Source organism: Anthonomus grandis, chromosome 22 (genome assembly GCF_022605725.1).
Source record: "Anthonomus grandis grandis chromosome 22, icAntGran1.3, whole genome shotgun sequence".
NCBI lineage: Eukaryota > Metazoa > Arthropoda > Insecta > Coleoptera > Curculionidae > Anthonomus > Anthonomus grandis.
Genome location: NC_065567.1, coordinates 45,729,901 through 45,874,079, shown reverse-complemented (window position 1 = coordinate 45,874,079; position 144,179 = coordinate 45,729,901). Strand labels below are relative to the sequence as shown.

Sequence of the window (144,179 nt, the reverse complement as noted above, 5' to 3'; positions counted from 1 at the left end):
CGGATTACTCCAGGTAAAACTAGTATCATCAGCAAATAGACAGACTTTACCGTTAATAGATTAGCAATGTCATTGATAAAAATAAGAAACAAAATAGGGCCAAGTACGGAACCTTGAGGCACTCCACTTTGTATTGGCTTGCAAGAAGACATAGTCGAATCAATTCTCACAGCTTGACTTCTGTTACTGAGATACGACTTAAACCATTCAAAAGGCGCTCCTCTGAACCCGTAATATTGCAACTTTTTTAATAAGATGTCATGATTAACACAATCAAAGGCTTTAGAAAAATCACAGAAAATTGTTGCTGTAGGGTGTTGGTTGTTTAAGCTAGAGTATACATTATTAAAAAGAGAAAACATAGCATCATTTGTGCATTTGTTATTTAAAAATCCAAATTGATGAGAAGTAAGTATTTTATATTTTAGCAAAAATGATTGAAGTCTTTTTTTAACCAATCTTTCAATAATTTTTGAAAGTGTGGGAAGAAGAGCGATAGGGCGATAGTTGGAAGACTGATCTTTGTCTCCTCCTTTATGTAGTGGAATTATTATCGCCAACTTAAGGCAGTTAGGAAAAACACCTTTTTGAATAGACTGATTAATTAGAGTAATAAGATGACATAATGTACATTCGGGCAGATTTGAAAACATTTTGAGTGTAAGTCCATCAATTCCAGAAGAGCCTTTGTTTTTGATTTCCCTAATTAAACTGCAAAGCTCTGGTAACACTACGGGTGTAAAGAAGAAGCTGTGGAAATTCTCATTTGCAATGGGAAAATATGAAAGTGGATCATGGGAAGGAGTTATGGTACTCATTAAATTATTTGCCACATTTACAAAATAATCATTAAGGTTCTCAGATGAAGTGGAGATAGTATTCGACAAAGAAGGCTTATTTCTCAAAGCATTAACAATCGACCATGTTTCCTTAGGCAAAATTTTAAGATTTAGCCAGTCTCCTATTATAGTAAATATCCTTGGCGGCTTTTAAAGTTCTCTGATAAATCTTTTTGTAAAGTCTTACGTACTCATGAAAAAAAGCGCTGTCTGAAAATTTCTTAAGATGAGATAATAAGCGCATGTTCTTGCTTCTTTTTAAGAGGTCTCAAAGGAAAGGACTTGTGAGAAAGACTAGATAGCGTTTTTACAAATATAGAGAATTCTGAATCAACGTCGTCAGAGAGAATATTCCAGTCAGTCGATTGACAAAGGTGCCTAAAATGTAAAAAATTTTTATCCGAGAAAATACGGCCTAATTTGCGTGGAACATTTTTACTTTTAGATATGGAAAACTTTGTTAACATTGCTTCATGGTCTGAGAAACCTGGGCTTAAGACAGTACAATCGACGAAATCTGGCTCAAAGGAAGATACAACATAATCTATTGTACTAGAGCTGGTTTTAGTTATTCTGGTAGGTGATTTAATGTGCATGATTAAGCCAAAAGAGTCGAAAATGGACTGGAGAGATTCTTGAGCAGCACACTGGAAAAATCAATGTTTAGGTCGCCACATAAAATGAGTTTGCTTTTTAACAGCAGAGACTCAAGCAAGCTTAGTAATTTTTGGAAAAAAACATTTACGTCAGCATCAGGTGTTCTGTAAATACAAACAACGTAAAGATCAAAATTATTATTGTAGACAATAGAAAATTCAAATATTTTTTCAGAGACTAAATTATCGAACTTGGTTACCATTGCAAAGTCGTTGCTAGTAGATAATATCACAGTACCTCCATGAGTTAGATTTGTTCTATCAAATCTGGCAACTGTAGTGTAATTATCCACCATCACAGACTCACCAACATGCAACCAATGTTCAGTTATGGCAACAATTTCTGCAAAATGAAGCTCTTCTAGTAAAAGAAATAAATCATTAGTTTTATGTCTTAAGGACTGAATATTTAGAGAGAAAATACTAAGCTTGCCATTGTCCAGTATTTCAGAGGGTGCTTGATCCTCTGTTCGCGTCAAGTCTTTTAAAAAATTTTATTCCTGGCGGGAGATCCACCAGAATAATAATTGCTATGAATCTCTCTGATTTTTTGAAGGCGTAGCAGCTTTTCTGATGAGAAGAAGGACCTGAAGGCTGACAGATCTGCTTCAACTTCAGTTGGACCAATACCATAGGCATCATGGTAGCGAAAGTAGAGCCTCCGCAAAGAGTCCACGTCACCAGGAAGTCCCTCTGATGCAAGTGCCAATCGGATGCTGGTGTTGGTATGTCCTTCAAAACACACACTGGAGGGTTGATCATGCAGATAGGCAAGGAATAGCCTAAGAGGTTTTAAGATGGAAGGGTCTCTCAGTCTGGCCAATAAATAGCGACCATCAGTCGCATCTGAGTCTCTTGATAGCCGCACTATTGGTGGAGTCAACGGGTCCATATTATTTGCTGCTTTATTCGCCACTGAATTATTATCGATGACAAAATCAACCTCTAATAATTCTGTTGCAAGGGACTTAGAGGCAGCAATGGCCTCCCTATCAGAACTAATTTTAAAATAATTTGGGATTTAATTTCAAGACTCATGGCTGGTGGGTGTCTATAGGATTTTAACTAGATAGGCCTGGTTTGGCTCGTGAAAGTTATGTCACAATCTTCGTGGTACATGATATCTCTGAATTCTTGACAAAGGGGAATAATTTTTGATTTTTCTAAAGAAGATAGATGATCTAGTCTAAGTTGAGAGTTTGAGTTAAACTTTTGTGGAGAATTATGTGGTGGATCAAGTACGTCAAATTGTTCCTGTGGAAGAACTTTTACTCTTTCATGAAAATTTACATTTACATTCGGAGTTGGGTTAGGTATTTTGCAAAGACCGTTTTTCACTGTAATAAGGCTATCTGGGATAATATGTTCATTTACCGTAAAAGAGGGTAAAATTGCTATACTGTTTTCATAATTTACGGGAATTATTAGATAATTATTACAGCTGTTCTCAATTGGTTTTTCTAGTCGTTTATTAAAAGCAAGAAAAAAGATTACTTTTGTATTTAAATTGTTATGCTAATTTAGAATTTTCAATTTCAAATTATGAAATACAAATATTCAAATATAAATAAATAATAATATATTCAAAATTCAAATATTCCCAATACTTTTAAAAAACATAGATTTAAATTTTTGTTTTTTTTCGTTATATATATTTGTTTTGTTGCTGCTCCGCTGCTGGATCACCAACTTGTATAGTGTCTCTGCTGCTGGGAACAGCAAGGGTTATTTATGGACTGTATTTTTTATAGCTGAATTAAACAAACAAGTCCATCGTGAACCACTTCTTTATTTTAGAAAAATGTACTTAATATGCAAAGAAAGTGGAGGGCTTATTTGACGGCGTTAGTTCGTCGTTGACAACAACGTGACGTTTTTTCTGTCTGTCAAAAACAATTCAGGTGTTTTAATTAACGTAAACCTTAACATGCCCCTCACCTTAAAAGAATGAAAATACTTTCAATGAAAACTAGAGAAATACAAATCACTAAACATAAAAAACATGACTTAACCTAAGTAAAAAATGAAATACGCAGGTTAGTTGAAATAAATAAAGTAAAAATAAAAATGAACTTAATAATTATTAATAACAGACTTACTAAATTAGAACTATTCTAAACAATGTCAACTTTGCTAAATGTCAATTGTCACTAATTGGAAGCGGACACAGTTTGGTAATAGTGCATCTAATGTTACCCGATATAGTTTTCACGGATACAATGCGCAGAACACCATCATTCCCTGGATAGAGGGTATTAACGCGACCTAATTTCCACTTAAACGGTGGCAAGTGATTGTCTTTGATAAGAACCATAGTCCCTAATTGAATGTTCGGTTGGTTCTTCTTCCATTTAAGTCTAGTTTGCAAATTACAAATATACTCTTTGGTCCAGCGCGACCAGAATTGTTGTCTTAGAAGTTCTAATTGCTCAAAATTAGATAATCTATTGATAGCAGTATTCTGTAAATCAGGGTGAATAACAGATTGAAGTGATCGCCCAATTAAAAAATGTGCTGGGGTGAGCACTTGCAAATCATTTGGATCTGTCGAGAGTGGCGTTAAAGGTCGTGAATTTAGAATAGCTTCTATCTGGGTAATTACTGTGTAAAGACCTTCGAAAGTCAATATTGTGTTAAATAAAATCCTTTTTAAGTGATGTTTTGCCGCTTTAACACCGGCTTCCCACAAACCACCATGATGAGGAGAATATGCTGCAATAAAATGCCATGAAACTTCAAAAGATGATTCTAGATTTCCTTTAAGTGTGGGTGAATTGCTTTTTAGGAAGGTACCGAGTTCCTTCAAATAATTGCATGCACCTACAAAATTAGTACCATTGTCAGAATAAACATTCAATGGTTTACCACGTCTTGCAATAAATCTCTGAAAAGCTTCAAGAAAGGCCCACGTGCTTAACTCAGTAACCAGCTCCAAATGGATCGCTTTTGTTGTTAAACAAATGAAGAGTGCTAAATAACATTTGCTGATCTTGCAACCACGTCCCTTTCGATCCTTTATTTGAAAAGGTCCAGCATAGTCAATGCCAACATCAGAGAACGGAATTCGAGGACTGACTCGGGAACTTGGAAGATTACCCATGATAGGGTTAGGTGAAGTGGGATTGAAACGAAAACAAATGAGGCACTCTTTGATAATTCGCTTTGCTAAATTCTTACCAGATATAGGCCAGTAATTATCTCTGATGTGTGCAAGCAATAATTGAGAGCCGCAATGTATAAGTACTTTGTGTTCATGCTGAAGAATCAACTTGGTTAGGTGATGCTTGGGACATAACACTGCTGGATGTTTCTTATGAAATGAGTACGATGAGTTCTTTAGTCTTCCACCAACTCGGATAATTCCTTCTTTAATAAAAGGAGTGAGACTGAGTAGCCTACTTTTATTTGACACTACCCCAAATTTTAACAGTTGTTGATAGTCATCAAAAAATGACTCACGCTGTGATAGCTTGACTAACATGTCTTTAGCATTGCGAAGTTCAGATTTTGTCAAATGGCTAAAATGCCTATCGAATTTTTTAATTCGGCAATTAAAAATGAACCTAAGGCAAAATGCCATAATTCGAGTAATACGAGTGAAAGTTGAAAATTTGTGGAAAGGAAATAAATTTTGATTTTCGATTTCCACAAATGTTTGGGTTGTTTTGCGAAGATCTGGCAATTCTGTAACAGCTATTGGTTTGTGCATGTGAATATCTAAGGGCCAATTGATAGATGGCTCACGAAGCCACAATGGACCATGAAACCACATATCTGAATTAATAATATCATTGGGTAGCATTCCTCTTGTTAGAATGTCTGCAGGGTTCTGATCCGTAGAGACATATCTCCATGAGTCAATTGGAGTAATTTGTTGTATAGTGGAAACGCGATTTCCCACAAAAACCTGTAGAGTGTTGGGTGACCATCTTAACCACGCAAGGGCTACAGTTGAGTCACACCAAAAATAGACTTCACTGAATTGTAAAGTTAAAGCAGATTTGACCTTAATATAGAGTTGTGCCAAAAGTAAAGTGCCACATAATTCCAATCTTAGAATGCTTAAAGATTTGAGTGGCGCTACCCTAGTTTTGGATGTAAGAAGTTCGACATGAACTTTATTATATTCGTCCACAGTTCGAACATAGATACATGCTCCATATGCACTATTTGATGCATCCGAAAATCCATGGAGTTGAACAGTGACTGGATTTTTTACTGAAATACATCTTGAAATTTGTAATTTATTTAAATTAAACAGTTGCGATCTGAAATGTAACCACTTCTTGGCTATGTCAACTGGAACCGGTTCGTCCCATGAAAGTTTTAGTGTCCATAAAATCTGTAGAAGTATTTTCGCTTTAATGACAACTGGACTTAAGAGACCAAGGGGATCAAAAATCTTTGCCACTTCGGACAAAATAAGTCGTTTTAATAATTGCCCAACTTTTGAGGGGATATCGATATGAAATGAAAGGTTATCTGTTTCACAAGACCAAAACATGCCCAAGGTTTTGTTTGTTTCTGAAGACCCGAAGAAATGATCAGGAGTACAACTTCCATGTGCAAGGTTTGATAAAAGATCTTTGCTGTTGGACTTCCATTTTCGTAAGTCAAAACATGCTGACTTTAAAATTGAGGAAATTTCGAGGCATAACCGAGTTGCATCTTCCACTGAGTCTGCTCCTGCGAGCAAATCATCAACGTAGAAATTCTTACTTATGATTTTTGATGCCTGAGGGTATGATGAGATGTGATCTAATGCTAACTGCTTAAGACACCGTGTGGCTAAGAAAGGGGCACTAGCCGTACCATATGTAACAGTGTTTAAAGCGAAAATCTTTAGATCATCCTTTGGATCACTTCGCCATAAAATTAATTGTAAAGGGCGAAACTCTTGCTTTACCTGTATTTGCCTATACATCTTGCAAACATCTGCTGAAAAAACGATTTGATGCTGTCGAAATCTTAAGATTATAGAAACTAAATCGTCCTGAACTACTGGCCCAACCATTTGAATTGAATTGTAAGATAAACCAGTAGTGCTTGAAAACGAACTATTGAAGACGACTCTGAGCTTGGTAGTTTGACTTTTCTCACGTAGCACACCGTGATGGGGAGAAAAATGACAAATTTGATCATTAGAAGGTATAAATGGTGACATATGATTTAAACTTTGATACTCGGACATAAATTCCTGATACATTTGCTTCAACTTCGGATTTTTATGTAATTTTCTCTCTAAGGATAAAAATTGTTGTGTTGCTTGAACCTTTGTATCACCCAAGACTTCTAAAGACTTCTTGAGAGGAATCCCTACAATGAATCTGCCATCTGAATCTCTCTCAACATTTTCGATGAAATGTTTCTCTGCTAAGAATTCTTCTTCTGAAAGGATTGGCGATGAGGTTGAAACCTCTTCAATTTCCCAAAACTTTTGCAACTGATTTTGAATATCTAAGGTTTTTGAGAAATGACAAAGGGTATTCTTTGATGAGTTAGGAATGCCTATAGGACCTGACACCAACCAACCCAATTTGCTATTCTGCAGAATAGGCTTATTGGGGCCTAAAGTAATGCGTTCCGCAGAAATAATATCCCAAAATACTTGAGCTCCAATAAGTAAGTCAACGTGATTCGGCTCAAAGAATGCTGGATCAGCTAAATGATAGTTAGTTGGAATATCTAGACATTCTGGATTGAAATATGTATTAGGTAAATCACCTGTGATTTCTGGAATGACTAAACAATCTAATGAAACATTAAAGTTGTTATAACAAGACTTGAATTTGACTCGACATGATTTGTTAATATTAGACACTGAATGCCCAATTCCTAGGATTGAGGAATTAATTTTGTATTGTGTTATGCCTAATTTATTCACAAAATCTTGAGATACAAAATTAGACATTGAAGCATTGTCTAGGAGGGCTCTGCATGAATGCCCTTTACCATGAATATCGAAAACTTGCACCACTGCTGTGGCTAGTAAGATTTGACTCTTAGTTGAATTATATAAGGCAACTTGACCTTGAGTAGTTTCTTTACTTGAAACAAGGTGGCCATCTTCAACTGGAATTAAAGGTTGCTGTTTATGAAGTAATGAATTATGCCGTTGTTTACAATGTCTACAATGACCATACCGACATTTATCTAGTTTGTGGCCACTGCGCAAACAATTAACACATAATTTTTGTGATTTAATTGTAGACCATCTCTGATCTACTGAAAGAGCAGTAAATTTAGGACAATGATAGATTGCATGCTGTTGTTTACAATAAAAAGAACATAAGTTAGAACTCATAAGTTAGAAGATGAGTTGACGGTTGATTGACAATGAAGGTCTTGCGTGGTTTACCCTTGTGCATTGCTACTTTATCTAAGAAATCTGCACGAGATGACAGGAAATCATATAATTCTGCCAAAGAGGGCAGTTCTTCAGCGAAGCCTGATTGTTCCCATTCCCGGATTGACTCAACATCTAGCTTACTGGTTACTAAATATATGATTAATGGATCCCAAGAGTTCGTTATAACACCTAAATTGTTAAGAGAGCGCATATTTTTCGAAATAATGTCTAGTACATTGCGAAATGAATTGGCAGAATCCGGTCTTATATCATAAATATTGAATAAGGATTTAATGTGATTATGCACTATTAATCTTTTGTTTTCAAATCTTTGACAAAGAATGTCCCATGCTAAATCATAGTTTTCATTTGTGATGTTAATAGCCTGAATTGATTGTGCAGCCGCACCCTCTAGTGTAGCCTTTAAATATTGAAATTTCTCGATTGGCTCAAGGCAATTATTTTTGTGAACTAGAGAAGTGTATAAATCCCTGAATTCTAGCCACTTATCATATTGGCCAGAAAACTTAGGCAATTCAATGACAGGCAATTTTGTGTTTTGCCTTTTAACAGAGACCTGACGTTGTAAGGATGTAATATAGGGTGGTAAAGAATGAATGGATTCATCGTGTATAACTTGTTGATCACTTGAAGCTGTTTTATTTGAAAGAAATTATTTAATATCAGCAATTGTTTTAAAATATAAAGTTTCAAAATCATTTAGGCAGGACCTAGCAGGACTTCAGTGAAATTATCAGGATCTAAACCTTCGAGTTCAAAATGAATCTCTGAAAACTCTGTGAGCAATTTTGTTTCTCTATTTCTTTCAACCTCAATTCAATTTCAAGAATTGTTGATGGATTAGCACTTTCCTTTGAAAAATTAAAATAGGATAATAAACGTGATAATTTTGAATTAATCATACCCTTCTTTCTTACTAGATATTGAATTCGGGGTAGTGTTTCATCTTCATCTAACTCGTTTCCACCCTTTGCTCCTTTTCTTGGTGCCATTATGAAAAACTCGACAAGGTTTGTTTTAGTTTAAAAATGTGCTCAATTTTCCAAAGAAATATAAGAGGTGTGAAAAATGAGCAGCCCTTGAGGATCCAAATGAATTACAAAGATATGTATTTTGTACTCTGACACAAATTTGCTAATATGACAGAATTGCACTATTAGAACTTCTTTACAAATTCTAATTGTATATGCTAAGATTTAGCCTATATGCGATAAGATAAATATAATGTAAATATGAATGTAGCTGATTGAAACTATGTACATTAAATTCTAAAATAACACTTCATTATGAATACATGTGAATTCTGGAATGCAGTAGTGGGTATGAACAACGACGACTATGACGACACTTGATTACGTAATATATGAATTGAAATGCGATTAATTAAAAGTATTAACGCCTCTTTTAACACTAATTACTGACTATTGTATATATATGTTCAATACATTAATACGGGCAAAGCCACTGAGCTTGAACTGCAATCCGATATTACAGGAGCACTTCTTTTCCCGTGATTGACCAAGTGATGAATAAAGGCTTACCTCCAATCCCTGGTTTTGTTTAAAAAGGATACTTATAGGTAAATTGTCCCTTTGTCTTGCAAATTGTTGGTTGACGTTGTCAAGAGGCGGCCTTAGTATTTGTCTTCACCTGTTGTGGCTACTGACCTCCCAAATTGTACTTGTATCGCCGGAAAATCTTGAAATCCGGCTCGAAGGACCAAAAAAATGTTTTGTTGCTGCTCCGCTGCTGGATCACCAACTTGTATAGTGTCTCTGCTGCTGGGAACAGCAAGGGTTATTTATGGACTGTATTTTTTATAGCTGAATTAAACAAACAAGTCCATCGTGAACCATTTCTTTATTTTAGAAAAATGTACTTAATATGCAAAGAAAGTGGAGGGCTTATTTGACGGCGTTAGTTCGTCGTTGACAACAACGTGACGTTTTTTCTGTCTGTCAAAAACAATTCAGGTGTTTTAATTAACGTAAACCTTAACAATATTTCTACATGTTGTTATTTCAAACGGTTCGTAAAAGATATCTTCATCAAAAAATTGTGCAATATTTCGGTTGATATATTTGCCGACTCTATTGAGTCGGAGTCTCCGGAATCTACGAGTATCGTTGGGTCTATTTCAGGGAGGTAAATACAGATCGTGTTATCGTGAGCTACGTATTACCCAAAATAATAGCAACACCGCTTGGTTGCGGCTTGCAGGCTGCAGAATTTTTCGCTTTTATTTTTTGAACCGGGAGTCAGCAGACCTCACTTTGCTATGTTACTGCACGTTGCATTAATAATTTTTGAGCGTTATTTTCGTGTTTTTTTCACTATGGCTGTTTATACCCCTTCCGAAAGAGTTCAACTAATTAAATGTTGTGCTTGTGCAAAAACGGTTTTAAATGTGGTTAAAAATTTTGAGACATCTTTTTGTCTTAAAAATTGTAAAAAATGCCACACAAAACGTCAGAAACCACCTGTTGAAGTGGTCCAGGATATAGAACGGCGGGAAGAAATGGTTTGCAGTACTCTAGAACTTGATTCGACACGGTCCACTAGAAGTGTTGGAGAGGAACTGGGAATGAGCAATAAAACTGTTGCTCGTATCTGGAAAAAATATGGGTACAAATGTTTTAAGTATTCAAAAACTCAGGAAATATTTCCTGAAGAACAGTGGCGAGTTTTGTGAAACCATGATGGAAAAGGCAAATAAAAACGAATATTTTTTTAAAAATATCTTGTTTTCTGATGAATCTTCTTTTCCATTACATGTCAAACACAATCCTTCCATTGTTCATTATTGGTCTCAGGAAAACGAGCACAGAAGTTTTCAGTTTCGTACCCAGTATCCTCAGAAATTGAATGTTTGGGCAGGTATTTTGGGCGACAATGTTATAGGGCCACTTTTATTGATGGCGCTTTAAACGCCCAAAAGTACCTTGAGCTGCTGCAAACCCAAGTTCTTCCTGCCATTCAAATCCTACCTGATGTAGACCTGGGATCGGTTTATTTTCAGCAAGATGGCTGTCCTGCTCATTACGCGGCTAGGGTAAAAGAATTTTTAACAAATACTTTTCCTAACCGCCTTATTAGTGGGACTGATTTGTCTCTCCAGATTTGTCTCCAAATGACTTTTATCTGTGGCGTTACCTTAAGCAGACCATTTACAAGAATGAATTTAGTAGGCCAACAAATTTAGAGGAGTTGCGAAATAAAATTGTCGAAGATGCCAATTCCATTTTACCTGAAATTTGGAGGTGCGAAATAACTTTTACGATAGGTTCAGTTTTTGTTTAGCGAAAGAAGGCGGTTTATTTGAGCCTTTTATTTAAAAAATGGATATGTTGTTAAGTTTGTTTATTAGAGTTTTATTTCTGATTTTTTATTATATTTTTATCAGAGTTGATATTTTATTTTTTATTAGAATAACGCTTTAATTTTCATTATGCAAAACACGGCGTGTTAAACATTTTAAGATTACAATTCTATGCGGGTTTTACACATTGTCATGTCTGTAAAACCCGCATTAGAATAAATATTTTAAAAATGCCTGGATTTTTGCGTAATATTTTGGGACATTTTGTCGCCAAACGACGCAACTTCCACGAAAGTCAGATGTTTACTAATCCCGTCCTCGGGCTGGCTGGGGCGGTGCTCTGTCGCAGGCACTCGTACACGCGCGACGTTGCAAAATTTCGCCTCTATGCGGTTTACTATAAGTAACGAACGAAAACACGATCTGTATATGGTAATCCTATTTGCTGAGCTATATTATTTAGGTCAATTGTTTGTCGTCGGCTGATATCTGAACATTTTCTTCTTTAGAATAGGCGATGGTTTGTTCAGTAATATTTTCAGGAGGTTCCGGTTGTTAATATTCTGTATAGTCTACTGAGGGCGTATTTTCGTTATTATAAGGACAGTTCTCATGTTGATATTCTGGAGGTACATGTATTAATAAGTTAGGAGGACCTGAATGTCAAAAGAAATTTTAATTGTAAGGAGGATTTGGGCGAACTCTCGAAGCGCCAGCAGTGGATATAGACATTGGTGTTGGTGGTTCTAATATAGGTTTGTTATGTTGAGGGGCGAAAACATTTCTTGTCTTTTGAGAATTTTGAGGGTTATTAAACTGTAAGGAAATAGAGGGCCTGGTTTGTACAGGCATGGCATGATTACTAAATTTATTATCTCATTGGTGGAATTCTTGGGTGACCCTTAACCCGATTCACAATTGTTTGTGGTGGGTAAAATGAATTATTAAAAGGTTGTTTAAAATAGGATGAAGAATGGTTAGAATGCGTAAAATTAATTTGTGACTGTACCATATTATAATTCGATACATATTTTAAGACCTCATCTAAAGTGGTAGGTCTTTGTAATATGAGCATCATTCGTAACGTTTGAGATTAATTTGCAGTCAATTTTAATACAGATGTGTTTTGAAATTAATCATTTTAAATTAATCTTGAATTTAAATCTGACACTTCGCATTGAAGTTTGGCAGAGATTCTTTGGACAAAAGTATTTAATCTTTCTACAAAATCTAATCTCTATTTTCATTTTTATAAATTTTGTGATATTGTAATTGTTGTAAGAGAACATGATATATAATACGATTTCCAAATTTTCGTCTTAAAGCTTCTTTTATATCTTGCCAACATTATAAGTCCGACCGAGTAATAAAAAATCGCCAGCTTCGTGTACTAATTTACTTTTTATAGCTGCTAAAACTACTTTTTTTTTATTGTTATTTTCATTTTCATAAAGGCTATAAAATTCATCTATTGATATGATAAAGCTTTCTAAGTGATCTTGTATACCTGAGAAAGTCGGGAAAAGGTTTTAGAGAACTGGTAACGGAGAACGCCTCGGCAACACGGTTGATGGTCTCAAAGTCCTCAATCCTAATCCTCTCACCTCAAATACTAAATACTCTCACTGGCAGTACGTGAGGTCTTTTGGCTCTACCAATTTTCCTGTCGACTCTGGAGGTTTTGGTAGGTCCTTGTAAAACTTTGCTTTTTATGGAATTTTCTTAGAACTTTTGACTGACACTACGAAGTTTGTATAGGTCGAATATAGGGCATTAAGATTTAAAAATCACTTCCATTTAACGATATACGATAGAGGAATTGCTAGATAGAATTGCCCTATCCTGTTCGCAGCACCAATTATGTACACAAGCCGGCGAACTTTCTTTTAAAAAACGTTTATTATTTACTAAAAGATTTAAAACCTTAAAATTAATTCAACGATTAGCCGAACAGCAACTAGCTTTGAAACTGGCGTAATGCTACCTGTAATTATTCCATATGTCTATACTATTAATATGATTATTCAGCGTTATTCTTATAGTTTGTGGATATCACTCGTGGAAGAGACCTCTTTTGTATGAAAGAGAAAACAGTTTGCACAACGGTGGTGTCAGCACGACCGCACACTTTTTTAATACTATTGGCGGTATTCTATTAGAGCCGAAGGCCTTGTTAGTGTTCAAGCCTTTGAGAACTTTTTTAAAATCTCTCTGACGAAAGACTGTCTCTAGCATCGAAGAGGCCTTTCTTGTCGGTAGTGGTTTACGGTGGCAAAAATCTGAACCATGAAGTATGCCTTTTCCATTGCGGTCATTGCAAAGTCAATGTCTTCTTCCCTAGTCAATGGTCGAATTCTTGACCTACAGAAACCTTGATCAACTGCTTTTGCTACAGACCGGAATTAAAAGTTTTTGAACAAGAACAATTGATAAGTTTTTTTTTTCTTTCATCATATTTTGTTGTAGGTATTGATCGTCTGCTTGCACGCATTTCTTAAGGCCACAAAGTTAACATGATTTGCAGGCCTTGGATCTTCTCGCAATTTGCGATAAGCAAGAAAAGGAGACGAGCTATTTTAAATATCTCCCGTTGGCTGATCTATAATGTCAAAGTCTATGCGGCATGGTGGATCTTAGGTTTTTAATTTTAGTTCACATATTACGGTTATTAAAATACGGTTCACATATTGGTTATTGTGACCTGATATTTCTTGTGGTGCATGGACGGTAATATAAATAAATGAAATAAATAAATGAATAAATAACGCCTTTATTCAAGTATTTCTTTGCACATACAATGCAAAAACATATGAAAATGTGCACTCACATCATATGCACAAGAATAGCGCAACTGGCGAAGTTTAGCCTCCTGGCCATTCTTCCACGCAACCAATTCTCCGGATATTAAGTTCACCATCTTTAAATGTTAACAGAGAAAGTCCAATAAAATGCTTTTAAGAGATAACACTGAGGATAAAACAGTTTTAACCAACCATAACAATACAACAATGCAGTACATATATATACATACAATATATCTGTCACTAAAAAAGTTCTAAAAATCTACTGCACATCTAATAAATACCTATTGTACTTAGACCTTAAATAACCAGTATTGCATACCTTAAATTGAAGAGGTAAGTTATTATATAAGTTAACACAATTATAACTGAAGCTCTTTTTAAAAAAAGAAGTTCTATGTTGTGGCATTGTTAAATAATTTTTATCTCGCAAAAAGCGATGATGCACAGCCTCCCTATAAATTAGTTTTTTAAACAAATATACTGGTTGTTGACACATATTTAGTTTTCTAGAAAATAGAGTCAAGTTAAAATTATACCAGTTATCACACTTAAGCCAACCAAACTCTTTTATATTTTCTGAGACATGATCAAATTTTCTTAATTTATAAACAAATCTACAGCATGTATTCTGAACGTCAATACGTTCAGAATACATGCTGTATATAAAATAAAAAACGGATACAATTATCCGTTTTTTATTTACAACATGTAAGAATGGATAATATACTATAAAACAATACGAATAAATAGACATAATAAGTGACTCACACAATTTTTTTCTGGTTTTAAAATTTAAAAGGTGTCTGCTAGCATATAAAAGCTTCATTCTCACATAACTTCTTTTTAGTAAAGATTTTAAATGTTGTTCAAAATTAAGCTGTATATCTATACACAAACCCAAATTTTTACCGCAGTTAGCAAAAGTCAACCGAGTATTTTCAATCTGAATATTAAGTCGATTCATGAGTATGCCCCTTTTCTTTTCAGAACAAAACAGTAACATTGTAGTTTTTGCAGGATTAATTGTCAGATTATTTTCCGTTGAGTATCGCAAAATATTAGAAAAATCTGAATTTAAAATCTCAGCAGCATTATCGGGACAGTCTGGATTAAACTAAAATAATAACTTAGAAGTGCAGCTGTTGTACTATGACTAGCGCTAAAGCCCGATCCATTCCTATTACAGTAATCAGTGATCTGAACATGTGGTTCATGTTCAGATCACTGATCTTTCCAGAATTTTTGATATTACAGGAAGCAGACTAACAGGCCTCAAATCTGTAAAAGTGACAGGATCATGTTTTTTAGGTAGTGGGGTAACAAGAGATTCTTTCCAGCAATTTAGGAAATGACCATGTTCAAGACAACTATTGACAATATGAGTTATATGTAATATTATCACATGCAAACACAGTTTCACCATCTGAAGTGTTATGCCATCAATACCTGCAGCATTTGACCTAATACTCTGCACAGACTTAAACACATCAGAGGGATCGACCAATTTGAAAGTAAATTGTATGCCTTCCCTTATTTAAGTATTTATCTCTTCCACATTTAACAATTCAGGAGGAATCTGAATAACTGTATTTGTAGGAACATAAACATTGAGGTCTCTTAAAGTTTGCCAAACTTTTCGTTGAGCCTTTTGGGACTCCAAATATTGCAAATAAGCCAACTTTTCCTTACGTATAGAATTCTTAGTAAGATTTCGAAGCATTTTATAATGTCCAAAATTTTCTGTAGAGTTGTTTAATTTACATTTGTGCCTTGCCTTGTCCCTTTCCCTCATTAAACCTCTTATTGCATAAGTCAACCATGGTGCATAAGGCTTAGTCACTCTAATGGACCTTACGGGAGCATGCTTATCAAATAAATGCTTTATATTATGAGTCAGATACTCAACTTTACTATCTATATCATGAAGGTAGAACAATTCATCCCACCATCCTTCAGACTGAAGGTCAAGTAAAAATTCAGGTTCATCGAAATGCTTAAAATCCCTTATAGTCAAAAATTTTTCAGTTTTTATAATACATGTTATGTTTATATAGCAAAATGTACATGTAATATTAATGTAAATGTATATATTGTACGAGTCACGAGAAACAGATCCAGAAGGCTAGCAAAGTCCTCTGTCTATCAGTGATTCTGGTTGACTCCCGTATAAGCTGCATTAAGCAGCGCAAAATTTTCTGCTTGGCTCCCCCTCATCATCGGTCCTGTTAGGATACACCAGTTAGAATTGTAGACGTTAAAGTGTCCCGCACTATCAATTTCTCCACTTGGATGGTTTTCTTGCAAATCGTAGATTTTATTAGCAAAGTCGGTAAAAAGCCTTCTGTAGTGTGTATTGCTGGGTAGTTTGTAGAGGAAGCTCTTTTACTCTCGTAAGTGAATATGAACGTAACTAAATTAAAGTAAAATGAAAATCATTCAGTCTCCCTCCACTTATTTATCAAATATTTAGTTAACTTAAAATTCTCTACATGTTTCGGACACACCATCATCAGGGGGTAAAAGGTTTAAAATTGGTAACAGGCACACGCCCCAAGGTTTGATTACATATCAAAAACCCTCTATTTATTACTATTGTTTTCTTACTTGATGTTTAGTTAACTAAATGTTTAATAAATAAGTGGAGAAAGACCGAAGGATTTTCATTTTACCTTAACCTACGACTCCACTGCAAGTATGGACTATTTCTTCACTAGTAACTAAATGAGTTTTTTTTATCACAGCGAATCAATTTTAGTTTTTTAAAATCTGTTTCGTGACTCAAGCGACTTACAAATAAGTAAGGATATATATAAATAATTTAACCTGAAAAAATCTTAAAAGTTTACCCACAGTGACGGTATTTTTTTTTTCCTTTAAAGGTTGATGTTACCGAAATTAGGTTGTTGTTTTTTCAGAAGAAATGAATTCTAGTTTTTTAAGATATGACGAATTATTTAAACGATTAATGTATTAAGTAAGGATACGTTTTGATAAATCACCCTGAATAAAGTCCTTAAATTTGTACGACTATGACCGTATTTTTCAACCCTCTAAATATTGAACGTATCAACATTAGTTTATTCTTCAATACCAAAAAATTAAATTGACGTTAAAATTTCTTTAAAATTCTTGTAACTTGACTCAAACTACTTCCATAGTAGACAGGGGTAGTTGTTGAGACCCTCAAAAAAATTAAATTACAACTGCAGCAACAAGATGTTTAATATCTTTCTCAAAGAAATTAGGTTTAAAATAACTTTTTTATCAGAATACTGTTTATATCATTGTAATAATTGTATTTATATCGCAATTCTAGCAAAAAGTTATTTTTTGCCGTAGGAATATAAATTTAATAGTTATTTATAATGGACTAAATTTTTTTGAGCGTATAAATTTTCATAAATGGTGCTACGTCATCGCGAGGAACCTGACCATCCACTCTGTAGAAGCCAGTAGCTGCTTACCCTGCATTTCATTATAAAAAAACTATTTTATTGCTTTATACCAAGTTAGGCAAGTCGCTTAAACAATTAGCATGTAATTATATAAATTATAATTTTCAAATAGAATAATATTTTTAAAAAGGCGTTTCGGTAGTTTTCAAAATTAAATCCCGCGCGTCCTCGTGAGCCGGCTGTTGCCGTTGCTTCTGTTCCATTGTTAACATTACTCAGGTAATTTTTAGTACAGGCATTTGACCTTTTATCCATTAAAAAACACGCGTTGGTTAAAAAAAACTTCTTATTAAATTGGATTTTAAGTATTAATTAAAAAAGATTGAATTATTTAACCTTATTATAAATGCTTAATAAGAAATAGAAAAAGATAGTAGTATTAATGGCGTTCAAAATTCTTTGTCTCTCACGAAGTTTATAATATAAAAATAATAAATCTTGATTTGCAGGAATAATGATGACTAATCCAAGTCCCTTAACAAGTACACCACTAGAACCATGTAGGGTGATACCTTATATGAATGTTTCTGCTTTAAGAGGACTCTCTCTTGGACCAGGATCTTCAGGATTATCAAATTATGAGAGACTTTCAACTGGTTCTTTCCAACATCACGGAACAGCATTTTCTGCTATTAATTCTGCATTTATAACTGCAGCGCATCAGGTATATATTTTGCTATATATGTATTTCTAGTATCCCACACTGAATCAGTGAAAATGTGAAGATTCTTACTTTTTTCATTATTCAAGCATTCTTTTTATTTATTTCTTAACTGAGGAGTTCATATAATTTTGTTGCGTGATTTAAAAAAAATATTCTGTTAGTACTGTATTCTGTTGCTTTTCCAAAAAAATGTAATATAATAGTTAAAAAAAACTACTAGTCAACCAAACTGTCTTGGCTTCTGAGCGACGCTAACGAAGAAGCGAAAGAATTTGTGAAAGACAAAGATTAAAAAAATAGCCGTTTCATTCCAGGACTAAAAATATAAATAAAAGTTGATATCTAACATCTGATTATGATAACTAATCTAGTCTTCTTACTAAAAAATTTTTGCTGAATTTAAAAAATGTAATAAAGTTGAAATTGTTGTTTTTTTTTCATTTTAATATTAACTTTTTTTTGCACAATTTGGTCTTAGAATTTTCAAAACTATTACTACGACAGTTTTTTTTACATGTGAAAGTTACTTAATTCATGGCTTAGCACCGATAAAAGGTAACTTTTTTGAATAAAACGAATCGAAATATTATTAACAAGTGATTTATTATAATACCATCTTCAGGAGAGCCTTTGTAAAAGGCTCATTATTTTAAGAGAATAATAATTATTCTAAAATAATAAATTCATAAATTACGCTTTATTATCTTCAACAGTAATGTTATGACTTTCAACAATTTGTGCTTCATCCTCGTCTAATTCCTCTATTCCATATAAGTCACTCTCTTGTACATCTGACTCATCCTCGGACTCATCAGTGTCACTTTCTGTTTCATTATCGTCGCTATGCAAGTTGATTATCGTATTTTCTATAGCCATATCTATTGTTGGTTCCTTTGAAATGAATTCTATTTCAAACCGCTCAGCTCGTAAACACCGAGATTTCCATTTCTCAGCAGAGAATTCTTTAAAGAAATCATCACAAAATGTTATGGCCTCATTGAGATTAAAATTAATATTCTTCTTGGCAATATATTCTTTTAACTCGGCTCAAACTAACTCAATGGGGTTGAGATCTGGGTGATATGGACGTAACCCTAGTACGCCATGACCTTTTGCATTAAAAAGTTCGTCTATTTCATACCTTTTGAACTTATGGTTTTTAAACCTTTATTATATTATAAAGTTGTGGCTTTAGTAACTTATCATCAACTAATAATTTTTGCATTTCCGCTTTCTTTGTTAACGATGTGGGCGATTTTTCGAGTTGTTTATTATGGTACGGTGCGTTATCAATTACCACAACAGACCTTGGTTTTAAATTGGGAATGAGATTTTCAGAAACCAACTTTTTGTAGTTCTCATAATTCATGTCATGATGGTAGTCGCCACTTATGCTGTTCGATTTCCATCTAATATAGGCATTAGGAACAAAACCCATCTTCGCCACCTGCATGCACTATAATAAGGCGTCGTCCCTTGCCTGTTAGTTTTTTTAAGCCTTCCAAAGAGTCATTGCTCCATCCTTTTAAATAGGTATGTGATGATTGAATGTATGTCTCATCCATGTATATTATATCACGTCCCTCAGGGAAGAATTATATATATAGAAGAAGAATATTGACGCATCCTTCTAAGAAACTCAATTCTCAGCAGTCTTATAAGTTGTCGTTCCATTAATATTGTTTTATTGTTGATAAATTTCTTCCAACAAAAACCATTTTTATGGACTTCCTTTCGCAAAGTCTCTATACATCCTTGATATCCAGTATCTTGTACGAATTTTTTATGTACTGCTTTTAATGTCGGAACCGTCTTTTCTGTAAAATGGTAATAATTGATCGTTCTTCGCAAAATTACTCGATCTGCGTCGTCAAGGCGAATTTTAAGTTTTGCGTTTTCTTTTGTTCTTGTGGGAGTTGAAAATGATGTTGATTGGCCCGTTCCAACTTGTTTTGCTTCCTTTTTAACTCGTCGAATACTTCTAAGCGATACACCTGTTGCTGCTGCAACATGTTCTTGAACCTAAGGAATAAGGGTTTTTATAAATCTGTCAAACATTATAAGTTTTATTATATTAGTTAAGATAGCAGTTGTATTAAAGCAATTTTTCAAATGTGTGTAAATAACCACAAAATTAACTAAAGTGTTAGAATTAGGTACTTACATTATTATCTCCAAAAAATTAGCCTTAAAAACTGACTGAGCTTAGAAAATAGACAAATAGGCTAGAAATTTCTTGATATCAGCCTTAAAGTCGCATATAACGTAAAAATGAATTTATTAAAAAAATACATTAAAAATACATACCTTTTTTAGAAAAAAACTTCTCCAACCACTGCTTCTGCTTGCATAAAATTTAGTATATTGTTAATTATCTCACGACTTCTAATTTAGTTTCCAACGACATTTTAGACCACGAAAACAACGGTTTAAATGAGCTCCCGTCGGTCTTGCCACCGCGCACCCAACTCTCAGAGGCCAAAACAGTTTAGTGACTTTATCCTGAATATTACCAATATATAGATATACAATTTCAATGGTTATATCATAAATAATTGGTAAATATCAAATGTCAACAAAAGTTTAACAAAAAAATTATAATGTGAAATCCCACTTTGGTTACATTTGGCCTCTTTGTGGTTTCTATAATAAGGATCCAGTCGGTTGAAGTGAATGACTCGGAGCTTCACCGTGTGGCGGTTTTTGCATTCTGTAAAGAACATCGTTGATGACTTTCAGAACTTTGTATAGCGCATCCCAGGATGTTTACAGTTTTGGTGAAAGATCCTTTTATCTCCCAGGGTCGTAAAGCCAAACTAAGTCACTGTTTTAGACTTCGTCAGTTGTGCGCTATAATAGACTTTCCCGACAAGTTCCTGTTGCTGTACCTCTGGCTTTGGCATTTACATCAGACGCGTTCTTCATCCGATCGCTGGCTTCTTGAATGGAAATGCGCACCTGACTATAAATGACATCCATTCTTTTACGCAATTCACTGACGTAGTTCTCCCCAACAACCTCGGTTTCTGACAGGCAACCAAATTTCAGATCTCATGGGAGACAGAGTTCTCTTCCCATCACTATTCGAGTCGTAGACTCTTGTGTGCTTTCACGCATGGCCGATTCATGATCCAGCAGGAGCAAATAAAGGAAGTTATCTCAGTCTCTTTGGTGGCTAGATACTACTTTGGCCAAATCTCGATTATTGGTTCTATTCATGCGAGCGTAATGCAGTAGTCCGCGTTTTCGTGATTCTAAGTGTCTTATAGATATTCTGGAAGAAACTGAATTCAAAATCTCGTCCTTGGTCTGAATCTAGCGTCAAGGGTAGGGTAAATCCGTTCATTTATTACAGTGTCGATGATAGTAGAGGCTTCCTGGTTTGGTAGAAGGTATGCCTCTACCCATTTGCTGAAGTAGTTCATTAAGACCACGATGTACTTATTCCTCACTTCTGATTCGGGAAACGGTCCGGCAACGTCAATAGCAATCCTTTTAAGGGGACTTCCGACGTTGTACTGATGCATAAAATTCTTCTGATTTCTCTGCACTCATCTGAAGTCATTTACGTCGGTCTTGCTATTGTCCCAGTAAAATCCATTCCACAGTTTCTCAGGGTATTTTTTACTCCAAGATGTCCTCCTGATCCACCGGCATAGATTTCCTCTAGCAACTCCAACATTTAGGCACAACAAATTACATTCTTTTCAATTCTTTTCTCTTTGCCATCGAGGTCAACTATTTTCTGCCGGAAGAGTCCATCTATTTTTTTCTATTGTGCCCAAATGTTCATTATCTATTGTAGTCTATTAGGCCCAATATGTCTTGACATTGGGAGTGTTATATTTAGTTTTAAGAATTTGGGCTCGAAATCAAACACCTTTAAATTTGTAAAAGTACTACTGCTTTACTCTCAAAAGAAAAGATCTTTGAAATATCGATGTACCACAGGTGAGACGACCCATACATATTTATTATGGTATTTAACATACATACAAGATGAAGCACAAGTAATATTATGCATATCACATAACACGGGAATACTTGGCACTTCTTCCCAAGTTGACGGCTTCTTCCCCTTTATTATCCAGATGAGGGCTATCTGGATATCGAGATCATCCTCTTGGTCTCTTACAAGATCCCCCTTCTACCATCGACGATGGTGATTCTTAATAACTGAGCATCTTTTCCTCTGCCTCTGATAATGTTTACAATCCTGTGGACAGGGTCTTCTTGATAGGGTATCTGTAAGGGATAAGATCGCTTATCAGAGCTTCTTGACAGTCTTGGGACTACTTAAATTTTCGTTCTGCTTCTGTCAGCTTCGTCAATGGTTTTGCGATTGACTGCGTAGATCACGCTGGTTTTTGGAAATCGCCCAATCTTTGACAACCTGGATTTTTATCTTGTCAATCGCAACTCCTTGACTGAAAACAACGTGAACCAGATACTGCACAGACCTTTGAAACAGATGACATTTCTTTTGACTCAATTTTCGTCTAGAACCTCGTAGCCTCAGGAACACTTCTTCTAGGTTTTTTATGTAGTCCTCAAATGATTTGCTTACCACAATAATGCCATCAATCAGACAAATGTTCCAGGATAGTCCTCTTAAAATCATTTCCATCAGCCGTTCAAAAGTGGTAGGAGCATTGCAAAGTCTAGATCGCATCACTTAAAAATTATAACATTAGCAAAACCTGGCACCCACCGTAAAAGCCGTCTTTTCTCGATTTTCAGGGGCCAACTAAACTTGCCAGTATCCACTGTTCAGGTTCAACCTGGAAAATCTCTTGGATCCAGCCGAGGTGTTGAAAGTGTCATCAAAGCAAGAAACAGATATTACGGCTTCCTTGGCCATGCTCTTAACAATGTCTTTAGTCCGGCCGTAGACCCGTGCCTGACGATATCAGCTCTTCAATGGCTTCTCAGTATTGCTGAAGGTGCAGAGTAGTGTCTAACTCCGTGCTCTTCTTTAATAACACAGGATAATGATTGACTTTCATTACCCTTACAGGAATACTCCTTTCAGCATGTACGAAGGTCTTTTCTACTGCTATCCCTTGACCAACAGCCTCATCCTGCATTGCCGGTTTGAACATCATCATCTATGGGTTTGCTATTAACGCAGCCCTCATGTCGCTTTGTTCTTGTATCAAGGTTTCCTCCGAAAGTAAAACTCGAATACTGTAATTCCTCTCACGATGTAAAACAACTTCTCATCGTCTTTGTTTAGGACTGCTTAAACCTTAGCTCAAAGCCCTTAATCTCTATTATGTCTATCCCGATAATCATCTAAAATCTCAGAGTCTATGACGAAGAATGTTGACGTGTGACGAAATGTGATAAATTTGTAACTACGGTAAATGTGTTTGTATGCGTTTTGTTTCACCATGGAAATTTGCTCGATCTCTTGTCGCTGTTCGTAAACGCCTTTTTGTTTGCTGAATTACTTACCTGCAGGTTTAAATATGTCAAGTCTTATAATTGTTCTTTTCGCACCTGTATCCAGCAGCAGTGCGGAGTGTGGTATCAGAACACGCGTCGACAAAAATACTGTTTGCATAGGGCTGCAGCGAGGAGATCTGAGCAATATTTATTGGTGTTTGCTGAATTAAAGTCGATGATGGGTGCTTCGCATCGACCTTCTTTAGTTTTGCGGAGCTTGAGAGATTAGCGGGAGTGGAACTAGAGCCTTCTGGACAGTGTCTTTTTATGTGACCTGCTTTACTTCATTTCCTGCAACGCTGTAACTTATGGTCCTGGCAGCTACATCTTTTAATAGCTATATTTTGATATTTTCATCATATTTCATCATATTTTGATCCGCTTGACCGATTCCTTAAACGCGTTTTCTTCTGGAATCATTTGCCTGATATAAGCCTCACCTTAATTCGTGTCTTTTGCTGCTTTGAAATCAAGGCTCCGGGTTAGTGCGTTTTATATGGATGTACTAGTAGTAATTTTACCAGCGCGAAGTCTATCAATGAATGCTAAAACTGCCAAAAGTTTTATGATCCTTTTCTGAATCTTATCTGGGCATGCCAGTCGAACCCAACGTGCCATATCAGCTTCAAATTTGTGCAGGACTTTGCAGGACGACAGCAGTGTTTCCTCTAAAAGCCAACGTAAAGACAGTCGCCTTCTCCTGGGTGACCCACACACTTTTGCTTTTGCAGCCGTCTCAAACTGACGCTGATAAATAGTCCTTAATATAATACTATTAAATTAAGACGGTTTGAGGCGCATGAACTCAAAAAATTCTGTATTGGCACACAGTTTGTTCTTGTTGTCCACTGCTGGAGGTCTACAACGCAGCTATCGAAAGTGTTGATGTCCAGTGTTGCGTTTCTGGTCATGAACTTACTGGATCTTGTCCTCCATCAATCAAAGAAATTCTTCTTTTAATTTCTTTTTATATTCTAAAATTTTTTCTTTTAAAACATGGCAGGATTCTCTATTAGCTTTTCCCCAAATTTAGTTTTAAGTTCATTTGTTGACAAATTTGTCCAGAAATTTAGCTTCCAGGTTGGCGGAGTTTTCTTGCAACTTCATTTCCAGTTTTTTAACAATTTACTTTCCAGACCTTTCAACATTTGACCGATATCACTTGTACCAGCAAAAACAAATCTATCCGAGCAATCGCCTTACGAGTAATACCTTACGAAGCCACTCCTGCAAGTCCGCTTTTTTTCCCGTCGAATGGCGATAATAATCAACTCTAATCGATATGATAAATTGCATAAGATTCTAATTCTAAGAATCCTTGCAACCTGTATTAATTTTGCATCATAAACACAAATTTACAAATTCTCACGCATCAAAGTGTTGCCACACATGTGTTGTAAAAATCAACTGAAAAGAACAGCTAAAAAAATATATTTTTTTTTAAATTAAAGTCTTCGAAAAACTTTTATCAGGAGAACAGTTGATTTAATTAAAATTTCAGCAACCTCAGGTAAAGATTTGCTCCATATTTGATATCCAGCAATCTGGAATATATGGTTTATTTAAAATCCATAAAAGATCATACCAATCAAATCAGTAGTTTTACGAACAGCGCAGTTAGTTTTTCATCCAATTTATTATTCTACAGTTAATTAACTATTCATAAAACTTAAAATCTTCTTAAAAGTAAAGTGATGGCAACCTCCTAAGATCTTTTGCATACTCTTAAGATTTATTTTCATAATGCGATGCCGATTAATCGAATTAATCGCGATGAAGAATGAATTGCCTTCATCGCGAATTCATCTTTTATCTTACATAAGATAAAAGATTTTTATTGAAAATCAATCAATGAAATGTTTTATTCAATGTTGTTTTTTCTTTTATTCATTGTTCTTCAATATTTTTTTCTAGTATGCGGCAGCAGTAGCAGTGGGTGGCAATCCAGGCAGCATACTTTGCCCACAATACCCGCTTGAGTTTGCAGCATTGGCCGTAGCTCATAAAAATTCAAGCATTGCTGATTTAAGGTCAAAAGCGCGAAGACATGCAGAAGCGATGGGGCTTTCCACAACCAGAGAAAAGTCCCACAACTAGTTTTAAGTCCGAAATTTTTATGTGTTACGGTATTTTTCGTTTCAAGTTGTTACACTGTGATAGTTGGTTGTACACAGGGAATATCACAAACCGAATGATTACTGTAAGATCAGACATGTTGCACAGGTGAAATGTTGACTTCAGCTTTACAAGCCGGAATTCCATAAAACAAGAATCCGTTTACATATAGTCATTTAATTAAAACAGAATAAATTAAAATAAATTTAAGATTTTTTCAATAAATAAATTATCATAAGCCACAAATTAAAGTAACAGTATTCTGTTATTACTCTCCAAAAATAGAATGTTTTGTCACTCTGAATATTTATGTTTTCTTTATTTGTTTTTAGTTAAAGCTATGTAGGTTATTACCAAATATAGATTTCATACCTCTAGGTATGTTTATTTATAATTTATTGTCTTTATGAAAATTATACACTGTTTCATAATGTTGCGATATTAATGAAATGTTTTTAGTTCAAGGCAAATAAAAAATTTAATTTAACAGTTTTCCGCATTTTACTAAAAGCTTTACCCTCAGAGTAGGATAGCAGAATAAATAGCTATTGAATAGAAATTAATTTAAAAACATTTTCTGCGCGATATTTTTTAACGATTTTAAAGGACGTCTACTAAAACATAGAATTAACGTGAACAAAGAAATATTGGTAAAACCATAATACTGATCTACAAATCACTCCTCTTTATCTATATTATTGAGTGTTGTATTTCTAACAATAAAAATTAAAGTAATTTTTCTCTGGTAAATAAATCTATTATATTCCTTTTATATTTATGTATGTGTTTAAAAATATATTATTTTTTTTATAACTTTGTTGCTTTTTGAGCCACAACATATCAAAATTGGATTTTTTTTTATTTCCCGTTGAATGAAAAATTGCATGATTTTTTAAATTTGAAATGGGATACTAAAAAAATTGACTTAAGAAATTGTTGAACTTTGAGAAAATATTCCTTGAAAAACAAAAACGGGGTCCAATCCAAACTGAGGTTCAATCCAAAAATTTTTGAACGAAACTCTAGGGCAAATAATCTACCCCGGAGCACTAATCGAATCACGATCACCAACGGCTTGTCAAATGTCACAGTTCTTTAGTTCAAATGCCAACTTCGACAATAACCTGGGATTTTTGCGTCTATAATAATTAAATCAATCCAATGCTTGTAACAAGAGATATGTTTAAAAACTGTAAAAGGGAATAGAAAAGTCATATACAGATCGTGTTTTCGTTCGTTACTTATAGGAAACCGCATAGAGGCGAAATTTTGCAACATCGCGTCGCGCGTGTACGAGTGCCTGCGACAGAGCACCGCCCCGGCCGGCCCAAGGACGGGATTAGTAAACATCTGACTTTCGTGGGAGCTGCGTCGTTTGGCGACAAAATGTCCCAAAATATTACGCGAAAATCCAGGCATTTTTAAAATATTTATTCTAATGCGGGTTTTAAAGACATGACAATGTGTAAAACCCGCATAGAATTGTAATCTTAAAATGTTTAATATGCTGTGTTGAAATGTATGCATAATGAAAATTAAAGCGTTATTCTAATAAAAAATTAAATATCAACTCTGATAAAAATATAATAAAAAATCAGAAATAAAACTCTAATAAACAAACTTAACACCATACCATTTTTTAAATAAAAGGCTCAAATAAACTGCCTTCTTTCGCTAAACAAAAACTTAACCTATCGTAAAAGCTATTTCGCACCTCCAAAAGAGTTTCAGGTAAAATGGAATTGGCACCTTCGACATTTTATTTCGCAACTCCTCTAAATTTGTTGGCCTACTAAATTCATGCTTGTAAATGGTCTGCTTAAGGTAACCCCACAGATAAATGTCATTTGGAGACAAATCTGGAGATCTAGGAGGCCATTTAATATCGCCAGTCCCACTAATAAGGCGGTTCGGAAAAGTATTTGGTAAAAATTATTTTACCCTAGCCGCGTTATGAGCAGGACAGCCATCTTGCTGAAAATAAACTGATCCCAGTTCTACATCAGGTAGGATTTGAATGACAGGAAGAACTTGGTTTTGCAGCAACTCAAGGTACTTTTGGGCGTTTAAAGTGCCATCAATAAAAAATGGCCCTATAACATTGTCGCCCAAAATACCTGCCCAAAGATTCAATTTCTGAGGATACTGGGTACGAAACTGAAAACTTCTGTGCTCGTTTTCCTGAGACCAATAAAGAACAATGGAAGTATTGTGTTTGCCATGTAATGGAAAAGAAGATTCATCAGAAAACAAAATATTTCTTAAAAAATATTCGTTTTCATTTACCTTTTCCATCATGGTTTCACAAAATTCCATTCTTCGCCACTGGTCTTCAGGAAATATTTCCTGAGTTTTTAAATACTTGAAACATTTGTACCCATATTTTTTCCAGATACAAGCAACAGTTTTATTGCTCATTCCCAGTTCCTCTCCAACACTTCTAGTGGACCGTGTCGAATCAAGTTCTAGGGTACTGCAAACCATTTCTTCCCGCCGTTCTATATCCTGGACCACTTCAACAGGTGGTTCTTGACGTTTTGTGTGGCATTTTTTACAATCTTGAAGAAAAAAAGATGTCTCAAAATTTGTAACCACATTTAAAACCGTTTTTGCACAAGGAATCGGTCTATTCTCAAATGTCACTAAAAACAAATCTCTACATTGTACTGCCGAATTGCCTCCATAAAACCATTTAATTAGTTGAACTCTTTCGGAAAGGGTATAAACAGCCATAGTGAAAGAAACACGAAAATAACGGTCAAAAATTATTAATGCAACGTGCAGTAACACAGCAAAGTGAAAGGTCTGCTGACTCCCGGTTCAAAAAATAAAAACGAAAAATTCCGCAGCCTGCAAGCCGCAACCAAGCGGTGTTGCCATTATTTTGGGTAATGCGTAGCTCACGATAACACGATCTGTATGTTTATTATCTTGGCGAAAAAGAAAGTCCATAATGATTATATAAATGGGGCGGCTAAAAACTTGTAGGATATTGGTAAATCAAACACCAAATGAAATTCTAAAGTAGACTTAAGCTCGGACACAGATCAACTCAATGTTCAAATATTTAATCACTTTTTTATTAACAGAGGATATAATTAATAAACTACCACATACTAATTTCAAATTCAAATTCAAATCTTTATTATCCAAAATTGACACAATACAGTGTATGGAATTCGTCCATGTTCCAAGAAGCTAAAATTTCAAACATTATATACTTGAATCTACATCACTTGATCACTAAACCTAGTTTACATACTCAAAGAAATTATTAAGCATGTTACTGTTTTATAACAGAAATAGATAAATATGTTACAGCTAGTTATTACTCCGAAAGGTAGGTCTTAATATCATAGTAACACTTCAAAACTAAAAAAGCTTTCAATTTTTTTTTTAAATGTTGACAAACTATTACAATTTTTTATGTCATTTCGCAATTTATTAAATATTTTTGGACAAGTTTTTTGAAAGAGTTAATCTCGTACGTAACAAAGATAAATCATTTCTTAGTCTAGTTGGCTAATAATGAAAAAAATCATTTGTCACAAATAAATTAAGATTCTTAAAAACAAATAAACACTGGAAATATATACATACACGGAACAGTTAAAATCTCAAAGTGATTAAAAAGCGATCTACAGAAAGTTTTAGGGGGTACTCCCGCCATACATCTAATAACTTGTTTTGGACCCATAAATACACGACACGCATACGCTGAGAAACCCCAGAATTTAAACTCCAACATCTTAACAATTTCAACACGGTCATTCCTATCTACAGAATGTCAACTTTCGTGAGGTCGGTTTCATTGGGGTCGAAGACAAAATTGGAGGTCTTAACAAACACCCCTAGTTCAGATTGCTATGAATTCTCAATTAAAATTATAAAATATCTAAAAAACATCCATATTATACCTCTTACACATCTGTATAATCAGTGTTTATTAAAAAGTAATTTTCCTCAGTTCTTAAAAGGATCAAAGTAATACCACCATCAATAATCACCATCAATAAGTTTAAATTCCAGAATCACTTGTCAGATAAGCAACTTATCTGGTGGTGTACCTCAGGGTTCTATTATGGCCCTTATTTATTTTCGGTTTGTATCAATGATTTGCCCAATTTTCTAGACAAACAAGAAAAAATACAATTCAAGTTTCTGGCGAATAGGGTTCGTCTCAACAACACAGTCCTTAAATTTCTCACTATGATGTTCTGTTTCAGTCCTTCCGACCGTAGAGACTTTGAAATTTTTGGGTGTGTACTTGTTGTCAGATGAACATATTAGCCAACTATTTAGTAAAATATATGACATAAGTTTCTTATCAGAAATCTATCTAGGACTGTTTCAAGACTTGTTTGCTTACCATGGGTATTCCAGTTCCAACATCTGAGATCTGGGCACTTGAAATGTGAGATCTGGTGCTACATATTGAGATCATCTGAGATCTGGGCTCTACAGCGCAGACGTATACAATTTGTGGCTGGAATACATTATCAAGACTGCTGTAGGTATTGCTTTGATGAACTTAAGATACTCACTTTGCCTATCAGTATATTCTTGCTTATCTAACTATACCTACCTATCTGTTTAATTTCTTACTACTGGATATGATTTAAAGTAAACAGTTTTCTAAAGATCTTATCCTTATGGGTTAAAGTGGCAACGTCACGTGAAAGGGGTCTGGTTCTCCACATGATAATTGTGTTCTTAAAAAAGGGCGATTCTTGGGCCTTAACTGTTTTAGTATTCGAAGTTTTATTAGTTTCACAGCTCATCGGCAGAGGGCTTTTTGAACATTCCGACAAAAATTTTAAATTTTCTCAGAAAAAAATTAAATGCATTGGTATGATTTTTTTCACGGAAAAGTAGCTAAATGATGCCTAAACAGGCTCGCGAAAACGGTATCTCGATATCTTATTCCTAACCTAAAATTTAGGCCAAAGAAAATTTTATACGAAATTCCTAGCCTTAATTTTTTTTGTTACTGTGCGAGAGCACATTAATGCAGTTTTTCAACAGCGAAGACTGGAAGAGGAACTCTCTTTTCATAGGTTCCACGATCACCAGATTTAAATTGTCTTGATTTTTATTTATGGGGTCGAATAAAGGACATCGTGTTTCAGAGTCAACCTAAGACCAAAGAAGATATGAAAAACCGGATTCGCAATGCAATTAGGAATATAACCAGAGCCAAAATTGAAGCTGCAGTTCTGTCTATCCATAGAGCATAATGGTCAATATTTTGAACATCTATGGAGGCATTAAAAACCTTTTTTTTTTTTAAATCGGTCCTTTTCAGGGTATTGAATTAATATAAAAGGAAATTCGAGAAAAATTAATTTAAACATTTATATAAAATTTTCTTTGTCCTAAATGTTAGGTTAGGAATAAGATATCGAGATGCGGTTTTCGCGAGCCTGTTTGGGCATCATTTAGCTACTTTTTTATAAAAAAATCATACCAATGCATTTTTTTGAGAAAATTTACCATTTCTATCGGAATGTCCAAAAAAGCCCTCTGGCGGTGACAAGTAGACCTCGGATTCATGGAAAAGAAACTAATCTCACAAAAAGAAAGAGAGAAGGAAAAAATATTAAAAATGAAGACAAAAAGAAGGAAACGCCACTAAAATTATAATGCAAATATTCAACCCCATAGATGTATATCTAGTGACATCAGATATACAAATATCTCTTTTTACTAAATAGCAATTAGCAACTTACTGATATTCCAACAACGATGACTACTGAGATACAAACATGCATAGATTACTTTTTTTCATAAATCAAACATCCAGCTTCAATCAAATCTTTTGTACTAGACATACATTCAACTAATCATTCCCCAATTATGCTATAAAATTAAGACACAAAAGAAAGAAATTTAGGAGATAGAAAATAAAACTTGCTAAATAATTGACTAGAATTAATTCATAGTGTATGGGTACCTATAATCAATCAATCAATGAATTAATCAATTTATTAATGCCAATATACAAAATAGTATTCACACAAGTCAAGAATTACTATGTTAAAGTTAAAAGTTAAAAAATAGGGTGACTGTTTATAAAAATTGATAATAAAATTTTTCCTAAAACACTACATAAAACTCATTAAAACCAAAACACAACAGTGATTGATATGCATACTATAAACAATACACAATCACAATATGTCTTAAATAAAATGCAATATATAGGTAGGTACTCAATATCACAGATAGAATGTGAAGTTTAAAAACTCTTCAGTTGAATAGAAGGCATTAGAGACTAGAATTTGTTTTATTTTATTCTTAAAACGTTTCAAATCTAAATCCACATAGTCGGTAGGAAGTTTATTATATAACTTAACAGCTAGAAATCCAGGACCACTCTGACACCTTGTTAAGCGTTGGTAAATTGGAACTAGCCTATTTATGTTTCTAGTATCATAGTTATGTATATCACCATGTACTTTATACCGATCCCTATTCCTGTGTACCCATAAAACATTTTCCAATATATATACGGTATTCCCTTCATAGAGAAAATAGATCTACAATCCTCCCTGCAACCCAGCCTACCCAAAATTTTGATTGCCCTTCTCTGTAGTGAAAACAACCTTTTTGTTAGTGGGGCATGACCCCACGCTAGAATAGCATATGTGAATAAGGGATGGAAGGTGCCAAAATAGGCTGTTCTTAAGCCAGATTCAGATAAACATCCAGCTAGGCGACGAAAGGCATATATAGATGTTTTTAGCCTTCCGGCAACAATATTAATGTGGGAATGCCAGTGAAGTAGAGGATCCAATAAAACTCCCAGAAACTTAACAGAAAAATCCTTTGATATGTCAGCTGGTCTCAGAGTAAAAATAACTTTGTTGGTCTTGTCTGCGTTGAGATGCAATCGGTTCATGTTAAACCATTCCTGAATTCCCCCCTGCAATACTCTCAATTTCCTCTCTACGGTCTCAAGAGTATCTCCGGCACATGCCACTGTTGTGTCATCAGCAAAAATGGTGAATTTATCAGATGGTTCAGTTAATGGTAGGTCATTTATATAGATCAAAAAGAGGATAGGCCGCAAAACAGATCCTTGGGGAACACCTATGGTTATCCCACTTTTTGCTGATGACACCCCACCAACTTACCATCTGATCTCTATTGGCCAGATAGGAAGCGAGAAGTTTAACACTGTTGGGACTGAGTCCATATTTAGAAAGTTTTTGCAGCAATATGTTATGGGGAACACAGTCGAATGCCTTGCACAGATCGCAGAACAAGACACTGCCATATTGCAAGCTATCAAAAGCATTTAGCAAGTAATCAACTAAGTCTAAAATGGCCATAGTGGTACTTTTACCCTTCCTGAAACCAAGCTGGCTGGATGTAAAAAGATTGTTACCCTTAAAAAATTTCACAAGTTGAGCAGCAATACATTTTTAAAAGATTTTTGAGGTTATGGGCAGCAAGGAGATAGGACGGTAGTTCTCGAGCCCATCAGGATCACCCTTTTTAAAAATAGGTATTACATTGGCACACCTGGAAAAGTGTTCTCCCTGAAGCATCTGTTTATTAGTTTTGTTACTGGAGCTATGATAATGTTTTTAACAGACTTAATTAATTTAACATTTAGCCCATAGATGTCTTGACTAGTCTTATATTTTAAGCCATCAATAATCTCTCTTACTTTTATGAATGGTACAGGAGAGAAAGAGAACACATTCTCCGGCATACCCAGAACAGAGAGACTTTGGATTGGGTCACTCTGCGACAGTGGAATGTCTCTAACAGTATCATGGGCAATAAGTGAAAAAAAAATATTGAAATCGTCAGCCGTTAAAGTACTTTCATGAGATTTTTTCGTTTTCGACGTACCTACACTCCCCCTCAAAATGTCTGTGTTTGTACTGTCGAGACACTCCACTCAGCAACTGTAGATGATCCCGCATTGCCCTTAGGTTATTGTCAAACCAAGTTATTGTATTTCTCTGATCGGTCCTCACCCTATATGTTTTCAGGGGAAAAGATTGAGTATATGGTTTTTCTAGAGAAGATAGAAATATTTTGAAACAGTCATTGACAGCTACACTCTCCTCTGTCACAAAATTCTAGTTATATGAGGAAACCAGTTCAAAGAAAGACAACATACCTCCTTGGGACACAGGCCTACATACCTTATGGTGGTGCAGAGTCCCACCAATAATACTCTCAACGATCACTTCGAGCTCCTGTCCAAGATGATCTGACACCCCAATATCGAACACACTGGATTTAAAGGAATCGGTACTGAAATTTATAAAAATGTTGTCCAGACAAGCTCCAGCCCTTGTATGGTCTGTTATAGTTTGTTTAAAACCATAGCTTCCCATGATGTCAGAAAGGTCAAGGAAATTCTACTGATCAGTATTGTGTGTACAGTAAGTGGACATTAAAATCTCCCACAAATTTTTTTTTTTGTATACTAATTTTATTTATAATTGATTCAATTGAATTTAGGAATTGTTGGAAATTTCCTGATGGAGACCTATATATTGCTAAAACATATACATTTAAGTCATTTAAAAATGCTGCACAACATTCAAAACATTTTTCTACACAAAACATTTTTACATCATAATCTGTTACTTTAAAACAATTCTTAGTATACAGGGTGATTCATTAATATTGCACGAAAATGAAATGCCGGTTTTTTTGGGTTAAATTATGACGAAAAGTTCCTATAAACATATGTCCGAAAGTGCTTCGTTTCCGAGATACAGGGTGTTCAAATTTTCTTAAAAAATCGATTTTTTATTAATATCTAAGAAATGCCTTTGCTGTTTGCAATGTCATTCACACCATTTCTGGATATCTTAATGATGTATCTTTTTGACATATGACAGTTGATTTGTTATTCCAGGGACGTGCCCACGGGGTAAGCGGGTTAGGTTTTTTGTACAAAAAATAGCACCTAGTAGATTTTTTGAACCTCCTGTACATTTTTTGGATGACGCAACTAAAGATGGAATTGTTTCAACTCTTGGGTGTTTTTCGTATCTCCCTCCGTTTTCGATAAAAAAATTAGTTTAATGCAAACGTTTGAAAAAACTTGAATAAACATAATAAAATGCCTACTTATCGATTTACAGGGTGAAGAATAGTAAATACGGTAATTTGGAATTTTGACATGACATTAACTGTACTACCTGTTGAAAAATAGTTTTAATTAAACTTAGGTACATTAATTAAATTCTTAGAATAAACATTAGTAAATTGATGAGAGTAATGAAAAGCTATGGACTAAGAAACGTACGCTATAAGAGTTGTTCAAAATGAGTTCCTCCAACTGCAATGCATGCGTCTGTCCTGCGACGCATTGACTGGCGAACACGTTCAAAGATCCCTGGCGTGTTTCGAATAATATCGCAATTTGCAATAATACGATTTCTTAATTCTTCAACATTTTCGATGGGGGTGGTATAAACTAATTGCTTGACGTGGCCCCAGAGGAAAAAGTCTATTGGATTTAGATCGGGAGATCGCGCAGGCCAGGGTTGTATACCTCCACGACCTATCCAACGATTGGGATATACTCTATCTAAATACTGTCGAGCAATTAAGCTGAAATGCGCCGGAGCGCCATCATGCATGAAAAACATTTGGTACCTTAAGTCAAGCGGGACGTTTTCTAATAGTGTTGGCAACTCCTCTTGAAGAAAACGCCGATACACTTCTCCACTTAACCTTTGTTGCAAAAAGAAAGGACCAATTAAGTGGTCTTCAATGATTTCAACCCAAACATTCAGTGAAAATTGGTGTTGATGGCGACTTTCACTTATTCCATGTGGATTTTCATCTGCCCAAATGTGATTATTATGGAAATTCATTATCGAATTCCTGGAGAAATTAGCTTCGTCCGTGAAAAGTATTTTTGATAAAAAAGGAGGATTTTCTACAATGTTTTGTTGTAATCATCGACAGAAAGCCACTCTATGAGGATAGTCGTCTGGCAAAAGTGCTTGTACCCGCTGGATGTGATACGGGTACAAAAGCTGATTTTTCAGTATTCTAAACACTGTTGGCTGACTAATGTTTAAAGTGGCAGCAATCTGTCTTGTACTCGTTGAAGGATTATCCTCGATTTCGTGGAGCACTGCTTCTTCAGCTTCTGCGGTTGCAACTGTGCGGGGTCGTCCATTGTCGACTGTAAGTTTTTTAAAACTTCCACTTTCTCTGAGACGTTGATGGAGGCGAGTAAACATTTGACTATGAGGAAGTACTCGGTTAGGGTATTTGTCCGCGTAAATACGCCTCGCTGCTTGTGAATTACCATTAGCAAGACCATACACAAAGTGCATATCGCACATTTCACTATAAGTGTACTCCATTTTAGACAAAAATGAGGAAATTGTCTACTTGACAGGAAAAAAACAACACCTTATCACTGAGCCACACCTAGTAATGTTAAATGAACTGGTATTTTATTTATTGCATTTTCAAAGCAACGAAAAGAATGCGACAAAAACTAAAACGATAATAGTATTTACTAAATTTTGTTTAATACGTATTTACAATTTCAACATTCCGCAGTATTTTTTAGATCAGCAGTTGTTAATGCTGTACTTGATATTCGACACTATGAATAGGTAAATATTACATTTTAGGAAGAAAATTATTTCTTTGCTTTCGCGTGATTTAAAAGCATTTACTTGTATTTTTACAGAGGGATGCAAAAAAGCAATTCTTAATTTTTTTATCGAAAACGGAGGGAGATACGAAAAACACCCAAGAGTTGAAACAATTCCATCTTTAGTTGCGTCATCCAAAAAATGTACAGGAGGTTCAAAAAATCTACTAGGTGCTATTTTTTGTACAAAAAACCTAACCCGCTTACCCCGTGGGCACGTCCCTGGAATAACAAATCAACTGTCATATGTCAAAAAGATACATCATTAAGATATCCAGAAATGGTGTGAATGACATTGCAAACAGCAAAGGCATTTCTTAGATATTAATAAAAAATCGATTTTTTAAGAAAATTTGAACACCCTGTATCTCGGAAACGAAGCACTTTCGGACATATGTTTATAGGAACTTTTCGTCATAATTTAACCCAAAAAAACCGGCATTTCATTTTCGTGCAATATTAATGAATCACCCTGTATATACCTACTCCCCCACTATTAAAGGATGCTCTCGAGTATATACTAGCTTGTTTGTAACTAGCAAGCTGTAGAACTTTTGCTTCTTCCTGTTTAAGCCAATGTTCCGAGAGACAAACAATATCACATGACTTGTCTTCTAAGAACGCCTCAAGCATTTCGGCTTTATTTCTTACAGATCGGGTGTTTATATGCATGATTTTTATTGTTTTTGAGGGTGTACTCTTGCCTTTGGGTTTTGGCGCTGAAGGTTCTGAAAAAGGTTTACAATAATTCCTTGTGGCCATACAGACGCAGACATGTAATCCTTTTTTTTCTAGTGGGACTATCAATTTAAAAGAACTGTATCTTTTTCCTTTGGTAGTTTTCATCTTTTCACAGAAACATTGGTCTCTCAAATTTTGACTTTCCAAAAAGTTCAAAATATTTTCCTCCTTTGTACTTGGATCCAGGCCAGAAACAAATAGAGTGGTTGTTTTCCACTCTATTTGTAAGCCGCTCTTAGCACAGAATCTGCTTAATTTGATCCTCTAATGGGTTCGGGACGTGGGGTTGCATGGACCACTGTCTTGTTGTTTAACCTTTTTTGTTTTCTCCTAATTTCTGTCCATTCGGTGTCTTTTTTGTTGTCAACGTTTTTGTTTACGTTAGCTCCATTTTGTGAAACTTTATTTCCATTGGCGGCGGTGCCGCCATCTAGGTTTGATTCTGCGGACTGTTGGCTTCCTGAATTTGTAGCGACATCACGTGGCGTCTTGGGACAACTCTCGGAAAAAGCGAAAGTGGCGACTCCGTGTGTGGCCGGCGGAACTGCTAAATTTGGAGTTGGAGTCTGCCCTTGGGTTTGGGCTTGCGGTAGCGGGGATAGGAGGGTTTGTTTACCTGGGCGGCTATTCTGTAATTTGGAGGAAGTGACACTTCCTCCTGAGAGAAGGAATCTCACATCACGTTCCTCTCCCTAGGTATAAAAATTAGTATTCTGTAATAGCAGTGACCGTGTGGTGAACGATCATCACGATCATGTATTTCTTACAGCGTTGCCAGATTCTCGACCAATAGAATACGCGCACTCATACGTTCGACGCGCCGCTGACCTGACAAGGATTTTGACATTTGACGTACCGGATGCCGGGTATTTATTATTTATTTATTTTTTTGTACAACGGATTAAAAGACATTAATAATTGTCTGTGTTAGTGTTACCACTTTAATAAATTAGAAATTAGATAGAAGTAGTATGTGGTATTAAAATGGCAGAGTGTAATCGATCGACCCCCATGACCAATAGACAAAAAAAAATTCTAACTGAGTAGATGAAAAAACACCCCCAGCCACAAAGTCGACTGTTTTTAAATAGTTTTACAAAGAAAGACGCCCAAAACTTGTGGGAAAACATCACTGTAACGCTAAATGCATTACCTGGGGCATCCTGTAAAACTTGGAAGCAATGGCGAAAAGTAGGTGAAACATTAGGGTAAATAAAAACAGTTTTGAATATACCTTTCATTTTTAGTCTTGGCAAGATTTAAAGACAAACATAAAGGCAAAAATCCATAAATAAAAGCAAAATCCATATTATGGTTAATATTATACACAATAATAATAATCGGAGGGATTTTTTTATAATCAAAACCAACAAACCAAACAAAACAAAGCTATTTTTTTTTGGATTTTCATGACCTGTCTCGGGAGTTAGGTTAGGATACCCTTCTCCTCACAATTTAGCAGTAGAAGTGTGATCACGCATTTTTCGTACGATGTGAGCGCTCCCCTGTTTACAGAATAAACTTTTAGTAATTTTCGAGTGAGCTCCGCCCACTTCTCGTGTGAATGTTGTGTCACGCGTTTACAGAATAGCCGTTCTGGCCGTATAACCTCATTTTCTTGTGTTTTTAGCTGTTTTTCCAAAAAACCAGCTTTTTCTCTCTACAACTGGTTGTTTTCGTCCAAAAGACGATTTTTATCTTCAAAATCTGCTACAAGCTTCTTGAGGTAGATGATTTCAACATCCTTATTTGTAAGGCCTTCATTGCCGCCATTGTTTTTAGCTGTGTCAGCTTGATGTTCGCATACCGCTGATTTTTTTGCTGCTGCTTGCCTTAGGTATGAGGGATGGAATACCTTATTCATTTCAGGCACTTTTCTGCTGTTTCTACTATATTGAACTATACTATAAAGAACGCACCAAAAATAATCTAATATAGAAGTGAACAGAATATTGTTAAACTGTGCCATGAAGAAAGACCAGCCAAATAAGTACCGGGTGTACAACTAAGAGAGGTCGCCGGCCATATCTCAGTAACTAGTCATCCCACAGCATAGGGAAAAAATATTTCTTATAAAAGCGGCAAAGAGAAATCGTTAGAAATTATTTATAAGTTCGTACGATGACCGCTAGGGAGCGCAATACAACATTGAAATAGAAAAAATTGGTTTTATTGAACATATTCAAAGTGAATCCTAGAGAAGAATGATGCCATTTTAAAGCATGATAAATTCTAAAATTTTTTTATGTCACCCCACCCAAAACACAGAACGACATGCAGGACCAAATACGCAATGCAATAAATTCCTTACCCACAGCATAAATCCAGACAGCGGTTCTGTCAACGACGCAACGACTTCGACTGTGTATTGAAAATGAAGGAAAACAGTTTGAGCATCTAAGACACCATTAAAAATATAAAACAATTTATTTATTACAAAAATTTGAGTTCTGGAGTTTTATTTTTATTGTTCAAAAACATTTTAATTTATAATTTTGGAATAAAATAAGATATCGAGTTGCGGTTTGCGCCAGTTTTTATATTTTTTCATGCTCTTTTAGCTTAAGTAAAAAAAAATTATATCGTTATATTTAATATTTGCCAGAAAATCGCTGAAAAAGTCCAAAATAACACAAACCGCCCTCTAGCGCTCAATAAAACAACTAAAACGGCTAAGTAATTATACCACATAAAAGCCTGATAATTATTCTTGAAAACAAAAGTAGGCTCGTTGAAATTCGTTAGACCAATCCAAAGTTATCAAGAATTTTAGATATAAATATTCAACCCTTCCCCCACCTATTATTTGACAGATTATAAAAAAAAGTTTGAAATAAAAAATGTTTAGAATTTATAATACTTTTAAATGGCAGCATTCTTTTCTAGGATTTACTTTGAATAATTTCAATAAAACCAATTTTTTCTATTTTAATGTTGTATTACGCCCCCTAGCGGTTATCGTACGAACTTGTAAATAGTTTCCAGCAATTTCTCTTTACCGCTTTTATTAAAAATATTTTTTCCCTAAGCTGTGCGATGAGTAGTTACTCAGGTATGGCCGGCGACCTCTCTTAGTTGTCCATCTGTTAGTTGTCCAACAGGTAGATTATACAAATGTATGTACCGGGTGTACAACTAAGAGAGGTCGCCGGCCATACCTGAGTAACTACTCATCGCACAGCTTAGGGAAAAAATATTTTTAATAAAAGCGGTAAAGAGAAATTGCTGGAAACTATTTACAAGTTCGTACGATAACCGCTAGGGGGCGTAATACAACATTAAAATAGAAAAAATTGGTTTTATTGAAATTATTCAAAGTAAATCCTAGAAAAGAATGCTGCCATTTAAAAGTATTATAAATTCTAAACATTTTTTATTTCAAACTTTTTTTTATAATCTGTCAAATAATAGGTGGGGGAAGGGTTGAATATTTATATCTAAAATTCTTGATAACTTTGGATTGGTCTAACGAATTTCAATGAGCTTACTTTTGTTTTCAAGAATAATTATCAGGCTTTTATGTGGTATAATTACTTAGCCGTTTTAGTTGTTTTATTGAGCGCTAGAGGGCGGTTTGTTTTAATTTGTAATTTTTCAGCGATTTTCTGGCAAATATTAAATACAATGATATAATTTTTTATAAGTGCGGTTATAGTAAAAGAATTTCTAACAAATAATGAGTTTTATTGGTCGGGTTATCTTAAGGATACTATTTATAAACATCACAAAATTGTTGAATCTGCCATTTTACCTCAGGCTCTTTTCGAAATAAGAATCAGCTTTTATGATAAGTTTTTGTTTAGCTAAAGAAGGCGGTCTTTTTGAGTCTTTTGTTTAAAGAATTATTTGTTAGATTTATTATTCAGTTTTATTTTCTATTTTTTTTTATAATGTGTACATTCTATTTTTATTAGAGTTTATATTTTAATTTAAAAATAACAATGCTTTAAATTTCAATTATGCAATTTACCGCATAAAAAAATGCAATTACGAATCGAGGCGAGTTTTACACATCTAATTCCTGCATTATAATAAATAATATTTAAAATAATCGAGCTCGAACCTCGAACACTAGCGTACTGTCGCGGTGGCGGCGTTGCAACAACTTACTTGTTAGAAACTTTATATGTCCTATATTATATCCATTCCATCTGTATATAGTTAGAATCGTACGCTAATATAACTTTAAAATATGATTTATATTTTTTAAGTTTTTATTCGTTTCCACAGAAACTACATCAAATATAACTAATCATAAGCGGCTTCTGTATCCGAACACAAAGAAGCACCGAATAAATTCATATCATTCCATCGAATCATCCCAAAATTAAGCAACAAAGATCCTCCAACATCAGTGGCATTGATTGACCAGCGTTTTGGTTTCCCATGACCGGTGGCGGCTCGACAATATTTCTTATCGGATGAAATAATTGTTAAAATATTTAACACCTGACATAAAGTCTGCATAAAAGAAATATATACTCTAAAAATCAACAATAATTCTTAATATAAAAAATGTATAATTCCTACAGAGGACATGGCTTATCAATAAGTTGCTGGTTTAGTATGATTGGTCCAGATCAAAACATTGAAGATGTACAAGCTGGGAAGTTGTATGATGAAACAGTGCATAAGAATAAGTAGTGTTCAACTAGTTGTTTGACAATATTATATTTTTGCTGTCTAAAATGTTGTATTATGTATGGCCATAGATTTAAGGTAAGTTAAAGAATATCATTTAAATAAAGCCTAATATTTACATTAAAAAAAGTATCACAGATAAAGTTTTAGCGTAATAATATTACATGATTCACACTATTAATGCCATTAAAATTTGTTTTGAATTTCTTTGGGAGAATTTTTGATTGTAAACCTTTTATGATTTATATTTTTGCATGGGCTATACTAATAATAATAATAATAATAACAATAATAATAATAATAATAATATTAATAATATCTAATAATAATAATGTCTTGATGAAAAAAATAAGCAATAATAAACAATAAGTATTAAAGAACTTTACTTATAATGTCGATACATTATAAGTAAAACATCGCTCGAATAGAGCCGTGGAATGGTGCGGCATGGTCAAGATATTGTATCTAATATTTCGAGTGTGAACCTGGATCCTGGGTATTAACTTTTCAAAAAGATATTCAGGACTTTGACTAACATATAATCGGTAAAAAAAAGTAGAAGTAAAGTATTTGAATAAGTAAGGTAGCGTTAACCACCTCAACTGAAATATAGACTACGACTACATGATCAAACTTTCCGAGGTTAAAAATAAATCTACAGCAAGTATTCTGCACGCGTTGCAGGCGGTAACGATTTATTTGGTCTAAGCAAGGATAATAAACTATAAGGCAGTAATTTAAAATAGATAAAACAAGAGCCACTACGGGTTTTTTCCTAGTTTTAAAATTTTAAATGTGTTTATTGGCATAAAGCATACGCATTCATAAATAACACCTCTGCAGAAGAGTATAAACATATTCCTAAAGAATTGTCCATTTTCAGTCCCAAAACTTTCACAGCATCAGAGAACAAAATAGTTTCGTTATCCAATTGTGATCAGTTTCTATTATATTTTTATGTGATTTCAGATGCTAACTAAGATATCATTTAAGGACGTTATATTGCCTATTATTTGGTCCGGTGTATCTAACCGTTCTAAACACACTCCTTTTATGATTAGTCTTGGATTAAATTGTTTAGCTTGATCAATATTATATTTTTTGCCCATTTTTGTAATTAAACTAGTTTTTAACGTTTGCAGCCATCTATCGTCTTGACAAACTCTACCACGAATTTTCGTTGTATTGTTTATACAAGCTTTAATCTGACCCGGATTAACGGAATGTGTAATGTCCCTGCTTGGCATTCTCGTTGTTACATTTAACAATTAGGACAGAAGAATTTGCTTTAACAATATCGCTATATTTGTTGTTAGGTGTTTTGTTAGAAGTGCTACTATTATTAGGTAATAATTTAGATTTCAAGCTATTATTTTCATTACTCTCAAGTGAATCTAAAATTGTTTTCTGCAAGTTAATGGTATATTCAGAGTTTTTTAATAACCTATTGGTTAACTCAAGCTTTTGCTGCAAACAGGAAACCTTCATTTCCAAACTTGTATTTTGAGTATCGATTTCGTTGCCCTTAAAAGCCTTTGTAACATTTTTTTGCATAGCCAAAGTAGGTTTGGTGTATCAACAATAACTTTTAACTATGAATCCTTAATACCAGAGCATTGCACGTGAGACTTAGCCGGACAACCGCTGCATTTATTCTGCTTGTTATTAACAATGAAATTGTCGCTACACTCGCAGCATGTATCCACATACAGATCGTGTTATCGTAAGCTACATATTACCCAAAATAATGGCAACACCGCTTGGTGGCGGCTTGCATGCGGCGGAATTTTTCGTTTTTATTTTTTGAACCGGGAGTCAGCAGACCTCACTTTGCTGTGTTACTGCACGTTGCATTAGTAATTTTTGAGCGTTATTTCCGTGTTTTTTCACTATGGCTGTTTATACCCCTTCCCAAAAAGTTCAACTAATTAAATGGTTTTATGGAGGCAATTCGGCAGTACAATGTAGAGATTTGTTTTCAGTGACATTTGAGAATAGACCGGTTCCTTGTGCAAAAACGGTTTTAAATGTGGTTACAAATTTTGAGACATCTTTTAGTCTTCAAGATTGTAAAAAATGCCACACAAAACGTCAAGAACCACCTGTTAAAGTGGTCCAGGATATAGAACGGCGGGAAGAAATAGTTTGCAGTATCCTAGAACTTAATCCGACACGGTGCACTAGAAGTGTTGGAGAGGAACTGGGAATGAGCAATAAAACTGTTGCTCGTATCTGGAAAAAATATGGGTACAAATTTTTCAAGTATTCAAAAACTCTGAATACTTGAATATTTCCTGAAGACCAGTGGCGAAGAATGGAATTTTGTGAAACCATGATGGAAAAAGCAAATGACACCGAATATTTTTTAAAAAATATTTTGTTTTCTGATGAATCTTCTTTTCCATTACATGGCAAACACAATCCTTCCATTGTTCGTTATTGGTCTCAGGAAAACGAGCACAGAAGTTTTCAGTTTCGTACCCAGTATCCTCAGAAATTGAATATTTGGGCAGGTATTTTGGGCGACAATGTTATAGGGCCATTTTTTATTGATGGCACTTTAAACGCCCAAAAGTACCTTGAGTTGCTGCAAAACCAAGTTCTTCCTGCCATTCAAATCCTACCTGATGTAGACCTGGGATCGGTATATTTTCAGCAAGATGTCTGTCCTGCTCATAACGCGGCTAGGGTAAAAGAATTTTTAACAAATACTTTTCCTAACCGCCTTATTAGTGGGACTGGCGATATTAAATGGCCTTCTAGATCTCCAGATTTGTCTCCAAATGACTTTTATCTGTGGGGCTACCTTAAGCAGACCATGTACAAGCATGAATTTAGTAGGCCAACAAATTTAGAGGAGTTGCGAAATAAAATTGTCGAAGGTGCCTATTCCATTTTACCTGAAACTCTTTTGGAGGTGCGAAATAGCTTTTACGATAGATTAAGTTTTTGTTAAGCGAAAGAAGGCGGTTTATTTGAGCCTTTTATTTAAAAAATGATATGTTGTTAAGTTTGTTTATTAGAGTTTTATTTCTGATTTTTTATTATATTTTTATCAGAGTTGATATTTTATTTTTTATTAGAATAACGCTTTAATTTTCATCATGCAAAACACAGCATATTAAACATTTTAAGATTACAATTCTATACGGGTTTTACACATTGTCATGTCTGTAAAACCCGCATTAGAATAAATATTTTAAAAATGCCTGGATTTTCGCGTAATATTTTGGGACATTTTGTCGCAAAACGACGCAGTTCTCACGAAAGTCAGATGTTTACTGTTTACTAATCCCGTCCTCGGGCCGGCCGGGGCGCATAGAGGTAAGTAACACGCGGCATCGCCATTCGGGAGGCCGTTCGCATTTTTGAATGTAACACGCGGGCTGGCCAATTTACTGGCGATATCGAGTGCTACTTTGCATTAGACTTTTTACTGCGAAAAATGGCTGATTCAACATGGAAAATGCAGTCATTATTTGTCTTCGTGATTTTACAAAGGTAGCATATTTTATTGTATTGATTTTATTAATCATGGATTTGTCGTGCTTACCAGATGGGTATTGTTATTTAGAACAAAATAATTTGTTGCGTTGCAGGTTAAAGAATAAAGAAGAAGTAGATGTAAGTAGCATTAATAATAATTAAGTTTACTCTTACGACTTAAGAATTAGACTTATTGTTGTCCCATACATATTTGAGTTGTCCTTGTCGGCTCTTTGTCGGACTAATTTGCCGACAAAGAAAAGTTTGATAATTATTGAGTCGTCATTGATTTTGTCGTTCTAGGCATTATTTTAATACCCATTTAATCAAGGAGTTTTTAGACTTGTTTACGATTTATGTCATTTAGTTTAAATGGTTCAAGCAACATAGATCCCAGGGCCTTCTTTTATATTTTGTCATCGTTCATAACGTTTTTGTGCCACTGCGAAATTGAAATATTTAGGAAATATTTCTATATGGTGTATATTAAAAACATTTTGGAAAAAGCATACGTGTTGTCTCATAATTAAATAATTTGACAGTCGGCTCTATATAAAAAATATTAATATTAAGTCAAATTTTCCTAGTCGAAATGTCAACTACCACAAAGATACCGAGTGATTAAGCTAATTTAAATTTTGTTTACACATTATGTAATTATTTATTAATTTTAATGATGACAATTGAAACGCCTCCTTCATTGGCACGATTTAATGTCTTTAAACGAATTTATAATTGCCATTTTCACACCAGAGGTGGAAGAAAAATTTCTGAAAGTAATAAGAAAAAGCGCTTTTTGCGCTTGAGCTTTTGAGCGCGCATAATGGCGTCGAAAAAGACCACCGCCATACCTTATATAATATGTTCAGGCAGTTTTAATGTCATCCAAAGAAGAAGATGTTCAAGAAAATATTAAAGTCTTTATAAAATCTTCCCAAAATTATTCAAAATTTAATAAATATATTGAAAACTATTTGGCGCGAAAGGAGTTATGGTGTCTTTTTTACGGCAAAAATCTCATGACTCGGGGCACTAATACGAACAATGTTGAAATAATGTTTCGGCTGTTTAAAGATATACCTCTTGAAAGAACAAAGGCCTATAGTCTTACCCAACTAGTAGATTTTATAACGATTAGCATTAGTAGGTATTATATACAAAGAATATTAGATGTCATAATGGGAAAACTTGATCGAACAAAAATGTTAAAGTTATTGCCAGATTGCAAGGATGTAAATAAAGAAAACATTACTGAAGTAGTACCTGGCAACTTTCAATATGTAGTTAAAAGTAATTCTGATCCCACTCTAAGTTCTTTTGTGGATATGAGTATCGGCATCTGTTCATGTCCGGTTGGCACTCGGGAAAGATCTGTAAACATCAATCGGCAATCATCGATGTATTTAAACTTGAATCTGCATATAATACACTAACCCTTTGAAGCAAAGAAATATTATATAATATAGCTACGGGAAATGACGCACCACCAATTTTTTTTGTTCCTTTGTTAGAAGAACCTTGTCTGGAAAAACCTCAGGCTGAACATCTACCATATATTGGGCTCTTAGATACTTCTGAAGCTGCACCAAGCAATCAACAACCACATTCAATAGAATCTACTACTAAAAGTGTTATATGAAACTAAAAGTGGATATTGAGGATGGTTTTGATGCAAGAGAAACAGGGGAGAAATTAAAAGAATTTATTGATCAATTCAAAAACACACTACTAAAGAATTTGGAAGACGATCCACAACACTTTCAACCGGCTATAGAAGCATTAATGAAAAATTACCACTCGAATGCTAAAACGCCACTTCAACTATTAAGTTTATTGCATACCTCTTTTAAAAACACAATATATAAGCCAAGTCATCCACCAACAACTAGAAAGGAAAAAAAATATCAGTGCAGCCTACAGCCATAGCAAGAAGACATTCGAAATATTCAGATATGGCTACAGTGAGTATGGCTATTAAAAATCTGAAAAATATGTTATGAGGTATTATACTAATTCTTATTTTCTTTAGGAAAAAGAAGATTCCAAGGAGGTAAAGGTAAATGGGGAAAGAAAAAGCCAGTTGCAGCGAATGTGGTGCATTCGCTTGGCAAATGTGTCGAAAACAATAAAGGACTAGGTGACAGAAAAATAGCGAATTAACTATTTCCTTTTTTATGATTATTACACTTTCAATTTCATTTTGTTAATAAACTTTTTTTTTAAATGGTTATCCTTTTTTTTACCGACTTTTCTAAAAGCGATAAAAGAAACTAAATTTTATAGTGGTCCATTTCATAATCCATTTCATAATTATATATATATATATTTTAACCCACATAAATTCGTCTTACAATACTGAGCTTACAACTAACTTATTCTACAGAATACAATTGAATTTATAATATAAAAATGATGATTCTGCTCCTGACTAAGCTGCTTCTTATCGGCGACTTCTTGGAGTTCGCAAAAGGCGTGGAGTTGCCGTGGAACTAAAGCAACAGACGCCTACTCGTTGTAATGTCAGAATTGTGAAATTAAGACATCACTATTTTTCTCATATAACATATATATATATATATATATATAAAATAAATATCTCTTAATATTACAATCTTTCTCTGGTTTTTTTTATCCGTATAAATCAATTACTTAGATATCTCTATTCTTATAAGTTTAGCCGCAAATAATAAATGCATCAAATAAGATCAATAGGGTACATAAACTAGTAGTTTTATTATTTGACATTTTTTAATTCTTGTGACATGAAAAATAGCGTTAAATATTTTATTAACCATTTTTCTAAGCTTATTCCAATACAATTTATATTATTGTGAGAAATGTTTACAACTTCTGCGCAATGGCGATGCCAGGTGTCACTTACCTTCATGCTGCCAGCCCGCGTGTTACATTCACAAACACGAACGGCCTCCCGAATGGCGATGCCGCGTGTTACTTACCTCCATGCGGCCGGGGCGGTGCTCTGTCGCAGGCACTCGTACACGTGCGACGTTGCAAAATTTCGCCTCTATGCGGTTTCCTATAAGTAACGAACGAAAACACGATCTGTACACATCCTGAGCCATGTTGAGCTCTATCTAATGCAAGAAAAATGAGCACAATCTGGCAACGTTGCAAGGCGATCACCAAAAGTTTAACTGCATAGTAAACAATGGAAATCGGAATCCCAGATAATTGTTATTACAAATATGCATATACAAATATGCACCACCAAAAAAAAAGTAAACATGGAAATATGCACTTATTGTTTTACAAGTAAAAACATAAGAATAATAGTTGCCTTCAATAGCCGGTAAAGATTGCACTATAATTATTAACAGAATATCCTTTTTACTTATTAAACTTTGCAAAAAATTCTACTTCTAAACATTTTCAAAGAGTAAATAATAGGTAGTTTGATGTTTTACGATCAGCAGCGTTGCCGTCAACCAGTGTGTGAGTAGTGTGAGTAAAAGTTAATAGGTTGTTGATTTTTGTCCCTTAAATATTGCAAATCACGAGACAATTTTACCACTAACCAAGACTCTTTATGTTACTCTCGAAACGTGTTTGGCTAACGATGTTAGCATCTTCGGAAAAAGAATAAAACTTACGAGTTTCGTCCTTCTCGTGAATTGGGTGTCACACCAAAGGTTCCAACCATAGGATTTCTTAAGTACTTGCAAATACTTAATCGAGCATTTGGCTTAACAATTATAGATTTAAGAATTGCGAGGGCAAAGGCTTTGTCTTTCGCTGACCACCTGCAACCAGAACGTTAACAATTTGCATTTAGAAGTTGAGAATTAATGAATGAATTTAGTTACTTCATTATCTTCTATAAGTTGAAACCTCCCATCCTTATAAAGATACTTCCATCCTTATAAAGCAATATGTGCTTTTTATTTTTCAGAAGTAACCTCAATTTTAGATAAATTGTTCATAGTGGATTTATGGATATGATACATAATTTTCTGCTTACAAGTTAAGCTATATTTCAAAAGATCCTAAGCCTTGACTCAGAGGAATTATTAGAATAAACTTTGAAAGTTATTGCAATTCTTTAATGGACGGACCTGGTATAATTCCATTCAAGTTATATATTATATCCCTATTTAACTTATAAGAAACTGTACAATACCAACCAGCTTGCCGAGTCATCATTTTGCCTTTTCCTATTTTCAGCATTTTATAAGCTTTAGCTTTTATTGTACGTAAATTTATTATTTAGTCTAGAATTAACTCTGTACTGTATAAGACATATCTAATTTGAATAAAGTTTTTTTTAAAAACAGAGTTCCGTAGTATCGTTATATAATTTTTATGCTTTCTTTAACGTGGGGTTAATACGAAATGTGAAAAACACATTTATATAAGTGCCTAGATAATTAATAACGTAGATATTCTTACAGAAGGGATATGTATCTGACAGCTATGTCCTAGTTTTAAATTCAGACAGAGAAATAGACAATTTTGTTGGTGTATAATGGAAAATATCAAAATCTTTGAAAACAAAAAAGTAATAAAAACAAATAGAAATAAATTACTTAAATACATTTTCAAAACAAAGACTGGTTTCTTTTCAAGAAAAAAATTATTTTTAAATAACTAAATTTTCTTACGAGCTCATGTTTTTTCCATTCATTTACCCCATGTGGTCTCCACCGACAACAAAGAACTCTATGTCTAGAAAACTTTTTCCGTTCCAAATTCTATGCCTAAATTCCACAAAAAATTAACTTGTAACTTAAAATCACTGTAATAAAACGCCATTAATTTCAGAAAACTTTTCTTGACCTATAAAGCCATCCCAAGACCATAGGTCAATACTTCGTTATTTGAGGAGCGCCCAAGCAAAAGCAAACATATGATCAAATTTAAAAAAATGAGTTAAATATTGGATCGCTTAGTAATGGTAGCCACATGCACAAAACTTAAAAGTAACCTAACCAAAAGCAAATAAATCCGGACCATTTCATATGTTAAACATTGCTGGCCTAAGCAAAAACAAACAAATGCTCAAGTAGCGCCCGATCAAAAGCAGACATATGTTACCAGCCAATCAGAATCCGGTAAAATTGATCAGGTGACGGAAGTTTGATTTACGCGCTTTGGGGCTAGAGGTTCGTTTGATGTTTTTATTTTTCACGTGTTTTTGTTTTGAAACAATAGTCAGTACGTTTTTCTAAAGTACCTATTTAAGTAAATAAAAGTGTGAGTGTTAAGTTTTTTGGTATGGAGGAGATTGACGAGGCTTCAGTGACAGTAAGGGAAGCAGCAAAAGGTAGCAGAAAGAAGCAAAAGAAAGAATCTAAGCGAGAACAAGCAAAAAAAGCGCGGATTAGTAGACCTCTGGGTTCCAAGGTTTTTGTGGGATGTACTCATAATTCAGCACGCTTTTCATGCAGTAAAGTTCGTCCTGGTGATGCCTTGTTAATTCGTGGAAAGTTGCAATCGTGTGGGAGTAAAGTTGCTCAAGATAACAAAGTTGCGAATTGGATAAGTGTCTCAGATATTAAAAAGAAACATAGAGATCAAAAAAATTGTCGAGTTAAACCTCACTCGTTTAACGTTAAATATTGTGTGCCAACGCAGACAGGAAAAACTGTTACTGTGTGTAAAAAATTATTTATGCATTTGACTTATTTAAAAAATAATAGATTAAATAACCTTTGCAAATTAATGAAATCTGGAGAGTGCATTGCAGAAAGGAGAGGAGGTAATCGTGTTGGCCATAAATCATTTAAAAAAAAAGGAAAAAGTGCAAGAGTTCATAGGAAATTTAAAAGGTAGCGAATCATATTATAATAGAAAAAAGTCTGTACGAATTTATTTGCATAGTGAACTGACGCAAAATAAGCTGCAGGCAATCTATAACGCATCTATTGCTCCTGAATTTCAGGTGTCTAGGACAATGTTTCAGAGAATTTTTTCACAATTTAACATTGGTTTTAAATTGCCTGCTTGCGATGTTTGTACATACTGCACGAGGCTATCACTGCAAATAAAAAGTGAAAAAGATGTTGCAAACAAAAATAAATTGCAGCTGGAGAAAAGAGTGCATAAAATGAGAGCAGCTGCATTCTATTCTCTGCTACGTAAAGATGATAACGAGGATACAATAACGTATTGTTTTGATTTGCAACAAGTACAGCCCTCACCAAAGACACCGATCCAGCAAGCGTTTTATTCTCGTCAAATTAGTTTTTACTGTTTCTGTGTTGTTGACCAATCCTCCAAAGAACCATTTTTTTATACATGGACAGAAGATCAGGCTGGTAGGGGATCACTTGAAATATCTTCAGCCTTATTAGACTTTCTTGAAAAAAATATTCGAATTTGTGGTAAAAAAAACGTTAGATTGTTTTGTGACGGAAGCGCAGGACAGAACAAAAACAATATTGTGCTTCATGCTCTGATGGCCTGGTTGTTCAAAAATAGTAAAAGTTCTGTCCAGAATATAACTTTGTATTTTCCAGTTCGAGGCCACAGTTTTTTGCCTGCCGACAGAGTGTTTGGAAGGGTGGAACGAAAATTGAAGAAACTGACCACTATAGTTTCCAAGAAGGAGTATTTTGAAGTTTATGAAATGTTTGGAACTGTTCGTACTCTCGGCGACTGGGTTTTTAAAGATACTAAGGCACTTACCGCAATAATAATTTAGACAATATTAGCAACTTAAAGCGAATAAAGATCCTCAAAAAAAAAAAGGAAAACGTTTTTCTGTTTTAGTACATGGTCATATGTACCACAGATTTGATTAAGATACATCGCCTGCTACACTATTAAAAAGAGGAGTGTCGTCTCAGAAAGCTTGCTCTTATGTTATGAATCAGATTCCTTTACAACACGCAATAGCAGGCCCGAAAAAGAAAGATGTGGATTCCCTTCTAACTCAACTTTATGGTAAAACATGGAGAGAATGTGAAAGTTTTTCTGCTAGAAACTGGTATTCAAGCATCCTTGATGATGGAGCAACCCTGCCAGAAGTATCGACAAGCCGATCCTGGTAGCACCGTGGGCAAAGCGTTCACGATGCAATCGTGTGGTCTCGGGTTCGAATCCCGGCATGTGGGCATGGTTGTTTGTGTTTGTCTTATGAAAACAAAACATTGTGGTTCGGAACCCACGTTAAACTGTAGATCCATAAACAACAATATTGGGCGGCCGTCGAAATACGACGCGAGTCCATTGTATTTGAGGAAGAAGAAGAAGTATCGGCAAGTTCAGAAGAAGATACCGCAGAATGTAACTGCTTAGACGATGATCTTGGTGTGCATATTTGAAGATAAATAAAGTTGTGTCTGCTTAATTTTTGTTTTATTATAAAGATTAATTTTAACTATCAGCTTTGGGAACCTGCGAAAACAATAAAATATAACTTAGCAAAATTAAATGGTTTAAACAAAAGCAAATATCTCATTCGATAGTCTGATCAAAAACAAACATATTATGTTAAACCCAATCAAAACCAAACAAATGGATAATAAAAATGTAAATAAATCTTTTAAAAATAAAATATAATTTGAACTCTTTAGTTTTATTTTGTTGTTAAATGGTGAAGGTCAAGGTTTTTTATTTGTTTGCATCTTTTAACATTCTACAATTCAAATAAAAACATTTTACGAGTTAACTATTCGAATATGCCAAACTCCTTTTTAAAAAATACAATATTTATTTCGTACAAACTTAGCGTAGCTACAATTTCAACTAACTAACTAAAAATTACAAGTGGTGGATATTTATATGAGTAAAAAAGCAAGTTAAGCATAAGCAATGGTCAGCATTCTCCATAAGGGACTGTGACATAACTCCTCCACCCCTAGTGACAGCTCTACCGCTAAGGAAGCTGGATCGACTGCTGGTTGTCCTCTTGGCATTCTTTCTGGGCACAGCACACATTTTTTCTCAATTTGGCATAACATAGGTAGCTAATCCCAGTTACCAACATGATGTAGATAAGGATTGTCCAAAATGAGGGTACAGCGGCTACTCTGGGGAATTCTAGTGAAGGGTCGATTGCAACTATCTGGCTCTGCAACTCCTGAAGTTCATCTAGCTTTACATCGGTTGATGTGAAACTTAGGTTTAGTAGTGGCAATGGTTCATTGATCTTGTTTAGATCTGGAAACAGTAGTGGTTGTGGGCTGAAGTTTGAGGGTTTATCATCGTTAGTAATGATAAGTTCGTTGACCTTGGCCAAACAGTTGTTCGGAATATTAACCATATAGGATCCCATAAGCTGAACCTCTTCTTCTTGTGCTTGGCATTTCAGTAGAACTAGTGCTTTGGTAAGACAAATAACCAGTTGTTTGAGCTAGCTAACTGGTTAATTATGATGTGGTTAAGAACGACTTGTATCTGGCTACATATGGAAGTGCTTTTGACATAGGACAGCAGTTGGACTTCGCAAGGGCTAGATTCCTGAACATCTTGTAGATTAGATTTGTCACAGAGGAACAGCTGTGTGGAGACTTCTTGACAAGCCGGGCTTTGATATGCGTAATGCAATTTGTTTTTTATTATATATTTATTTCGCGGTAATATAACCTTAAACCGACTCTGTACAAGGACAGGGGCAGCATATAAGTGAAATATCTCAAAATTTTCGTTAAATGTTACGGGAACATGTAGGATAAATGTAATTCTATTGTTTAGAATGTAAGAGCTTATTTTTATTATTTTTTCTATTAAAAGCATGTTCTCAAGTTCAATTTTTATTGGTAGTTAATTAGAACCTACTCGTTGTTCTAATTGTTTTAATTCGTTAAATAGATCTGTGGTTTTAATAATACTAGGATGCATCGTTTGTAACGTAGAATCTATAAATTCATAAACATTAACAAGAGCATCAAGAATGTTTCTAATATTATTAGAATTCTGAGTATGATCAAAATCTTTTAGAACATCAGCTATTTGATTTATCCGAAATTCCAACATGTCTTCTCGCTTAGCAATTTGTAAAATTGTGTTGTTAAATTTCTTTATAACGCTAAGGATTAAGGAGTTTTGGTTCATTACACTTTGAAACAATTTATTGTCGTTCTTTTGCAGTTCATCGATAAGATGGTCGTAACGTTCACCATCCGCTGCATCTAAGTTACCGGTTATAACTTTAAATGCTGAGCCTACAATATTGATCAACCCGCGTTTCAACCCGCTCTTTAAGTTTATTCTCTACTCTATTTTGAATTAAATCTAATATTTTAAGATAATCATAATTATCTGGCTGATACTGAGGATGTTTAATTAAAAGTGTAGTGATATTTATTGATTTTCTATGCAATTTGTTCATCTCCAACATTATCGGATTAAGGTCATAAACATGAATTAAATTGTATTCAAAATCGCCAATTTTAGCATGCCCTAATTTAATTGGTTTTAGAATTCCAGGATTGTCTTCTAATTTGCTTAAGGTAATCCGATCTTGAGGTAATCCGATAGTAGCATGCAGAGTCGCACTGCAAATAATATTTTTTTTTTAGCCTAAGCCTGTGGCTGCGATAAAGTAAATGTATGCTTAATATATAAAAATTACTATAAAAATTAAAAAGTAAATAAATCTAATGAAAACTTAAATTAGTTAACGAACCTACTTAAATATATATCTATATTTTTTAGTCGAAACTGTACGTGGTTCTCAAAGGCCATTTAATATTGTCCATATGTATCTTTTTATGAGAATTTGTCTCTACAGTTTTTCGGTTTTCGTCCAGGTTAACAATATGTTCTTTTCCCTACAATTTGTCGCTAAGTTTTTGCCGACTATGTTTTTTAATAAAAATATTTTGTTCGGGCTTAAACAACTCTGGGCTATCACGTTTCTGGTTAATGTTTTTTATAACATGTTCTTTATTTCTCATAAGAATTTCGTTAATTTTCGCGTATAGGATTTTTGATTTATCTTTATGTTCACTGATGTAATCTGATAGTAAAATGTGATCAAGATTAAAATCAAAGGGGTCATCTGAGGTTATATGTCCGTTAATTATGTCTATTGGTTTAAGTTTGGTGACTGAATGAAGGGTGTGATTATATGCTAAGACAGCATATTTTATTTTTTGGTCTATTCTTGAGTTTTTAAATCCTTAGGCATTTAAAAGTCTAACATGTTCGGAGATAGTGGAATGGAATCTTTCTATTACTCCATTAGATTGAGGGTGATTAGGCGAAATAAAATGAATTTTTATTTTATGTAATTGGAGAAGTTCTGTGATTTTGGAGAAGAACTGTATTTTTAAATTCGGTTCCATTGTCTGAAATAACCTGTTTGGGTATACCATGATGTGAAAAGAAAGAAATGAGGTGGTCCGCTATTTCATTAGCCGCCAATGGTTTAAGCATATAAGCTTGAGCGTATTTGGAAAAACTGTCTAAGATTGTTAAGAATTTTGTTTTTTCTAGGGTGTAGGTCTCAACATGTATAATTTCAAACGGTCGGGTAGCAGTAGGGGTTATATTCATTTCGATATTAATGGGATGACGTTCATACTTTGTTTTAATACAAAGCTCGCATTCATTAATAAAAGTTTGTACCGAATTTTTCAAATTTGGCCAATAATATTTTGCCTTAATTTTTTCTACGGTCTCTTCAATACCTCTGTGGTTACTTTTTCCTTCATGGTAGTTTTGAATAATTTCGGGTATATTGTTTTTATCAGTGACATCCAATAGCTTATTAAGACATCTTTTAAATTGAAGACTTGGCCATCTAAAATTTTTTCGGATAACTTCGCAAAAAGGTTCATAGACATCGTCATTTTCAAAATATAAATAATAAAGTTTATTGGGAACAACTATTTCCTTGATAAACTTTAAAATATCATTTTCAAAATTATTTTTACTAATCTGAACCAAAATTCTTCTTTTCTTTTCGAAAAGAATTGTTATTCTTGGTTTTGTTGGTGAATGATTTACCAAGGATATAAATATTTGGTTTGCACCATAATTAATAGGACCTTCGATTATTGGTACACCTACAATTGGATCCTGTTCTTGATTTGTATGTATGGTGTCATTTTCATCGGGTTCCTGTTCATGTTCTGGTTCCTGTTGCTCATCAGGCATCTCCCTTATGTCATCGTCGGGGTTAACAAACACTGAGGCTAAATATACGTTATCATTATTGGTGTTATTTTCCTTAGACGTTGAGGGTAGACCAGTGCCTTCTTCTTCAAGTTGTTTGTTAAATTCTTCTATATATTTTTTCAGTGAAAAATCTCCTTCTTTAACGTGTAACTCGATACGAGATAGAGCATCTGCATTGGTGTTAGTTTTTCCTTTTTTATAAGTGATGTTGTAGTGGTATTCTTCGAGTTTAATACGCCAGCGTAAAAGTTTTGAACTTGGGTCTTTGAGCGAAAAAAGCCATTGAAGTGGTTTGTGGTCTGTGATTATGTTAAACTTTCGACCAAATAAGTAGGGCCTAAAGTATTTAGTAGCCCAGACTAAACATAAACACTCCTTTTCTATTGTAGAATAATTTTGCTCTGAGTCATTAAGTGTTCTGGAGGCGTAAGCTACTGGCAATTCTCTTCCTGGAGATCCTTGGCTTAAAACAGCTCCTAAGGCAATATTACTAGCGTCCGTTGTCAGGTTAAATGGCTTTAAAAAGTCTGGATATTGCAATATTGGCTCGCTGGTTAGAAGATTTTAACATGTTTCAAAACAATCTAGAAATTCTTGGTCGTGTACAATTCTTGCTCCCTTTTTTAGACACTTCGTAAGAGGTTTAGTTATTCTTGCGAATCCATTGATAAACTTTCTATAGTATCCCAACAGTCTGAGGAATCCCTTAATTTCCTTTTTTGTTTTAGGAATTGGATATTTCTTGATAGCGATGATCTTTTCGGGGTTGGGTTTTACTCCATGAGGGGTAACGATATGACCAAGATAGGCTACCTCTCGTCGTAGGAATTCGCTTTTGTCAAGGTGTATTTTGAAGTTCGCTTCCCTTAATCTCTGAAATACTTGTTTAAGGTTTTCAATATGTTCTTGTAGTGACGACGAAAAGACGATTATGTCGTCCATGTATACTAAACATTTCTCGTTTTGGATACCCTTGAGTATAGAATCCATTGCTCTTTGAAACGTCGCGGGGGCGTTTTTAAGCCCGAAAGGCATCCTTAGGTACTCAAAGTGTCCACTTTCTGTGTTAAAGGCGGTCTTTTCAATATCCTTTTCATCCATCTCAATCTGGTGGAATCCCGACGCTAGGTCCAAAGTAGTAAAGTACTGACACCTTCCTAATTTGTCCAGTAAGTCTGTTATATTTGGAAGAGGAAATTTATCACCAATGGTCTTTTCATTTAATTTTCGGTAATCTACAACTACTCTCCATTTTTGTTGGCCGGAAGCGTCCATCTTTTTTGGGACTACCCAAATTGGGCTCGACCAGGGGCTATTTGATGGTCTTATAATATTTTGATTTAACATTTTGTTTATCTGACATTCTACTTCTTTTTTATGGATAAACGGGTATCTATAGGACTTGGTATAAATGGGAATTTCATCTGTTGTTTTTATTGAATGTTTTATTTTTGTTGTAAAAGTTAAGGGCTGGTCTTCCTGATAAAAAACGTCAGCGTATTTTTTACAGAGGTTAAGAATAGCTTCCTTTTCTTCAGAATTTAAATGATCTACTCTAATTTTTGAAGAATCTAATGTAGGATTATGCGCGTCATTAAAATTGTTGAGGTTAATGTCAGTAAAATTTTTTCGAGAAAATTTTTCTACTTCTAATGGTTCAGAAAAATCTAAAATAACTTCGTCATAAGAGTTATTTAAAATCGTGGTTAGCGCATGACCGTTTTTTGCTAAAGTTAAACATTCGGGGATTTCGCAATTATGTATTTTCGTGTGCGGTATTATAACTTCTCCATTGTGAATATTAGTTTTAATTTTTATGACTTGCTCAGTTCTAGAAGAAACAGTTACACAGTTAAGTTCCATTTTGGTCTTATGAAATTCTAATTTGATTTTCGAAAAAGGCGTTACTATAATTATATTATAGAAAGCCTTTTTTAAAATCGATATTAGCTTCTAGCAGTTTCAGATTATCTAATCCTATTAAACCGTCAAAAACATTATGAAACTTAAATAAATAAAACTTTAAGTCTTTATTTTTTTGCAATTTAAAAATTTTTGAAGCCGGTACTGTGGTACTAAATTTGTGAGAGGATTTTTGAAAAACTGTGCTAACGATAAAAGGGTCATTGATAATTCGGTCAGGAAAAAAATTAAAAGCAATTTCCGGATTTAAAAATGATTTTGTTGATCCTGAATCGATTAAAAGTTTTATACCGTATTCCGGGAAAATTATATATGATAATTCGCTGGAATTCGAATTAGTAGAGTTCAAGGATATTACTATTTCTCGTTGCTGAGATGACTTCGCTTGCGAAAATTTGATTCCTGTAGGTGATGATTTTCAGTATTCCTATTATCAGCTGTGGTTTCGTTCGCCGTCTCGTATGAACTTGTCGCCTCATCGGTAACTTGGTATTCTTGATAAGGATTGTCGTATACGTGTTCTTGGTCGTAGTACGTAGGTGCATTATAATAACACATCGGAGAATAATACGGGTCAACATAGTGGGCGTTTTCGTTATCATCATACATTTCTGTGGAATATAATTCCTCAAAGATGAAATTGGGTTGGCTGCCTGTATTTCGAAATATGTTTTGATTTTTGTTATGTGGTTGGTTTGGCTTAGGGCCACTAGAACAAATGCTCATTGGTTCAGGGCCAGGCAGTGGTTTATTTTGGTTGGGTCCAAATACATTGATCTGATTTGGTCTGGGATAAATTTTAGACGACGGGAAAGGGAATCGTTGAAAATTATTTCCAGGGTTTCGTTGGAAATTATTCCCAAAATAGTTTTGCCTAAAAAGGTTAAGATTTCCAGATGGAGGTCTAAAAATATTTGGCCTTGGCATTGGGGTTTGATGATTATTAAAATAAGAAAAAGGTTGGGGTCTAATTTGACTATAATTTGGTTGCGTTCTATTTTGTTGGGGTTGAGATGTATTATTTGATTTAATTTGAGGATTTTGTCTTATGTTGTTTTGAAAATAATGAGTATTATTTTCTTGAGTCACGAATTGTAAGGCCTGAGCTAAATTCAAAGGTCTCATGCATCGAATAGTTGTCCCTAAGGGTTCTTTTAGGCCAGAGAGAAAAGTTTTTAAAGCTAGTTCATTATATAACTGTTTTTTGGTATTTTTTCCTTCAATGTTATTATCGTTTATATCTATATGAGAGCATAAAAGATTTAAAATATGAAGAACTCTATCGTAAAATTGGCTAGGTTGTTCATTATTGTTTTGTCTCAACATGACGAGATCCCTATTAAGACATGTTTCGTCTCGTTGGTCTGCAAAGTTACGCCTTAAAGTATCTTTCAAATCGTCCCAAGTTGTAACATTTTGAATATTTATGATAACTTTTGCTTGTCCGGTTAGTTTTCCAATTAAGCAATTTAACAAAAAGATATTTTGAAAATCAGCTGGGTTTGATGCCCTATAAAAATTAGTTATAAGACTTTCACAAGTTGATAGATAGCGATGTAAATCGTTAGGATTTCCATCAAATGTCGGATCGCAATTAAGATATTCCGGTTTGAATTGACTCATTATTGATGCTTTTGTATTACCGTTATTGGAAAGAAATTTATTTTCTTGAGAAGTCAATGCAAAATTGTTATCACTAATTACTACTAAATTATCGATTTCCAATTTAAAATTACTTTCAATAGGATTGAATAATTGATTTTTAGTACTTGAGTCAGCTGAAGGTTCACTTATTTTTAAAACATTTAATTCTTCGATTATATCATCAAGCTCTGACATTAAAACAAGTTTCCAATTCAAATTGCACTTACATTAATATTCCTAGGCTTATTGTTCTGGTCATATCCGGTCCTATAAGGATGATCCTTCCAGAGGCAATGTAGTCCTACTCGAAGCAGCAATCCTTGTGAAATTGCCCTATGTAGTGGCAGTTTCCCAGCAATCCAAAAGCACTTAACGATTAACCACTTTTCAGATCACAGTTTATACAGCTCACAATATTCTTAAAAGTCCGATGTACCGTCGAACTTAGCGAACCGTAGATTCGAATCCGTGATTTTAAAAGACTTCTACGATAGAACGACTTTACACGAATACTACCGACTGCGCCAGTTAACTATTCGAATATCCTTTTTAAAAAATACAATATTTATTTCGTACAAACTTAGCGTAGCTACAATTTCAACTAACTAACTAAAAATTACAAATGGTGGATATTTATATGAGTAAAAAAGCAAGTTAAGCATAAGCAATGGTCAGCATTCTCCATAAGGGACTGTGACATAACTTACGCTTTAACTCAGTTTCTTATTTCAGGCATTTGTTTGCTTTTGCTTGCGCGCTCCTCATTTGTTCCAAAACTAAAAATAAAAAGGAGAAATTTGGAATTTAATAGTTGTCAACGTCAAAAGTGGCAATAAAATCGCTAAAAACGTCAATATTTTTTATGTCATGTCACTTTAAGATGGTCGCCGCCCGAAATTCCGCTTTGGCGAATCAAGTTTCATGGGACTGCTGGGCATGCGCCCGCTTTTAGACGTTTACGTTTATTTCTTGGCATCACTTCATCTACATTAAAAATAACGTGTGCGTAAAAATTTACCCTTAGTGGGACGCTGCCAACGATCTGTCAAAGTCGTTAAACGCCATAATGAAAGTTGAAATACGATCATCATCCGGAATGAGGGGACAATGCCGGAATCGTTCGTGAATAGTCTGAACTTTCCACAAACGACAAATACGAAATAGCAAAAATGTGATTTTCTTTTTACACAAGTGAAAAGTAAGAGAACGATAACTTAATTGTTCTATAACTCGGCTATTATTATGTGTTTGCTTAGTATGGCGTATCCCCATTATATTGTGAAAAACAGACTTGACCATAAACTTCCCAATAATTGCCAAAACAGAAGCTGCATGGCATTGTCTTTCAATTTAAATTTCAATATAAAACTTTAAAACCCAAATGAAAACCCTTGGGGGCTCTTTTCAAATCAAATAATTTCTAATGTAATATCCTAAAATTATTGTTGTAAATATTCATAGTATTGTATATTGTTAGTAATTGAATTATATAGTAACTATTGAATGGAGCGATCTAGAAATTCACCAGGCCTCAGCATGAGCATTTCTCCAGAACCCTACCGAAGAAGATCTAAGTCAAAATCACCTCATTATCACAATAGGAATGAAAATAGAAGACACAATGGACACACAAATCATGCCAAAAGATGTAAGTTAACACTTTTATTTTAACCTAACTGTAAAATAAGTTACCTATATCATTGAAAAACAAATGAAAACCATAATAATTAAACTACTGAAACTGGTTCAACTCAGTCATTTTAATTAACTTTTCCTAACTTTAAAGTAACATATTTAATTGTTTAGGAAAAACATCAAAATTGTCTGGAATGTTGACAATCCTTTTTATAAACATAAACAAGTACATTTAAGCCATGAAGTTTTTAAAGCCCTTTTTACGCTTTAATTTGCTATTTTAATATTAGAATTTAATTTGTAGTCTTTTTAATTAATTGTGACTTGTCAACAATTACCAATCTATTCCATGACTAATAGATCATAGTGGATAAAACATTTATTTTTATATTTAAAATCTCTATTCATGCTTCAGGTAGAAATATTATGACTAATATTCTTTTAGCTTTAACAGGTTTGTTCAATTTATTTCAGTTGATGTGATTGATTTAACTGTTATATAATGTTATGTTAAATAATGTTCCACAATAACAAGTTTCTTCTTTTCATAATTCATATATTTAGAATAAACACTTGATATTATAAAATCTTCCACCAGGAAAAAGTAATCTCTAGACAAAATACCTTGATACTTATTGCTAGCATTTGCTGAACATATTATCTCTCCATTTAGCTATCTTTTGAATTTATCATTTCAGTTTGGATATTTTCCTAAAGAGTTAAAAAGAGATGTTGTCATACCTCTTGATAAAAAGTGGGAGACAGCAGAATTGACTAACTATAGGCCTATTGCTCTCATGTTTGTATTCTCAAAGATCTTCCTAAAATCTTTTAAAGGAAGACTTGCATTTTTAGATTCATTAATTATGCTTTACTACTAAACAAGGTCTTTCATTGTGGTATAAGAGGTCCAACTTATAAATGGCTTGAATTATATTTGACAGCTAGAACCCAGGCTATTAGATTGAAAGTTAGTGGTCAGGTAACCATGTCTGATTGGGTAACTGGGGTTCCACAGGGTAGTGTTTTTGGACCCATTTTGTTTTTACTTTTTTAACAAAATAAAAAGAATACATTTTATGAAAAAAGAAGGGAGCCTGACAAAGAGGACAGTTCATCAATTATAAAAAAAAGCTTTTGACTTGCCTCTCCTGGTTAATGACAGCTACATAACACTTTTTGCCGATGATACATCAGCAGTTGTCTCGGGTACTGACTCCCAGTCTATCCACTCAATAGCTACCAAGTGTATAGGCGATATTGCGGGGTGGTGCCAGAAAATGGTCTTTGTTGAATACTTCTTAATGTTCTTGAAAGATATGGAATTCGGGGTACTGCTTTAGAGTTGTTTTCAAGTTATTTATCAGGGCGACTACAAATGGTTAAGCTCAATAATGTCCTAAGTGACAAACAGGAAATTAAGATTGGCATTCCACAAGGAACAGTTTTGGGCCCAGTACTCTTTATAATTTATATCAACTCACTATTAAGGGTACTGGTGGATGGTCTATTAGTATCTTATGCAGATGATACAGCCATTGTGATTTCAGGAGAGTCTTGGGACATTGTGAAAGATAAATCTGTAAATAATTTAACTATAATAAAAAATTGGCTTCAAACATTTAAATTATCATTAAACTTAGCTAAAACAACATACATAGCCTTTTTCCTTACTAATGCGAATAGACCACATTATAGTTTTATTTTAGTAGATAATCACTGTATTAAAGAAACTTCATGTACAAAATACCTTGGAGTTGTAATTGATAAGTTTGTGAAATGGCAACCACACATTGATTATCTTTCCAACAAAATTCGAAAACTAATTCATAAATTTTACTTATTGAGAGAATTTTTAAAAAGTCTTTTGTTAATCATAATTATGATACAAGAACCAGGTGCAATAGGCAAATTAAACTACCACTAAGTACTAATAATCTTAATCTAAGATACATAAATTACTTTGGACCTAAATTGTATAGCTTGTTGCCGGGTGCTTGTAGAGGTTGCACTTCCATAAAAAAATTTAAGTTGTTGTGTAAGAGTGTAATCTCTGAAAGCGCACACTAATTTGAAAAGTTTTTCGTCTGAGCATTTGATCACAGATATTGTTATGGTTGGTTGTATTTTGAATTTTTTAATTTATTTGTAGGTATGCATAATTTTTTAATTATGTTTCTCTCTTGCTTAGTCTCTTAATCTTTCTTATCTTTGTGATAATATTTATAATAGAAAATATTATTATTTTATATTTAAAAGTAACATGATTTGATACCGCACATACAGATGTTTCACATCTTGGTGCTTGATTGTATCAATATTAAAATGAATCATAATTCAATAAAAACTATAATATATGATATATGTTAACTAGTCTATAGTAACTTTATATGTAATTACTGTTATATGATGTTTGTAAAGTATGCAATAAACAGTATATTTTCAAAAAAAAAAAAATCATTTTTTTCACTCTGATTTGAGCTATTTAGGACAGGAGCTTACTCCTTATAAAGTAGTCATTAAACTAGCCTCTTCCAACAACACTCTGCCAAGTTCCTGGGTATTGTAATTGATAGACATCTATCATGGGATCCTCAGGTGGAATCTGTGCAACAGATTATCATGCAGCAATTATGCCATCTTACAGCTTTGATACTATGCAGATGCATATTCACTTTAAAGCTTTTATTATGCCTCAGTGCATTCCACTCTATCCTATGCCTTGTTAGCTTGGGGTAATTCCTCTAGTATTGGGAGAGTGCTAATAAGCCAAAAATGCATTGTACATGTGGTGTTAAGACTTTTCTTTAGAGAAGCTTGCCATGGTACTTTTAAAAAAGGAAAAATCCTATTTATAATTAACATCTATATCTTGGAGTGTGGTTGGAAAATCTTTCCAACCACATGAGATCTGGAGATCTTAAGTTTTATAAAACTTGAAATGCAGATAAATTATACATACCCTGGTTGTCACAGTTACGGGCTGATCAAGAAATTACATCTCTCAAAATTTTTAATCATCCCTGATGTAGAATAAAAAGAGCTAAGACTTTTCCAATTTTTAAGAAAACCCTTGGAACCATGTCAGCTGTCCTGACTGGACCATGTTAACTGTCCTTTTTACTTGTTGACAGAGTTCTTTAAGTGTAGATTTATTGACCAAATTTAGTAAATTTTTTTCCTTTGATATTTTTGTAATTTTATACTACTTTTATTAGCATTGTAGTTTTTTTTATTGACAATTCTTATACATTGTTATGATGAAAAAAATGATTTGATTTGATTAATTATTAACTATTATTGCAGCATTATATAAATACAGAAATTCTGTCTTAAAACAATTAATTAAATATTTATATATTTTTGTTATCACACTTTTGATACTTACTTGCCATATGAGGCACTTGTGGAGTAACTGAATTTTAAAGGTTCTAGTGTGTATAGCAAAATAAAATTTCTAAAAATTATTGGCTGACATAAACAGATATTTTATGCAGGGTATAGTAGTATAAGAATAATGCAGTTACATAAACTTAGGAGTTATAAGAAAGTAACATAATACATAATAAACAAAAATTAAAAAAAAAACCCAAAAATTTGATATGCAGAAAATGTTCATAGTCATTTTACAAAAAAAAAAGCATTACAATATTTTTGATGCTGCTGTAAAAACTAATGAGGGTCTTAATAATCCTATATTATTATATTGAGGTTCAAAACAATATAATAAACTACTAGGTACCTACATATATAAAATCAATATCAAAAATATAAATATTTCAGAAAAAGAAATAAAAGATAGACTACCTTACCACTAATTATTAATTAACAATAATTATCAGACTTAATCTTAATACAAAGGATAATTAAACTGTTTTACAAGTAGTAATAATAATCTCTCAAAATCTGAACAATTAACAATGCAAAATTAGCTAAGAAAAAACAAAATATATTATTATCAATGACAATGATCAAATATACTTCAAATTATTAATCCCATTTGATTATTTGATTGGGGTTCATTTATAGAATTCAATGATAGATTCCTACAATTTAACTTTAGGCTAGTATATATTATTGAAGAATAATATAGACATATGATTATAATAATTCCTTGTTGCTGATTTTTTTTCTTTGTTACCAATGGGTATCACTATTTAAAGTATTGATGAAATGCGTTATTGCAGATTGTAAATCTTTTTGAATAAATGTTTATAAAAAAAATATATAAAAGTGGCAGAACAAATATTTTGCAACTGTTTTGTAATTATTATCATTAGCTGAAATTAAAATGTTAATGTCTATTACATTAATTGTGGTATCTATTTATTTATTTCTCTTCCAACGAGCAATTGCCCAATTTACAACAATATAAAACATTTTACAAGAGAAGAAAAACCTAACTTACACTACACATTGCACAAAAATCATAATGATACCTGATAAAAACCTTAAAAATAGATAGGAGGCTATAAATAATAAATGTCAACTAGACGTAATTTATACGGACTTCACCAAAGTCTTTCATAAGTTGGATCATGGATTTCTTGCTCAGATTTTAAGCAATAGTCTTCTGTTTGCTGATTACCTAAAGATATTTCACATTGTAACTAATTGGGATGACTGCTTCTCCAAAATGATATTAATTTAATCTGCAACTGGTGTAAGATTAATAGGCTTCCTCTCAATATTGAAAAGTGTAAAAAGATGTCAATTTCTTTGCTAAAAAATGAAATTAGCTTTGACTATACATTAAATGGTTCAATTCTTTCGAACTGTGATTTGGATGTCATTATTAACAAGAAGCTTTAATTTTTGCAATCATATCGATAATTTTATAAAGTAATCTTTAAAATCTCTTGATTTTATTATAAGAGCTACATCCGACTTCACTAATACGAGGTTTGTCCGGAAAATACGTATAAAAGTCGAATCATATTTTTATTTTACAATAATTTAAAAATTTCAATATGGTCTCCTTCAAAGTACTCCCCCTGAGACAAGATGCTCTTTTGCCAACGCCGTTTCCACTGTTGGCATGATCGCTTGAAGTCTTCAGGTGTTAGGCTCTTCAATTGCCGTGTCGTTTCGGACTTGATGGCTTCCACATCACCCAAGTGCCGCCCCCGAAGCACCATTTTGCATTTGGGGAACAGAAAAAACGCACAAGGGGCTAAATCGGGTGAATAAGGCGGGTGTTCTGTCACAATGATTGAGCTCCTAACCAAAAACTCACACACAACGAGAGATGTGTGTGCAGGCGCGTTGTCGTGATGAAGGATCCACTTGCCCCCTTGAGCCAAATCCGGCCGAACTCGAGCCACACGAGCTCTGAGACGACGCAAAACTTAAACGTAGAAATTCCCGTTCACTGTCTGGCCGGGAAGAACAAATTCCTGGTGAACAATGCCCCCAGAATCAAAGAAAACAATCAACATTGTTTTCACATTGGACCTTGATTTTCGCGACTTTTTTGTTCTCGGATCTCCTGCTTGCTTCCACTCCTTGCTTTGAGATTTCAGCTCCACGTCGAATTCGTAGAACCATGATTCATCTCCAGTGATGACCCTATCAAGAAACTCGCTCCTGTTCTCTGCCTCCATCCAATCCTGACAACAACCAAACCTCCTTGCTTTCTGATCTGGAGAACGATTTTTGCACACAATTTTTTCATTTCAAGTGTTCCTGTCAGGATTTTGTGGACGATTGTTTTAGGTATTGATAGTTCCTCAGCTATCATCCTAACTGTCAATCGACGGTCATTAAGGACACAACCACGAATTCGTTCAACGTTTTCCTCAGAAGTCGATTTGGAGGGGCGTCCTGATCGTCATTTTTCACGTCTTCTCGGCCATCCCGAAACCTTTTCAACCACTTGTTGACAATTGGTTCCTTTAGAGAATTGTCTCCGTAAACTTGTTTCAAACACTCGAAAATTTCACGACCATTCTTGCCTAGCTTTGCAAGAAACTTGATGTTAATTTGCTGTTCCTCAATCAGAGAGAGCTCCATGCCGACGGCAGGTAGAAAAAGGGTTACTTTAAACGTGTAAACGTAAATTTGCTATAACTCGCAGAGCGCTCTGGCTCGAACTGAGCGTTCAGTGGATGGTATAGAGAGAGGAAACCGCTGGGCCGCCCCTCGCCTACGCGTAGATACGACGCCACGAACATTTTATACGTACTTTCCGGACAAACCTCGTATATCAAGTAGAATCATCGTATTTAATTCCCTAATAAAATTGCGATTACTTTATGCGGCTCCACTCTGGTATTCAAACTATACTGTTCATATTGTTAGACTTGAATTTGTTCAAAGTAAATTTCTGAAACATATCACTTTCAAAACTGAAGGAATTTATCCCAAACAAGGATACAATCAGCACTTGTTACTCAGCAGATTTAATATGATTTCCCTTCATCAGGAAACCATTTGTGCAGGTTTGCTTTTTCTTTTCAAATTATGTAATGGTCATATTAACTGCCCGGAATTGCTAGCAGCTATACACTTTGTTGTGCCTTACATTAATACTAGAAGACAAAACATTTTTACTTACAAACATATAGCACAAATTTAGCAAAGAAAGAGCCTTTATATGTATGCCAATATATGTCTTTATAAGAGTATGCTCTTGGTTTAACTTGGTATATATATTTTGATATATTATCTTAGTGATTCCTTTAAGGATTAGATTCCTCTTCGACAATAACAAATATATTTGAATTTGACCTAAATATTTTCACATCACAGAATAAATTCACAGAACATTGGCTTTCAACAGTATTAAAAATTCTATTTTATTAGTAAAATAATCCAACTGATCCAAGTACTTGTTAGCAAGTTTGCCTGTCCTGGTAACAAAGGAATTATTTCCATAATAATTGGTTCGGTGGTGGAATATGTAATGAGGGTGTCTGACGGGTCTGTCTATAAGGAACATATAGACCAATTTTACCAAGTATATCTAGGCACAAAGATCCAGGATGAAGAATGTCATACTGACAGGTCACGATGTTTACGCCGGGTTTGGAGAGTATGAATATTAAGTTCAGACTCAAACTCATGGTTGATAATAGGAAGTGCAGTAGTGTAACATTCCTTTTAAATGCAATATGTCTTAGAAATTTGTGCTGAACCTGCTCAATCATCTTAATGTGATTGTTATAATGAGGTGACCAATTACATGAACCATACTCTAGGTGAGGATGAACTAGTGCACAGTAAAGAGGCTTAATAGAGGTAAGGTCCTGGAAATCTCTGGCGCACCCCTTAATAAAACCCAGCATTTGCATAGCCTTTAATATAGTTGATGTGACATAAAGAGAAAAATTTTAATGGGAGTCCAAAGTTATACCAAGGTCTTTTACACTAGATAACACTTCCAGAGGAGTGCCATTAATAGCATAAACATGATTAAGCTGGCCTGTACCTCAAGTGAAAAGTATTGAATGACATTTACTGGTATTCAAGACCATATTATTAGCGGTGCACCAACCAGCAAGCCTATTTAAGTCAAGCTGAAGTTTGAGGAAATCATCCAAATTTGAGACTCTATGGTATACCCTAAGGTCATCCGCAAATTTCAGATAGTAGCTATTCATGAAACAACTTCCAATATCATTGATGAAGATGTTAAAAAGCAACAACCCTAAGTGGAATCCTTGGGGAACAACAGATGGAGTCTGTACTTCATTTGATTCAAAATTGCACAGTCTAACAATCTACCTATGGTTAGATAAGTAGCTACTAACTAGCTCTGTAAGAAATACATATTCATCATAGCACTGTTTTCTTTTTATTTTACATCTTGATCATAGGACCAAAAAAGCTTGATCATCGGCATCCAATTGTGAGTTCAAAAATCTCTTGTGTGCCCTCTTTTTCACAACTATTAACTTTTTCAACTCTGATGAAAACCAAAATGGAAATTTTTTAGGGGAATATTTCTTTAAAGGAACAAAGCAGTCAATACATAAATACATGATTTCATAGAATACATTTAACATATCGTTCAAACCTAAATTTGTGAACAGTGTTTCCCAGTCAGCCTGCAGTAGGAAATCCAAAATGGCATCCCAGTTGAAATTCACTTGAATTTCTGTTAAGATCACACTCCACACACCAGTACAGTGGAGGGTGATCATTGTCTGTTGGAAGGAATGTAAAATCTGTCATGGAAACAGTTACATCTGAGGAAGGTGCCAATACCAAGTCCAGAATAGAGCCAGTATCGTTTGAAATATGGTAGACCTGAAATAAATTATATAGGGCACAAAGGCCAGACACCGTCTGGACAGACTCAACATCACCAGGTGATGCTGAGGCCAGAAGAACAGCAGTTAGCTCCTTATCCAACCGACGGCAATGAGGTAGATGAAAATCGTCCACAACCAACAATTGACAATGTTCACCAGTCCCTCCAAATCGTCCACAAAAATAGCATACTTAGAGTGTCTTCTGGGCGGAAAATATGTGCTAGCCACTAATAGCAGATGGCTCCCTGAGCCTACACAAACAAACAGTGCCTCAATTTCACTTCATGACAAAATCCGACTGGTTACACTCTTGTGTACTGCAATCAGCACTCCCCGCTACGAGAACATTCACTAGTAAAAGCTGATCTATCCTTTTATACAGTATAATCATATAATTGGAGTTCATTATCAAAATACTCACTGGTTAACCAGGTCTCATTTAAGACAATTATTTATTTATTTATATACGGGAGGTTGCCATTAATAAAATAAATTATAACAAAAATTAATAACCTAACCATAACAATAAAAAAATAATAAACAATATTCGTTAAGTAATTAAACAAAATTTGTTAAAATTTTTAAACAACATGGTTACAAAAATAAATAAGCGATTAATAAATCTCGGGTTCTATAGACAATATAACCAATATATTGAGAATAAATTTGATTCATTTAAAAAACATTTCAAACTACGTACATATATAGTTATCGATTTTCAATAAAGTCAGTCAAACATCGCTTAAACCCAGAAAAACCCTTATCAATTATATTATAATGACAATTAAACTCGTTTCCCAGCATGTGAAACCTATTAATAGGAGAATATTTACCATAATTCGTATGATGTTGTTTAATTAAAAATAGTGGTATCTCTCTAAGATATCTGGTATTGCATCTAAAATTTACATTCTACATTAGAGTAAGATAAAATACTACGAATAAGAGTAATATACAAAACTCCAAATGCAAAGACAGAAAAATCACGAGAATTCCTTGTAATAAAACCAAGAACGCGAGAGGCTTTATACAGATTTTCGCGTAAAAAAATAAAAACAATTTTACTTCCCTAAAAATCTGATGCGGTGTGAAAATATTTGTTCGTCGATTGCAAGCAAACTAAGGGATCATATTTATTACAAGAAGTATCAAAAGTTAACAAATTTAAATAATTTAAGAAATACTCATGTTTTTAAGGCGTTTAAAAAGTAAATGGGAGTAAAAAAGTGCCGTAACGCGTCTTTATTTAACGCAAATAAAGTCCCGGAGTCGCCTATGCATGTTTTTTATTGCTCTGTCGGCTTTTTAAGGAAGTAAAATTCTTTTTATTTTTAAGCGAAAACCATGCGTCGGACGAAAAAAACTAAGATATCAAATTTGCTAAAAAGTGTTTGAGGATTTTAAAAATTATTTTTATTTTAAGAAAAAGCAGTGGCATAGTATTTTTTTCACCAAAAATATTCAATAGAAGACCTATAGGGACGCTACTGGCAGAGAAAATATTTTTTTGCAGATTAAAAGATGCGTCTTGATGATTAGAATACATGCAGAAAATATCATAAAAATTTCTACATTATTGTTTAAGTTATTATTAAAAAACTGATTTTTTTTGAAAACTTTAGTATCTCAAAAGTTAAGACGTTTAGGGCATGTGTTCATAGGAACTTTTTTTCTTAAAATGGGTCCGGGAATCACTCCCTTAAATATTAGCTCGTCGTTAAGGAACACCCTGTATATGGTGATTGAAGTGTTAATGAAAATATTGCAGCTCCTTTACACTGCAATTAAGCTCCAGAGGTATGATACTTACACTGATTGGTTCTGGCTTTGCATTTCCTAATTTCTAGAACCCAAGCCTGCATAAGCTTCTTAGTGACACATGTTTGGAGGTTTCTTCCTCCTCCTATATCCCTGATGTACCTATATGTATGCCCACTGGGATTTTTATTTTTCTCTCTATTTTATTTACAACTTTTCTGTTGGAGTTCAGAAGGTCTGTTATAAATTTAGGCTCAGTAATAAATCTCTGTAATAACAGGGAAATGCTTTTGAGAAAACTGTATATGTATGGAGTTAGGGGAAGCGCTCTTGAGTAGTTTAAATCATATTTAAGTCAAAGGTATCAGAGAGTTATCATTAAGGAAGATGGAGTAGAACATAAATTGGATATATCACAAAATACAGTAGGACTGCCTCAGGGTAGCATATTTGGACCTATTCTTATAATTTTTGTTAATAATTTTAGTTTTAAAATGCATTAATTACCCATATTGCAATATAACACAATTTGCAGATGACACGAATCTGTCTGTAAAAGAATCTATATCAATGAACTTACTGAATGGGGGGAGTTTGTATTTAAATTGGCAGATAATTGGTTTAAGAACAACAGCCTATGTCTAAATTTTAAAAAAAATTAATCTAATTCTATTCAGGACCAAATTAAACAAATTAGAAAAACCTGATTCACTTATAATAAGTAATTCTCAGTTTAAAATAGGAAGTAGTACCAAATGTTTAGGTATTTTTGTTGATGAGTTTTTAATTTGGTCATACCATATAGAAAGTCTGAATGAAAAACTCAATGAAATTCGTTACTGCATAAGATTTGTTTGAAAATATATGGATGAGTTATCTAGAAGAATAGTGTATTTTGCAAATTTGGAAAGCACTGCTAGATATGGTATAATTTTTTGGGCTTCTAACTCTAGGGCTTAAGGAATTTTTGTAAAACAGAAATGTGTTATTAGAATAATGTATAAACTGCATTTTTTTAGATCTAAGAAAATTATGACCATCAATGCTCTGTACATATTTAAGCTATAGTTTTTAAAAATAGGCAGACTTTGTTCCCGGCAAATATCAATCACAACTACAGAACACATACAAATAACATCTGTTTTTTATCTGATCTGATTTATTAGTATTAGGTTGTTTGTGTTGTGTACCTAATAGGATATTTGTGGATCTTTGATATCAATTTACTTTATATTTGTTTTTTTACAGCTATTATATGAATTTATATAATCTGAAGTAAAGAAATTAAAAAAAAAGCCTCTGACCTGGTGTGTTACCAACTGTGGGATTGTGTTTTAACTCAGTTTTGAACTGTTGCTGTAAACAGTTCTTTGTTAATACCTCTGAAAGACTCTGAGTAAGGCTATCATTTTATATTATATTATTTATGTTAGTATTCCCTGCTTGCTCCTGTTAATTTGTGTGACAGAGCTACAATTATTCTAGAGCTTTTATGCCATTTTCAGTCTTTAACTACTTTGGAATATTTCATGGTAATTGATAGCCTTTATTGGCATTTTACTGTATTTTCCAATTTAAATACATTTTACAAAGTGTGGACAAAGTAGACACATAAGTTAGAAAAGTGAGGCAAACATTCATATTTTTTAGTACTAATTTACCAATCTTGCTTTTTTCTAATATATGGGAAATATACACAGCTTTTTTGAAAATTTTGCATTAAGCTAAGTAGTTTTTTTTTATTCTTCTTATTTATGAGTGTAATATGAATAATCACCTTAGATCAATGGGAATAATTGGGAATTTAGATGTATGTTATGTGGATATCTAAGATTGATTTTTTATTGAAAAATTTCACACTAAAATTTTTGATAAAATATTTCTGGATTCTGTGTAGCTGCTGTTCATAATGATAAGAATCACTTGTGTACCTTTTGTAATTATTTAAAACTTGAACAGGTTTATCTACTACCAAACCATTTTGGTGACTTCCTGGACCCTATTTTCTCAGGTTTACAGTTTAGGTAGGGACACTAAACTTTTGAACAAATTGAAATATTATTTGAACGCACTTAATTCTCATCAAATGCTTAAGTGAGATATTTACTGTGAATTTAAAAATGTGTGATTTTCTTGCTTTTTTATTTTTGAGAGGAAAAATGTAGTTTTACATGATTATTATAACACCAGAGAAAACTGGCGCGGGAAGTTAATTTAGTAATTTTTATATTTTTCTCTGAATTATTGAAATTTTTCTCTATGTAGATCGCAGACGAGAACACAGAGAAGACCGGTCAAGACATGGTTCCGATTATGACAGTGACTGGGAAAGAGAAACCTACGATTTAGAAAAAAGAAGTCATTCAAGAAGCCCGATACATGAGTATCGAGAAAGAGACCGAGATAGACGACACTACCACAGAGGTCGAGAACGAGAAAGAGATCGAGATTATCATAGATACCGGAGAAGATCAAGGAGTAATGATTCAAGGTGGGAGAGGGAAGAAAGAAAATCTGATAGATATCGAGATGACGATAGCGACAGGTACAAGTTATTCATCATTACATTGCAGTATTTTGTACATATCATCCTAATTTTTATAGTGAAAGAAGTCCTGGTGGAGGTATTATTGGCGCTAGCGGTTCAGAAATCATTGGATACAAAAGTCAACCTCCAAACAATACCATTATGATTAGAGGATTAGCTCAACATATCACAGAGAATGATGTAAGTTGCTTAAGCCAGTTGGTGTACAGTTCATGACTTTAACTCCATAAATTTTAGATAAGACAAGATATTATTCAAGGAGGGCTAATGCCAAAGGACATTCGGTTAATTCGGAAAAAAGACACAGGTAATGAATAAAGGTATTCATTCATATAGGAAATGTATTGGTTGTCTCTAGGCCAGAGTTTTTCTGAAAAAAATATGAAACCTAAGGTTACACATAATGCCATTCGTATCTTATATGCTGTTTAGGTGCCTCGCGCGGTTTTGCCTTTGTGGAGTTCTCGACACTACATGAGGCAGTTCGATGGATGGAGACGAAACAGGTAGCTTTCAGAAGACATTGTTAATGTAACAAAGGTTACACTTGATAAGTATAACAGTATTTAACTTATAAACCTCTCCGTTCTGACTTCATGTCATTATAGCAGGAAACCATATCAACCTTTCTTATTTAAATAAATGTTTCCTTAATCCATGACATTGAACAATTTTTTAATCAGACATGGCTAATTGGAATGTAAAGACAAAATGTTTTGATCATCTAGTTAGAAATTTAAATAGTTTAGTTTGTCTGCAAAACAAAGTCATATTTATGAAATACACTAAATGTGTAACTGAATATTACCTGATTTAAGAAATGTGGCATATATTTTGTTTAATTTTGTACAAAACACTGAGAGTATTTCTCTTACCCAACATTCATACAAAACTTGTTAAGCAATTCAATAACCCAAATTTAACAATGGCTTATTTAAAAAATTTCGAATTTAAAAACACATCTAAAGAATTGTTTAACTAACTTATTAGTTATGAAACCAACCAACACGCTCTGTGTTCTTAAGATAAGTTCTAGGCAACCAAAGGGTCTCTTTGCATAGAGGGGTTGGTAGCCATTTGTCAAACAAAAGTTTTAAATATTTCTGGTGTTATTTCAGGGGATATTAATGCTACAAGACAACTATAGAGCTATAATGCAATACAGCATACCGAAAGACGCCCCTTCGGAAAAGCCCGCAACTAACAAGGCTGCTGCAGATTGGTTTTGCATCAAGGTATTTTTTCATAAGAAATGTGTTTTTTAACGAATTTCTTAAATATAGTAAATATAGCATAAGATGGGCATTTGTTTAGGTTTTTTTAAGTGAATAGGTAAAAACAGTTGCACAACAAGTAACATCTTGGTATTCTTGCTTTATTTTTGCATATTTATTTATTTTCAGCAAATTCACAGATATGATAAATATATTATCATATTTTTTGTAACTAATTTAATTTAATTTATTTTAGCTTATATTAATTACAAAATAATTAAAACAAAGAAAAAATACTGGTTCCATAATTTGCTAGACGTCTTACCTAAAAATTTAGTAAAAATCCTTAAACCTTAACCGATAAAGAAGTTGCGCTCTCTAGCGACGTTTATAAGAGTTTGATAATAATTTTTAGCGAGTTCTCATGGTCCCCTTTGATACCAACATTTTATTTCCTTAGGTCATACGAGTCATATGTGATATTTATTTTAGTGGGACGGACATTCGGTATGAAGTGTTTATATTTACGTCTTGAAAAAAAATATGAAACTCTTGTTTTTATGAAAAACATTTAATTTTAAGATATACTTTTATTTTTCTAACAGTTCGTTTAGTTTTGATCTTTAAGTCAAATATTATATTACGCATTGGTGTTTGGCTTACTTTGAACCTATAATAAAAGTTTGAACTAATAATCTTATATAGTTTACATATAGTTAGGTGAATTTGCATAGAACCGTAAATTACAGAACATAGAACGATTCTATGTAAAAAAATTTGGAAAAAACAAATCTTTGACCCTTACTAATTTTCACTGTTAAATTTTTCTGATTTTTTTAGTATAACCTAATATGTAAAAAGCATCACATATAAACTATATTTCTATACAATAGTTATGTACAAGACCGGCTGATCTGTGATATGCCATTGAGGTAATTCGAAGTTGTTGTTCTCATGCTTTATTGTCACCTTGCTTTGTATTGTCAGTTCTTAAATAATGTTATTATGATTATTTTGAACTGTATTCGAGATGCTTGTCCCTGGGAAAAAATACGTCCACATTTGATTTCGTTAAATTGGATGCAAACTTTACCTATTATTTCGCACTAACGCAAAAAAACCGACCGGTCTTTTTATTTTTTCACTGTAATAATTTTTTTTATACAATATTTTAAATATTTGCTTTAAAATGTATTTTACTTAATTTTTTTGGTTGAAATATTCATTATTTTACAATTATTAAGGAGGTGAAATAATAGTATTATTATAATAAAATATAATAACATTAAAAAACAATATAAATCTTGATGAGAAATCTAAATTTTAGTGTGGGGCTCAGAATTTCAAGAGAAGAGAAAACTGTTTTAAATGTCATGCCTCAAGAAATGAATCTGAGGAAGGAGGCAGTGGAAGCGATGAAACTTGTTCATATACTACCAAAAGTAAGTGTATATTTATGTTTATAATAAAAAATAATAACGTTTCACATGTAACTTTAAGTAACTCTAAGTTTTTAGAAAAAAAGCCGCCGATAGCTCATTAGATTTTAAAAAATGTCTAAAATACTGGACCTAAATAATTGGTCTTTTTTTAGCACTCATGCTTAGAAATCTTGACGCGTTAACAACTGAAGATGCTGTCATTGCAGTACTGAATAGCACAATACCAGACTTGGTAAAATTAATATCGGCTGTATGCATTGGACGAGACCCTTTAACATCTACGTCAAGGGGTATTTGTTATTTGGGTACCGAAAGTACTGTTGATGCGCTAGCAATATTTGGCGCCTTAAGTGGATTGGCTCAACCTATGTCCATCGAGGGAAAGACAGGTTAGTATTACGGCATCATTAAGTCTTCATTAATCAGTCATCATTAATCAGAACAAAAGGGATCTAAGTATATATCTTGACAATATTAGCTCCTAATTAAATATTTAAGTGGCAAATTAAAAAAAAAAATTGTTCAGACTGACAGATCGCAGATTTCTTAATATTTAATTTTTAATATTCCATCATTTTATGTGAAAAAAAAATAAAGTGTTAAATTGAATATTGCTGAAATTTAAATATAAAGATTTATGTTGGTTCTGGCTTCCTAATTACTATTTGGGTTTTTATTCCTCAGGGCCACATAAATCTCATGAAGCTTCATTCTCAGACTATATTTTTATATCTTAAAAATATTTTTTCTGTTCGAATATATAAATGCGTCATAGATTTGCTGGTCCCACTGTTTTTTTTTTTAGCGCTTATTATAAAGAATTTATTTGTTTCCTCATGCTTTTCTCTGGTTTTTATGCAAATATTTCTGCCCGAAATAATATTGAAAATTTTCCAAAATCTATTCAAGCAGCAATGTCTCTGTTGACAAACTCAACTACTATTGTTTCACCCTTTTCCCAAGCCCAGTAAGTTTTTCTTAATGTTTAGAGTTATTCATGGAATTTATCTGTGTTGTTTTACAGATCAAACAGATATTCTTTGGTTTCCTGTTAAATAATAAAGCTAACATATATGAGGTGATGCGATTTAGAAGAGCGCGTTAGCGATCTATGTGCGAAAAAACTTAAACTGTTTCAACAATTACAGAAAATAATATTTCTGCAAAAATATTGATTACTTATTAATGGATTCTTTATACATTTTACAATCAATACTTTTAATATGTGAATAAAAGTATAATCCGCAATTTTCGAGACGAACACGCTCGAGCGACACAGTAAGATTTAAGAAAATTAAAATAGAGATAAAAAGTTAAATCGTAATAAAGCAAATTTTAATGGTTTTAAAATATCGTGCCTGACATACATACAGGGTGTTCATTTGAAAACATCCCACCACGGATTTATCGAAAACCACTGTTTTAAAAAAAATGTCAAAAGGTTTGTCAAGCGGGACAGCTTTCTAACCTAAAATTACTTCACTCCCTTTCACCCTCTGCCCCCCAGGGTCATCCCCTTAAAAATTTTAAATGTCAAGGGGTATCCAGTAATAGCTTGTTTAAAAGGTCTTTCGAAGTCTTTTATTTTGACGTTTAATTTTTTTAAATCGGTCGATTCGTTTTCGAGAAAATTACAAAAATCTTTGCTTATCTTAATTTGTTCAGATAGAAAACAAAAACATGAAAATATTAGTTTTTATTTCAATAAGTGTTCAAAATGTTGCCAGTTTTTGGCCAAGCAATGATATAGGCCATGTTCAAATTCCTGACAAACATTTTCAAAAACATGTTGTGGGATATCATGGCAGCTGTCGATGATGCGTGCTGATGCGACGAAGTTCATCCAAACTTTCAGGTTGGGGAGTAAACACAATAGATTTCAAATGATCCCATAGAAAAAAGTCTAACGGCGTTATATCAGGAGATCTAGCAAGCCATTCTATAGGCTCCCTTCGCCCTATCCATTTATCTGGAAACTCGTCGTCTAGCCATTGTTGAACGGGAAGAACATAGTGAAGAGAAGCGCCGTCTTGCTGGAAATATATTTCAGCCTCATCAAGTATAGGGTTTCCATCATCATCGATTTGGTTTTCAATGGATTCAGTGATAAGCGGATTGATGGTATTTTCCAACATATCCAAATAAATGTCTCCATTTAAATTTCCGTTAATAAATAATGGCCCAATCACTTTATTTCCTAAAATGATTGCCCATACATTAATTTTTTGAGGGTACTGGGTATGCCCTTCTACAAATGCATGAGGATTTTCATTGCTCCAATATCTACAGTTATGCTTATTAACAAATCCATTTTGATAAAATGTGCATTCATCGCTGAAGTAGATATTCTTTACATGAATAGTATTTTCGTTAATCGCTTCAGTTATTTTTTTACAAAACTCAACTCGCCTATCGAAATCGTCTTCGGTTAACTCTTGCAATATTTTTATTTTGAATGGATGAAATGGTGTGGTAACTGTGTGAACAGAGCCTAATGAAATACCAGTAGCAGCAACAATTTTGCCTAATGAAGTATTAGGATTTATTCCAAAATGACCCAAAACTTCAACTTGAGCGGCTTCATCCAAAATTCGCCGATGATCACGTTTTTTTATTTGCAACAGATCCAGTGTCAGTAAACTTAGTAACAAGGTCCAAAACATACCTATGCGAAGTTATCTTCTACGGATGTCTGGCATTAAACGTGACGGCAGTTTGGCGAGCACATTAATTTTGGGCACCATAAATTAGAATAATTTCCACTCTTTCGGCTAGTGTGTAAACCATTTTGGAAGTAAAATCTTCAATTCAACAAATAAATTTTTACTATTCCAAGACTGCAGCAAATGTAACTGACGGTAAAATAAATTCTTTGTTTCAGTTCGCCCAGGATATCTGTGTTGATGAAAAGAATGCGGAAAAAAAATTCAGGTTATTTACTTTTTTCCACGTCTAATCTTCGGAATTGCTGTTTATGTTGGTAGTTTTCGTTTTAAATTATAAACGAAAAAATTGTAGATTTGGCAAACCCTATCGGGCAACATTTTGAACACCTATTGAAATAAAAAACTGATATTTTCATGTTTTTGTTTTCTATCTGAACAAATTAAGATAAATAAAGACTTTTCTAATTTTCTCGAAAACGAATCGACCGATTTAAAAAAATCAAACGCAAAATAAAAGACTTCGAAAGACCTTTTAAACAAGCTATTACTCGATAGCCCTTGTCATTTGAAATTTTTAAGCGGATGACCCTGGGGGCAGAGGGTGAAAAGGGGTGAAGTAATTTTAGGTTAGAAAGTTGTCCCCCTTGACAAACCTTTTGTAAAACGTATATCGGCGTTTTTTTTTTAAACAGTGGTTTTCGATAAATCCGTGATGGGAAGTTTTCAAATGAACACCCTGTATGTAAGATTTTATCTATAAATGGTTTTATTTTGACCACCTCTACACAATTAGCAAAAAAATTATAGCTAAACTGTTTTATTTTTTAGCAATTATATCGTACTGTAAATACAATATGGGTGACACCAGAAAGGCATATTCACAAGTAGATCATGCTGCATTTCCCAATGCCTCCATCCCACAAACTTATGCATTAGCGGACGTGGATAGCTTAGCTGAGTATTCTGCCACAAGATACGCCAAAACTCCAGATGAATATACCCATTATTATAATTACTACAGACAGTTCTTTACCCAGCAAATTAATGAAGGCAATTCAATCACCCTTCATAACGAAAATCAAATGGATGCGGCAAATGCCGCAGCTGCAGTCGCGCAAGCTGCAATTCAGCAGATGCAAGCTACTAAAACTTACTATGAACCCAGCCAGATGCAGATGCCAACCGGAACTGACGGCAAAAGATATGGTTAGTTAAATAATATTTTTTAGCGAGTTTATTAACTTAAATATAGATACATTTCTCGATTAAGTTAAAGAAATGCAGTTAATATTTTTCGTATTTTTTACTTATTTTCAGCTGTGCCTGATATTTCGTCCTACATCTATGATAAATCAACTGGCTTTCAATATGATCCGTCTACAGGTCTTTATTATGATTCTAAATCCACTTACTACTGGAATAGCGTAATTCAAAAATATCTCTTTTGGGACCATGAAAAATTCACTTACGCCCTTGCTCCAACTTACAATAATACAAGTTCAGTTAACGCTGCCTCTAACACTTTAAGCACAAATGAGGAAGAAAAAAACAAAAATTCTAATAACGCTAAAGTTCCAGGAGAGAAACATGATAAAGTTAAAGTAGCGAAAAAAATTGCGAAGGATATGGAACGATGGGCTAAGACGTTAAATCAGAAAAAGGATTTTATAGCAGTCAAAAATGTATCTGATAACAATTATATATCTACTAGCGCAAGTGCTGATATTGGTTTCTCAGTGCTCGAGAAAAAAACAGTAGTTTCTCCTAATCCTGCTTTAAAGACCGATATTGATGTTCCTGAACCAGCTGTAGGACCATTGGTGGCGTCTTATGGAGATAGTGAATCATCAGGTCAGTATAGAATATTATACAAACACCCATAATTAGCACTAAAGCTATATCATTTTAGGAAAGCACCTCTTAGAAATAAATATCGTAATTTTTAAATTAGCCTAAACTTTTTTATGACGTTCGACTGAAGCCGAACGCGCTATTATTAACGCTTAAACAAAAAATCATATCATATCCAAGTTAACTAATATGTCCTCAGTTCCAATTATTATATTACATATAAGCATAATAAAAAATAGGAATAAATTAAAATACATTGAAGGGACCGTTGAAATTGGGTAAAATAGGCGAATATCTAAATAATGAATTAATACTTGAAAATGTAATTATTAAAAAAAAATCTTATTTCAATCAATTTATATTAGATTTGACGTTTTATTGCAATAGGCAAAAGTACATTTAATGATAAGTACAAAAAAGATATATAAAATATTTTACGAGTACCTTGACAACAATGTGTACTTTTGAACATACTTTTTCACTGGAAAAGCTTTGATTAGTTAGTCATTGCATTTAGTCTTGGTTTTTTAAAAATTATCTTTTAAGAACTTGTTCCATAAAATTTAAAACAAGTGTACCGTTTGAATCGCTGAAAATGCATACTTGCTGTCTTCACCTTTCTATTTTCCTTATTTTTTGAAACGAAATTTGGATTTAAAAAATCTAAAACTTGATACTCATCTTCTAAGGTTTTAAGATCTTAATTTACGCATGCGCAAAACCACCCGAAATTGTACAACTCGATCTCAAGGTTTTGAAAAAATGGGTTCCAAGATACCTAGTTCAATATTTCTTATTAATAGCATATTATCTTACCCTTATCTGCGACCCCTTGGACTGGGTAAGATACACCCCTAAAATCTTAAATAGAAAAGGGCTCGAGTGATACATCATCTTGAAGCTCTCGAAAAATTGTTTCCAATGATACCATAGAAAGCCACATTTCATACAATTCTCAGTTCTTCAAAAAAAACAATAAATAAAAACACACTATTTAACTAATTAAATGTTGCAAATTATTGCCGTTATTTTGATAATAATAAAACCTACTTTCAAATTCTTCACGTACATTTACAAATATTTCTCTAAATATAGCACGCCATTTCTGAACTATTCAATGCTGGAGTTGCTCTATTGGCTCAGGTTGCGTTTTAAGAACCACAGATTTTAGGTGACTCCATGAAATAGGACCTCTTTTTCTAATTCACCGGTTAAGATAATGATCATTTAACAATTGATCTAACGGGAACTACATAATTATCTTTCTTTATTTAGTAAAACCTGCTACATAAAAATAAAATACATAGTATGGCATTTAAGATAATATTAAAAAGCAATAAACTAAAATTAAAAAGCAAAACAAAACCAAAAAATATGGATAATATTACAATAATAGTGCTGTTATGAGGTACGAGTATTGTTGGCAAATAAACATGTTTAAGTTTATGCATTCACATATGCGTAAGAATATACAAAAAGGTAAGAGAAACAAACATATACAATGTAAAAATAAAATCTTAAGCTTAACGTAAATAAATAATAAAACATGAATGTAAAAAATGAAGAAAACATGAATTTTATGAATTAAAATAAAATTTTAAAATATAAAATGAGCTAAAATGTAAAAAAATCAGAAAACAAACACACAATAAAATTAAGGTGAAATAAATAAAACTTAAAATGACATAAAATCATTTAAACCTATAAAATAAAACGTATAATGATATAACACAGACTAGAAAATTCATAACACAGAACAAAGACAAATACTAAATCTCTAGAACAAATTTTCTCAAGAGCCTTTTAAACACGTTAAAACTATCACAGGATTTAAGACTAGCCGGTAACCTATTGAATTTTATTAAGCCCCTATATAATATTGACTTAAGCAACTGACTTGTATTACATCTGTCAACTAGGAAATCTGTTCAGTTGCAAGTATGATAATTGTGAACATCACTAAAAATTGTCAATTTATCATAGATATAGTCTGGTAGCAGACGATGTTTTAATTTAAAAATAAACAGATAAACATTAAACATAATGCTTTGGTTCACAGACAACATACCTTGGACGTTTAACATAGACACAACTGGGGTATAACGATTACATTTAAGGATCAGTCCCATAGCTCTATTTTGTATTATTTCTGGTTTATTATATATTGGGGTAAATTAAATAATAATGTCGAACAGAATTGCAGATGGGGAAGTTCCATACCATTATAAAGCATTAGTTTTGTGTGCATTGTTAGATTTTTTTCTATGCGTGCTATAAATCCAACTTTCTTTGAAAACTTCCTCATGATGTAATTAGCATGCGCATGAAAGTTCAGGCTTGCGTCCAATATAGTCCCTAAGTATTTTATTTCCTTTTCAAAAAGAATTTTTTTTCCATCTACAATAATGTCCATAGCGTCAGTGTCTACCCGGCTCAATCTTGATTTTCTGTTAAACACACAGAATTTTGATTTATTGGCATTTAAACTCAGTTTATTGTGGCAGAGCCAGCCAAATAAGTTAGCAATATCAGTGTTTATATTAGATACCAGTTCATTAAGATTTTTACCAACTGTGTAAATCATGGTATCATCTGCAAACAAAACAATTTTACATTTTTTGACTACTTTTATCATATCATTAATATATAGTTAAGACAATAATGGACCTAACACTGTGCCTTGCGGTACACATAACATCAAGAACACCAGACAGACAACGAACATACTTAACACGTTGGACTCTGTTACATAGATAAGATTTAAACCAGTTTAAGACTGTACGCTTAATTCCTAATATGTCTAATTTTTGAATTAAAATATCCCTATCAATGGTTTCAAAAGTTCTTTTAAAGTCTAAAAATACGGCTCAGTCATAGTCACTGTCAATGGCTCTGAGAAAATTATCACAAATATCGACAACCACAGATTCACAAAAGTGATTCTGACGGAAACCTGATTGATTGGAACCGATTATTGAATTTTCGTTGCAAAAATCAAGAAGTTACGCTTTTACACAAACCTCAAGGAGCTTTTCATAGACAGGTACAGTGGTAATGGGTCTGAATTCATTGTGATAATGAGGAGGTGCTTTATCCTATTGGAATGTAGTGACCGTTCTTCTAAAGATACATTTTCGTGTATGTTTCTGGTCTTTTAATTCCCGCACTATTCGTGGTTCTATGGACCTCTGTGGCATTTCAGCATGCAAGTCGCCATTTAAATTTCCTGGTATAAATATTGGGCCGATAATACCATCTACCAGGCTAAACATTAATTTTTTTGGGATACTGGGAATGCCCTTCTCTAAATACGTGTGTGTTTCGCGTCATTCCAGTAATGACTATTTTACTTATATAAAAGATACTTATATAGACTTATATACACTCATCACCGAAGTAAATAGTTTTAACTAGTTGAGGTTCTGCAGAAATTCTATCCGTCATTATTTCACAAAATTGGATTTCTTTCCGGGTCGTCGTCAAGTTCTTAGAAATAAAAACTTGACGACGAAATCTCTAGAAATAAAACTTTTTTATTGAACAAAGTAATATCAGGAAATAATCCAGTTGCTATAGCTGCTTAACGAACGATGTTGATAAAGTTGAATTCATTGCAGCTAACCCAGAGTTTCAATTTGCGCTGTTTCGTCGACTAATCTCGGTTGATTTTTCTTTTTATTCATGACAAAATCAGTTTTTAAATTTGGTTACTAGTTGGCAAACATACTCCGGACTTCCATTTCGACCTGAATGCCTTTCTTGCAAGAGTGATTGTGTACATGTCGATCTAAAAAATGTGAGAAGATATGTGTACAACGTGTATATATTTTTCATCCACTAATAGCAAAGCATAACATATATACGTTGTGCAAATCTCTTCTCGCATTTTATTTCGTTAAAACGTTAAGCTGCCCTTAAGAAACATTAATCCTAGGAACCAGAACATACAGTACCGCTCAAAAGTATTTGCCCACATATGACTGTTTTAAAGTTATAACTAAAAATAATAAACCCATCAGTTATTCTTATGAAACGGTTTATTTATAACAAAATGAATATAAACAATACATTTTTCAATTAATTAAATTTAAGAAAATCAAATTTTGGATTTATCTATATGTCCGCCTCGATTTTTAATAACAGCTTCACAGAGTTTCGGTAGTCTTCCAATTAATTTGTCCAAAGTTTCCTGAGGTATCTTGTGCCACTCTTCTTGGATGATCCTCCACAAGTCTTCTTTTGATGTGGGGCATGATTTTCGCACTTGTCTATCCAGTTCATCCCACAGTAATTCGATAGGATTGAGGTCCGGTGATTGTGGGGGCCATACCATAACTTTCAGAAGATGTTGCCTTTGTAATTGACCTAAATATTGCTTGCACAATTTCGACGTGTGCTTGGGGTCATTTTCATGTTTAAAGATGAAGTTTTTCCCAAGAAGTAAATTGTCTCTTAAAATTGTTTTGTAACCCTCTTTTCGAAGAATTCCTTCTATTCCTGGGCGATCTAATTAGATCGCCCACTGCAGATCCTCCGAAACAACCATCACCGAACCACCACCGTGTTGAGGCCACCGTACAGTTCTCAGCGACCCTTTCATTGGTATAACAGCGAACAAAAACTCGCCTCTTCGTTCCAAAAACCTCGAATTTCGACTCGTCACTCCAGAGAACTTTCTTTCAGTCATCAATGGTCCATTCTTTGTGTGATTGGGCCCACTCAAGTCTTTTCTTCTTATTAACATCCTTCAGTAGCGGTTTTGATACAGCTAAACGTCCTTTAAGACCAGCATTATAAAGTCGCCGTTTTACTGTCGAAACACTGACCGCTTTTTTACGCTCCTTGTTGATTTTTGCTGTGATTTCAGGGGCGGTAAGGCGTCTATTGCGTTTGCTTGTAATTATAATATTTAAATCCTTCTTTGAACTTGTTGCCTTTAGCCTTCCCGATCGAGGTTTGTTGCTAATAGTCCCTTCTCTGGTGAATTTCCTAACATTATAAATGACAGTCCGCCTTGGAATTCCCAAATCCGTCGAAATTTGATGGTTAGTTTTTCCAGCCTTATGAAGTCCAATGATATTACCTTTTGTTTCTACCGATATCTCTTTTGTTTTAGCCATTTTAAAGAATGTTGAAAAACCAGCAAAGAAACGGTAACAATCGTCAATAAGCAAGCGAAATTATTTACCAATGTTACACAAAATCAAATCTTGAAGACTAAACACCTTTAAATGTTTCAAATTTCATCGGAAACGAGCTGTAAACAGATTCGTTTTTTAGAAGAAGTGCATATTTTCACTACATTGTTTGTTAGTTGGTAGGAATGTTGTTTAAGTATATATGCAATTTACAAAAGAGATACAATCTAAATATAGGTATAAAGATAAGATTTTTGTATCTAATTTAAAATATTAAAAAGAATACATGGTGAGCAAATACTTTTAAGCGGTAGTGTAAATTAAAATAATGTCTATACGTTCAGCTACCCCATTGTTAAAGATAAGAGTGAAGAATGATGAAGTGCTGCTTTTCGTTTAAATTGAACCGAAAGTTATTTGTCTTTAAAATAATAATACTGGTTCAATTTTAACGTGTGACTTAAGAGCTATTGTCCTTGAAAAAATCGAAAATACTTTAAATAAATCTTACAAGTGTCTTGTCTTAATACGCATTAGTCCTGTTTTCTACAAAACTGCGCTATTTCCAATGAAATGTGTTTGACTGAGGCAAGAATTAAAAAAAAAAAATTAAAATTGTAAAACGTAAATCTCATTTGAAGCAACTTACGACTTCCTACCTAGAGAGATGGCACCATATATATAAGATAGTATACATAGTATATACTGCTGTTCACATAGTATATTAAACAGGGTGCTCCCGATTGAGAATGACAATAAATGGCGACGACTAATGATCCGCAGTAAAATGTTTAGGCCGTTTCTAGCCGTCCGAAGTTCGCGAAGCCTATTCACAGGCGTAGGGTAGGTAGAAATAAAACTACCTACCCTACATGTGCTACCCTTCGTAGCTTAGGATCACTCTACTATGGGTTTAAGTTAGTTTCCGTTACGGACTTGCCTCATAATGAAATTCAGGGTCAAAATATGGGTAATCGGAATTTCATTTTTTAAGTATAAATATTGGATTTTTAACACTATATAGTTTAAAATGTTTAGTTGACTTTTGTAAGAGTTTTATATTTTTTTGCATCAATAAATGAATTGAATTAAATTGAATAATGGTTTGGTGGTTTGAAGAAATGCAGGTTCAACTGTCATGTCTAAATTAGCTCTAGTACAAAAGCAAGTTTATTAACTTAATTTTTTAGGAATAAAAAATACGTTACACGTAGATTATGCCAAAAATATCCGAGTTGTTTTAGCGAAAAATAATGTTATGCATAATGTCATATTTCCAAGCATACTTAAGGCCAGAGAATCACATATATTGTGTAAGTCATAAACTCTACAACTTACCTGGTGAAGTAAATGAACCTTTTAATAATTAATTTATTAATAGATAATGAAACGAAAATGCTAAATAAGTAAATACATATTTTGATACATTAACTGCATTTGCACAAAAAGGCAAATATTGACTTCTTACAGCTCAAACAAGGTTGACACTAATTAAAATTACACGAATATCCTTGCTTTTTAACTCTGCTAGCTCTTAATCTACCTCGATGCAAATAAATTCACAAATGCAAAGCAAAATAATAGACGAAGGGCCCTGTTTACTTTCCAGGATCCATTTTTGAAATAAAGATTCAGATATAAAGATCAGATATTTAATCCTAGATGTCCCTATTAGTAATAGTATTAAATATCCCTGTATAATGTAGTACCCATGTAAATTTTTTTAAAAACCAAAATCCGTTATTGTTTGTAAATACGGTGTGATGACATGTTTTTAAATTGATGAATTGTCATGTTATGTGTGTGCCGTTTTTTGACCTTTTTATGGACATTTTGTAATAATATCATGTAAGTTTTACTATGTTTTTAATTAATTTATTAGTTTAATAACAACCTTTTATATTCTACTTACATAGTTTTCCCTTGACAATGGTTTAACAACCGAAACGCGTCGGGATTCTTGAAATAAAGATTGTGAAGTAAACAGGACCCTTCGTCTATTATTTTGCTTTGCATAATGGTACTTCACCCTGGAAAAATTTATGGTAATCTTAAATTCACAAATTCTCAACATTACATAAATCTTTATGTAAAAAAGTCTTTATGAGAATAAACGTTACTTTTTAATGATTTTAGAAGTAGTATAAGTTTTAATAAAATTATAAATAAATACCTTACTATACCATTTTATTATAAAATTCATTTACTTATAAAACCTTCAAACTTTATTTGAACCAATTTATTATGTAAAAATTCTAGACTTTATTTTCGTAAGCCATTTAAAATGTCAAAGTTCTAACATAGTTTAAAAAAAAAAACGTATTCATAATTAGGTGGGGTATCTTAAATGATCCAGCTCGTGCGTTTGTTAAGTTCTGACTTGTAACATGCTTTAATTAATTATATTTTGATTATTTAATTCTTTATTAGGTGAAGATGATGAGGAATCACTGCTGGATTTCACAAAATTAATCTGCAATCTTTGCAAGCGTCAACTGGGCTCAGCTGAAGCCCTTCAAAAGCATGCCAAGATGTCCTCTTTACACAAGCAAAATTTAGAAGCGAAAAGATCGAAGAAAGCTGCTGAATCTGCATCACAACCTAATAAAACTGTGTACAGAGATAGGGCCAAAGAGAGAAGGATGAAATTTGGAGACCCCGATGAAGCTCAGCCAAGTAAATTAAAGGAAAAATACTTAAAAACTTTAAATAGCGAACCTCCCGTTCCGTCAGCTTCTGTGTTAGAACCTATTGGGTCTGAAAATGTTGGAAATCGGTTATTACAAAAAATGGGATGGACAGAAGGACAAGGCCTCGGCAAAACTAATCAGGGAAGAACCACTATCATCCAGGTAAATAAGATTTTTTTTTGTAGGTTTTATTAACCAATTTTTTTCCTCCGATCTGCTGATTTTATTTATTCCTTCATTTTTAGGATATGGTATTTGCCACACTTAATCAAGTACTCTGTCAAACGTGTCTTTACACTTTTTTAAATTTTAAAAAATATACTTTATTAAATTTGGGTTTGATTCCTTATAAAAGATAGTCGACTTTTTTACTTTCTTGGCTAGACGAGCTTAATTGCAAAAAACTCTACAAATCACCTACTTGGGTTTGCAACAAACGGGTTTCGTATTCCACAAGTAAAACCCAAATCGTTTTTTAGCAGCCACATATTCTCCGCAGAATACTAGGTCATATGAGTCACAGGCTTACCATTATGTATCAGATAATTTCTGGTTCCTTTTTGCAAAGACGTCAGGTCTTCATTTTACACGCCAATGATGTTAAGGTGTTAACATCATTGGTGTGTCCTGATCAAAGCCCTATAATTATTTTCTGAACGTTAGAAGGTATCTGGCGGTTCTGTGACCGGCTTTAATAGTATTTGACAAATAGTAATATGGGGTGATTAAGAAACAATTACAAAGCTTAAAAACCTCCTATTTTTATTGTATGTAGGATTTAAAATACAGGTAAGTTTAATTTACTGTTAAACGTAGAAAATAAAAGAGCCCGGTTCGAATTTAAACAAATAATTTTTATTCCACGCTCAAATCTTGTTTACTATATGAATGCTTCTCACGAACTGCCGCTACCCGTCCATACAAATTCGGTCTTCCTCATTATTCATTAATCAGCTTTTATTTCCTAATCTTATCCTGGTGGAAATCCCTCGTATGGGCGATATTTGTTTATAAATCCAGCCGTTGTTACATCTTCGTCGCCGACAATGTCTGGGTGATTAACATAATATTTCAATGACAGCTTAGAAGACCAAAATTATATTTTAACATTACTTATTACCATAAAGGTCAAAATAGTCATTGGCTTGTCAGTTATTCTTAAAATAAAATAAATATATAACTTAAATTAAGAATATTTTGACAATATACACAAATAACATTGCTATTACTACCCCTTGCCCTGTTGCTGACTATTCTGAAGAGTCAAGGAATGGTACTTAGTATACTGATAGTTCTGTGATTAGTTACTTGTGAATTCTCACAATCTTTATGAATTGGTGGTATGTAACTCGTCTTTTAGCAGGAAGGAAAAACACCTGACTAGAGTGAGATAAACTGCCATTATGTCCCATTATAACCATTAGGGGTAAGATCGGTTCGAGCTCTTTATACGTGAGTTATCGAAACACGAGTGTAAAGGTTAAGAATTCAGTTTATTACAAAAGTGGCTGTGGTCTTCAATATCTAACCAGAAAATGGATATCAATTTTGATATACAGAGGGACGTTTAATTTTATATTTGACCAAGTTCTGACCAAGGTGAAGGGTGATTGCCCTTCACCTCCAGCTAACCTCACTTTGGTATGTCAAATGGCTATCCTATAGTGTGATACATCATTTTAAAGGGCTTACAATCTACCACCTAACGGGGTATAAAAAATGTAAGTTTATACACTTAAAAACAGTAAAAGTGTAAAAAGGTGTTTAAAACATAAACAATTTAATCAATTAACAGAACTCTCGAGACAATAATAAAGTCTGCTTTGAAATTCCTCACAAATATTGTAAGTGTTGTGCGCTAATATCTCTACAATCGCTAGTAATTGGATCTTTTAAATCAATTAATACAAGTGGGGTTTTATAAACTTTGCTTTTTAGATACTTCCAGGTGAAAAAATGAAGTGGTGTTAACTCTGACGACCGTGCGGGCCATTCAATTGCACCACGCCTGCCAATCCACATCCCTGCAAACTGTTCATTAAGCCACTGTCGAACTGTCAAAGCATAGTGCGAGGAAGCATCTTGTTGGAAATATAAATTATTTTCGTTTAGTATCCGAATACAATTTTCGTCGAATTGGTTTTCCAAAGATAGACGATTGAAGGATATATTGTATTTTCACTTAAATTTTCCTCCAGGAAAAATGGCCCGATGATTTCGTTACCGTAAATTCCTGCTCATACATCTTTTTTTTTTTTTTTTTCAAAATACTGAATATGATCCTCTCAAAGAAGGTGTGGATTTTCATTATCCCAGTATCTACAGTTATGCCGGTTTACCGGTCCATTTAGAAAAAAAGTTAACACTGAAGCAGCTGTTCTTTACTAAATTGGGGTCAATTTGCTGGCACATCAGTTGGCAAAACTCAATTTGGCATGCTTCATTACCAACCCAGTATAGCATTATTTATTTTTAATTTAATTCACAAATAGCATTAGTTATTTTCTCACAAATAATAGATGTATATTTTAAAAAAATATTTACACTCGATGAACTGTTTATTACATTACCATACATTTTTACTAGTAAATCGCTTCAATTTTGTTTGACGAATTAAGACGCAAAATTCTTTGCCATATAAAATAATGTGACACTATGAGGCAACCATTTGACCTACCAAAGTTTAAATTGATAAACTGTCTTTTATTCCAACACATTTTTGCTAATTACCTATGACTATAAAAGAATAATAATTAAACTTATTGGAAATTGCTGTGTCGATGGTTCTTGCAATATTGTTGCGTGACCCAAAAATCTAATATAGGACGAGGATCCATCACAGGATAAATTAAATATGAAGAACGGAAGCAGCGCTAATAGAAAGCGGAACTTTCACAAGAAACTGGGGAGAAGATGCTGCATTATTCATCAGTCCAATAAAAAAGTTGACAAAATTACTTTATTTGTTACTTTATTTATCTTTTAAATTTCTCGTATGGCTGCAATTCTCTAAAAGATACTGGCAGTGCATTGTAAACATTGATGGCTCTTTCCAAATAGTGGTAGAATGTCTGGCATATTGAATGGACTATTTAAATATAGATAATCAAGAGTATTCGTTTCTGGCGTGCATTTGATTTACGGGTAAAAATTTGAATACCATTAAATAAATAATTCAAATTGAGACAACGAGAGATGAGTTAAGAGTCGCTCTGTGCTTAATTCGAATGAATCGATAATTGGTATCGAAGTAATTATGTATAGTATAGCTTGTAGAAGCAATTTTATTGCATATATATTATCGTTGCTCATGAGTAATAACACTTAGAAATTTTGGTTCTTTCATCATTTCATCACATCATTTTTAACAGTTAAAATTGCTACATCTGCCGTTACACTTTCACTATTGTGACATAACAACTGACGTGTCACTCGCATATAGAGCAAATGCGAAATCCATTACATCTTAAGGTATATTGCAAATGTATTTTTATTATCAAACATAGTAATTTAGTAATAAAATATTTTTAATCGAATTACTAACAAATAATCTCAAATAAACTCAAGACATAAATTAAAATGCTCGAAAAATATCAAATAAAAAAATCGTTTTATAAACTGACATAATTATCTTGAATTGTTTATTTTGTTTTTAACGTTGCAGCTTTTGATACGCCTGAAAAAGTGTAATTTATTGTCACCATCCAATTTTGATGAGACACCAAATCGTACGGACCAATCAGTCTTACCAGTTTTCTGCTAAAGACGGTTAAGGTTGATAGATCGAAACATAAAAAAAGCATCTTAGTTAAAAGACACCAGACGGATACACCCACCAGACGGATCCACGGACCTGGCCCTATACCACCTCCTGAGAAAGGTGGAGGGTGCTCTTGGCAATGGTAAGGCCTGTCTGGGTGCGTTCCTTGATATTGAAGCACTCGAGTGCCACGGCTCAGAACCCTGTTTGGTGAGTTGGATAGAGGCTGTATCTGCCCAACTCAACAGGGAGGTTGTTGGTGCAATTCTTAAAGACTAATATTTGAAATAAACGTGGCAACCGCGCCACACTCTCTTCTCCCGTAAAAGGGCTTGTGGCTTCACTTTGCAGCGAGCAGCGGTAGAGTGCGTATTAAAAAAAATGTAAACGGTCTCATACAAAACACCTTTGTAACTGAATTTAATAAATAATTACGTGAAAAACCCAAAACGAACTTCATTTAAAAAGAGGTCAGCAATACAAAAAAAAGGGCTAATCACCCTAACAGAGGTGTTGTTAAAATATTGGCGGTTAGGAGCTGCTTGCAAAGAGGACTATTACTCTACGATGATACCAATGGCAGTGCCAAAAAATTAACTTATAAAATATATTTAACTCCATAGATAAACATATACAATTTATGATGGAAACGGAAAATAACATAAACGGAGTTTCATTTTTAGCTACGTTTGTTATTCGTTCTAACGATAACAGAACTTTATTAAATTGGTATCAAAAACCAACAGCATCTGGTAGATATATTAATTTTTATTCGAATCATCCTACTAATCAAAAGATCAATATGATTAAGGCAATGGTGAATAGAGTCACACACATTTTCGATGAAACATTTATTAAAGAAAATCTCGGTAAGATGTATAAATTTTTTTTAAATAACTAGTTTACAACATTCCTTGTACAGGTTGTGAGGGTTGCTATATTGGATAAACTACCCAAGCACTTAAGAATTACGCAACATAAGAGTGATTGTTGCATAGTTAAAAAATCTTGTGCCTTGGCGGTTCATTTTTTAAATACGAACCACCAGTTTGATTATGATAATGTGACTATATTGCATTCTGAGACTAACTACCGAAAACGCTTGTTTATGGAAATGGTTCATATCAACAATGAAAAGAAATCGATTAATTCTAGATCTGACATAGACTAATTGAGTGTGATATATTGCAATTTATTAAAATAATAATAATACCTATTTTTTGTTTCATAGTATACCTTTTATAACTAACCTGGTATCTAATATTCTTATTGTTATCAGCGAAAAAACACAGTCCTATTGTTTAGGGAATGTTGTCATAAGAAGTAATATCATGTACAGGCTGTGTAGTTTCGTTTTATTTTATTATAATTGTAACCGTTAAGATGTAACGTTATAGCCGAATGAGTAATTTTATAAACGTTATTAATAATCTAAAATAAGACCAATTAAGGATACTAAATTATTAAAAATTCGAGTTGATTCCGAAATAATTTGGTATAGGTCAAAAGTATTCATAACATCTTCCGAATTATAAAAATAATTTTGTTTATATTCGTATCTTTATCGTGACCAAATTAATGAATAATGTATATTTTTGAAATTATATACTTGTTTTTTTTTAATCCTACGCAGTTTGCTAGATTGTGAAATTTCTTTTCTTTTTTTGACCTTAAATTTAAAAAATTGTAAAATTTTGTGCTTTGTCTACAAATTAGGTTGTCACTGTTTTGAAGATAATTTACCCTGAACCCTGCACAGGATTGAAGAGGATTAATACTCATTTAATATATTAATTTGGGAGGAAGAAAACTCTAAATTTGTGTTCATCGTTTTGAAGTATCGGCTCAGCGGCAAATAATAAAATTATGGAAACCACTTTTCAATAAGTACAGATATAGTATAAGATCAAATAACAGCTTTGCATATCTCAGATATTTTTTATTTTTAAATCACCTACATTTTTAAAATAAGTTATGAATTTCAAACCTTTCTTTTTGTATTTTAGGCTGAACAGTATGGCTCTTCTGTGGGGTTGGGCAACAAAATGCCAGGATACACAGCAGGAGAATCCTATAAAGATTGTGTCAAAAAAATGATGTATGCGAGGTATCAAGAGTTAACAGAAAGAGAAAATAATGGAAACTAAATGTCCTTTAGGAAACCTTGAAGTGTATAAGAAATGCAATTTCTGGAATAATGACAGATTGGCATATTTATAATGAAATTATTATTGACCAGGGTTTTGGATATGCTCATATGTGCGCGATAGTTTTTTGCATTATATTCAATAGCCGTAACAGTTCACAATATAATGTGGCTATTTGAATGTTCTAATACAAAACTAATAATCTGTTAAAGATAATTTAAAAATCTAATTATAAAGGCACATATAATATGTAAAAAAAAAAACGGAAATTATGTGTATTTTAATGTAATCGTATTGTGTTTTTATCAGAAAGCATTCAATTAATGTGCTTATTTAAATGCTCACAAATTGTGTTGCTAGTGCTGTTACAGACTACATATTTTTCATATATTTACTTACAATTTTTAATTTTTAAAAATTAAATAAATAGTAAGTTTCTAATTTTTAACGGTTTAATCTTCATATATTTAAAAAAAAAACTTTAAATTAATTCAATTCTTAGTTGCTATCTTGAATTATTAATAGCACGCATTAATTAATAACGTTTGTGCAGCTACAAAAATGTTACATTATTTTTAAATATTTGATCTATTTTTAACAAACTTCAATTAACACTTTAGGTCGGCTGTGAAGTTACTTAAGGCAATAAATTTATCGACCTGTTTTTTTTTAAGTGTTGAGTCTAGCACTGGTGAGCAAAACTAAACCTTAAATGTAACGATATAATCCCAATCTACTTCAGTCAGTGGTTGTTAAACGTAGATAAATAGATATACATTTTTAAGCTGTCTAGTAACCGTCTGACTGGTGTGCATTACCAATGTAAAATTAAACTAGAGTAGGGACAAAAATATATTAAGTTCAAAAATAAGGCTTTATAGGATACATTTTGATATTAGAAATAGCAGCCATCAGAAAAGATATAAGTTTTAAAAATATTTTTTTTATTTCACAAATCTTTATTTTACACATATATTTTACACAGATAACAGAATTTTTTCATTGCTTTGATATATCGTATTAGATATATTTAACTTAATTATATAATTCATTTTTAGATAGGCCTTTTTTAGCTTAGGTATTTTGCTTTTTTTAAATTCAACTGTACCGTATAGTGAATTAGGAACTAAGAGTAGGCTTCATTTTCAGGATAATCGCTTATGCACATTGGATGAAAAAATTTGCTACAGTTATAATTTTCTCTACTTTAATGTTAACGCATATTAATTACAATGTCAATTATTATGAGTATGTGACTGAAAACACATTATTTATTCATGTCATTTGTTCAATCTCGATTCTGTATTTCTCACTAAGTTTGTTAAGTATATTACCGACTTGACAATTTAGAAAACAAGATCCTCAATTACTCAAAACAAAAAAAAAGCCACTTGAAAAAATTTAAATAATTTTTTGTGTAATAGTTTTTTGAAAAAGTTATCGTTTTCTCCTTTATTTGTGAATGACTACTGCAAAAAACATTGTAAATGCCTTAAAGCTGTCGGTCTATTTAGGAATAAAAAATTCAAATTTCAATAAGAAAATAAATAATGATTTATTTATTCCATCTTTTAATAAGGCGGTGTCTTAAAACTATGCTTAGTAGTAAGTATGCCATCCTCTGGGTCTGAAAACTTGAGCACAATGGCTGGGCATACTCTCAATCAAGTTTCTGATCAACTCCTGGGGTAGTTGTCCCCATTCTTGGAAAAGAAAATCTTCACATTATCTAAACTTCAGCATTATCGTGTTGTAAAATGAAATCTATTCCCATATTATCCGCAAAAGGAATCACGTGTGGTGGTAAAATTTCTTCTAAGTAACGTAATGCCGTTAAGGAACCGTTTTCAACTACCACTAAGTCGGTGTGCCCATTTAAACATATACCAGTCCATAACATAATACACCCTCCGCCAAACCGAACAGTTTCTTGCACAGCTGAGTCGAAATACCGCTCATCTGTTCATCGCTATACCCAAACTCGCCCATCGTGGTGATGTAAGCAGAATCTGGACTCATCCGTAAACAAAACATTACTCCATTGTGGTATTGTCCAATGACGATGTGCTTTGGCAAAAATTCTTCAAGCTCTTCAATGCTCTGCTGTCAAACGAGGCTCTCTAACCGGTCTCCTAGCACGCAACTGAGACTGATGAAGTCTATTACGTACTGTTTAATCAGAAATTCTGGTTCCCGTTGTAGCTGCTAACCAATTCTGAAGCGCCCGTGTAGTGGTTCGTTCCCTAATCGCCCACGGACTTAATAAAAGGTCTTCTCGAGGTGATGTGGCCCTTTGACGTTGGGTATATGGCCTTCTTCTGATAATCCCCATAACTTAAATACTGAATCCATGCTCTTTTTATAGCGGCTCGACTCACATTGAGAATTTCTGCGAGTCTTCTTCTGGAATAACCTTCCTCAATTAACGTTACGGCCCTAGCGATTTCAACTTCATTCTACGGCGTATTCTTCTACCTAGCACATCAATAATAATGTTTTCACAGCAAAGTTTTAACTAAGAGTGATAAATACAGGCGCAAATTTTTAAGATGCGCTGATAAAGTGAACTGTACGAAGGGTCAAGTCTATACATTGTGATTGTAAAATAATATTTTCGCTTAATTACAAAATACGTGGAATATAAGCTTATGGAATAGTGGCTCCTTGTTCGTTTTGAGTAGTTTATATGCAAATTTCCAAAATTAAAAAAATCATACTTGTTTTTAATAGTTTTTATTTAAATGTAAGCCTGACCGTTCCAGTTTGTGTTTGAGATTTTATATAATTTCATATCCTGACTTTTTGTAATCAAAATATTTTATTACGGTTGCCTTTTAAATAATTGCCAGTTTTGTACGTATAGAAATATAGAAATTCACAAATTAATAACAAAAAATTTAGACAGATTTATCTAACTGAGAATAGCTTTATCGTTCTAGGCCGATGTCGGGATTGTGGGATTATGATTTAGCGCATTTTTTCACCTTTTAAATTTATGTAGTTATCTGTGATATATTTAAATTATGAGCAATTGGTAATTCTTTAGGCTAGTTTTTCTTTATTCTTTTGTTTTTTAATATTTACTCAAAGTATTCCAACACAAAGACACGTAACTATTTTTGTTAATTATCAAATTAAACATATTTTTTTTCTTTTTTTGTTGGGATATTTTCTTTTTATTATTGAATTAAGTTGAAAAGATTTTATTGATTTTTTGGATCACAAAAATATAGGTTGAATTGTTTTATATCTTGAAGTCATATCTTCTGTAATTATATAACTTAAATTATGTATAGTTTTAAAACTTGATAGTCTTTATAACTTCATTGCTAAGTCTAAACCCCATTTTCGGTGAATACGTCGTAGTTCTTAATTCTTGAATCGGTACATTATCGTAGAATTAGTATCTGAATTATGTTTACAATAAATTGAAACTTGTACATAGTCGATTTCTTAGGAATTAGAATTTATATTATGCTGCATTGATTTAATGAAGAAATTGTTATTAATTATGGTCTTATTATAGTGTATTGCTTAATTGGGATTTAGTATTTTATTTATTTTTTACAACATACCTTTCAAATAAACAAAAAAATTGATTAGATATTTTATGATGTTAGTTTTATTAAGTTTAAAAATTCCGAATCTGTGTATTTCTCATGGATATATTTTTTATAAAGTTCGAGTACTACTGAAATAGGTAGTGAATAAATACTAAACCGGTGGAAATTAATTAAACATATATACAAATTAATAATACAATACAAAATAAAGATCAATAAGGGATTCCAACAGAAAATAAGGTCCAACATTTTTTACAGCAGCGTAAAAGCGTTTAAGAAAAGATCAAATATACCTATATATCACCTATATATCAGATTGTCATAAAAATTAGTAAAAAAAGTAGTTTTAATGTAATTTGAAATATATTTACATTAAAAAGTAAAAATATCTGTGGGAAGTCGTCCGACACGGGTTCGCATAAAGTTTTTGGCCATCCAATATATTTTCCTTAATTTCCAGCAACATTCGCATATATATTTATTTAAAATACATGCAAACCAATGAGACGCAAGTTTTTTGCCAATTTATCTGTATAATTAATTATCAAGGATGTCACCAGGAAATTAATATTTTAACACGTTCACTACCAACGTCCAGTTAACTAGACGCATGGTATCTTTCATAGGGTACCGCGTCTAGTTAACTAGAAGGATTTCAAATGCTGATTTATGAGCAGTGTTGCCAAATCGGTTTTAAAGTTTAGCAGTAGATTTTCAAAAAAAAAACCAGTAGATTTAAAAATTTATGTTTTATTGTATTAAAAAAAGAAAAATTGAGTTTTGGCACAAACTTAATTAATGTCTACAAATATTTTATCGAAATAAAACATGAAATATCTTAAAAACTAATAATACATAACGCAAACTGTAAAGGAAAAAATTGAAATTAGAAAAGCTTTTAATCTGAGTCTGATAATTCGGATGATTTTTGATACATTTTTTGACAATGCAAAGTCAATATATTTTTATTAAACTCAGCAGAGAAGCAATGAATGCTTGCCTTGGCAAGCTATCTATGAAGTTTTTTGAGTGCAAATTTCCTGAAATGCTTGCTGTGGCAAGCTTGTTTCTCTGCTGAGTTTTTAATAGATTCACTTGCGAAAAAATTCGACATTCGCCGAAGAGTGCGGTAAACTTAAAATATTAAAAACAAAAGTGGTTAGAACAGGAAACATTGGTTTTTTATCACCATAGCACATCTTCTCAATGTAATTCCAAAAACCTTCAATATCGTCATTATCTACCTGTATTCATTGTCCAACTCTTGCAACTCATTTTCCCTAATTAAATTGGGAGAATGCTTTGCTACAGGAATAATGCTACCCCATATTCCCCTGCCATAACAATTTGAGGCTTAATCAAAAACTTGACAATGATTTCAAACGTCATTGTTAAAATCAAACCTTTTGGAAATTTGATTTGCCGCCTCTACAAAAAAATTTAAACATCTGGTTCTACGGACATGAATCTGTTTTGTATTTAAATTTGTAGAATCAATTGCATCAATTTGTGCCCCCAAGTATATACCTGAAAGCGGTAAATAATTGCCAGGGTCTTTAAAATTAATATTATATATAGGTGTTTTTAAAAGCACATCCCTCCTTATAAAACACTCAAGATTTGTTTTAAAGGTTGATGTTATGTTTGAGTGCAGATCATGAAGTTTAGGTTTCTCGCTCTGCAGTCCTCTATTAATTTTATTAAAAAATGGGAGAGAAAACTGTAGAAAAATAAGAAAATATTTTGTTAAGGGGTCCTTTAGTTTAACAAGGATATTTTCAGCATGAGTGTTGTAGTCATTAGCTGCTACTGCATCTGTGAAAAAAAGAGTTAACGCACTGTATTGCTCTAAGAGCCGCCCAACAACACTTTCTAATGAAAGCCATCTCGTCTGGGCAAGATGGAGAATTTTATGTACTGTTGTTTTTGTAAATATTTGAAAGTCTTTATAATATTCAACCCGTTTAGGGCTTAATTTTAAAATAATTGTAAACGTTTCTAGTAAAATCTTCTAATTCACTAAGTAATTTTTCGCATGCACTGGAAGCGCAGAAATTAAAACTGTGGCAAATGCATTTAATTAAAAAATTATTTGGTATTTCTTGCTTTAAACGAGACATTACCAAGTTTTGGTACTAACTTAACTAATTCACTAAAATTTTTGTTTGCATCCTTCATTGGTATTAATGACAAAAAGCAATCTTGAATCCTAAAATAATAAGTACATTTTATAAGCCTAATGAACTAGAAAAAAATCCCAAATTCCCTATATTTTGTTGCATCGATATCTAACAACAAGAGCTAAATGTTTTGTGCATCCTCTATCATCTGGTAGATTCATCCACAATAAGAAAAAACTTCGTATTTTTTAAATCATGAATTTCATTTTGTTTGCCAATCACATTTTTTATTAATGCAGAGCATTTTGTTCGACTGCATGGTATTTTCTTTGCGATTTGAGAGTCCGGACAAACTGTTCTTAATAAATCGGGCAAATGTTTTATAACATTATAGGCCAGATTATGCTCACTTACAAATGCAGCCAAATGTAAGTCAGCCTTTTTTACAGACTCATTAATATTTGAATTTGGTTTAAAAATATTAAGTACTGATTGCTGACCCTTTAGTCCCTTGGAAAATTTTTGGTGGATATTGCTTTCTTTATGTTTTAAAAGTATTGTCTTTCCGGATGAAGCAATTAAAATATTTTTGTTGCATATTTTACAAAAAGCCTCATCTTCTGATCTGCCCTTAGAAAGCCAGCCTCTAAACATTTCATCTTGTTCCCAATCCAATCTATATTTTTGCTGGTACTTAATCTTTTTTTGCCAACTCAATTCACAGATTTATAGGCAAATGCAAATAATAAACAACTAAACAAGAAACGGTAAACCCCAAAAAGAGCCGCGCGGGATTCCCCAATGCAATAGGAAGGAAATCTTCATCACAGGTTGCCCCATCTATCTGTTAGAAGTATTGAATACTAATTACATAGTGCGTGTATTCTGCCTGTATTGATTTAAAAAAAAATACTTTTTAGACTTTGGGCTTCATTTTTTGTTAAACTATATTTAAAATTTATATTGTACTTAAGTAATTTTTCGTCTATACCAGTATAGAAAGTACTATAAAAAGTCTATACCAGTATAAAAAAATATATATAAGAAATAAGAGTAGATTTTAGCCTCTTGGCAGTAGAACAGTAGCTGAAAGCCTAAAACAGTAGATCTACTGCAAAAACAGTAGACCTGGCAATGCTGTTTATGAGGATCTATATATATTCGGTTCATTTTGATTGACTCAGTATTTAGTGTTGGGACAGAAATTACTAATAAATTTTTATGCTAATAAATTTGTTTAGTGTAGAATACCCCTAATGTGCTTTGTAGGTTGCTTATCCATATTCATGTAAAATAAAATAAATATTCTCATTCTAACTGATTTGATGAGTGTTTACGTAGCGGTTAAGATTTAAAGTTTGTGATTTTGCTTTTTTGTATATTATGGCTGATGATCGTGATTTACCAAGGTAAGTACGAAGTAAATAATGATGCCGTTGTAGTTGTACATGTATGTAATATCTTAAGTTGTTATTTTTCAAGTATAGTAAAATTGAATTATATTGTAAATATATATTTGAGGTTAGGTTAATTTGGTGGTTCTGTCAAAACCTATTTGCGATGTTGCCATATCTTGCTAAAAGTCTTTGATTTGCATAGTATACTCTTTTTTTGAAAATTTTTGTTGCAGATCTGTTTGGCTTATTTTATATTACGTCTTATTATTTAAATTGGGCATATGTATTTATTTACAAATTAAATTGATAATGAGTAGGTATTTTTATCGGATTGAAGCATCCTAAAAGCAAGATTCTAGTTTGCTTTTTTTTTTTAAGTTAAAAAATAGATAAACATTATAAAATACGGTATATTTTATAATAATAATAAATAGTATATTTAATTCACATAAAGAATTACATTAGGCATTAAAAAATAAAAAAAAACTTTCAGCACTTCTGGATACAATAAAAGGAAACGTCACTGCATTCAAAATCAAAAGCCATGAACAGAAGCAGAGCTAGAGCAATGTTTTCTTGAATCAGAAGAAAGTGGATCCGATTTTTCTAGTGACGATGATTTACAAGACAAAACATTTGTGATATCTGATGAAAAAAAGTTCTGAATCCGATGACGTCGATAACCTTTTCGACGGCTCCGAGACAGAAGATGATGACGCTATTCAGGACCACCCTGCACAGACCAACATCAATTATGATGACGACTGGACGGACACCGAAGAAGATCCTCCTAATATTCCATTTACAGGGGTGCCACACGTGTCTCCAAATTTAGATGTAAATGCAAGTCCGTCACAATACTTTTTTGAACAAACCGAGCACATGCAGTATGCCAACCAAATACAAGGACCAGTAAACATAAGAAATGGAAGGAAACAACTGTTGAAGAAATGAAAAAATGTATGGGTTTGTGTATATTGGGAGGCATGATAAAATTTCCTGCTCTTTCTAAACAGTGGAGTACTAACCCATTATATTTCCATCCAATATTTGGCAAAACTATGGCGCGCAACCGATTTCAGGATATTCTTAAGATGCTGCGATTTGTAAATCATGATAATGTTGATATAACCGACAAATTATTCAAAGTCCAGTTTTGAATAAAGTTTTGGGAAACATAAAAAAGTGTTCTATCCTATCCTATCCGACTATCTTTTAGGCAATATATTTCCAATAAACGCCATAAATATGGAATAAAATTGTATGAGCTGACTTCTGATGATGGTTTTATTCTAAACATCGTTGTTTATACTGGCAAGGTTACTCTACAAGATGAGAATTCCTCTCACGCTGAGTCCGTTGTAATAGAGCTGCTCAAAGATTATCTTAATAAAGGGCATTCAATTTTTTTAGATAAATTTTATACTAGTATGAGTTTAGCAGAATTTCTTTTGCAGCGAAACACAACATTGCGAGAAAATCGCAAAGGAAATCATAGGGAGACAATGAAAAAGAAATTGAAAAAAGGAGAAGTTTGTTGGAAAAGAGGGAAAAGTGGGTATTACAAACTGGAAAGACAAGAGAAACGTGCGAATGATTAGCAGCAAGCATAAACACACAATGGTTGAAATTGTTGGTAGAAGAGACACAAAAAAAAATAAAACCGGCTTGCGTTATTCATTACAATAAGCATATGTCCGGTATAGATCTTTCCGACCAAATGCTTTCCTACTATTCGGTTCCGAGAAAAACGTTGCGTTGGTACCGTAAAATATTTTTTCGTTCATTGGATATTTGTATTTGGGATGCTTGTTACATTTACAATAAACACCAAAATAAGAATATCGCCCATTTAACATTTCGAGAAAGTCTTTTAAAAGAGTTATTGGGCCTAAACGCAATGAGTTTGCCGGGACTTAATAATACGGAACAGATGCCCTTGGTGCAGCATTATTTGGAACCGGTACCATCAACCGAATAAACAAAAACGGCAATGAAAAGATGTCGAGTTTGCTCTTCAGAGAAAATTCGAAAGCAAACTCGTTATCAATGTGCAATTTGTCCGGAAAAACCTAGATTATGTGTTTATCCATACTTTAAAATAAAGCATGAGCAGTAATAATGTGTTTTCTTTATTACATTTACTTTTATAACTTTGTTAATAAATATTTTGTCTTAAAAAAAGTTATTTTTCTTTGTGTCCAGTTAACAAGACAGCGGTACATTTTATGAAAGTTATAAAAATATACCGACGTCCAGTTTACTGGGCGGTTGAAAATAAAGGAAAAATACATATCCATATAATATTTTCACTCTATATATTAATAAAAGTACATAAATTTTTACGTAGTATATAAATAACCAGTTGGTCCACGAGGAAAGTTTAACGTTTTAGGCGCGGTAGCGAACGTGTTAAACAATATTACTTTTACCAACATCCCCGCAGAGGTTAGTGTTGCCGGCTCTTAGACTAATCTATTTTGACTTTAAAATCTACTCCCTTATTAACTTTTTTATTTTTGTAATCTCAGTGAAGTTCTTTTAGTTTACTAGGAGTACTTTTGGTTTCAATACCCTTATGTGATCTTTTTACTAAACATTTTTTTACTTCATATTTGTGGAATTCTATATTTACTTTACCTTGAAATATACTTTTAGCAATATTTTTACAAAATTGTCGCCTTAACTTTAGGAATTCTGTTGCTTCTCATTGCTTCATAGCTTCTTTGTTGAATTTCTTTTGTTTTTATTAAAAAAAGCTCTATCAACCATTTTTGTATAGTATTTAAATTTTAGTATTATATGTATTTATTTAAGTAATTCCTAATACACTTAAATCCACCTATACTTATAAAATATCCTAGGATTTTTTTTTACAAATGCTTAATTTGATTGATTTCTTTCATGACGCTTAATTATTACTAAATAGTTAATTGTTTCTATAGGCACTATTGTTAAGACACCTAATACTTTTAAGTTTTCAATATTTGGATCTCCTAAGTTATAAGATGAAGATGTAACCAAAAAAGTCTTGTTTACATTGAGTAAAAGCGTTTTAAAATCAAACTATGTAGAACAGTAGCGGATCAAGAATCGGGCCTGGAGAAACACCCTAGGTTATGGTTCGCAAGGCTTCACATTCATCATATTAAGTCATTCTTGTTGAAATTAAATGTTTTAATAAATTCTTCAAGACGTATTTGGTAAACTGAAGAATGTATTCACCTGTTCTCTGTTCATCATTTGTTCTCATACCCTGTTCCCCGCATCGATATTTTCACAATTTTTAATACTGAAATGCACGGTGACGCCTCCCCAACGATGCATCCGGCCTGGCTACCGGCGTGAATAGGTTCAGCTACCACTGACAAGGGCAGGAAAGGGTCTAGGAAGGGTTCCAAAGGATAAGAAAGGAAAGAAAGACCACGTGTTGACTGGGTGCAGGATGACGCGGAAGTGGGCTTGATACTTTCACTAAATTTACTTCTTAAAGGTACGTTATATCCAACGGCAAGGGATAGGAAAGGGTTTAGGAAAGGAATCCGAAGGATAGGAAAGGAATAGAACGACCACGTGTTGACTGGGTGAAGGATGACGCGGAAGTGGACACGTGTGTTTTTCCGTTTAATATCGGTTTTTAGGCTATGTTTATGTTTATGTTTGAGTCGGTATCAGGACCTTGAAAACTTGCGCGATTTACGGAATACTGAAAAAGCTTCTACTGCTCGACATATAGATGACGGTAAGAGAGCGAAATTACCTCCTTAAGACTACACGGACTAAAAAGCATCTGATATGTTATTAAAATGCGGCAATTTTATAGTTCGTTAACTTACAGATGCTTTCTTTTTAGTTCTGCTGAAAAACTAACTTTCATTAATCAAATTTTGCGAAAAATCTTATACAAATTGATCTGTTCTCATATTCCGCATAAAATTTGTACTTTAAGTGTTTAGTTCAGTGTGTCAGCTGTGATTAGTTTTCATTTAGGTGTGCTTACACGTGGGATAAAGAAAAAATACTAAAAAGCAGTGAATTATATTGTTGTAAAAGAACTGACAAATCAACAGTAAAAACTTTGATTCGAATATAGACATTGCATGTGCATAAGTAGTTATTGCAGTAAATCTTTTTTTGTGAAAATGGCAAGTGCAAAAAAAAAAAAAAGTGGGCAATTAATTCTGAGAAGAAGAACCTATTGTGTTAAACCTGTGGATAGCAAAAGACACAGATTTCCTGGTTTTTTAATAGTCCCAAATGTTTAATACTTAGGTTTAGATTCTTAAGCTTTCAAACCGAGAAAATATCAGTAATAAACATTCTATTTAAAATTAAATGCTGTGAGAATTATTTTACTCCTGGTTAAATCAAACCTAATTCAAGGAGGTGTCTTAAACCAGATGCCATATCTTCGGTTAACCTCCCAGGCTTAATATAAGGTAACTTAGAATGGTCGTTGTAACAAATGACCCCACCAGAGGTGTAAGCTGAATTTAATAATGAACTGCTTGTGTTAAACTAAGCTCTTTAATTAATAATATTTTGTATGACATATTTGAAATCAATAAAATAATATATTTTAATTTCTTTGAGTATAGGACATTCCATTTAAAAATTTCTATTTTCAGACCATGATTATGAAGAACTGACGACTTTTTATCACATAGAGCAGCAGCTAACAACAGAATATGCTGATGGATTGAAAGTTAAAAACTGCACCCACGTCTTTAGTAATACAATACGGCAAAATGATGTAGGATTTAATTTTTTTGAATGATTTTAAAAATTAATACTTCATAATATGCTTTCTGTTTCTAGATATTGGAGTCCAAAATAAATAAAATAAATTACCCAGTGAAGCTCAATATGCATTCATTTTGTTACTTGCATACATTACTTACATTACTTACTTACATTGACAAATAAACGATTTGTATTTGTACTTTTTGACAGCCTCAATATCAACACTTACTCTAAAGCCGATGTCAAACCTGAGAGAAAAGCAATTTCAGCAGTTTCAATGAATGAGCAATTTTGGATTCTATTCAAATCTTGGAGTCTGAAATTATCAAAAGCAAATAAGAAAATTCCTTGGTGATTTTATAAAATTGTTATTGCCTTTGTACATTTACGTTAACCTTTTGCCATACCCTGTATTAAGTGTATTTGGCAAACTTTATTCTTCATGCAACAAAGTGCTTCATTAAATTAAAATATAAGTTTATACATTATGGAATTTGAAAGAATTTTTAATATTTTATTCAATGTTTTAACAAGCGTGTTCAACTGTTAATTGTGAATTTTTTGCTATAATCTCTTCTTATAATACATTTTGTGAATATTTCTTGTTTAATTTCTGAAACTGAGACCTATGTATCTAGAAGGAAATGTATGGGTCTTTCAGAATTTATAGTACGCAAATAAAAAAAATTACAAAACGAGGACTTGTACTTCCAGTTCATCCTACCCTTCGACGTTCAGAGGGCGCAACAGTCAATCGACGTTCAGTGTTCTATTGTCGCATGATAGTTTCCTATCTAAGAAATATTAATCTATGGTCCGTATTAGAACTTCAAACAGAAAGGTGGTTTTTGTGCAAAGGTATTTACCCGAGTTTTTAAATCTACATTATAGGGAATAAAGTGAGTCAAAAAGTAATTCGGTCCTTTCATTACCCGAAGCAGCGATTGCAGAAATTAAGATGTAGATTAGATGTATTTATTTAATGCAGTTTTAGTGGACGCACCATAAATTAGCGGCGACAGGCAGATTTTCTCGGGCCGTTTGAGTTCTTCTATTTTTTAGCCAAAGATAAAATACACCGGGCCGCCATGTTTTTCAGGCAAACGAGGGTTTTTATAATTTTTTTCGACTGTTTTATATAATTTACTCGTCAGGATGGACGATAAGAAGAAATCTTGAAAAAAGTTAATCGCATTGCTTTTCCAAGAAGGCGACTGAGATGGAAAAGAAATTTAGTGTGAATCGCCTATTAGTGTGCAGGAAATTAAGGTCAATTGGAAATTTTTTCAGAAAAATTAAATGAAGAGATATACGATATGATGATTGAAGAGGATGCTCCAGACGAAGACTTGTTAAAGTAGATGAGAGTACATAAACAAATATTTACACTTGCATCTCAAGTATGTTGAGCTGAATAAACCAAGTGAGTCACAAAGTAGCGTACATTCAGTGAAGCAAAACCTGCCAGGTTCAGCGAAAACTCACCTTGCTAAATATCGAATTTAAAGGTTTCGATGGGCATATTAAGGACTGGCTACAGTTTGGTCACACCTTAGACCCAGACATTGACTCGGCAGACAAGATCCAGTATTTACTGCGGGCCAGTTTCCGAGGTTGCCGTGGCCGCCAGCTGGTAGTCTGCCACTAGTAGGGCAAAATGATGAGCAGGTTGTCACAATTGTAGGTGGTTTAATCTCTAGCTTTGGTTGTGAAGACCTCCAAATTGAAGTATATGTAAGAGAGTTGCTTAAGTCGATTTTAAATGATGATTTCAATTTTAGTTTATAAGACTGATATAGCTACTTTGTATAATAAATTAGTAACCCAAGTGCGAGCATTAGAAACTTTAGGGGTTGGTTCACATAAATGTGCAGCTATGCTTTTCCCTTAATAGAATTGTGTTTACAAGAGGATATTTTACGCGTTTGGCAATGTTTGTCGCGGAGTTCAGATTTTAGGTCCTCACAAGGTAATTTGGAGGAGAATCAGGGGCAGAAACATCGAGGAATGGAAGTTCAATTAAAGAGTTTAATGTCATTTTTACAGAATGAGTTTGAGAATGACCAGATATTAAAATTAGCTTCTGAGGGGTTCGGTTTGAAGCCTGGTGCTGGTCAAAAAGATTCAGGGGGTATAGTCATCGAAACGTAGAGTAGAGTCGCATAGTAGTGTACCCACAGTAGCAGATATGCTAATAAATGTTAACCCTGTTATACAAAAGTGTGTTTTTTGTGAGGATTCTCTAATTATTTTAAGGCACAACAGTTTTCATTTGAGAAAAACGGTCAATTCTAAGTTATAAAAATGCATGTCTTATTTGTTGATTTTTGAGGAATGGTTAAGTGACCATATAGTTGAGGAGGCTTCTGCTGTTCAGGGTACACACATCGGTCAGTGATCAAAGAAGGCAGCAATACTCATATCAGAGCTGTCTTTGATGCATCAGCGAAGTCTGGAGTCTGGAAAGAGAAGTCTCCGTTCTTAATAAGTGTCTTGACAAGGGTCTAAATGTGATAGGGCCTATTTCCAATATATTATTGAGGTTTCGAATGGTATGGTATGGGGTCAGATATAAAAAAAGCTTTTCTTCTAGTAAGTGTAGATCCAGCTGATTTTTTGTGATTTGGATCTAATGGACAAGAAATAATTTTTCGTAGTACTTTTTTGTTAGGTGCGACCATAGATCTTCTGGAGTCATTGGATGATTGTTTAAGAGAAAATGAACATTATAGTAAAGAGACCCTTGTACAGTTATCTAAGAGTTTTTATGTCGACAATTGTGTTACTAGTGTGTCAAATATGAAGATGCTGCAGACGTATATCATTGTCATGAACGAAGCAAAGTTTGGCCTTAGTGGGTGGCAGTTTTCAGGTCCGGAATGTGATTCCTCTGAAGCTCATCTCGGACTGCTGTTCTAGGAAAGATGTGGAGCAAGTATAATGATGTGGAGCAAGCTAAATATAAGCGAATCTTGTTTTTCGGGAGTCGAAAATTCGAAAAATCCACAAAAGATCTTCGATCCCATAGGTTTTACTGCTCCTTCAAGTTTGTTACCCAAATTGTTACTTGGAAATGGAAAATTCTCTTGGCATACACTGGTAGATTTCGAGATGGAACTTCACTCCGTCCTTGGTTGTTTCAATTGTATTATTTAGCCAAAATTATTTTTTCCAAGATGTGTGATATTGATCTTTATGAGCAAAAAAGTCTCCATATTTTTTGGGATGCAAGTAAAGATTCATATGTCACTGTTATTTTTTTAAGAAGTATTTTCGATGGTAAGATTCATTTGTTGGCTATCAAGTCCAGGATAGCTCTGTTGAAAAGGATTTCAATTCCTCGACTAGAGCTTTTAGCAGCTCTTATAGCTACCAGACTATTTCTGATTTGAAAAATGATTTAAGCGTAGATTTGGGGATACCTATTTATTTTTGGAGTAATTCCTCCACTGTCTTGAGCTGGATTCGGCACAGAGAAAACTGGGGAATGTTTGTAAGAAACCGAGTAACAGAAATCTTGAAGTACACCGTTACGGGTAATTGGCATTTTGTTTCAGGACTTCTGAATCCTACTGATCTTTTTTCGCGTAGTTGTTCTCTCAAGCAGTTATATAAAATCCAGATGGTGGGAGGGGCCAGATTGGTTGCGGAAAGAGCCAGAGTCGTGGCCACAAGAAGGATTTTTCAGTTTTAAAATAATGTAAGAAATTCTACCTCTAGATAAAAGGGCGAACTTTCTGCTGAAAAGCTGGACGTACCTGAGTGTCAAATTTTGCGATCGTTTTCGAGAGTACAGGGGTGGAGTGAACTTTGCAGGACCGTTATTTTTGAACAGTGGGGGAAAAACATGGGTGTGCCTATTTACATGCACTGTCCATGGTGCAATTAGAGCTAGTACCGGTTTGTCAATAGTTAGTTCGATTCTGGTCTTTAGGTGATTGTTTGCACGAAGGCCAAAAACAATCTATAGCAACAACGTTACTTTTTTAAATTTATTGGTACCGAAAATTATTGTTTAAAATTGATTGGAATAAGATAACCGCGTCTTTAAGTATACATAAAATTAAGTGGTATTTTAATCCGCCATCTGCTAGTTGGTGGGACGGCTTTTGGAAGCGAATGGTCAAAGTTTTAAAGCAGATTCTTAAAATTCGTATTTCGTAAGATTAGTAAAACTCGTGGCCGAGCTTGTCCAAATTATGAGGATTTGGTTCACGTATATTGCGAGTGATGTTGAGGATCTTGTTCCTGTAACACCCATGATATTTTTGAGAGGCTGAGTATGCTGTGGCATTCCGGATTTTGACATTGTTGATTCTGAATCACTATGTAAGAGAGTCCGACACAAGCAGAAGCTCCGAAATAATACTAGATTGAGATTTAGAACTTGTTAGAATGCAATGGTAAATAATATTACAGTTTGCTAGTGTGTTAAGTTTAGTATACCATTCAAGAGATGACGCTACTAGTACTGAAAAGTTATTTTTAATGACATACGTTTTGTACAGAGAGATGCGAACTCTAGTTGAGGCAGCTAGAACTCTATTAAATGGAGGTCAGAAGGAATTATGGGCTGAAGCTTTAAATTGTGCAGTATATGTGCTCAATATATCAGGCAGCACATACATAAAAGACAAATCACTATGTGAGTTGTGGTCGAAACAAAAATGTAAGCTGTCAAAATTTCACATTTTTGGTAGTCGAGTGTCTGTTCATGTTCCAAAGGTGAAAAGATTAAAGTGGGATGCTAAGAATGAAGTTGGTATATTTGTTGGGTATTGCCATGATGTTAAGGGCTTCAGAATATTTTTTCCTCATAGGAAAAAAGTTGAATTTGAAAAAATAGAGATGTAATCTTTTTACCAGATCTTTCTATAGATGTCAAAGAAACACCAACCAAGATCCCTACTAGTGAGCTACCCAAGCCCCCTATGTTAGAAGTTCCATATAGTGATGTTGAAGAGGAGCCTCTGGAAAATGGAGGCCAAGAACCTAAAGTAGCTGAATTTGAGCTTGAAAATTCAGAGTATGACTCAACCGAGGACTTAATTACTGAAGAGGGAGACAGTGAGGTGCAGCGAGAGCGAGTCAGAGATGGACAAGGCAGATATAATTTGAGGAGAGTGATTCGTCCACCACAGGGTCTGACCAATGACTACATACTAGGCGCTGCAGCTTGTATTGTTGAGGGTGAACCTGTGACATATGAGGCAGCCATGGGTGGAAGTGATGCTGCAGAGTGGGCCAGAGCTATAGACGAGGAGATCAAGTCCTTGGAGAAGAACAGTACGTGGCAAAAAGACTATCCAGTGCAGGTGGGTGTTTACAAGCAAAGAAGACGATGCTGGAAATATTGTGAGGTATAAGGCAAGACTTGTTGCTAAGGGTTTTCAACAAACTGAAGGCATGTCTTTAGATAACATTTATAGTCCTGTTGCTAAGTTAAACTCCATAAGAGTGTTTCTAGCTATGTGTAATGAGTATAAGATGCAAATTTTTCAGTTAGATATTTGCAGTGCTTTCCTTTTTGGGGATATCAATGATAATGTATTTATAGAATTACCAAATGGATTTAAAGATAATGAGGGAAAAATTTGCAAACCTAAAAAGTCTTTATATGGTTTAAAGAGTTCTCCGAAAAATTGGAACTTAAAGTTTCATAATTTTATGTTGGCTTTAAATTTCAAGAGATCTGAATTTGAATACTGTTTATACACTAAAATTACTGAAAAGTCTAAGGTGTTTTTGCTAATATACGTGGATGATCTCTTATTATTGGGAAATGATTTTAATGAAATTGAAAATATTAAATGCAGGTTAAAAGAGAGTTTTGAAATGAAGGATTTGGGTAGACTTAGTAACTTTTTAGGAATTAAGGTGAATCATGATGTTCTTGAGGGCAAAATGTTTTTAAATCAAAGTAAATATTTACGAGGCGTTCTTAAAAAGTTTGGTATGCGAGACTGCAAGCCTTGTAAAACTCCGACGAACTTGAATTTTAGCCATGATGTTTTAAAAAGAGATTATCCTGAGAGTACAGAAATTGAACATAAATGTAGAATGTTAATAGGGTCGATAATGTACGCTATGCTTTGCACAAGACCTGACTTATGTCTTTGTATAAGTGTCTTAAGTAGATATCAATCTTGTGCTTCTTTAGATTTATATCAGGCGCTTAAAAGGGTAATGCGATACATTCAGGGTACTTTAGATTATAGTTTAGTATGTGCGGTTTCATGGTCGTCGCGAAAGCAGTGTAACGTGGCTCTTTCATCGACTGAGGCAGAGTATGTCTCATTAGCGTTAGCTGTAAGTGAAGCGTGCTGGTTAAGAAATATTTTAAATGATTTTGAGATCCTAAACGGCTTTGTTTGTGTAATTATCTATAAAGATAATCAGGGCGCGATTAAACTTACTAAAAACCCTGAATTTCATAAACGTCTAAAATATATAGACATTAAATTTCATTTTGTTAGAGAAAAGGAAAACGGTGGGGTTGTCAACATTAAATATATAACTAGTAATCTGCAGTTAGCTGATATTATGACAAAACCACTTGGAAATGATTTATTTTGTAAGTTTAGGAATATGTTAGGGTTAGAATAAGGGATTAACCATTGAGGGGCGGGTGTTAGAATACAATGGTAAATAATATTACAGTTTGCTAGTGTGTTAAGTTTAGTATACCATTCAAGAGATGACGCTACTAGTACTGAAAAGTTATTTTTAATGACACGTTTTTTGTACAAAATGTGCGGGTTAACGTCGGGTCTCTTTTAGTCTCTTAGCGTTTTTAGTTTACATGTACGGTTCGTGTTGGGGCGCTTTTTGGTGTCTTTTCTTTTTCAATAAACCAGTTTAGTAATTAGTAACAGTCTTTATTTTATGCCCCACGCAAGTAAACTGAATATTAAATCTATCTAAGGTCTTGTAGCTTCAAAAACCTGGCATATAGATTTCCATTGAAAAAGTAGTTCTTGTGGAAAATGATTTCGACAAGTGAATCCAGTGGCCCTTGGGACCAGTGGTCGAATTGATTCCAGGCAAAGATGGTTAAGTTCGTCTTGTTCGCGTGTCTACGGCTAGAGGATCTCTGTTGAGGTCTGTGGAGCGCTTGTACCCTTTGGAATGTGATGTGGATAAGACTGATCAGCCGAATAATCACGTAGACATTTTCCGGACAGATGACTCTTGATAAGTCTAGATATAACTCATTGTTAATTTTTAACAAAACAAATGAAAATTATTAGTATTTATCAATAGAAAAGACAATTGACGTTTCCATCTATCAAATGTTAGGGAAAATAAATATATACCAAGAAACCTAAATCAAATAGAAAAAAACGAGTTTAGCCGACGATTGAAATTTAGAATCACCCTTCTCGTCACGAATGAGTCGTAATCGTATCGAGATCGAGTCGTGATTTTAGAATCCCAGCACTAAGAAGCGTGGGTTGGGATTGTTTTAAGCATGCTATCTTTAAATTAATATTTTTTTTCTAAAAAAGTTCTTTTTCAATATCGTGAGTAATGTTTTAATTGATTTGCAGCAATTCCAGGTTTTTATAAGGAAACGTGATTTAATTTATTACTATTATCTTTTTGTATTGTCAATTTTTAGTCTTTAATAAAATCAAATTCAGTTTTTTCAGAATCAGTTTCTCAGAAGTTTCACTTTTCAGATGTTTAATTTTCTATTATTAATTTATTTTTGGTACATATAAAATAGTAATAAAAGATTTTTTTAATTTCCTTTAGTCCCCATTACCAGAAAAATATGGAGAGAGATATGCAATGTAAATTTTATTAAGACTTTGAGCTATAGAATTTTTTCAGTTCAGATCTTTCCAACAATTTTGTTTTGTAGGTAGGTTGTTAGTTCTTTAGATAATACTCACTTATAGAATTTTTAATTAGTTCTTAAAATATGTTTAATTTTTCTTTAGATCAGTTTGGATGAGACTGGTTCAGTGCTATCAAAATACTTTTAAATATTTTTAGATTAATTCTAATTTATCTATGTATATTGTTTTAAGTAATTTATTTCAGGAAAATTTAATATTGAATGTATTAAAAAAGGACATTGTTTCAATTCCATTTTGTAATTGGTGATATGTAGTATACACTATGGTTATATTAACTTATTTATATGTGATATGTGAAATAGGACTGAAGAGTTTTATTTTTATCCTGATCAATAGACTTATGAGATTAAATTTGATTTCCCGCCTTAATTTTGGCACGCCTTTCTACCATTTTGATTGATCGAATTAGGTCATGTCATGTCAAACTGTCAAGTTAATTACAACAGTTTCCGTTGCCAAGCGAGAAGACTTGGCGAAAAAAGAGAAAGATTTGTCAAAAGAATTTCTATTAGTTTGTATGCAACCACCCCTTCTCTATACTTTTGTGTTTTGTGCTTAGAACTTTAAACAGAGAAGTTGTTTTTGTGCAAGGGTATTTGCCCGATTTTTCAAATCTATAAGTTATAGGGAATAAAGAGGGTAAAAAGATTGCCTGATTCAAGAAGGCTGAGGGTGTGAGTTTAGATTTTCGGACTAACCTGATTTCGTTGAAGCATTTTTAACAGCAAACGACTATCAGGATTAAATTCTGGAACCCACTGTTCATACACACGCTACATAATTTATGAAAAATTTTGTACTTATGCGCGACAATGCACGTCCGCATGTTGCAAGAACGTATTGTCATGGCCTGCTCAAACCTCTGACTTAAATGGTATAGACCTCGTTTAAGATATGCTGAAAAGGCGTGTTTTTAATCAAGAAATAAAGTTCCAGGCGAATAAGAGTTGCTGAACTGTATGCAAGAGAAATGGCTACAAATTGAGCAAAACGACATTAATAATTGAATAAGGAGCATGTCAAACAAAGGTCGAACTCTTATTAATAACATGGACGGTCATACACCCTTTTTCTTTTCTATTCACATTTCTAAAAATGTTATTTCAAATTTTCGATATTTTACTTCATTATGAATTGTCACACGTTATTAATATCCCAGTATACTACTATGAATTTGAAAATTGATTCAGACATTTTCTAAATTTTAATATGTTTTGAATTTTAATTTAATTTTCTTTTAAAACCTATGTTCCCAGACCATTTTGTGTGTGTATAACTGTACCATCGTTTCTCATAATTTTACTCTCAATATAAAGAGTCATCATTTTAAATTCTTAGAATATCTCTTAGAACATTGAACGGCTAGAATTAGTAAATAACAACTTTGTTTCAGTTCAACATGTGCACAGAGGCGAGAAGGGTGTTTTGTTTACAAACATTTTTATCGATTCTCTATTGTCAAGTTTACACACATTTTCAAAAGAAGTAATTTTCAGCTATACAGATCGTGTTTTCGTTCGTTACTTATAGGAAACCGCATAGAGGCGAAATTTTGCAACGTCGCGCGTGTACGAGTGCCTGCGACAGAGCACCGCCCCCGGCCGGCGCGAGGGGCGAGGACGGGATTAGTAAACATCTGACTTTCGTGGGAGCTGCGTCGTTTGGGGACAAAATGTCCCAAAATATTACGCGAAAATCCAGGCATTTTTAAAATATTTATTCTAATGCGGGTTTTACGCATAGAATTGTTATCTTAAAATGTTTAATATGCTGTGTTTTGCATAATGAAAATTAAAGCGTTATTCTAATAAAAAATAAAATATTAACTCTGATAAAAATATAATAAAAAATCAGAAATAAAACTCTAATAAACAAACTTAACAACATATCATTTTTTGAATAAAAGGCTTAAATAAACCGCCTTCTTTCGCTAAATAGTCTGCTTAAGGTAACCCCCACAGATAAAAGTCATTTAAATCTGGAGATCTAGGAGGCCATTTAATATCGCCAGTCCCACTAATAAGGCGGTTAGGAAAAATATTTGTTAAAAATTCTTTTACCCTAGCCGCGTTATGAGCAAGACAGCCATCTTGCTGAAAATAAACCGATCCCAGGTCTACATCAGGTAGGATTTGAATGGCAGGAAGAACTTGGTTTTGCAGCAACTCAAGTTACTTTTGGGCGTTTAAAGTGCCATCAATAAAAAATGGCCCTATAACATTGTCGCCCAAAATACCTGCCCAAACATTCAATTTCTGAAGATACTGGGTACGAAAGTGAAAACTTCTGTGCTCGTTTTCTTGAGACCAATAACGAACAATGGAAAGATTGTGTTTGCCATGTAATGGAAAAGAAGATTCATCAGAATACAAAATATTTTTTAAAAATATTCGTTTTCATTTGCCTTTTCCATCATGGTTTCACAAAATTCCATTCTTCGCCACTGGTCTTCAGGAAATATTTCCTGAGTTTTTGAATACTTAAAACATTTGTACCCATATTTTTTCCAGATACGAGCAACAGTTTTATTGCTCATTCCCAGTTCCTCTCCAACACTTCTAGTGGATCGTGTCGAATCAAGTTCTAGGGTACTGCAAACCATTTCTTTTCGCCGTTCTATATCCTGGACCACTTCAACAGGTGGTTCTTGACGTTTTGTGTGGCATTTTTTACAATCTTGAAGACAAAAAGATGTCTCAAAATTTGTAACCACATTTAAAACCGTTTTTGCACAAGCAATCGGTCTATTCTCAAATGTCACTGAAAACAAGGTTTTCAAAATTCAATTTAAAATTTTTGAGGTTATAATTTTATGCGGTTTGTTTACGTTTGGACTTGTGTTTCTTGGACCATGGTTTTAAGTAGAAATAAACGTAAGTATAGAAAAATTAATTATTTTGTTTTGTTTAAAATATAGTTTGTAGCTTACAGAATTACGATTTAAGAAAAAATTGTGAAAAAAGTTAAAATTTCAGATGATTTGGAGAGTTTTAGTTAAGGTATCATTGGCGATACCTTGGGATTCTACCGATTCAGATATATATTATATTATTATTTTTTAGTTGATAAAGACTACTTTTAGTTTTTATTTTTTGATGATAATATTTTTGTTTTAGGACCTTTAACACAAAAGAAGCTTCAAGATTTATCAGACAACATTGATTTGAACCAGTCGGATATCGGGGAGCTGTTATCAGAACATGAAGAGGAGGACCTGACAACGCATTTTGCTGAAGATGAAGAAGATCAACAAACCGACTCTTCATCATCAGACGATGACCTACCTTTGTCCCATTTTCTCTCAGCAAGAAAAAAAAGTTGGGGCCGAACTGCTAAGCTAGAGGTACATTCTTTTCCATTTTTGAATGATGCTGCTGATGTAAACAAAAAATTAGAGTACCCCATCAAATATTTAGAAAAATACATTTCAGACGACTTTTAAGATATTGCACTTTACACAAACATAAGAGAAGTAAAGGATAAAGGTCGTTCTTTCGAGACTACTTCTGATGAAATAAAAATGTTTTTTGGAGTGTCGATATTACTTGGAATTTACGGCCTTCCAAGAATTCGGATGTTTTGATCCAGAGAAATGACGGTTCCTATGATATCTGATAATATTACCAGAGACCAATACTTTGGTTTGCGCTGTCGTCTGAAACTTGTAGAAGACGACAAGATATCAAGGGAGCAAAGGAGTTTAGATAGGTTTTGGAAAGTAAGGCCAATGCTTGACAGAGTTTTGAAAGGATGTAGACAAAATAAACGTACTGAGGCGGCATTAATCGACGAACAGATGATAACATTCCATGGTAAAGTAATAATGCGACAATTTGTGCGTGGAAAACCTGAACCAGTAGGCATTAAGAATTTTGTAATGACAACACCAACTGGAATTCCTTTGGATTTTTACTTGTACGAAGGAAAGGGCTCATCACTAGAGTCAGCGCTCACTCCTGTACCAGAGAAGCTTGATATAGGTGGGACAATGGTACTCAAACTAACTGACACTTTACCAGCTGGTGTTTCAGTTTACACTGACAGATATTTTACATCTATTCCACTAATAGATGCATTATTGTTCAGAAAACTAACCCTAACAGGAACCATGATGCTAAATAGGCTTCCAAAAAACGCAACATTTTTAAAAGATAACGATTTAAAAAAATCAGGTAGAGGTTCCCATGACCAGTTTGTAAGACAGGATTCCAACGTCAATTTAGTAAAGTGGTTTGATTCGAAACCTGAACACTTTGCTTCATCCTCTACTGGCGTTGAGCCACTAGGAACATGTTCACGTTGGTCCAAAACCGAAAATAAATACATAACAAAAAATCAGCCTGCAATAGTAAATGAATGCAATTTAAAAATAAAAATAATTCATTCTGCTAATGAAAGCAAAATGAAGAAAATAATATTGAGGAAGAAGAAGATGAATTACCAACTTCTCGCAAGCAAAGAAAAGTTGAGCCCGTACCAGACAAGAGAGACAGAAAAAAAGGAAATAAGCATTTACCTACTTTCATGAAGAACCAGCAAAAATCACGATCTAAATGTCGAAAACCTGGCTGTGGAAAATTAACATTTGCAAAATGCACCTCCTGCAATATTTTTCTGTGTTGTAGAGTTGACAGAAATTGTTTTGAAATTGTTGAGAAATATTATAAATATTATATTAGTTATGAAATAACTCAATTAATTAGTTCGACAAAAATTAATAAGTTCGACTTTTATTTGTATTGATATAATCCCAACGCATCATATATGATACGTTTTTTTTTCCAAAAATATAAAAAAGTAAAATAAAAAAAAATTGAAAATTGTTTTATTAACATACTACCTACAAGGATAATGCAATGTGGTTTTGTAAATTTCATGTAATAGACTCTTGGGTCTGAAGAGGATATGTATGATATTCTAATCGCAAAAATAATATCTTCAAAGCAAAAAAAAAATTATTAATATTCTTGTTCCTAAAACCGCTTCTAAAAAAATGAAATGGCAACACCGCAGACAAAAGCGGATGTCATCTTGACAAACGGCTTTGCGTTTACATTTGGCACTTGACAAATTCTTTTTTTTTCTTTATTTTTTGGTTGAAAAAAAAAAGAAAAAGGAAAAAGGTTGAGTCATTTCAGTGTTTTTGTGAACTGTTACGATAGTAAAAACTTGTACTGTTTGTGCCACACCATGGGAAAAAGCAACATTCTGTTTCAAATAAAAATAGTTCATTCAAATCTTTTACACTATGCTGCATGTACAGGGTGTTTCAGAACTATGGGATCAAACTTCTGGGGGTTGTTCATTGCAACAGAAGAATCCATTTGAGTATAGGAACCCATGTCCGCAAATGCGTCACTACGGCCCTAAGACGCGTTAAAATTGATAAAAAACATTAATTAATTAAATAAAAACATTAATCGATGTTGGTCACTCTGACAAATTTTAGTAGGGAAACAAAACAATTAAAGTTTTTGAGAGGTTATGTTTACAAAAATACAAAATAGAATGTTACATATAGGTAAGAATTTAAGATAGTTGCGTTAGATCTGTGATTTTTCTAGTACTTCTTTAAGAATTTCATTAAAATTTATGAAAGAAAGTAATTCTCACCTAAAATGAGACAAAGTTTCAATCAACTTGGAATAGATGCATTCACTTGAAAATATTTGTTTTATTATTTTGATAATCTTGAATCTTATCAATCCTAATACCATGAAAATCATGAAGTTTATTTAAATTTTTGTTTGTATTTACTTAACAAATTCAGTTAAAAACACTTATTTTCTTTCTATTTTTACTATTACGAGTTTTACTTTCTTTCCATGTACAGTGTTTCCACATTAATAGGTACAACCATCTATAAATATCAAAATATAGATGATTTTATGAGGGTTTTTATGAGCATTTTTTGTGATTATAAAGGGTTTATGTAGTCAAAATATATTATTCTGTCAACAACTCAATAAATTATTCTATTATAAACAACACGGACAATTCACAATAATTCGGTTTTGAGAAACTGAACCAAATACCTTTAAATAAAGATGGTGATACATTATTCACGTATTAACTAAGGAGAAAGATACATCGCCTGTTCCAGACGATATAGCCAAGCGTCGTGTACAAATCGCCAAAAACTAGGCAATCCGCTATACTCACACGTCAAACGTCAGCATCGTCAACTTCATTACCGTTATTTAATATATTTTTTCCCAACCCAACAACCCTCCGCAATAATATATTTTTTGTTGGCAATACTAAAAATTTTCAAAGTGACCAACATCAAAAGGACACAACCACTATAAAAATGGCGGCCACCATGCAGTGGTCATTTTTGGGTATCGTGGCCATATGCATTAGCAGTCCAGGATATTTATAAGTTCGTGCATGTTACCATAACAACAATTGTTTAAAATCAACGCTTATCAATGTCAATTCTCAATGTCATGTTTAAAAATGTTATAGCTTACAATTTTTAAACATTTAATGCTAATGCAAAACTTTAGCAATCATGAATTGGCGGATATGCATTTGGTATACGGAGCAACAAACTGCAATGCACGAGCAGCATCGCGGTTGTATCATGAACACTATCCCGAACGACAGCATCCTGGATACAAAAAGTTTATTGCGGTTCATCGGCGGCTCGCTGAGACGCCGCATCATAAATGCATCAGATCCTATTTAGGTAATTAATATTTTTTCTAAATTTAAACGCGTCTTAGGGCCGTAGTGGCGTAGTGACATTTCTGGCTATGAGTTCCTATACTCAAATGGATTCTACTGTTGCACTGAACAATCCCTAGAAGTTTGATCCCATAGTTCTGAAACACCCTGTATTTATTATAGAATATGTGAAATAAATATGTGTCATTTATTTCACATATTTCATATAAATATATGGTGAATAGTAATTTTTGATGTATTAGAACAATGTTACTAATTCCAGTATTACTTTTGTATTTAGAAATCCAAATCCAGAATAGTAATATAAATAATTTTACATTTGAAAAAGTCTATTTACTCCGACAGAGACCCCCGTTTTTATAGTTACAATAGAAAAAACTTTAAGTCAAGATATCTTAGGTATGTAATTAAATGTTAAAAGAGATGTGATCATACGCGTATTTTGCCCAACTACGTATCATCACATCTGTGAAAATCAAAACAACCTTAGCTATAATATTAACAATGTCACCTATCAATAAATATATCTTAAGATATAATTTATGTCACATCCCATTAAAACTTAAACCAAGAATGCAGACGACTGTTTTTTTATCTTAATCAGGAAAACATCATCACTAAACAAGACATTACATACTTATGTTACATACATTTACATACAACTCACGGATAACTGACACTAACTTACAATTCACTAGTTATGTTTGGACAGTTTAGTTGCACTCTTATTAAGGAGCATCACACTATTTTTTGTATATTAATATAAGTTATATTAGTTTATTCTTTAGGTAGTGCTTAAATGATGATAAACTTTTAATTTTTAGTGAGTCAGGAAACCTGGCTTATATGAAATATAAAGGAACGTCTAAAAATGTTTGTATTCCCAAAACTTTAATGATTGACTTTAAGTCAATCTGATCAACTAAATATAAAGATTTTTCATTTTTTAGAGTTTTATGGAGACAAGCATGTATGTGCATTCACCGGGTCATATTTAACCATTTGAAGCAATGATTCCATCCATTCAAGATTCCAAGAACCATTTTTTTGCCTCTAGCTTGTATAGTTTTAAGGCAGATTTATGCCGAGTTGTCTACATGTCAAGGTTTTATACTCAAAAAGTCGTCAAAGCCAAACCCAAATTTCGGAATTCACCAGAGATCAAACAAACGTTGATAATGTGAGTTAAAATAAAAAGGTAACATATAAGGACAGCACCAAAGAATCAATTTGAGATTTATACCATTTAAACAGATAGCATTAGAAGTAAGATTGTAAATAATTTCCTGAATATCATTTTCAGTTACTCCACGACAAGTGAATGATATTTCATATACTATATTTTATATACACTAATTTTCTTGCATATAAATATTATAAGAATGATAAAAATAATTGAATAAATATAATTGAATAAGAATTAAATTTTTAGTCATCTACCGTGGAGGAATAAATACTTATGATGAAAAAATCATAAACAGCATTCACGTCACAAAGATTAAGGCTGGGTAACGCTGCCTATTCTGCACCAATTTTAGATAATTGTAAAGTTTTCCATTGTTTGTTTAATACCCGTAGACTTGGATTTATATTCTAATAAAGTATTTTTTTATATTTATAAGCTAGCGTAGTTTTATTTTTTTAATATTCTAAAATAATTATAGTCAGATTTTCTTTTGCTGGCCTCATCTTCTTCCATAAATAAAATATGGTAACTTAACCACGGACTATATTTTTTGCAATTATTATTCTCTTGATGTTTGTCACATATGGCATGAATAATAGTGATAAGCTCACATTTTCAAATTAGTAAGATCAAAAATATTGTAAAATGAAGTTTAATGAAGATCTCCTAAAAACAATTCATTATTCATATTTTTAAAATCTGTAATTCCTTCAAAATTGTCCCTAGATTAGATTTATTCAAAATTTAATTGGCAAAAGATTAAGTCATGATCAACCATTCACTCCCGATGTATTTATTAAAGTAAGATTTAATACAAAAATACAATCAGGCTCATACTAATCAAGCCAGTGTGCGTAGGTTCTGCAATTATCTAGTAAGGATCGACACTATCAGCTACAACGACAAATTTATGAAGATCATTATTCTACAATAAAAAATTTGGCAAAACAGACTCCTAAAATTTTTTTTTTAATCCTTCAGTGTAAGATTAGGAGCTCGGGCACTGCCAGAAATTTTTTAAGCTGTTATACTCGTATATCTTGTTAAATTAACAGTTTCCTTTACGCGTAAGACTTTCTCCTCGTATAATGTGATAGTAAGATGATACTCTTAGAATGAAGGGTATTTAGGTTTGCTAAATGAAGTTTTAAATTGACGATTAGGGAAAGCTTTATCAAGGAGCCCATACACATGATCATAAAAAAACCTTAAGACAATTTTCTACATCTGTTAGAGAAAATAATTGTGACCAATAATAGAGTTTAAAAAAATTGTGTAATAATTAATTATTTCATTTAGCATAGTCATATACATAATGTTTAGAGAAAATAGACTCTCTTTTCTTATTTTTTAAAGGTAATTTGATGAGCATAGCAATCTTCAAAGGCTAAACTCTACATTGGTCTTTTATTCTCTCAATCAATCAATCAATGCTTTATTGTCAAGAAATTGTTACAATTTGTAGACAAAGCGGTAAAACAAAAAAGACACAAAAATACAAACAAAACACAATTAAAGAAAAAAAAAACAAAACAAAATTTAAAAAAATAAATAAATAAACAGAATAGAATAGAATATCTACAATATATACAGATTAATACAATTTAAAAATTGTAAATAGTCAAAAATATTATTATAAATATAAATATATTATATATAAATATACAATTTAATGTATACAATGTCAAAAAAAAATCATTAAAAAATCTCTCTATGTTAAAAAAAAATGTAAAAAATGTTTAAAAAAGTAAAAAATCCTAAAATAGCTACACAAAGTAGTATACCTAAACATGTACAGATAGTAAAAATACATAATCAGCTATTGCGAAATTTCAAATCAATGATTACAAAAAAAAATCGTTAACTATGTAAAAAACTCTCTCCAGTAAGAATGCTTTACAAAATGCAAAAAAAGATGTGATGGATTTAATTTCCAATGGCAGATGATTGTGCATTTTTTTTACCCCAGAATGGAAGGGCGTATTGAAGGTGCGATTCAAAAAGGGCAAAATAAACTGTTCTAGAAGTAGACAGGCTAAGCTCCTTAGAAATTGATCTTAACGCAAAACAAGCGGAACTGAATTTTCTTGATAAAGAGTCAATATGTGTGTCCCATTTTAACGAGTTGTCAACAGTTAGCCCTAAAAACTTTACAGAATCAACTTCGTCAATTGTTGCGTTACCAAGTACATAAGATTGCAAGGTATTTTTATAGGACAACATTTTAGTTTTGGAAATGTTGAGACAAGGGAGATTAGAGTCGCACTATGTTTTGATAGTAGTTAAATCACTTGATACGGTTCTATGAAGTGTAGAAATATCCGGATTACTCCAGGTAAAACTAGTATCATCAGCAAATAGACAGACTTTACCGTTAATATTTAGATTAGCAATGTCATTGATGAAGATAAGAAACAAAATAGGGCCAAGTACGGAACCTTGAGGCACTCCACTTTGTATTGGCTTGCAAGAAGACATAGTTGAATCAATTCTCACAGCTTGACTCCTGTTATTGAGATACGACTTAAACCATTCAAAAGGCGCTCCTCTGAACCCGTAATATTGCAACTTTTTTAATAAGATGTAAAATCACAGAAAATTGTTGCTGTAGGGTGTTGGTTATTTAAGCTAGAGTATACATTATTAAAAAGAGAAAACATAGCATCCTTTGGCCATTTGTTATTTAAAAATCCAAATTGATGGGAAGTAAGTATTTTATTATTTAGCAAAAATGATAGAAGTCTTTTTTTAACCAATCTTTCAATAATTTTTGAAAGTGTGGGAAGAAGAGCGATAGGGCGATAGTTGGAAGACTGATCTTTGTCTCCTCCTTTATGTAGTGGAATTATTATCGCAACCTTAAGGCAGTTAGGAAAAACACCTTTTTGAAAAGACTGATTAATTAGAGTAATAAGATGACATAATGTACATTCGGGCAGATTTGAAAACTTTTTGAGAGTAAGTCCATCAATTCCAGAAGAGCCTTTGTTTTCGATTTTCCTAATTGAACTGCAAAGCTCTGGTAACACTACGGGCGTAAAGAAAAAACTGGAAATTCTCATTTGCAATGGGAAGATATGAAAGTGGATCATGGGAATGAATTATGGTACTCATAAAATTATTTGCCACATTTACAAAATAATCATTAAGGTTTTCAGATGAAGTGGAGATAGTATTCGACAAAGAAGGCTTATTTCTCAAAGCATTAACAATTGACCATGTTTCCTTAGCCACATTTTTAGATTTAGCCAGCCTCCTATTATAGTAAATATCCTTGGCGGCTTTTAAAGTTCTCTGATAAATCTTTTTGTAAAGTCTTACGTATTCATGAAAAAAAGCGCTCTCTGAAAATTTCTTAAGATGAGATAATAGGCGCATGTTCTTAGCAGATGTACGCAAGCCTTGGGTAGACCAGGGGTTATATTGCTTCTTTTTAAGAGGTCTCAAAGGAAAGGATTTGTGAGAAAGACTAGATAGCGTTTTTACAAATCTAGAGAATTCTGAACCAACGTCGTCAGAGAGAATATTCCAGTCAGTTGATTGACAAAGGTGCCTAAAATATAAAAAATTTTTATCCGAGAAAATACGGCCTAATTTGCGTGGAACATTTTTACTTTTAGATTTAGTTATGGAAAACTTTGTTAACACTGCTTTATGGTCTGAGAAACCTGAGCTTAAGACAGTACAATCGACGAAATCTGTCTCAAAGGAAGATAAGACATAATCTATTGTACTAGAGCTGGTTCCACTTATTCTGGTAGGTGATTTAATGTGCATGATTAAGCCAAAAGAGTCGAAAATGGACTGGAGAGATTCTTGAGCAGCATACACACTGGAAAAATCAATGTTTAGGTCGCCACATAAAATGAGTTTGCTTTTTAACGGCAGAGACTCAAGCAAGCTTAGTAATTTTTGGAAAAAAAACATTTACGTCAGCATCAGGTGTTCTGTAAATACAAACAACGTAAAGATCAAAATTATTATTGTAGACAATGGAAAATTCAAATATTTTTTCAAAAACTAAATTATCGAACTTGGTTACCATTGAAAAGTCGTTGCTAGTAGATAATATCACAGTACCTCCATGAGTTATATTTGTTCTATTAAATCTGGCAACTGTAGTGTAATTATCCACCATCACAGGCTCACCAACATGCAACCAATGTTCAGTTATGGCAACGATTTCTGGAAAATGAAGCTCTTCTAGTAAAAGAAATAAATCATTAGTTTTATGTCTTAAGGACTGAATATTTAGAGAGAAAATACTAAGCTTGCCATTGTCCAGTATTTCAAAGGGTGCTTGATCCTCTATTCGCGTCAAGTCATTTAAAAATTTTTATTCCTGGCGGGAGATCCACCAGAATAATAATTGCTATGACTCTCTCTGATTTTTTGAAGGCGTAGCAGCTTTTCTGATGAGAAGAAGGACCTGAAGGCTGACAGATCTGCTTCAACTTCAGTTGGAACAATACCATACCATAGGCATCATGGTACCGAAAGTAGAGCCTCCGCAAAGAGTCCACGTTACCAGGAAGTCCCTCTGATGCAAGTGCCAATCGGATGCTGGTGTTGGTATGTCCTTCAAAACACACACTGGAGGGTTGCTCATGCAGATATGCAAGGAATAGCCTAAGAGGTTTTAAGAAGGTCACTCACGAAAGTCTCTCAGTCTGGCCAATAAATAGCCACCATCAGTCGCATCTAAGTCTCTTGATAGTCGCACTATTGGTGGAGTCAACGGGTCCATATTTGCTGCTTTATTCGCCACTGAATTATTATCGATGACAAAATCAACCTCTAATAATTCTTTTGCAAGGGATTTAGAGGCAGCAATGGCCTCCCTATCAGAACTAATTTCCAAAGATTGAACCTCTCTGGATATTGTAGCAGATGTTGATGGAACTGAGCGATGTAGCAGGTTATGGCTGTCTGGAGAGTGAGGCTTAGACTTAGACTGGGAAGGCTTAGATTTGGGCGAGGTTGTACTATTTATTTGGACTGGCGCGTTAGAGGTTTCCAAACATGAATTTATGAGAGTGTCCGGTGGCCACATACTAATATCCTTCAGCCGCTTTAAGTGATTTAAGTTCTGCACACCAATTTTGAAGTCGGAATGTGCAATGTCCTTGGTTTTTAGCATTGGGAAACATCGGATAAAGTCCGTCGTTCCCAGTTTTTCTTTGATGAAGTGTGCAAGCTGATTTCCGGTAAACGGAGGTGGGATATTTGATACAACCACGTAATGCCATTCATCTTTGTTCATTGTGTTGTCCTTCGGTGACGTCGGAACCTCCATGTCTGGTTTTTCTGTATGATCAGTCTGGCAGGCTATCGTCCTCTTAGTTACTGCTCTGATATCTCTATATTTAAAATTATGAAATTAAGGCATCTATCCCTAAAATTTTTAATATTATTTTGTTTCTTCAAGTTATTAAAATTAAGGAACTCTACTAGTAACTTATTTTTATTAATATTATTGTTGATATTAAATAGAGGTAGGTTAAAATCACCTAATATTAAGATTTTGGTTTCTTCTTGTGTCAATAAAACGTTTAAGAAAACATCCATAATTATTTGAATTGGGTTCAAAGTAGGTTACACAATTGAAACAAGGACGGACAACTTTCTAAATTTCAAGCTACCAAAAATACATTCAACAATATGCATTTAACACTACAATTAAGTGTGTCTAATACCTCATAAGATTTTTTTAATTTAATGCGGGTAAAACTCCGCTACCTCGACTGGCTGAGTCCCTTTTCTTTTCATACTACTTAACTGAATCTATCATCAAAAACCTCAGATGAGAATGTTCCATCACAAAGCCAAGTCTCGTAAGTGCCACTATAGATAGTCTTCTGATAAAAGATTGGTATAAAAATTCTCCGTTTTAGTTCTTAGGCCACGGAGATTTTGGATTTTGGTAGTAGACTTGGCAGGTTCGCTAATTAAGTTATCTGTTTCACCGTGTCCATTTCCGGCCAGAAAAAATAAAGAAGTGTAATTTTTAGCAATATTGAAGAAAGCCAACGTTTTGAACATTATACGCAATATTAGATCAATTTCATCTAGGCTACGGGCCTAGATGAAATTAACATTAATAAAATTAGACTATGTCTACCTACCTCTTGTTACCTTATATAAAAACGCACGTAATAAATTATTATCTAACGCATTCCATATTTCCTTACGTAAACAAAAGCCAAAGTATGGCCAGTCCTAAAATTCTTCTAAGCCACGAAATCTTGTGATAAGTGATAGTGATAGCGAAAGTGATGTTGAATCAATAAGCATACAGCAAGCAATTCTATCGAAGATATAAAAAAGTTATGGAAATTTAATTACAATTACATATTTAAAAAAAATAGTATTTATTTATAAAATAGTATATATTTTTCATTTTAACTCATTGAAAGTTCTCAAGTAGTTACCGCTATTTATTATGACCCTGCTATTATTTCTAAAAACTATTACATTTTTATTGTTTGTTTGGGTGTAAATTAAAACAGTCAATATAAGAAAATAGTCAACTGATTTATAACACACGTACACACTGCTAGAAACCTTTATTCACTGTATATCTTACTGTTTATATCGATTTAAAAGTCGCGCCAATATTCTGACTTGAACTGGCTGCCGTACTTTTAGTGCTTTAATTTCAAAACGAACCACCCTTAATAGCTTTTAATAATTTTATATTTGATAAAGTTCTGTTATTCACCTTCTCACCTCTAGCTAATCTCATTTTGATATGTCAAATGGGAACCCCCATCGAGTGACACATTATTGTAAGCAGCATTAAAATATTTATTCAACATAAAACAAGAAAAAAAAACCAGTTGACATACCAGCGAAAAGTGAGCTAAAATATTTTAATAAATGACATTAAAAATAAAAACAATGACATTGGAATCGCCAGGCTTCTCAGGTCTCGGCAAGCAAGTCCTCTTTTAGATCACGCAAAGTGTCCCAAACATCCCTATAGGTTGGTTTATGATGTGACGCCTCTTTGGTGACCAGGTAGAAAATCTTTCTAACAGTCTTTTTATCAGTTATCTTGAGTACTTGTTCTAGAATTAAACTGCCGCAGCTCTTGGATTTTTCCGAACTTTCTGCGGAAAAACCTCAGCTATTTCTACAAACATTTGTAAATCCTTAGCCACAAAATGTGCCAGAACATACTCAGCACAACAAAAAGTCTTGCTGCACTTCACAGGTTACGCCGTACCGACTCGTTCGGCCATTATAATGTTGGGCCATGAGTTTATCGAATGTCAAATCCGGCTCTGGTTGGATTTGCTGCAGCTCAACATCTTCATTTTTTGCATCCTGTAAAGGATATCGTTGATAACTTTCAGAACATTGGATGGTCCATCCCAGGATGTTTGAGGTTTCGGTGACAGACCATTTTGTCTTTTGGGGTCATAAAGCCAAATCATTTCACTGTTGTTGTACTTTGATCTTTGGCATAGACATAATATGCGCCTTCATCCGAATCACTGTTATCTTGAAAGGAAATGTCAACTTAACTATAAATGACATCCATTCTTCTAAGCAGCTAACTGAGAGAGTACTCTCCCGTTCCTGGTGGGCAACCAAACCTAAGATCGCATGGGAGACGCTATTCTCTTCCCATCACTATTAGACCCGGAGACTCTCTTGTGCATTTTTGGATGGGCGATCGATAGGCCAGCAGGAACAAATGAAAACAGCTAGTGCTATGATGGCTAGAGACTATTTAGGCTAAATACCTAGATCTAGCCGGTAACAGATATACTTGTGGCTGTTATAATATTAATATTAATAAAAACGTCGTTTTAAAAAATTGCATTGTTATAAGCAAAGCACAAATTATTACAAACCACTCCACCTATAGCAACAATCTATAGTATGCCTTCCCCAGTATCAACCTTCCTTATAAATTTATTTTCACCTTTAATTTTTCGAATCGAAAAAGGAAGAAGGAAGGAGAATTAAAGAATTCTTTGTTATAATATTGAGTGAGGTATAGGTAAAGGTACAATAAGGGTTTCTCGAAAAATTAGGATTATTAGTACATATAACTGTATTAAATTTAGATATTTTCGATATGCATTTTCTTTAATTAATTGCCCTTTACGGAAAGTTTTAAGCAGCAACTAATCCTATTACAAAGCACACACCTAAACCTAAATTACAAAAGCACACCTAAAGTAATTAAGTGGCTTACAAAATTTTAAAAAATATCTTATGTCCATCATATTAATACAGATTATTTTATTATTGAGTTATTACAAGTTTCACATTGACGCTTTAATACACATTAAAGAGTGGTGAGTTGAAGTGCCTGTTATTATTAATATTATATGAATGGTGTTTCTTGAACAATGGGGATTATTAAACGATAACCTAGATAAAAATGTTGAATCATTAATAATTCAATTTAATAATTTAAAAAGATAAACTATAGAAAATTGTATGCGTTATTTTTCAAGTAACTTATTTATTACACAAATCAACTGAACTAGAATTTATATTATAGTGACCTCTATAGAAATATAGCGCGCCATTTTATTTTGTATATATTAAAGGTTACGTTTATAGCCATCATAAAATGGATTCCAAATATTGTATAATTTAGAAGAAAGCCCAATTCTAAAATATTATTAATGGTGGACGAAAAGTTGCAGTTACATTTTAATAGAATTTTCGACACTATATGAAGTAATGCTATACATATATTGGGTTGCTAGTGTACGACTTAGTTCATATAAAGAGCAAAGGCATCAAATCGAAGAATTTCGTCTTTTTAATTCCTTTCAGTTTTTTTCCTTAGTTTATCTGTTTTCATAGAAATAACGCAGCAAAAAATAAACTGGTTTGAAATGGATGCTGACCCTACGTTGCACGCAAATACATACGCTCTCCAAAACGCTCCGCTGCTGCTAACTCATGAACAATACGATTAACAGATTTCACGGTTTTGCAACTAATCGCTGTTAATGACACCTGAAATTTTTATTTCATCATGCCAAAAGAGCATTGAATAGATTTGCGGCCTCGACTTAATTAGTAATTAAGTAGTCGATTCTTGTTATTTAGTCTGCTTTTTGGATATGGTTGCATAAGGTATATCTGAAGCGGTAATCCTTCTTTAGCAACAAAATAATGCGGAAAGTATTGACCAATTGCATCATAAGGCAGGGGCTTATTATCCCGCAAATAACCCAACCCAACCCTTGATGTGTCCACCGACCCACTATCGATCGTGACTCTAAAAATTATTCCATTCAACTATTTCTTCCAACATACTCAGTTTCCCATCAGCCTCACCGCAAGCCATCGAAACAAGCGATTGGGAGAATGTGTTATTAAAATTTTCACTTTTAGGAATTTTTTGTATTCGTATGTTTTCCGTCGGTCAACCCCAGGCAATTCAGCAGTTTTATAATTCGTCATATCTGTCTGCTATTATTTTTTACGAATTTCCAATGGGAATTGGTAAAATTACTCATGTAATTTTTTAAATACCATCTGTTATTTTAACGACAATTTTTGCAATAATATAATGTCCTTGAGAAAAATAAAAGTGAAGAGAGCTGAACCTACATCCCGTGGCAAGGTAAGCCAGACACTATTATATACAGAGTGTTTTTTTAATATTGCGATAAATTTGATACATGTATTAAACGGTGGAAACAGGTATTTAACATGCGTGTTCTTTCAAAAAAAAAACTCTGAAAATAGAGTTATAAAAGTAATACTTGATTAAGATAATCAGATTTAGGCGTTATGCACAATAATGGTTTTTATTTTTTATGCGAAAATCGTGCATCGTGCGAAAAATTGCAAAAGACCAGATAGAAGAAATAAAGAATTCAAAAATATTTTTTTTATTACAAGAAAAACCAGTAACGTACCCTTTTCTTCAAAAAAAAAATTCAGTCCAAAGCCCGCATGAACGCCAATGGCGTTCCTAAAATTGATACATGTCAAGAAAAATCACATTACATTAATTATAAAGGAAACTCAACAAATTAAATATTTTAATTATTTTATTAAGTGTTGAAAATGCCCACCATTCACACACTTGCAAAATGTCATCCAAAATATTGCTAAGAGTATTTTCATTAATATATCTAATTTTTAAAGCGGTTTCTCTTTATAAACTTTTGATTTTAAATTCCCCCGAAAAAAAGAAATCCAGGGGTGTGAGATCTGGGGATCTTGCAGGCCATTCCATAGGACCCCACCTACCAATCGGCTGTCCGGGAAATACCGCATTCAAATATTCGCGTACCTGACGAGCAAAATGGGGTGGGACACCATCCTGTTGAAACCAAATAGAACTATTTGGCACATTAAGCTGATTTGGAGTTGAAAAAGAAATTGCGAGAGTGGAAAAGAAATTCTAAATGTCGATCTCCGGTAAGAATTTGATCGAAAAAAGGGTTCAAGAATTTTCTTATTTAAAATCCCTGCCCAAACATTTAATTTTTGCGGATGCTGTGTATGAATTACTCTCATCCAATGGGGATTGTTCGTGCTCCTATACCTACACTTTTGCTTAATTACCGTATTATTTAAACAAAACGTGGCTTCATCGCTAAATAGTCTCTGCCGATGGAATCATGGATTTAAGTTACACATTTCCATCAAATTTTCAGAAAATTCTAGCCTGCGATCAGGATCATCATCGTTTAGCTCATGCAGTAATCTAGTAATCCAGTTTGTATGGATGATACTTTTCTTTCTTCAATACACGCAAAGTTGCTTGTTGGCTGAACACAAAAATTGCCTCACTTAAAAAAGGGGTTTTTTTTTTAAAAACCATGAAATATGAAGTCTCCAATAAAAACATCAACATAAATATGTAATCAGAGAAAAAAAATCTTATTAATAAAACATACACTACATGTATAGTTATAGAATTCCACAATTGTTCCTGCTTCTCTTGCAGTCTCTCCGGCTTGGTTATGTCTTGGTAGAGTCTGGCTTATGTCATATTTCCTAGCATTTTATCACTCGATTTAAAATTGAAACATTTTTCATCTAAATGTATTTTCTAGGAAGATAACATGTGTCCATTTAGTTTATCGGTTAAAATTCGGTTTTTTGACTTAGCATTTATTTAATTGATTTTTGAGAATTGCCTTTCATAACTAACATTTGAGTGAGTTTGAATACCAAGTGTCCCAAAAGTAATAGATAACCAATCTACAAGTGTTCGTATAACTGCACTCCAGATGGGATCATCTAGGTATAAAGGATCAGGACCTGATGGAATCTCACCAGTGTTTATCAAAAACTGTTCATCTATGTTGATTGAGCCTCTTCGGTTAATTTTTCAGAGGTCATTTGATACATCTTCATTTCCCACGTATTGGAAGCTGTCAGTTCTATTCCCTATTTTTAAAATTGGACGCAAAACTGAGATTGGAAATTATAGGGGTGTTTCTTTGCTTTCAGTTTTCTCCAAAATATTTGAATCAATTTTGATTGATAAAATATTTAACACCTTCAAATCCTATATTTCTCCGAAACAACATGGCTTTTACAAAAGTAGATCAACGGCGACAAACTTAGCGGATTTTCAGGATTTTTTAAGTGAAAATCGAAAAAGGCTATGAGATTGATGTTGTTTACAACGATTTACAAAAAGCATTCGACAGTGTATGCTTGTGTATACTTGAAGCATTGGGAGTACATGGATCATATCTGAAATGGATCGATTCATATTTGAATAGCCGTACTCAACAAGTCAAGCTAAGGGGAGCAACTTCAAGGGAAATTCGAGTGCCTCAGGGATCACATCTTGGGCCAATTTTGTTCCTTTTATATATTAAATGAAGAAATTACAAACTGTATTTGTTTTTAAACACTGAGAATGTCTTTTATTTGATGACGGTCTAAAAATTTTTCGAACTATTGACTGTGATGAAGACAGTTCCTTAGTGCAACTAGATTTTAATAATTTTAATCAATGGTGTGTAGAAAATTTTTTGATCCTTAATGTTAAAAAATGTAAAGTTATGTTCTTTCACCGGAAAAAAGTTCCTTATAACATCACGATGAAGGGTTTTAGAATGCTAGGTTTTATTAGGAGACATTGTGATCAAATCAGTGATATTAGAACCATAAAATGTTTATACAATATTTTAAATAGGATATTATTAAAAGTCTCAAATAGGGTTACACGTCAAGGGATCCTTTTCTATGAACAATCTCACCGTACCAATTATGGATTTAGAGGGGTAACAGACCAACTAATAAAATTGTATAATACGCACTATAGTTCGAATGATCTATTTAAGGGAGAGTCTTGTAATAGTTTTAAAAATAAGGTTATAAGAGGAACAGGGGGATAAGTTAGATAATATATGTAGCTACTTTATTTTCTTGCTTTTTTGTTTGATTTATGTATGTTGATTTATAAGCTTATTGCATATTATTTGTGTTTGTTTTAACATTTACATGTAATTACCTGTTAAGGTGTTTGTAATTGAATAAATAAATAAATATTCTATATTGGATATTGAATAATAATCTTGAATGCATTTTGAACATTTAATTAAATAATAATAAAAAATGTCAAAATTTTGGTTTCCTTGATAAAAAGAGAAGAATTTTTTAAAATGTTGCTTTCTATAATATCATTGGAAAGCATGTTTCAAGAGCTTCAAGATGATGTATGATTTGACATTATATTTGTTCTGTTTAAGATTTTAGGGATATATGTCAGCCTGTCCAAAGGAGTCACCCTGTATTCACTTTCTATTATAATGTTGACCTTGGTTTTTCTTATGGGCACCATATTGGAATTTTAAAATTTTAAACCGCTCTTTTAATTACCTTTTCGACGGTGTATCACACTTGCATCCCCAACACGTAATTTGGGGAAGAGCTCCGTCAGCAAAAGAGAGATAAGTATATAATATTATAGAAGTGATCCTAAATCCTCATTCGAAATACAAGATACCTCATTGAAAAGGTAATAAAAAGGATTATTCAAAACTGTAAATGGTCAATATAGCGCCGACAAGGAAAAAATTGTTCGATGAAACAAGTCGATGATGACTCTCTAAAGACAGAACGTCGTATTTTAAATTTAAAGGTGTCATAAGTGTATAGGAGAGAAAAGTGGTCACAATAATGTATTTATTTAATAAATAATTTTATTATATATTTTCAAATAGCGCCAGAAAAAATTAAAAACTTCGCCAAATTTCAGTTTTTTCCAAAATTTAGGAATTATTTGGAACTTATGATATTTTATTATAAAAGGAAACTATATTGCGCAACTTTCCTCTAATTATACCACCTCGTATCTTCTACCTAAATTTTGCATGATACAGTGTCTATAAACAATTTTTTTTTGTTGTTACTAACTTTGTATAGTTTTAACAGTTGTAACATATTGACTAAGAAGTTATATTACCGTAGATATTAAGTCTTATTAATTATTATTGAATTATTATTATTCTTTATATTTACATGAAACCTACTTATACCTTAAAATTTGTCATATTTTTATTTTCACATATTTTTTATATATTAATTTTCAGTAAACTAAAGGCAACAGGCTTTTTATTTAAAAACTTGACCCTCTTGAACACAGAATGATATGACTTAAATGGTATGACAATATGACAAATGATGTTCTATCAGTCAATGTCAACAACTGTCTGTCAGCTCCCTGTCAATTTTGCCATGCAAGATGGCCGACATAAGATTCCGATTTTCACCATACAAGCTTCTTACATGTGATTTGCGATTGCAACACCACTCGGTTTGTTGTTTGTTCTGTCATATAAGGGCCTTCCCTTTTTTTAGGATTCAGCCAATCAGGTTATTTGTGTTCTCGGCGCGGTGGCTTTCGCCACCTCGCCCTTGTTTCCTTTGGTACAGGTTTTTATATTATTTTTACTTTCTGTTATGTAGCAGCTGGTCACTTTGTTACACTTTACACCGATTTTAACTTATCCTGTCTCTATTTATTAATTTATTTATGTTTAGCCACTTGGTTAGTTATTAGTAACATTATAGGATAAACGTCACAGATGTGATAGGATAACTGGGATACTAGGTACCCCAATTTTTTAACTTACATTGTTTTTTCCTCTATAGTTTTATATTATTTCTACCCAAGAAACTCATTAGTATTAATAACTTTGGTTGTAGATCTATATAAGATTGTTAATAAAAAAAATTGGTGTATGTACACCATTGGTAATTATTCTTGATATACATTTGAGTCGCAATTTTTACATTCAAATATAATATGCTTTATATCGCCTATCTCCCGACAACGTGGGTCCACCAATATACCTATTCTGTGCAGATGTACTGGGGTTGAACAGTGTCCCGTTCTCATTCTTATAAAAGTTGTAATATTTGCTCTTCCATATTATTATTATGAAAATGTAAATAAGTTAATGATTCTCCTAGTTTTTGTACTATTTTATTAGTATTCTGTAGGTAAAGTTGATTCGTAGGTTTATTTAGGGTTATTATTTTTATCTATAGTGTTTAGTTTTTAAGTAGTTCATCTTGTTTAAGAGCCCCATTTTGGCCCCAATTTAGGTTATTTAGGTTATAATATTGTAAATCCCTGTAGTTTTAATTTTCTAGAATTTGTATACTTGCTTGCTTTGACTGTCAGTATTCTCCTAAAATTATTGGTCTCTTTCGGCAAAAAGAGAAGATAATTCTAAATATATCGAAACTGTTCTATCGGGTTTTAAAAAGGATGCGCTTCGTGACATTTCATTCAGTTTAATCAGTTTTTGACGTTGACAATAAAAATGTGTTTTTATTGTCAACGTCAAATTTCGTTACAATTGGTATCAGAAGTAAAGGATATTTGGAAGGTCATTTTAGTGGATGCCTTTAACAATAAGTCAGGCCAAGATGGAGACCGAGAAATTGATGGAGCTGCTATTAAGGAAGTTTGACGAGCAAAAAGTAGAACAAGAAGAACGAGACCCTAAACAGAGGTAAGAACAAGAAAAACGAGAGCGTAAACAGAGGGAAGAACAAGAAGAACGAGACCGTAAACAGAAAGAGTTACTAAAGACAATTAAATCTACCCTCAAGAAGCAAAATGAACCTCATAAGGACCATGCAAGATGACTTACTGAATTTAAAAGATAATCTTAAAAAGTAGCAGGACGAACGAGACAGAAAACAAGAGGAACGAGTTTTACAACTTAAAGAAGATCTGGATATGAATCAGAAACAATTAATGACTAACTTTAAAGCAACAGTAGAAGAAGAATTGGGGCAAGTACAAAAAAAGATCCAAGAGCTAGAGATGAAAGTAAAACGGACTCATTTTCATCCCGATCCTGGAATGCAAACAAAAGTAAAGATGAAAGTAAAGCCACCAAAATTCGACGGCAAAGAAGCATGGAGTACCTACTTGAATCAATTTGAGGCCGCTGCTAGGGGAAATCGCTGGGTTAACGAAGAAAAGGCAATCAATCTTAAGCTAAGCCTTAGAGGAGAAGCTACAGAAATATTAAGAATGTTGCCATCTGAGGATCAGCTCAATTTCGACGTACTGGTGCGTACTTTAGAGATGCGATAAGGTGAAGCCCGTCTACAACAAGTGTACCAGGCTCAATTGAAACCAATTTCTTCTGTCCTCTAGACCCATCTCACCATTCTCAGGTAATAGTAAATTTGTTGGTGTTGATCTTATGCATCCTAATACAACTCTTAATGTCTGATATTGTATGCTGTTCAACTTTTTTTTATATTGGCTTTAGTCAGTGGGCTTAAGATTTGGCGTCCATAGTATATGCTTGGAGTTGTATATGGCTTGAAAGTCTAGAAGTCTCCTCCCCATTATACCTTTGTTACCGCCTTCATGGCATTAATTTCTCTTTGTGCTGAATTTACTATTCTTTCAATTCTTTTGTTCCAATTGAGATTTGTTGTAAATATCACTCCTAAATATTTATTGTCGTTGGCTCATCTAATTTGTTCTCCGTTGAAATGTATCTTTTCTCTTGGTTCTTCTTCTCTTTTCGCTGTAAATGTCATTGCTACTGATTTCGCAGTTGATAATTTGACGTTTAATTCTTTTAAGAATTCGGCTATCCTCTTCATCCTCCGATTTCTTTCATTTTTTGAATGGTCATTTTGAATGGTTGTAGAGGGCTTAATGGGAATCCCTGGGCTATTCACATGTGGTCTCTACCGGTCCTAATATACTGTACTACTTGTCTATAATATAAGCTTGCCTACTATGCAGCTTATTGAAAATTAAGTTTGCTATTTCACAGTTAATATCATATTTTCTAAGGATTATGTAGAGTTTAAACAGATTCACATTATCATATGCATCTTTAATGTCCATGAAAAGTACCATTGTATGTTTTTTCTTTTGGAAAATTTGTTGGATCTTCATTATTAATTGTGTAAGATATTCTGTGCATCTTTTACCTTTTCTGAATCCTATCGGATTATCCGGTAGGTACTGTTTGTTTTCCATGTAGTAGTCAATTCTATTTTTGATGATGATCTCAAGAGTTTAATCTATGCATGAGTTTAGAGTTATAGTTCGGTATCTGGTAGTTAGATCTGAAGTTTTCCCCGGTTTAAGCATTGGGCTCAGTAGTAGTTTTTTCCATTGTTCTTGTCTGGTAAATGTCTCTGTCCTATCATGGAATAAGTAATTCCGTCTATTCCTGGGGCTGTGTCCTTTTTATTGATTAAGGCATGTTTAAATTCCATCCTTGATATTGGTTTTTCATGTTCGTGAAATTTTGGGTCCATTTTAAAAGTGGGATCTATATTGACCTGTTTTAAATTGAATAGAATGTCTTGTGCTATTTTCTCCGTTGGCTTTCTACTTCTACTCCTTTTATTGTTTGTGGAGAAGGTGTGGAAGGTTCTGAAACTTGTTTTAATTTTTTTTTTATTTAGGCTATCGCTTGTTTTGCCACTAGGTAACTTTCGATTGTAAAAGTATTCTTGAAATTTTTAATTGCTTAACTGCTTGGATACATTCCTCATCCCACCATATTGTAATGTTTCTTTCTTTTTTTTCACAATATGGCTTCTTAGTTGGTGGTATAGCCTCTTTTGCTGCCTCCTCTATAATTTTTTCCCAATCCTCGTATGTTTCGATGTTCCTATCCATAAATATAGCTGCAACCGCATCATTTGTATAGCTGCCAGTTAGCTTTTCTAATACTCTGTTTTTTAAAAATCCTTTTTACCTTTTCACCTATGAAGCTCATAATGGGGAAACGGTCCGATGATACAATAGTTAGATCTGGCGCTGACGTGTTCTGATTTGGCTCAGTGAGCCTTGTGGGTGTTCGGTTGTTCAGAAGTACAAAACCCATGTTATTTAATATGTCTCTTATTATTCTGTTCTTTTGATTAGCTACCGAGCTACCCCATTGGGGATGTTGTGCATTTAGATCACCTGCAATCAATATTGGCTGTGGTATTTTGAGTAAAATTCTTACTAAGTCTTGCTCCTCTACTCTTGTGTCATGGTGAACTGTGTGAATCCTTGAGCCATGTTTCGTTTAGCATTATTATATCCGATTTGTTTTTATTTATGAACCATTTTAAGTTGCTAAGGTTGTTGAAGTACCCCCGCATATTCCACTGGAATCTTTTCAGGTCATCTTGTCCAGTAGGATTTATAATTACTTTGTAATTTATTTCTTGTTTACTTTATATTATACATTGTTTTTGTTAACCTCTGGGAACTTAGCCTTGTAAATATCTAGCTTAAAATATTACTACGTTAATGCAGAATTTTGATTACCTATATCTTTGTATTTTATTTTATTATTTATCAATTATTTATTATTACAAACCTTATATTCAGAACAAATACCCAGTTATAGACCACCCTCACACCCATCGGAAGTCCTCCTCTCCCCAAGAGCACTCCTGTGGGAATGGACGATTCCGACTACGTATGAAATGTAGTATCTTGTTAAGATCTTTTCCTATTAACTGCTTGTTTATTGCATGTATTAGTTGCTTATTTTGTTGACTATGGGAAAGTAGATGAAGAGATATCTCATGCATAGAAACATCCGAGACTGTATCTGGTATTATTGTTGTAGTTGAACTTTGTAGACGGTTTATATCTATCATTGGTCCGATATCCACCCTTTTGCTCTTCCTGGTTGAGGTAACTGGTATTTTTTTTACTTCGGCTTTATCATATCCTTCGTTTCTTGAACATGTTTGTTTCCTTTTTTGGCTACTGTTGAACATGTGGTACTATCTTGAGTCTGCCATATTTCCATTGTTCTTGTTCTCTTGATATATCTGTCTATTTTGGGTGATTGGAATAAAGTTGGGGACATTATTTTTTTTCTTTAGGAATGGGAAACTTGTTTCAGTCCCCATAGTAGATCATCCTTCTTGTTGTGTTTGTCTTGGTTTTGGGTATCAGTCTGCTGGCATCATAGAAAGACATGTTGTCTAATGACATATATGACCTGATTTCTTGTTGCCTATTATATTCCCGGCATACTCGATCTGCTGATTTATAAATACTGCTATTACAGTCGACACACTTGGTTATGCATATCTCATCTTGCGCGTGGTAATGATTACCACAATTCTGACACTTTGTTGGGCTACGGCATTGAGCTTTGGTGTGTCCATAGTATCAACAATTGTAACACTGTGTAACTGGCAAGATGTACGGTTCAACGTCTCTACATCTCCAGCCCACAAATATTTATGTTTCTTGGTAGAATTCTTCCTTTAAAGTTATTAGGCATGTCCCCGTTTTAATAAATTGTCTGGAGCCTACCTCATTTATTACCCATCTATTAAATCATCTTATTCTAAGGACTTCTGTTGGGGCTCTTATGGCTTGCCTTATTTCTTCATCTCTCTAGATACTCCTCGTATTATTCCTTTGCAAGAAACATTAAACTCTGCTATGTGGCATTAATCCCTTGCTTTTAAGTTCTTTATTATCGACGAAGGCGTTAGGTGACTCAGGGTTATTAAATTCAACTGCAATCCTGTTTTTGCCTTTCCTCATTGGTTTCTTAATATAACTTAGATTTAGATTGAAGATTACTTTAGCCATTACCATACGATGTAAGTTGCCTATAGTCTTCTCTTTGTCGCTCTGTACCTTGACCGTATATGGCCCTATGGAGCTCTTTTCATATATATATTGTATTTGGGGTGGTCTATTACTCTGAGTTTGATCATATATTGGGATTTTCGGACTTTGATCTGTTATTTGCTGCTCATGAGTTGACTGACTATCTAACACATTCTACTTTACTAGAAATGTTATATGTATTAGGGGATGGGATCTCCCTAAGGCACCCCCCTGATGCGGGTAACATGTGGCGGGATTATCCCACTCTTTTTTTTGACTTCTAAACTAGTTATTAAGAATATCAATTTTCTGGGCGAATCTTTAATTAAACTGTAACGTTCTTACTACTAATTTTCGAGGATACTTAAAACATCACCTTCACTGGGTTTTTTTTTGAACCTGTTTTAAAATGTGAAAATTAGGGAAATTAGTAAGGATGGTTAGTTGGCTTCGACCAAAAAAAACCACCACTATGTAAATAAAACTGGACGGCAATCGATAGCTGATCAGGTACATTTTAAATAATGCTGTGACATCGCAATAAAACATCGATGTTGCCCATCGATATGTCACTATCGATGGTAACACGAACGAAAGCACAAACAAAAAAATAACTCGAGATTTGTCAGTCGGTAAGTCTCCTAAAGTGAATTAGGGGGGGATTTCCCGAATTCAACTCTTTACCGACCGAGTACGAGATAAAAAAATCGATTAAAATCTAAAGCCAAATCCTGACCTAACAGAAGCGAACGCGAGTGCCAAAGTCTAATATTTTTAAAGACATTAGGAGCTTGGTTAGAAATTGATAGAAAGAAATTGCTCTGTTTGTAATTTAAAATCGGTATACAGATCGTGTTATCGTGAGCTACGTATTACCCAAAATAATGGCAACACCGCTTGGTTGCGGCTTGCAGGCGGCGGAATTTTTCGTTTTTATTTTTTGAACCGGGAGTCAGCAGACCTCACTTTGCTGTGTTACTGCATGTTGCATTAATAATTTTTGAGCGTTATTTTCGTGTTTTTTTCACTATGGCTGTTTATACCCCTTCCAAAAGAGTTCAACTAATTAAATGGTTTTATGGAGGCAATTCGGCAGTACAATGTAGAGATTTGTTTTCAGTGACATTTGAGAATAGACCGATTCCTTGTACAAAACGGTTTTAAATGTGGTTACAAATTTTGAGACATCTTTTTGTCTTCAAGATTGTAAAAAATGCCACACAAAACGTCAAGAACCACCTGTTGAAGTGGTCCAGGATATAGAACGACGAAAAGAAATGGTTTGCAGTACCCTAGAACTTGATTCGACACGGTCCACTAGAAGTGTTGGAGAGGAACTGGGAATGAGCAATAAAACTGTTGCTCGTATCTGGAAAAAATATGGGTACAAATGTTTCAAGTATTCAAAAACTCAGGAAATATTTCCTGAAGACCAGTGGCGAAGAATGGAATTTTGTGAAACCATGATGGAAAAGGCAAATGAAAACGAATATTTTTTAAAAAATATTTTGTTTTCTGCTGAATCTTCTTTTCCATTACATGGCAAACACAATCCTTTTATTGTTCGTTATTGGTCACCGGAAAACGAGCACAGAAGTTTTCAGTTTCGTACCCACTATCCGCAGAAATTGAATGTTTGGGCAGGTATTTTGGGCGACAATGTTATAGAGCCATTTTTTATTGATGGCACTTTAAACGCCCAAAAGTACCTTAAGTTGCTGCAAAACCAAGTTCTTCCTGCCATTCAGATCCTACCTGATGTAGACCTGGGATCGGTTTATTTTTAGTAAGATGGCTATCCTGCTCATAACGCGGCTAGGGTAAAAGAATTTTTAACAAATACTTTTCCTAACCGCCTTATTGGTGGGACTGGCGATATTAAATGGCCTCCTAGATCTCCCAATTTATCTCCAAATTACTTTTATCTGTGGGGTTACCTTAAGCAGACCATTTACAAGCATGAATTTAGTAGGCCAACAAATTTAGAGGAGAGTAGAAAATCTATGCGGGTTTTACACATTGTCATGTCTGTAAAACCCGCATTAGAATAAATATTTTAAAAATGCCTGGATATTCGCGTAATATTTTGGGACATTTTGTCGCCAAACGACGCAGCTCCCACGAAAGTCAGATGTTTACTATTCCCCCATAGAGTAATTAAAAGTATTTAATATTCATTTCTCTATGTATTCCCCACAGAACACAAATATATACGTTCTATTCCCGTCCTCGGCCGGCCGGGGCGGTGCTCTGTCGCTGGCGCTCGTACACGCGCGACGTTGCAAAATTTCGCCTCTATGCGGTTTCCTATAAGTAACGAACGAAAACACGATCTGTATTTTATTTTTTTATCAAGAAAATTTAGAATTTTAATTTTCAATCAATATGCTGATTTTTTATCAAAATCGGATGTCGAAAGGTAAGCATCGATAATAAAAACATCGATGTTTGCGAAATACAGCATCGATGGCAAAAACATCGATAAACATCGCCCAGCACTTATTTTAAGCAGGATTGCGTATCTTCCCAAATATTCAATCAACGCCAACAGCTTAAATGAATTGTTCTTGGCTTTGCCGCTTG

General features: G+C 33.4%; 1 protein-coding gene and 1 long non-coding RNA gene across 4 annotated transcripts; both read left to right on the top strand.

Annotated features, from left to right (window-relative positions):
• Positions 1-45,250: 45,250 nt before the first annotated feature.
• LOC126749107 (uncharacterized) lies at positions 45,251-47,323 on the top strand. Its single transcript, XR_007664885.1, has 3 exons — positions 45,251-45,330; positions 46,704-47,153; positions 47,222-47,323. It is a non-coding gene; the product is annotated as an uncharacterized LOC126749107 (long non-coding RNA).
• Positions 47,324-60,788: 13,465 nt separating this feature from the next.
• Positions 60,789-122,947, top strand: LOC126749098 (RNA-binding protein 5-like). Of its 3 annotated transcripts, none has more exons than XR_007664877.1 (13): positions 60,789-61,492; positions 73,758-74,037; positions 74,097-74,220; positions 74,278-74,347; positions 74,473-74,546; positions 75,159-75,275; positions 76,582-76,696; positions 76,849-77,085; positions 80,191-80,568; positions 80,680-81,213; positions 88,782-89,203; positions 122,277-122,506; positions 122,759-122,947. XR_007664877.1 is itself a non-coding variant. In XM_050458731.1 (12 exons), the coding sequence occupies exons 1-12, from the start codon at positions 61,348-61,350 to the stop codon at positions 94,946-94,948; spliced, it is 2,637 nt and encodes an 878-aa protein (XP_050314688.1). In that variant the 5' UTR covers positions 60,844-61,347; the 3' UTR covers positions 94,949-98,492. The 3 variants fall into 3 exon arrangements, 1 of the variants encoding a protein (XP_050314688.1); XR_007664876.1 differs by having other exon boundaries at positions 122,277-122,524; XM_050458731.1 differs by lacking the exons at positions 122,277-122,506; positions 122,759-122,947 and adding an exon at positions 94,808-98,492 and having other exon boundaries at positions 60,844-61,492.
• The last annotated feature ends 21,232 nt before the right edge of the window (positions 122,948-144,179 follow it).

Coding starts and splice junctions, on each gene's coding strand:
- LOC126749098 (XM_050458731.1), top strand. CDS start 61,348: ATGGAGCGATCTAGAAATTCACCAGGCCTCAGCATGAGCATTTCTCCA. Junction 76,697..76,848: donor TTGTTCATATACTACCAAAA/GTAAGTGTATAT, acceptor GTCTTTTTTTAG/CACTCATGCTTAGAAATCTT. Junction 89,204..94,807: donor GAAGAACCACTATCATCCAG/GTAAATAAGATT, acceptor TTTGTATTTTAG/GCTGAACAGTATGGCTCTTC.